At 38.2% G+C, this 144,179-nt stretch overlaps 4 protein-coding genes across 8 annotated transcripts; 3 read left to right on the forward strand and 1 right to left on the reverse strand.

The window, feature by feature from the left end:
* Nucleotides 1-1,989: 1,989 nt before the first annotated feature.
* Nucleotides 1,990-13,671, reverse strand: wnt7ba (wingless-type MMTV integration site family, member 7Ba). Of its 2 annotated transcripts, none has more exons than XM_067427133.1 (4): nucleotides 13,343-13,671; nucleotides 10,628-10,854; nucleotides 7,539-7,810; nucleotides 1,990-3,999 (listed from the first exon to the last, which is right to left on the reverse strand). In XM_067427133.1, exons 1-4 carry the CDS (start codon nucleotides 13,435-13,437, stop codon nucleotides 3,520-3,522), a joined length of 1,074 nt encoding a protein of 357 aa, XP_067283234.1. In that variant the 5' UTR covers nucleotides 13,438-13,671; the 3' UTR covers nucleotides 1,990-3,519. The 2 variants fall into 2 exon arrangements, with proteins under 2 accessions (XP_067283234.1, XP_067283235.1); XM_067427134.1 differs by having other exon boundaries at nucleotides 1,991-3,999; nucleotides 13,347-13,671.
* An 11,977-nt stretch (nucleotides 13,672-25,648) lies between these two features.
* pparaa (peroxisome proliferator-activated receptor alpha a) lies at nucleotides 25,649-77,903 on the forward strand. Of its 4 annotated transcripts, XM_067427130.1 has the most exons (11): nucleotides 25,649-25,990; nucleotides 26,920-26,986; nucleotides 30,031-30,076; nucleotides 46,558-46,637; nucleotides 51,930-52,016; nucleotides 63,398-63,637; nucleotides 65,315-65,472; nucleotides 70,920-71,058; nucleotides 72,315-72,514; nucleotides 73,461-73,929; nucleotides 76,779-77,903. In XM_067427130.1, exons 6-11 carry the CDS (start codon nucleotides 63,406-63,408, stop codon nucleotides 77,021-77,023), a joined length of 1,443 nt encoding a protein of 480 aa, XP_067283231.1. In that variant the 5' UTR covers nucleotides 25,649-25,990; nucleotides 26,920-26,986; nucleotides 30,031-30,076; nucleotides 46,558-46,637; nucleotides 51,930-52,016; nucleotides 63,398-63,405; the 3' UTR covers nucleotides 77,024-77,903. The 4 variants fall into 4 exon arrangements, with proteins under 4 accessions (XP_067283231.1, XP_067283230.1, XP_067283233.1 ...); XM_067427129.1 differs by lacking the exons at nucleotides 25,649-25,990; nucleotides 26,920-26,986; nucleotides 30,031-30,076; nucleotides 46,558-46,637; nucleotides 51,930-52,016 and adding an exon at nucleotides 56,092-56,249; XM_067427132.1 differs by lacking the exons at nucleotides 25,649-25,990; nucleotides 26,920-26,986; nucleotides 30,031-30,076; nucleotides 46,558-46,637; nucleotides 51,930-52,016 and adding an exon at nucleotides 58,240-58,371.
* Nucleotides 77,904-77,998: 95 nt separating this feature from the next.
* Nucleotides 77,999-103,644, forward strand: cdpf1 (cysteine rich DPF motif domain containing 1). The gene is made up of 3 exons (XM_067427135.1): nucleotides 77,999-78,245; nucleotides 90,557-90,668; nucleotides 103,281-103,644. Exons 1-3 carry the CDS (start codon nucleotides 78,136-78,138, stop codon nucleotides 103,407-103,409), a joined length of 351 nt encoding a protein of 116 aa, XP_067283236.1. The 5' UTR covers nucleotides 77,999-78,135; the 3' UTR covers nucleotides 103,410-103,644.
* A 2,737-nt stretch (nucleotides 103,645-106,381) lies between these two features.
* Nucleotides 106,382-109,355, forward strand: cdkn1ba (cyclin dependent kinase inhibitor 1Ba). The gene is made up of 3 exons (XM_067427983.1): nucleotides 106,382-107,136; nucleotides 107,308-107,422; nucleotides 107,969-109,355. The coding sequence occupies exons 1-2, from the start codon at nucleotides 106,653-106,655 to the stop codon at nucleotides 107,415-107,417; spliced, it is 594 nt and encodes a 197-aa protein (XP_067284084.1). The 5' UTR covers nucleotides 106,382-106,652; the 3' UTR covers nucleotides 107,418-107,422; nucleotides 107,969-109,355.
* Nucleotides 109,356-144,179: the final 34,824 nt, after the last annotated feature.

The raw sequence follows: 144,179 nt of genomic DNA on the forward strand, positions 1-144,179 counted from the left end.
ACACTGGACCTCAAGCAAAATTAACTTGCACCAGAGAACATAACTTTGGACCACTCGGCAGTCTTTTTTGTCTTTTGATTTAGCCGAGATGCTTCTGACGCTCTCTGTTGTTCAAGAGTAGCTTGACACAAGTTATGTGACAGCTAAAACCCATGTCTTGTCTGTTTTTTGAAGCACTGACTCCAGTTGCAGTCCACTCTTTTGTGACTCTCCCACACATTTTTGAATGGGTTTTGTTTCACAATCCTCTCCAGGGTGCAGTTATCCCTATTACTTGTACACTTTTTTAATCTTTTTCCTATCTTTTCCTTCCCTTCGCCTCCCTATTAATGTGCTTGGACACAGAGCTCTGTGAACAGCGAGCCTTTTTTGCAATGACATTTTGTGTCTTGCCCTGCTTGTGCAAGGTGTCAATGGTCGACTTTTGGACAACTGTCAAGTCAGGCTTCTTCCCCATGATATTGTAGCCTACAGAACTAGACTGAGACCATTTAAAGTTTTGAGTTAATTAGCTGATAAGAGTGTTGCACCAGGTGTCTTCAATATTGAACCTTTTCACAATACTCTTTTCTGAGGATTTGGGATTTTCCTTAGTTGTCTGTTATAATAATCAAAATGAAAAGAAGTAAACATTTGAAATAATATATCAGTCTGTGTGAAATGAAGTAATACAGTTATTAGTGTTCATATAATATAATTTATATAGTGTTAATTAATAGAATTAATTATTAATATAATTAGTGAAATTAAATGCCACAGCATGCCTGAGTATTGTTGCTGACCATGTCTAACACTTTATGACCACAGTGTACCATCTTCTGATGGCTACTTCCAGCAGGATAATGTCATCTCAAACTGGTTTATTGAACATGACAGTGAGCTTACTATACTCAAATGGTCTCCAGTCACCAGATCTCAATCCAGGAGAGCAACTTTGGGATGTTGTGGAATGGGAGATTAATCTCTAGCAACTGAGTGATGCTATCATGTCAATATGGACCTTAATCTCTGAAGAATGTCTCTAGCAACTTGTTGAATCTATCCCACTTAGAAGAAAGACAGTTCTTAAGGTCCAACGTGGTACTAGCAAGGTGTACCTAATAACGTGGCCGGTGAGTGTATACGTATAGAGTATACTATTGTAATGCATACTCTGCATACTTTTATTTTTTTTAAAAAACGTATAAATGGGTCTTAACACAGGAAAATGCTTTTATATTTTAGGAAGACCGTCTCTAGACTTGTATTGATTTTGTTGTATGTTTTTTGTCCAGCCTAATCTAGACAGGACCTAAGCAACTTCTCTCAAACTTACCAGATAAAAGTCATTGGTTCTTTCTCTTTTTTTTTTTTTTTGGTCTATCCCACACCACTCTTTTTTGCTCTTGTAGGCGTCTAGTTCTGCACTTAGTCTGTCCCAAGTGAATCAGACCAGAAGTATTAGCTTGCAGAATCACATCTCGCCCCCATCCTGTCCTGGAATGAGCTGAGTGGTCCACACACACACACACCCGCAGCTTTAATACCCCTCAATGGAGGCCTCTACTCTCCCCACAACACCCTGTTTTTTCTGCCTCATATTTTTTAATGACAAAATGTTTGTGCGAAACAATCGGGTTGACTTTTCTCTCAATCCGGGGTATAGTGTTGGGAGCTTACGCGGTTCCGGTACCCAGCAGTTCAGACAGCTAACAAAACAGGTCCTATTTACTTCTGCTCCGGTGGCTGCCTGCAATGCTTTTCACACACAGGAAAAAGACCAGAGGGGCAGAGAGCATACGGCGGGTGAATGAATGAGCCAGGTCGGATGCCTATTCAAACCCAGGCGGGAGTAGCTCTGCGTCACTCTGAGATCAGCGTTTCGCAGTATCTACACCCACGAATGTGAGCCGCTCCGTGCATCTGGGAAGAAACTTTACGCAGGGTCGATCAAGCAAGATGTTGACATACGTTTAACAACGTTTTGTCAGTAATGAGCGTGAATTTAAGTGAACACAGTTGAATGTATTTGATCCAAACTGTTTGATTCATTTATTTATCTAGTGATTTTACGGTACATCTCTTCCAAAAAAAAAGTATAAATACAACCAGACTACAAAAAGATGAGATGGTTTCATATGAAACTTGGGTTGGCAATTTTGGGGAGCTCAGGAAAAATAATAATAATAAAAAACATTAAATCAGGACAACATTTTTGTATATCTGTAATTAAACAAAAATATGACAAGGAAAATAGTATTAATAATTACTCTGAATATACCTGACATAAAGTGCCATATTCTCTACATAAAAAAATATATTTTAACAAATTTGCCAGTCATATAACTCGTATAAACAATTTAGATTTTAAAAAAAAATTGTTGCTATTAATGCTCAAAATATTTCCAGTGACCTTTTAACTATTTTCAGATCCATAGCTATACGGTCCATTGGCTCAGGCGGAATATAACTAGACCTTGTGCACGCCGGACCAGTGATGTGGAATCCCAAGTCTCTGGCATTCGTGGGAATGGTCGGTCACTCAAATGGTGGTTCTATGAAATATCTGAAAGCTCTCTTGCGGTTCCCACACATGGTTAGACACACATACACACACACACAAATTTAAAGACAAACACTGCAGCATACATGGCCAAGTCTTGATATGACTAAGGAAGCTTCTCTTTGCATGAAACAAAAAATGTTTTCCATTTTCATAAAGCCAACAGTACACATTACAACCACCAGTGCAGCAATTGGCAACGCATTCACCAAAATGAATGTTTCCCAAATGTAGAAATGAGCAGACCATTTGAATGCAGAGGTAAATAAGCTCTTTTTACACACACAATGTCCTGTATTGTTTCAGGTTGATTATTGGAAGCAACAGATCAGTAGCAATGATATTAGAAGTTCACACCTCTGCATACCATTATGAGACAACTACAGTATGAACATTTGCAGTCTTTGTTCTCCAAAGAGAAGGAAAAAAAATCTTTTTTTCAGTGTTCAAACAGATACAGTGTGACCGAACGCTTTAAGCTTTCCAGCATTTCCAGAGTTGTAGCATGTCTTTCCTTTTGAACTCCCATAGGGGCTCAACTGATGGGACATTTTATATGTCTTATACACATTGTCTTTGTAATTAGCTTTCCTTAATTTGAAAAAGAAAAAAAGTCACTTTTGTGGGCAGTTAAGACTGTTCGATAAGAGTCTATATCAAGACCTCGGGTGACCTTCCTCAAGTCTGTGAGCATCTGAGAACTACGAAAGCCTTGCACTGCATTTGTAGCGTCCACGTGTTTGCATGAAATCACAAAACAGTCGGTCTGGAGTCAGTGCATTTTCCTATAATGTTCCAGCATCTTCATTATTCATCAACATCTTCCTCGGCAATGGCCTTTCTCGCATAAAGACTGCCTGTTGTGCAAAACGAAGCCGTGTATAAGTTCGACGCTTCCATTTCTCTTTCAAACACTTCCTGTTTCTCTCCATTGGCTTCTTGCCTTTCTTTCTTGTCTTTTCAAGTCTTCTGCTCACTCATTTACAGGTGAACACCTCCGTCTTTTCGCTGCAGGTGTTGCACTTAACGAAGCAGCACCACTGGAACTTGCAGTTGCACTGCCACACACGTGTGTACTGATGGGTGTTGTGGCCGCGGCCGCAGCACATCAGGTTGCAGCCGTCCGTGTGAGGGGACGTGTGGTTACACAGGCGCCCTCTCGTTCCCGCACTTCCCGTCGCCGCGTCTTCCTCGCAATAGTTGGGGGAACGCTCCAAATAAACCAAGTCTGTGTCGGTGGGTTTTATGTACCCACGGGACTGCTTGAGGCGCAAGAAGGAGGGTTGGCGAAAGCGCGTTGCCCTCACGGCCTCCACTTCAACCGCAGTGGTATAACGCTCCTTAAGTACATAGCCGATCTCTCTGAATTTCGGCAAAGTCGTCCAGCAGGTTTTTGTGGTGCATGAGCCGGAGACGCCGTGACACTTACATTCCAGCTTCATCCTTTCCTCTAAAACCTGCAGCAGTAGGGGAAAAAAACGGTGTTACCAAATGGCATATAAAGCACAAACCTTGGTCTTTCTTTCCTAAACGAGGGGTAATGTATATTTATAAAATTAAATGTTTTTATATTAGTTTTATTTTAAATGTACCATATATAAAATGTGGTTTTGATAAAACTCACATAGTCTTTTACAATGGGCATGACTTCATCAGAGGCCTCTGAATCTGTGGCGCAAGTGAATTTGTGCAGCTGACGGGTAAGGGAAATTCTTGACATTTTATTTTGACTCTTTTCAGCAATTTGAACCAAAACCCATTATTCAATACGTCCTGAGCAATGTCTCAATGTGCGATGCCAGATATCTGTCAAAACTGAGAGGAAAAAATATGTTTTAGCCAAATCATAGCCTGTAATTTTCTCTACCTTCCGAAGGGCCACATCAAAGAACAAGAGAAATGTCCATAATTCTCAAGTCCCCATTTATGTATATGGTTACATTTGAGTTAAAAGCAGAGCTATTTGGCTGTTTGATGTGTTACTGATATGTTCTACAGGCAGACATACGTGATGGTTGACATTTACCCGTTTAGTTCGATGTTAATATTCCCCTTCAGTGAGAGGGATTTGAAATTCAGTAGTAATGTTCCTATGTTTTTTTCCCCCACTAACTCTTTAATCCCTCTTTCTAAAAGCAGTGTATCAACATTCATGGTTTATATGAACTAAATCACATGAAAACATGACAATTTTTTAATTTAATATACTAGGATTGGACAATACAAACTGAAACACCTGGTTTTAGACCACAAGAATTTGGTAGGGCCTCCGTTTTTGGAGCCAGTACAGCATCAATTCGTCTTGGGAATGACAGATACAAGTCCTGCACAGTGGCCAGAGGGATTTGTAGCCATTCCTCTTCCAGAACAGTGGCCAGGCCACTGTGATTGTGGAGGAAAAAAATTCTGATTTGCTCCAAAATACCCCAAAGTGGTATAAAAATATTTCGATTTGGTGACTGTGCAGGCCATGTTCGATTTCGCTTTTACGTTCTTCAAACCATTCTTTCACAAGTCTTGCTGTTGGTACAAAGTTTCAAATATTAGGTGCACATGGTCCTTTAGAATGATTTGGTAGTCCTTGGCAGTGACAGTTCCATCAAACAGTAGGGAATGTCATGATATTGCACTCCAAACCATCACTGATCCACCTCTGTGCTTGACTCTGGGCAGCAACAATCCAGGTGTTAAGCCTATTTGTGTCTTCTTCACACCTTAACTTTCCCGGATGTGGGAAAGAAGTAAAGGTGGATTCACCAGGGATCAGTACATGTTTCACTTTGTGCACAGCCCAATATTTGCACTGTTGGCACCAATGAAACCGACATTTTGCATTGGCACGAGTGCCCAAAGGTTTGGGTATAGCAGCCCAACCATGAATTTTGGTTAATGAATAACCCTTAATTCTGCAGTGAGTTGGGCAGCTGTGGTTTTATGTTTTTTGGATGCAATCCAGGTTAATACCTGGACATCCCTTTCAGACAGCTTCCTCTTTTGGATGTGGTTTGTCCTATGGGGTGTTATGCTGACATTAACCTGGATACCATAGCTTTTGATACACCACAATGACTTGCTGTCATTGCTGACCACTTTTGTCCCGATTTCTTCGAGGGGAGGGTCTATGGGTGGGTAAATGTATGGGTCGGATCATTTCTTTCAGATCTTTCGTTCTAATGGGGAAATAAGCTCTCGCAATTTAGATATAAACTTGAAAGGGGATGACGGAAAAATATACAAGCAGTAGCTTTCATTTCTGACATCTGCAAGACCAGGCCGAATGTGCCGAGTTTGTGTTAGAAATCAGGAATGGTGAGGCAACAAAGTTTAAATCCAACCTGGCTGGCATGCTTCCCATAATGCTTTTGCAGCTGTTCAAATGCATTTGACTACATGAGCATCTACACTACGAAAGCCATCCAGTTGAATGCATTTCGACTACCTCTGGAAGTGGTTGAAAGTGGACAAACTCAAAAATTAAGACCCCGTTTACACCTTTATTTAGTGTGTCAACTTGTTATACGATCAACTAAAACATCTTAACCCCAGGTGTAAACAGGGCCTGATATGTCTCCCACTATGCTGTCTGGATTGCATTTTATGCATAGCTGTGTTATTGTATTGATCAGGCCGTGCATATATAGGTGTGAAACCTCTAATTCTATATCAGTTTCATTGTCCAACCCCTTTATATTATGTTATATTATATTATATACATAATTTGTATACTTTTATGCAACTTTTATTAATATATATATATATATATATATATAGCATCTTGCAGTTGATGGAGATTTGTGGGATGCACATCCAGGGCATGAAAGCTCCCGTTCCACCACATCCTAAAGATGCTCTTTTGAATTGAGATCTGGTGACTGTGGGGGCCATTTTAGGACAGTGAACTCATTGTCATGTTCAAGAAACCAATTTGAAATGATTCGAGCTTTGTGACATGGGGCATTATCCTGCTGGAAGTAGCCTTCAGAGGATGGGTACATGGTGGTCATAAAGGGATGGACATGGTCAGAAACAATGCTCAGGTAGGCCGTGGCATTTAAACAATGCCCAATTGGCACTAAGGGACCTAAAGTGTGCCCAGAAAACATCCCCCACACCATTACACCACCACCACCAGCCTGCACAGTGGTAACAAGGCATGATGGATCCATGTTCTCATTCTGTTTACGCCAAATTCTGACTCTACCATCTGAATGTCTTAACAGAAATCGAGACTCATCAGACCATTTTCCAGTCTTCAACTGTCCAATTTTGGTGAGCTTGTGCAAATTGTAGCCTCTTTTTCCTATTTGTAGTGGAGATGAGTGGTACCCGGTGGGGTCTTCTGCTGTTGTAGCCCATCCGCCTCAAGGTTGTGCGTGTTGTGGCTTCACAAATGCTTTGCTGCATACCTCGGTTGCAACGAGGGATTATTTCAGTCAAAGTTGCTCTTCTATAATCTTGAATCAGTCGGCCCATTCTCTTCTGACCTCTAGCATCAACAAGGCATTCACTCACAGGACTGCCGCATACTGGATGTTTTTCCCTTTTCACACCATTCTTTGTAAACTCTAGAAATGGTTGTGCGTGAAAATCCCAGTAACTGAGCAGATTGTGAAATACTCAGACCAGCCTGTCTGGTACCAACAACTATACCACACTCAAAATTGCTTAAATCACCTTTCATTCCCATTTTGACATTCAGTTTGAAGTTCAGGAGATTGTCTTGACCAGGACCACACCCCTAAATGCATGTGATTGGTTGATTAGATAATTGCTTCAATGAGAAATTGAACAGTTGTTCCTAATAATCCTTTAGGTGTGTTGTGTGTGTGTGTGTGTGTATATGTGTGTATATGTGTGTATATATATATATATATATATATATATATATATATATATATATATATATATATATATATATATATATATATATATATATATATATATATATATATATATATATATATTAGTTTATACAACTTGTTTTACTTTTTCATACCTTTCTTCCTGCTTCGTTATTGTGCAGGTTCATTAGTCTCCTTGCATTTTTTTTAATCTCTCGGGCATCCACAAAGCGTCTAGAGAACTCCAATCCATATTTGACATCTGCTGAGCAGCCGCCCCATTTCCAGCCCTCCTCCTGGTCATGATAGCCCTGCTTTTCTCTGTCACAGCCACAGTGGCTCAGGTTGCCCTGACTACAGGCTGCTGTCACAGCATGGGCAACACCTGCTGCCGTGATGGCGTAGGTAAATGCAGCCTCCTTGCTACCTAGGAAGAAAAGAGTAGAACTTCTGAGATGATTTGACACCACTAACATCCAAAAGTTTCTTATTGTTGGAGTGCATTTTCAATCGTTCAGTAATGTAGCAACTGCATTTACCAGCGGGCTCTAACTTCCAATGTGAAGCAGCTTTAACACACCTGACTGTAATTTTTAACTCTTAAGAAATAATTAACGGGTTTACGTTTGTTTGGTCAGTGATGAGCCTAAACCCTGCAGGGAGGTTAATCTCAAGGAGCAGGATTGAGTGCTCCTGATCTCAAGAATGGTGTAAGGGGACTAAACTGACCCCTGCTGGCCAGCCTTTATGAAAATACCACTGAGGTAGGGACAGACTGACCACCACAAAGATCTCTATAATGTTGCCTGTTTGTATAGTGACCATCATCGCATTAATAACCAAATTTAAGAGTATTATTATAAACAAAATGTTGCATTCGTTTGTCCAATATGGAAAGGTTGGGGGTGCATTGTTCAAATGTTTAGAGCCTATGGCTTTGTGTTAATCTTTGCATTTGTGTTAAAACTAACACAAGACGGACTTAACTTTTTTAAAGTCCCCCTGTAGTCAATAATTTTATCCCTTAAAACTCCTCTTTGATCAGCAAATGACATATTTAAATGTTTTTTTTTTTTGTGATAAAAGTTGTTCATGCCTTAAAATGGCTTGAATGTTACTACACCCGTGCTTCATTTAGTTTATGCGGACCCATGAATAAGAAAATTAGCCCCGCCTCCACTCACTCAAATCTCAGAGACCCATTCCATTTCAGTGGTAGAACAACTTATGAATCTGCACTCGATTTGTCTGAAAACATATTTGCTTGCATATTTGTCACAGGGGGTCTTTAAAACGCATGAGTTGCTCATGTTTTAGTGTAATGTAACTGCTGCTTTTTTATCATTCGCTTTGCCTTGTAGCTACATAGTTGCTAAATTATTTACATTTGTATTTTTTTACATTAGAGGTTAACAATACCTTTATGTAACGTGCAAATGTAATTTAAAATCTACTAGGGCTATATACAGACTTTGTATTTTATTCTACTGAAACTATTTTATTCTCCTTTTTTTAATTCTACTTTTTTCTCTCGTTCTCTCTTAACTTATTTAACTTTATTTATGTTGGTCATTGCATTGCACAAAGGTGCTATATTGCGAAGAGCTGAAGTACAATTACAGTCAGACCTTATTGCCAGACTTCACGTGAAGACTAATCATCAAGTCTGCCAATAATACTGTAATTTTAGTAATCACCGATTTACATTTATAGTATGAGCGGGAAATAAATAATATGAAATTGCTGTTGTTTTTTTAAGGATAATATCCCTCATCAAGATATGCTGGCATTGAATCTTGTAAAAGAAGCAGTGATTACCCTATCCGTCTCACAAGATGGAAAGAGACCTTTAACGTTGTGGTTCTTCTCATAGCTAAAGCTTACGTCCTATAACTTGACTGAGCACAGGATTTTCCTTTATCCAGCCAAAAGCTGGAATCTGAATGTAACAAAGACATTGGACAATTTGACAAGCAATGCGTGCATGGACCTACTGATGAATTTTAACTACCATTTATTCTAATGGATTTTGTGGGAAAACTCAATGGCCTTTCAGTAAAGTCCACAATGGCTATTATATAACCAACAGTTTATGCTAAAATGCCCAACATTCGTTTTTGAGAAAATCAAAATTCAATGAAAGATTCCATTTTGGAAGATATTCTTTCCTGCTGGGTACAGTGCACCCTGCTTCTTAAATGTTAAACATTTTGGTTAATTCGCTTATGCTTTGAGCTGCCAGTAAAAGCCGGTTTACCATGTTTAAATCAATTTTACACTCTAAATCAGTGCAGAAAATGTGTAAATAGTCTGCAGATTCCACACAGGCCTCCAAATTTCATATGAAAAACTTTTGAACTCAATTTTCCAGTTACAGTTATTAAATACAATGGCGTGTCTCACAAAACGCAATTTGCAAAAAAGAACATAAAAAGCTTCATACACATTAGGACCCACAAATGCACAGTCTGTAGAGCCCACCACAACCGAGAAACATACATTTCCTTGAACAAAAGAAATAAGATTATGATGTGTAGAGCCAACCAACCCCCAAAAGAGTGATTATTACCAGGACCATTGGATTAAACACAGCCCTGCACCGCACCCTGACCGTAACCAAACATTTCTGACTGATAGGCAATTTATATGGGAGTGCAATATAAAAAAAAACATATTACTGCATATTCTCCTACTCCAGGCCACGGGTGCCATTTGTGTGTATAACTGTATGAATGTTTAGTTGAATTTGTGTGTGTAACTGTGTATGTTTTGTTGAAAGAGATTTTTTTTAAGTAATTGTGGACAGATTGCATCTATTTTAACCTCTGTTTGTCTCACTTGATTCGCAGGGCCATACTCTCACGGACAAAAGTCAGGGCCAAAGCTACAAACACACACACGCGCATCTGGTGTGCTATCTTTCTGAGGACTTGCCATAGACGTAATGTTTTTTATACTGTACAAACCATATATTCTGTCCCCCTACGCTACCCCTAGCCCTACCCATCACACACAACTTTATAAAGATCTCATTCTGTATGATTTATAAGCTTTTTGTAGCCATGGGGACCTCAATTTAGGTCCCAACAGGGACATGAGTCACATCCCCATGAGTCTGTGTGCATTCAGGTTGAAGTCCCCACCAGGCTAGAAAAACATGTACACACACACACACACACACACACACACACACAAGCATAACACCAAAGCCCAAAGCGCAGCTCTTCGGGCTGAACCTACTGACCTACTCTCAGCTCTTGCCCAAAGACGGTCCTCTCGCCAAGGGCAGAGCAGTTCCACCGTCCGTAGCGAAACTGGTACTGGCACTCGTTGATGCCCAGCTGAGCGCCCTCTCCAATGACGATGATGGCATCTGGGCGGCTCTGACAGATGGCACGCTGTCGGGGGGCCAGGCCGGGAATCTTGTTGCAGATGATGTTCGCGCCCAAAGCCACGACTGAAGACAAAGCCCTTCGGAGACCAGACACATTGATGTCAGCAACTGATGTAGACCAGGTATTTAAGAAATGGACAGTTCACCCAAAAATTTGAGTTCTATCATCATTTACTCATGTCGTTCCAAATGTGATTTTCTTCTGTGGAACCAAAAGGTTTTTCGCACATACAATTAAATCAATAGGTTCCAAATGCCGTTTTAAACCCTGTCAACTTTAATTTTGTGAACTTTTGGTCAGTTAACGATGACAAATCTTTCATTTGTGAGTGAGCTATCCATTCAGCATTTCATTTTCTCAGACTGCACAACAATATTTAACATTGGTTTGTGTTTTAGAAGATATATTTGTAGGTTTGTATAGACCCTTCAGATACCCAAATGATTTAACTGCGCTTTGCCAATTGTCAATTTGCCACAGGAAATATTTGAAGGATTGTCTTCACTATAATGAAAGAATTTCAGGGCATCTCATCTAAAACAGAACAACAAACAAATCAAAGTTCATGAATCAAAGCTTTTATGGGAAAGTGTCGAACTGAACTTGATTTAAATGAGACGGGGGTCCCAAATAATGTCTAAAAAGGTTAACCATACGCAACTCTACAGACAAAGACCACATACAACAATGTGATCACGGGATATATAGCCCAATTAAAGTGAAACTACACACATAACGTGAATTACAATCAAGCTGTCTGTTCTGCTGTTCTTCAACAAAGTTCACCATAAAGTTAGTCAATTGACTAACATTTAACAGATGAACACGATCCTAAAATATATTGACCTATTTTAATGGATTAAACTGTTCCTGCCACAGTGGAGGACACTTGATCCAATGATGGTTCAAATCTGGAACATTTGAGCTAAGAAAGCCATGCTTGAGAGGAGCTACCAAACCTAGAGTGTCCATTCATCAGTCATGGCTTAGCATTCTTGTTCTCGTCACAAGAATGTTATTTAATAACATCTTAATACATGGAAACTTCATTCCCTTCGGTCATTTTTAATAGCATGCAGCATATCTCTTTTGTCAAAACCATTTTAATAAAAGTAAGTTAAGAAAGCATTTTTGAAGTTGTTACATAGGTCTGGTCTGAGGAACCCACGAAAAATATTTTAGGCTCTACGTCGTCAATATAGGCCACCAAATTAAAAGAAGAATGCTAACTGAGGATCCGAGCACAAAATGTGAACTGTAACTGAAAGCTTTAAATAATAATGACCACTTCTGAAACAGTGACCGGAATCTATTTCAAGCACACTTATGATCCACACATACATTTGAAACGTGTGGCTGAGTAATTTCTCCACAGGCTGAACTTTAGTGCAAATAAAAGGTTCAGTCTTTTCCAGCGAGACGCACATCTCACCCTATGTTTTTTTTCCAAATGCGGTTTTCCAATTACAAGCATCTGAGATCAGAACATGTCGTAATGAGTAAAACATTGTCCTTATGCTCTCACAGAAAATGAATGAAAGGTAATCTCATCAATTTTTAATGAATTAACTGGTTTATACTGGCATATGAATATTATAACTAGGTGATATAATGATTGCCAGGACTTCAACGTAAAAAGTGTTTCAGTGTAAAAAAAAAAAAAAGTACTGTAATGTTTAAGGATTTACGGAGGAATATATATATATATATATATATATATATATATATATATATATATATATATATATATATATATACTAATAGAATATAACATAGAACTACTACAATCTTGTTTTGATATGATAAACAGCATAATAATGCAGAAATTAAAGTTAACCAAGTATGTATAGACAGAGCACAATGTTACACAAACACAAAACACCATCTCACACACTGGACAAATGCTATAAACATAAATACTCATGCATAACTGATAACAAAAAATAATAAGCAGCTGCTTAAAAGATTAATTAATACATTTTGTAGGAATGTACTTAACGTTTTACTGTAATTATGTTTAGCCATGCTTTTTTTAAACTTAAAAACATGCAAATTAGCATAGTAAATTGGTTAAAAAGCAGTAAAAAAATACATTGCCAGTTTTTCACCCTATTACAGTTAACCAAAAGGTTGTACTGCAGCATGTTTAAATCACTTTTTTATTTTAAATGACTGACATTTTTACAGTAAAGGGTTTCTGGTAGGTTGTCTATTTAAATTAAAAATATAGCTCTTACTATCCAATCAGGAATATTGTTCTCCTAGCACACTTTCCTTTGAACTATCAGTAGTGACTCTGACTCAGATCCAATTAAAGCGCATGCACATGCTCAGTCTCTTATTTAACACAACAGGTGCACTAAATAATGCCTCTTCCAACATATGTGGAAATCATGATTTGTTTGGGCTCTTTAAAACCATTCATATCCAGATGACTATATGATTTTGCCATGCACTAACGACAGACCCCTTTAACTTCGTTTTAACTGTCCCCAGCTGTTGACTGTGTTGCCAGATCGCCGCACAAGGTCTTAAAGGTGAGAATAAAATAAATCAGTTCAAACCTACAGGTAGCTGCCGCTGGTGAGGATGAGGAAGATCTGGGGGTAGTAGACTGACAGCAGTGCACCGCAGGATGAGATGCTGCGCATGGTGACATTGAAGAGAGCGCGTGGAGAAAGCGAACTTCTGAAGTTTTGTCGTGACGTTACGCTGCTGCTGCTCGGCGCGCCGCGGTCCGTGCGTGAGCTGCGGGCGCGGAGACACGATCCGTCATCTCCTGCGCGATAGTGGCTAATTCAGAGTGTGCTCCCCGCCGCGGGCTGACGGCTGATTTTAGGTATTTCGGGTCTTGTGTCGGTGCTTTGCCATTGGCAGAGAGGGGGGGGGGACACTCCAGTCCGCCCACCTTTACGGGCACGGTTGAGTGACATCTCCGCCTTTTTGTTATATTGCACTTCATTTCAAAGAGATGGGTTTTCGAACCGTTCCTTTTATTATTATTAATAATAATAATAATAATAACAACAACATTCATATGGTCTGTTGTTCCTTGTCTGAAGCTTGTAAGAAAGTTTAAAAGTGTTCTGCTTTGGCAGACAGCAATTCCATTCAGTAAATGATGCGTGCAGCTTCTGTCATCGCTGAAGATGGTAGGCATGGGTCACCAATGCTGTGGGTGTGAATTATGAGGGAGTTTGAGAAGGTCCCAATTAAGAAACTCGTACATTTCCAACTTGAAGTCATTCAAATGTATTAATTCCTTTTACGTGTTGAATATATTTTAAAGGCTTTAGGAGGGGGGAAAACACGAATAACGTGTGTTTGGCTCTTGGCTGAGGCGGTAACCATAGCAACAGAAGGTAGCTCGAGTGCTAGGATTCGTAACGGTGTATTTAACAGACGGTATATCGACAAAAACATTTATTTGTTTATTTATCGCCTCACACATTTATTCATCACATTAATTGTTTGATTTATATGTGGTTAAGACATTGCTTGTGGCGTCAAAACAGTTCTGTTGCATGAGACGAAATGTACTGACAAGAATTGACATTTATAGCCACTCCCTTGAAAGTCATTGACAATTTTGCAGACTAAGTTACATATACCCAAGAAACTATCATACGACATGTTACGGAATCACCTGTAAAACCCACCTTATGGATTATAGCTGGTCTAAGATGCTTATTAGCTGGCCATTAAGTTGACTAGCAACCATGTGTTGCAAAAAAAACCCCAGCTTGACTAGCTGGTAGCTGGTTTATTGTTGGTCCAAGATTGTAAAGCAGCAAAATATATAAATTGAAAGTCAATGCATTTCAAACGACTATGAACCCCACTGATATTTATTGTATTGTTTGTGTGTGTGTGTGTGTGTGTGTGTGTGTGTGTTCCACGGAACAAAAACGTCATACAGGTTTGGAACGATATGAAGGTTAGTGATGATGACAAAATTTAAATTTTGGGTGGACTATTCATTTAATAACTACATTACGAAACAATTGATATAATATTTGCTTAATACGATTCAATTTATGTTCCCTCAACAACTTATCACCCAAACATTAAGATCTTGCAAACAACAAGAATAAATAGACCCTTCAACAAGATTTTAATTCCCATCCATGCACCATTCTGAATGAAATCCTGCTCCCTCTAGTGGTACTTGGTAAAAGTGCGTTGTGCTCTCATGTAATATGGATGTAACAGACAACCTAATATGTAGAGGAGCTTAGATGTACATGTAATCAATCGTGTGCTAAAGTACAAAAAAGTAAATAAATAAATGGATACATGAAGAAGGCAAACAACACATGCATTCTGTCAAAATGGAAAACATCAGCAAGTCAAAAGCTGCTGGGTGATGGGAACGGATTGATAAAGGAAAGCAAACAAATGTACTATCTCTTGTAAAGATGTTCTCTGCAAACAAGAGCTTGTTTGCTCTAAGGCAGGGAAGGTTGGACAGGATAGAAGGTGGAGAATTAGCTGGGCTGTATCAGAAGCTTCAAAGGGTGGACATGTTTATGAGCCTGTTTCTTACGCTAGTGCAGAGATCAAAGTGCACAGCCTATTCAGATTTTCTGTTTCTGTTTGATGGTTGCAGTGGAGCCCAGGTTTCCCTAATGGGATGGAAACTTTCAGAACTCTGTATAGTTTAGACTGCATCCATATTATTACCATTTATGACTGCATTCATACATATTACCATTATGTATGTCGCTATTGATTTTCATTCTGAAATGAACAGTTAATTGCTGCTGGGTGCAATATGGTTGCAGTTGACCTTTTTGATCATTTGCAAGACGTTGTTAGGCATGTTTCTTTAGGTACAACCTTAGTATGACCATAGAGTTTGATGTAACAAATGTGGCTATATTTGGCAAAAAATTATGTTGGAGACTGCATTTAACTCCCTTACCTGTATGAAATCTTCATGAACACAATTTCCATTTGAAACATCGTATTTCCCCTCGTAAAGGAAATGCTAGTCCATTCTTGATTATGTATTTTTATGTCCATGTACTAGCCCAAAAAAATGGCTAATATCTTGCGCAGGTAATTTAAATATTATATTCAAACCCATGTTCTGGGCCACTTGTAAATAAGGGCTATGCCCCTATACAAATTTGCAGCCAAGAGAAATTTTTGGATGGTATTCTCTTAGGCCGGTGAAAAATATACATAAATTCAAAGTGAATGGAAGGGAGGAACCTAAAGGGAAGAAAAAAAATCTCATCAGATGCTTTTGTTAGCGTTTTGACCACAGAGCTTTCTTGCCAAAACTGCACTTTAGCTGTGCTCTCATAGTTTGGAAGGTTACACAATGGAATCTGTTTCTTTTCATTTACTTCATCAAGATTGTAGGGGAAAAGAGGACAATTTTCCTTGTCTTGGGGGAATATCTTTGTCTCATTGAATTTTGTCAGTGACCGTTTGCTTGAGAGCCCCTTAAAAATGCCAGAAGAGACGGAAAAGGCTTGTTTAGCACTTTTGTTCTGTAGTACAAGGAATGGAAAGTGGACATCAATACACCCACCTCCCTTCAGGGCTGTTGGGTCTCAGTTCTTCATCTGCAATTACTTTGTGCATAGTTTTTTTTTCCCCCTCTGTTGCACCCTGTGACATCTCTGAGTCCAAGTGCGTGCGATCAACAAGTTGGTAAATCGCAGTTGAATTTGCTCACGTGATTGTGATGCTCGGCTAAATCCCCAGAGCCGACAAAAGAAAATTGTAAACATATGTACAGAGATATGTTTTAGAGCCATGTCTTCCCAATTACAGTCCAGCGAAAGAAGAAAAAAAAACGGCATATTTTCATTAATGTGTTGCTTATAAATGTCTGCGTAAATCACGCAATTTCCTATAAGTTATTCCAGAATGTATTTTTTTTATTTATTATTATTCTCTCTCACTCAAAACATAAACCAGATGCTTTTGTTTCTACCCACAAACAGATGCAGAAACAGCTGGAGTAGTGACACTAGTTTAATATTTACTCACTGTGTCAGCATATTGTGTACCTTTCATTAATAATAAAAATAAAAAAAAACATTTTTTTTATTATATATTTTATAATAATCTCAAAATTGTCCCTATATTATATTATATAATTTAAAAAAATTAATTATTAAATTATTTAATTTCTTGGAAAAATTTGCTTTAAAAAATCCTAATTTTACAGAAGTGAGGATTCAATGAAAGTGCAATATTCAAACATACCAGTAGAGGGATGCAGAGCTCCACAAAATAATCCATATCCACTACCAGTTTTCAGACCAGGCTTCCAGTCATCATTGGTGTAAGGGTATCCACTGTTTGTCCCCCATCACAGTAAAAACTCCCCACTTCAGGTTTAGCACAGGCGTAACCTACCCAGCTCCCCCCACATCCTCTGGTCAGAGCAGTTTCTTTGAACCTCCACAAGGGGGCTCTACTCGTCTGCCAATTCGCAAAAGATGAACAACTGTGCTGCCGCCCAAAATGAGAACTGCACCTCACTGCTCCCGCCATCTTGTATCCCGCCCTCCGAAGTATAAACTTATACACTGTCGATTAAAGCTGAATCAAGGCTGCCTGGCTTTGACTCAAAGCCCGCCATTTTTTAGAATAGGTCTGAAAGAATCACATCGCATGAGCCATTCAAACAGCTTTTGTTGTCTACATGTGGCAAGATCTTGCCATTTTTGTGGTTTATACAATAACAAATAATTTGAGATTAAGTTTCGCAAAGGATGTTGTAATATTGTGATATTAAAGTGATGCTTGTGGTATATAGCACAGCATTTTGTGGTATGCACAATATGAATGTAATGTCTAAGAACTATTGCAGGGACTTTTGATTTAAGGGTCAAAGGGCAAGGAAAGTTTGACCTTGGATGTTTCTGGACTGGATGTCATTATTATTCAAATATGTGAGATTAACGAAATACTTCTGAAAGAACAAGAGATCTAGAGAAAGACAGCAGAGCACTGGGATTTTCCAGTCTGCAATCTTTCAAGGCCTTTTTTTCTCCTCACTGTATAAGTGCTGACCTGGTTGATGGAGTCTGTGCGTAATCACACGGGTGGACTGAAGGGTCACCTAAATGGCTAATTGACTTATAATGAAAGTGTTTTCCTCGATTCCACAATGCAAGTGCTTGTAGGAAGAGGTGGAAATAAGCCACAGGTCAGTGCAGAGTAGGAGAGCAAGGGATGGAGAGAGCTTTGAGAGATTGTAATATGGGTAAAAAAAAGAGGGCTTGTCTTTTTGGTACCCATGTGATGAATGCCTGTTGGGACAACAGATGTGTGGTGATGTCATTTAGTGTGTGTGTGAGCGTACGGGGAGGAGCGATAGCAAAGTGCACTCAATTCTTTGGTCTATAGTGAAATTTTCGGTCATTCCTTTTGAATAAGACATCTATTTCCATACTGGTTTATGGTGATCTGGAGCTGGTGGACATTAAATATTATTTGGAGACACCAGCATCCAAAGACGTGACAGTATTTTAACCCCTTGTTTTGGTTGCTGACCTCGTGGTTTGATACTACAGGGGTCTTATTGTTGAAATATATTTAGTTTATCTTTAGGGTCTTTTAACTTTTTGTACCCTGCCACCACCGCCCAGCCACCTTGCACAAAACCCTGTCTCGCTATAACGGGCCACTCAGTTAAAGGGTTCTGATTGAATTGTGCTTGCAATGTTAAACTTTTGCCTCTGTCTTCTGACTCTCTGTGAGAGGCATAAGAAGTCAATTGTTCTTGCGGTATGCCGTGACAATAGCTGTTTGTCATCATGTGGAGCCAGAGAGAGATGGGGCAGCACACACAGTAACTTCACTACACCGCTGCCAATGCTAGGCTTTCCATGCAGGGTCACACCAAGGTCAATGTACTCTCGATCACACCATGTTGTTTTGCCAATTACACCAATAAGATCACCTTTTTCTCTTTAGCCCATCCGCCCATTCAGTTATTTTTGCTTGAAAAAAGTGTGTAGAGCATTTTTTTCATTCCAAGAATTGTATATTATTAAAATAGGAGCTGAAGACCAGCTTGTCAGGCTGACTGTGGGAACCGTCCGAGGTCGCCACTTTAAAACTCAATATTTTAACCAAATCTTTGTTTCCCCCCCACATTTTAATCTATAGGTTTCTCGTGGTTTTAAAACGACGGGCGCTAGGGCAATCGTGCACATGTGAACAAATCCTTTTAAAAGGAATGTCTTGCTTTTGGAGCCTCAAAGCTCATGGTTTAGTGATATATGTCTTAAATGTGTGATTTCTCTAGCACAGATTAAACCTAATCTCAGAATAAAGGGATTTTCTGAGGAGAATCACTGTTGATAATGCAGTTTAGTGTAGGACTAAGGTTAATCTGTTTCTGGGAACCGGACCAAGATGATGCAAATATGAACTAATTCTTAACTGTTCTGTGTGATTCTATTGCTCGGTGTGTAGAATAAGCAGTTGTAAAAGAAACAGCTTTGGAGCGCTTGTCAAGTCAATGACGGGCTGAAGGAGCCCATATATTTTAAGAGCTGAACCAACAGCATATCAAAGCGCCAACACCAGAAGAAATCACTCTTAATGTAAAGTGATACACACAGCTGTCGGACTTAACTGGGCTCACCGTTTTTCACTTAACCTCAGACAAAGAGGCCATATGGAGCCAGTAGTCAAATTTTATACTCCGGGCACTTGATTTACTGTGAAGAAATGGGTGTCAGCATCGATAATATGTCAAGGATGTTATCTGGTTTTGTGATAAAGTCATAGGTGTGCTTTGGGTTTTATCATTCTCTCGTTGCCTCGAGACTGTGACCCCCTGTCTGAGGACATCGCTCGTTTCTTGGTAATCATTCACTTGTAGCCTTGGGTTGCGAGGCTGTGACAGGCATTGTCTTGGCTCTTGAAAACAATGTAAAGATATCTCATATAATAGACCTGCATTATGAAGCCCCAGGCATGTTTTGTTCCAAATCCAATGACTTAGAAAGAGTTCAGTACTCTGTATGTACACTAGCATTTACAAAAGTTTGGGGTCGATATTGTATGCTCACCAAGGACGGATGCATTTTTTTTTCGTATTAAAAATACAGTACAATTGTGAAATATTGTTAGGATTTGAAATAATATTTTTTGTTTAAACCTATTCTAAAATGTACTTTTATCCCTGTGATGGCAAATCTGAATTGTTCAGCAGCAATTACTCCACATGATCTTTCAGAAATCATTACAATACGCTGATTTGGTGCGTAAAAAACATTTATTATCTATTAGTATCAATTTTGTCGTGCTGCTCAATATTTTTGTAGAAACTGATATTTTTGTCCAGGATTTTTTGCTGAATGGAAAGTTCAAAAGAACAGCAATTAGTAACATTATAAATGTATTTACCTGTTACTTTTTATTAATTTCATGCACCCTTGCTGAATAAATGCATTACCCCCAGTTTCACTGAGAAAGCTTAAGCCATGCAGACTAAAATGCATGTTTGAGCTGGTTTAACTAAAAGCAACTTGCACTGACTTATTCTTCAAATATGTAATTGCCAAGATTTTTTTTCCAAGGAAAATTTATAAATGCAATGTCCTAATTGAACTAAGTCATACTCCTGACTTAAACTAAGCCCTGTCTGTTAGACCAGGCCTTAATCATTTTTTAACACACAAAAAATAGACCCCAGACTCTTAAAGATATATGAATTAAAAAATATACAGTGGGTACGGAAAGCATTCAGACCCCCTTAAGTGTTTCACTCTTTGTTATATTGCAACCATTTGCTAAAATCATTGAAGTTATTTTTTTCTTATTAATATACACACATCACCCCATATTGACTAAAAACTGAATTGTTGACATTTTTGCAGATTTATTAAAAAAGAAAAACTGAAATATCACATTGTCCTAAGTATTCAGACACTTTGACACTCAGTCAACTCACTATATTTAACTCAGGTGCTATCCATTTCTTCTGATCACCTTAAGGTTCTACACCTTCATTTCGGTCCAACTGTGTTTGATTATACTGATTGGACTTGATTAGGAAAGCCACACACCTGTCTATATAAGATCTTATATATCAGATCACAGTGCATGTCAGAGCAAATGAGAATCATGGTGTCAAAGGAACTGCTTGAAGAGCTCAGAAACAGAATTGTGGCAAGGCACAGATCTGGCCAAGGTTAAAAAAAAATCTGCTGCACTTAAGGTTCTTAAGAGCACAGTGGCCTCCATAATCCTTAAATGGAAGACGTTTGGGAAGACCAGAACCCTCCTAGAGCTGGCTGTCCAGGCAGACTGAGCTATCGGGGGAGACGGGCCTTGGTGAGAGAGCTAAAGAAGAACCCAAAGATCACTGTGGCTGAGCTCCAGAGATGCAGTCGGGAGATGGGAGAAAGTTTTAAAAAGTCAACAATCACTGCAGCCTTCCACCAGTCGGGGCTTTATGGCAGAGTGGCCCGACAGAAGCCTCTCCTCAGTGCAAGATGCTTGGATGGTAAGAAATAAGATTCTCTGGTATGATGAGACCAAGATAGAACTTTTTGGCCTTAATTCTAAGCGGTATGTGTGGAGAAAACCAGGTACTGCTCATCACCTGTCCAATACAGTGCCAAAAGTGAAGCATGGTGGTGGCAGCATCATGCTGTGGAGGTGTTTTTCAGCTGCAGGGACAGGACAACTGGTTGCAATCGAGGGTAAGATGAATGAGGCCATGTACATGGGTATATTGGACGAAAACCTTCTCCAGAGTGCTCAAGACCTCAGACTGGGCCGAAGTTTCACCTTCCAACAAGACAATGACCCAAAGCACACAGCTAAAATAACAGGGGTGGCTTAACAACAACTCTGTGACTGTTTTTGAATGGCCCAGCTAGAGCATTGACTTAAACACAATTGAGCATCTCTGGAGAGACCTGAAGATGGCTGTCCACCAACATTTACCATCTAACCTGACAGAACTGGAGAGGATCTGCAAGAAGGAATGGCAGAGGATCCCCAAATCCAGGTGTGAAAAACTTGTTGCATCTTTCCCAAAAAGACTCATGGCTGTATCAGATCAAAAGGGTGCTTCTATTAAATACAGAGCAAAGAGTCTGAATACTTAGGGCCATGGGATATTTCATTTTCATTAATAAATATAAAAAAAGTCAACAATTTTGTGTTTTTCTGTCAATATGTGGTGCTGTGTGTACATTAATGAGAAAAAATGAACTTAAATGATTTTAGCAAAGGGCTGCAATATAACAAAGAGTTAAAAATCTAAGGGGGTCTGAATACTTTCCATACTCACTATATATAATAAATAGAGGGGGAAAAATGCTAAGTTTGCACTATAAAAAAAATTGATAGATAGATTGTTGTTTGTTCTTGTAATGGCGAGACACTGGCAGAGTGCAAGTCTTGTGGGTGTGGCACTGCAGCGTGCCCATGGACGCCAGTCGTAGAGGGAGGTAGGGGGCTGTTGCAGCATGCCTTTCTCTCTCCCACTCTCTCTCAGCGTCCCGCCCCCTTTGCCACTGCCATCTCTTGGCTTTCCCAGAATGCCCTCTGTCTGAGAGCACTGGCCTGAAATAAAACTATGAGGGCCTGCACGGAGAGAATGGGAGCTTTGTCTCAGCTGCCATTTACACTGTCTGGGGGCATAGAGACAGAACTCAAAGAGAGTGTCTGATTGCAAATTAGCACAGCCCAGGGCTCAATGCTCCATGCACTCATACACACTCACGCACTGGCGGTGTGAGGCGTGGAGAAAGTTCTGCATTAAACGCCGCTGAAGATCATTACGCTCTTTCGTTCTATTGAATAGTGCCACATTTCAGTCAGGGGCACAAAAAATAATTAGCAGCAGGCTTCTCTTGTGCTGACTTGCGTATGACCGAAGCATTTGGGCTTGTTTAGTATGCAAGTGATGCCGGGTCTGAATTTGTGATTAGCTGAAAGACAAAAGGTGCAGCCGGTGCACTGCAGGAGCGACGTCTCTATATCAACGGGCTCCGCGAGTGGGCCCCTCACTACGTTTTGGTGTGATTGACTTGCGTCTGAGAGAACTGCATGCAATTTGTTACATGATGACTCTATTTGGCATGAGAATTCCCCGTCTTTATCTTATAGATGCAAATGTAATCATTTTGAATCGTTTGACCTAAATGCACCCTGGCCAACTGTTCTCAAGGTAATTGGATGCCTGAGGAAGCAATTTTAGGTTGTGTGTGTATTAAATTTCATATAATCATATCTTGACTTTCTGGTTTACAAACGTGGAGCACTTGCTGGCATTAATGTCTTTATTCCTTGCATGTATTTATTTATTTATTTATTTAATTTGAGAGGCATGTAATGCTAGAGACTAACATGGTTCAGTAAAAGTTTCATGTAAACATGTGATGCCATGTGAACTCAACAACCCTTTTATAATAATCTGCTTGCCACCAACTCCTGTTAATTCCCACGAGGCCACTTTGTGTAGGACATAAACACACGCGCGTTCACACATAGGACACTATTCGGCCCTTTTAATCTGATTAGCTGTGTCTGTATATGGATGAACCTGTGGGTTCATTGAGTGTGTTCCTCTTCTTCTACTTTAACCGGCAGAGTGGTGAAGCAATCCTTCCAGTATATTTATAGGGAAAGCAATCTGTTTTTTGGACCCAGAGGGGACAAATGCAAGGTAAATAGTTCTTAAATACATTTTATCCATCATATGTGTCAACACCATCCTGTATGAGAACTACTATTTTCCTTAAGTGTTAAAAAGAAGCTAGTTATTTATTGCCAGTCCTATCCTCTTTTTTATTTATTTTTTACCTACATTACTTTCAAAAAGGAATAATAACTAAATAAGGGTGTGATTTAAAAAGTGATATCTTATTCGTCTTTGTAGTACATTTTAAAACAGTATCTAAAAATGTCACTCAGCCAAAAAAAAAAAAGTAAACCAATTATGTACTGATTTCAGGCCATTTTATTGGAATAATATTGCCTTGTTTGAATTTCTTTCCTTTTTTTTTTTTATTTGCATCGGACATCTGTTTTAAGTGGCTTTGTAAAATACCTATGAGCAGGTATTGCATTTAAAAATACATTTGCGAATTTGTTATTATGACTATGGGCCGCAAATACAGCAGACTTGACTTAGAGGAGCCCTGAAGCAGGAAAACAAATCTAACTAATGGTCTTTGAGAGCCAATAATAAGGATAAATTAGAATATTAATAGCATCTAAAAAGTTATATCCTTAACAGTTTGCAGTGTTGTACGTTAAAGTTGTTTTATGCAAGTGCATTTTACACATACTGTAAGTACGGAACATTCATATACTTATACTTTCTTAATATTAATATTGCAATTTAGCTTGAATATTTTTTTGTGTGCAAATAACACATTGTTAGCCATAACCAGATGAAAATGCCCTTCAAAATACCCTTGATAGCACAGACACACACACTGGTTTAACACATCAAATGACCTGATACCCCGAAGCCCTTCTGACTTACCCCATTTAATCCCCCCCCCCCACCCCATTGGTGATCAAAAAAAAAAAAACATTTTAGAAACTTATAGTGACCAAAGATTACTTGTACAGAATTGTCCTATAAAAAAGTGCTTTAATATAACCGGTGTAAATCGTCACATGACCAGAGCTGTTTAATGCCAGTTTACCCTTCTGAAAGATTTGTGTCAAAACCATAGACTGTAAAAAAGGTCAAAACTACATAAAACATGTTGTATTACAGATACAGTTACAGCTACCACAATTCATATACTATTTGAAGGGTCTAATTGTTCTCATATGGCTCATATAAATTATAATAATCATGTAAATGTCAGTTTTCACATTTTTTATAAGTAACTGATTGATTCACATTATTAGATGGCAGACTTTGTATTTTTATTTAAGTATTGTCACATTAAATGAAACAAAGTAAAAGTTTTTTTTCTTAAATCCCATTATATCCCCTCAGTTGCCTGATAGTAAAACATATAATAAGTATGTTACTTTATTTATTTATTTTACTTTGTTTCTGAGTAAGTGTTTACAGAAACAATGACCAGGAAAAAAAAAACTTTTACTAACTGTTTAAGAACATTTTTCTCTCTTTTAGAAAATACATGTGGGCTCAAGTTCTTTGTGGGCTAACGTTACTATTACTTAGCTGGGCCTTGGTTAATTTTGGGAATAATTTTAAACGACGGATTAGAAGACCAGGACACCTACAAACATTTATGAAAAACTTTATACAATGTTTGAACGCATTTAAATATATAGGCACTTTTACTACATTGTATGTACAATATTTTATTATTATACTTACACCGGCATAGCAACATGTAACTTAGTTATTTATTTTAGGGATCAGCAAATTAACTAATATAATTACAAACACAATTCTTTATTCAAAAATGTTAATATCAAACATCATGAAAGTTCCTATACCACATTTTTATTTACTGTACTTTTATTCACATACGATGTTACTTTTTCTGAGATCAAGCACGACAAGCTCCTCAAGTCCAAACTTTTAACTGTTACCTCACATTTGTCGTCGCCGGTTTGAAACGGACTGCATATTCGTCGTGCTGTTAAATCTGCCGAACGGGTCGGGGTCGACCTCGACGGGCCGGTTAATAAATTAAAAAAAAGCATAGCCACCATCATTATATATCCAATGTGAATAAGAGTAAACGGTGTGATTTAGTGCTCATATTAGATAGGTCAGCGGCTGCTGTCTGGCTCTTGTGTAACGGTCGCGCTGCGCGAGCTCGTGTGTGTGTGTGTGTGTGTGTGAGAGAGAGAGAGAGAGAGTGAGAGAGTGAATCACAGTTCACCTTAGTTGAACTTGTGTGATCTAGTTCATGGTTGTGTGAGGCTGTTGGTCCCGTCCTATTGCTGTTGGAAGAATGAACAGATCTTCTTGATAATTTACAAAAAAACAAACTATCGTTAACTTACCCCTAAAAGACGCAGTGTGTCGTCATGTTTTTGTGTAACGTTAGATGAGGAGGTTGTGATAGTTTGCTCATGGACGGACTGTGTCAACGGGTCCGCGCGACAGAAAACGTCAGCCTGAACTTGAATAATAGCGGTCGTCGTGGTTTATTCACCCACTCTCGTCAAGTTTCTTTGGTTTGTTTGTTTTGCCGTTTCTAACAACATCTAAAGGAGCTCGAATGATCCAGATGAAGCTAAGAAGCGGATGAAACGCAGACGTAAATAATGTAAGTTTTCCGTTATCATATTGTAATTAGCTAGTTGGTCCCGTCGGTTGGTTTTTTGTTTGTTTGTTTTTTGCTTTTACGCTTTAAATTATATTCGCCAATGATACGAAGCCGACATATGGGGCATTATTGAACTGTAGCCTAACGTTAGTTTTCACAGCTTATGTCCTGGCATCAAATGTAAAATATCTGTCGAGAACGCACTCGAATGAATTAAACGAGGAATAACGTTAGTTCATTTGATCAGTGCACGTTGAATTAAATAACACAGAGTAATGCACACAGACATAGAAAAGGAGGTCAGTTCCTCGTGGCCAGACGTTTTTGTTCACGCTTTTCAAATAATCGATCGTGCTGCTCTCGTTTGGGTTTGGATAACGTTATATTCTTCTCTTTTACTGAAGGCACCATGAGACGGATCTGGTCTTTTCATTTAAAAGAGAAATAAATATTGTGTGTGTATTTCATAAATGGGGTTGCTTACTAAAAGATTTCTGCCAAACCAATCTTTTTTACAGACTCGTCTAACGTTATATCAAACTGTACTGAGGTTGTCTACAGTGTCATGCAATTTAGTGAAATTAATTTAATACCAATCTATATAATTATTTAGAAAATAGAATATGTTATGTCCCCATTTTATTATAAATGCATGCTAATAAAAATATCTTAAGTTTATATCCTTGTTTTGTGTCATGCATAAAGTCCTCAGACTGTATGCCCCATAATGTCGTTATTTAAATACATAACACTTATTTGACATGTTTTTATTTCCCTAAATGCAAATTGCTATGGTTGTAGACATTTTATTTTTCCAGTCAGTGAGAATATAGCTTATACTGAAACGTTAGACTGTGTGTGTGTGTGTATGTGTGTGTGTGTGTGTGTGTGTGTGTGTGTGTGTGTGTGTGTTTGGGTCTGTATTGCAGTGATTCTTAAAATGGCGAAAATCTTTTTCGGACTCAACCCAGAGATGGAATGTCCACCTTTAATCTGGTAAGATTTTATCTTTAAAAACACACTTTTTCATTTTTTTTTTCAGGGTGAGCAACTCAGTAAAAATAATGGCATGTGATAATAACCTGCTGTTAAATGCTACAATTGAAATCTGTTGTACACGTACATCATACAGATGTTAGAATAATGAAGCCTACTGAATAATATAAACTGCAGTTTCAGGCGCATATATAGCTTTACTGTGTGTATGTGTTTTGTAATGTATTATTAATAGATTTGAAAGTGCATGGATTTGTGCATCTCATAATGTGTCTGTGAAGCATTACTTCTGGTTGTTGACTGGTCGAACACCTCTGTGTGTTGCACACACATGCTATAACATGTTAATCAACGTCCTTTGAGATTTGTTATGCTGACTGTGCAATTTCCAGGTCGTGTTATGATGAAAAATTTGCTTTGATAAACTAAAAAAAAAAAAAAAAAAAAATATATATATATATGTATGTATATATATATATATATATATATATATATATATATATATATATATATATATATCCTGTATTTTTGTGAAAAATTTGCTTTGATAAACTAAATATATATATATATATATATATATATATATATATATATATATATATATATATATATATATATATATATATATATATATCCTGTATTTTTACTCAAAAGGAACATAAATGACTGTAATAATATTTTAGAAGCACAATTGTATCACCTCCAGATTTACTTTTATTTGTAAAATGTGTGTTTTGAATTCTTTTCAGTATGTTTGGACCAATTGCAATAGAGGAATTGAGATGTGTAGCTTCAGTTGCCCTTATCGTTTCTTAGTTACATTATGAAAACAGAAATACACCCTAAAACTAAACAGAAAATAAGAGGGAAGAGATTTTTTTTTAAGTATGGAGATGGTTTGGATATATATTGAGGTTTTACATGAAACCTCAGTCAGATGTTTTACATATATTTGTCTCTTAATGTGATTCAACCCTCACTGTAAACAATGCCATGCATTATTTTGAAGGGCCTGCGTATTTTTCTTTTTTCCACAATCATTTTTCTACTCGCATACCTTCTGACAGAAGAGACGTTCGAAATGCTGATGTCAGCACTTCAAAAACAACTGAGAAAAAAATAGAAAAAGGTCATCAGTCATTTGTGCAATCTGTTTCCACTTGTCTTAATGTTGTCACTCAGCACTCGATTTATCTTGCCAAAAATATCTTTTCATTTACATCTCCTGTCGGGGAAATAACCAAACCGCCGCTGAACACAGAGCTTCATAACTCGAGGCGGGAAGGATCGGGCCAGGCCGACTCTGAGAGCGCATGACCGAGGCCAGATCGCATTCAGTAGGTCTGGCTGACTTTGTGAAGTGTGTGTGCACACTGTAAGTGTCTTTCCATGACTGGCCCCTGGTGCTACAGCCACGCCAAACTGTCAATCCCACAGGAATGTCTCCCCGAACTCTCAGCAACAGATGACAGAAATTTGGCGTATGTTATTGTCATATTCTTTTTCTCTTAGACTTTTTTCTTCATCCCTCCTCTGCTTTTATGCTCGGCCCCAAGTTTTTCTGTGCTCTCTCCCCTTTTTCCCTTGCTGCATTTCAGCAGAGACAGAAGGCCAAGCATGTAATGTGTCAACATGACCTGGACTCGGTACTGTAATCTGAGCATTACGTTTGGCCTTTCGAAACGATTTGATAATGACGCTGACGGCTCGTTACCGGCATCTTTTGTTAAAACGCTTTGAAAATCGCCAGATAATTGAGGAAAGCCGACCGAGCCCCATCGAGATTACAAAGAGAAGAACAATCCTACGCGCTCTTTGCACTGGCGAAGTCATAAATTCATCTGTCTTGCCGTTGGCCCGCATCCAAGCCGGTTTACCTCGGATAACCCTACGAGAAAAGCATACATCATTTGAAATTTAAAATGCAATCACCACAGAGAGAGGAGGCGCCTCGGCAAACCTGACACATTCGCACAATCAATCCTTGCTTTTGTGTGGCTCGCTGAGATGATTTGAGTGGCCTGTAGTGTCAGCTGAGGTCAGGGGCGTATCCAGAGCTTTTAGCCTGTAGCCTGTCTGAAGCTGGCACTAAAAGGTTGCACAGATGTGAGGAAGAGCTGTTAGAGCGCTGCATGTCCGACAGGAGTCGGGAACATTACAGAGCATGGGGGGATGTGCCTAAGCTGCTCAGATTCAGGGTGCAGCAGAGGACAGTCAGACTGACACACATTCTGTAGTCACTTGGTTGCTTGCTTTTTACCTGTCATGCGGGGAGACATCAGGTGACGCGTTCTGTGTGTGCTTGTCCTCTGTGAGGGCACGCGCATGAGGTTACTGAGGTCGTGTGTGTGATTTATTTATGTCAGCGTGTGTGCGCATTCGTTTGAGATAACTTGTGGGTATGAGCGAGGAGCTCTTGTGCTTGACCTAATTTCGCAGGCAGAGAAGAATTCGACAGTGAAGGCCTTCCTCTGTTAGTGTGAGGTTGCTGTGCTGGGTGTTTCCTCCCAGGGTCTAACAGGAAGCTCATGTTTGAGTTCATTTGAGGACAGGGAGAAGGCTTTTCTTTCCACTGTGGATCATTCTAGAGGGGGGGGGGGGGGGGGGGGGGGGGAGCCGGGGCCTCAGCTCTGAATCGCCCTTCTGCAATCTGGCATGTGTTTTAGCTCCTTATACTGCTGTATTGTCTATTTTGGCTGAACTTAAGATTTTTTCCCTTTTTTTTGCTCCTGCCAAGAAAACATCTATTTTTTGGGCTTACAGTGAGCAGGAGCCGAAATCCCAAGTCAAAAATGACTTAATGAATCCTGTGAGCAAATGAAACAATCCTCTGCAGGGTTCTCTCCTGCTTCCTTTGGTTCGGTTTTGCATTCCAGGCTTAACAGAGCCGGGTCGTAACCCAAAAAAAGTGCTGTTTGTGGTGATTTCAGATGAATATTCACAGCACAGATGAGCTTATGGACAGTTCTTGAAATGAATTAAGTGCTTGTGCTTTTTCATTGAGTTCAAGTAAATGTTCATGGGCTGTGATTTGTCATTCACAGGCTCCGGGACCCTGGACGACTTTGACAGACATACCTGACTACACAGGTGAGAAAACAATGTGACCGAAATGCCACATTTTGCAATGCAACTCCTTGTCACAACAGGCCACTGCAGATTTTACTTAGCTAGTTTATTTTATTTTATGCAACTGTATTGTTCTATTGAAAATATTGAAACTACTTTGTGAATATTATGCAAAAATTGACGTTTATTTTACGATAATAATTATTTTACATTCTTTAGTGCATATTTGCAGCCACTCTGCAGGCTTGCAGTGTTCGTGTGGTCTCTTTGAAATGTGAATTCTGTGTGGGAGGCCTCTCTATTCATCTTCTGTGAACGTTTCATGTTGCTCGCTTAGTGAAGTAAGAAGATATCAGGTACTGTAGACATGTCTTTTCCAAATTAGAATGTACATGATACATACTGCATAATCCTAAATGTTCTGATACTCGATTACATGTTCAGAACATCATACGCAGATCAAATCTTTCATCACACAGTGGGGTTGTTCAAATCTAGGGCACGTCTTTGAGCGCTTTTTTCTATGGTGGGCAGAGCAGAAAAATTATGAGGATCGACCTGTTAGTCTCCCGTTGCATCAGCTTGACTGAAATTAGAGGCAGATTTGGGATGAAAGGTTTGCAGTATCCTGATTGTCTGAAAATGATCGTTTCAGCGTGCATGTGCTCATAACCACACTGATCAAACATGATTTATCTTAGTGGTGAAGTTGTTGTCTGCTCTGCATGGTAGGTTTTTGGCTTCTTTGTGACTGTCTTTCTCTACATCTGTTCATCACTGTGTAGGTTGACATGTTGGTTGATACATGGATTTTGAAGTGCGTGAAATTAGCATGACAAGAACTAAAACATTCGGTCTTTGTGATCTTTTACTTTTGCATAACATCCCAGTACCTCCCAAATTATTTTATTTACTCGAGAGTCAAGGCTCCCAAACTTTGTAACATAAGCATTTTGAAGCATTAGGATGTTTGCGTCGCACATTTCGATATTATCAGTGCATGTATTGTGCAGCGGAGAAAAAGAAAGAGGAGAATGAAGATGCACCGTCTTTATCACTCAATCATCTAACGGTCTCTTTCACACGTTATACCCATTTCCTTGTCTCCTGCAGTGTGGATGTACTCTCAGGTCATGTGCCGTTTACAGGTGTCATCCAGATGTTTTCTTGCGTGTTCTGATGCTCCCTCTGTTAGTACTTAATGTCATTTTTTTGCAGAAATGTTCCTGATGTCTAGCACAGAGTATCATGCTCACACAAGCTTGAAAAAAAAGCTTCTTTTTGTGTGTGTGTGTGTGTGTGTGTGTGTGTGTGTGCGCAGAGGTTACACGTGTGGCATAAACATGACCAGCATGACACCATCATGGCTGGTTTCCTCCAAGTTTTTGCGTGAGAACCAAAATATCTATACGGTGAAATACTCTTAGGAATACTTGATTCATGAATCTGTGTTTTTTTGCATAATGACAGCTAAACTATATAATTGACCCATCCTACCAATTTCCTACATAAATGTGCTAGTTTCATATCTCATATTTCTTTCCAGTTTCTTTGTTCTCATAAAATGAAATTATTTAAGATCAAATCAATATTTCATGTCCATTTATGTTATTTTTTTAACTAGCAGTATTTATAACAATTCAAAATGAGAGCACACACGGCTCGAATTTCGGCAAGGGATTACGGGTATTGGGCATAATTTTCAATATTCCCGCAGGTGTCGTGCTTATAAAGTGGGAAATTTCTGCAAACATTTACTCAATTTGCTTGCTGGTTGAAAGAGCAAATAAATTCACACAGATTATCAGATCAGATCAGTAATTGGAAAACTTTCTGTGAGACATAATTTCACAAACAGCGAGAGTGATTCAGCGTCACGTCTTCTCGCTCTCATTCAAAATGTGCACGTCTTCACATCACCTTGCGTCTATACAAGCCAGCTGCATGCTGCGATACAAGACTTTTGTTCACGTTTCTGGACAGATTTGTCAGTTATCCAAACGGGCCATTGTTAGCCTAGTAATCTAGACGCACCCTAGCGGCAGCAAATTTAATTTGCCCGCAAGTGTCGTCTAGGAACTCTCAATACCATTCTGAGCTGTATTCCTCAAAATCTGGACGGCCCAATCACATCATGTATAGAGTCGGCGGGCGGGGCCATAATGACGACGGCCGAGTTGCGTTTGCGTGCTTCTAGTAAACACAGAAACTGGTGAACGGCAGCGGTCTTTCGAATCAGCTCTGACCGTGACTCTGGAAGACTTGGAGTTAAGCTTTTCTCTGAGAAAAGAACAAAGAGCGGCACTGAAGTCATTTTTAAAAAGGGAAGATGTGTTCGTAGTTTAGCCGACCGGATACGGCGAATGTTTAATCAGTCAGTGAGCTCTGCTTCACCTTCGTTGCTCTGGTTGGTGTAGCGCTATCCTATCGCGTGCAGAGGGAGTTTGAAAGACAACCGTTTATCCCGCCCCTCGGATTGAGCCCTGTCTATGGTGAGTTTCCAGACCAATCATCTTGATGTGGGTCTGGCTTGTCAGGCTAGGCCATTGTTGCATTGTTACTAGTTTATTATATACATGAATAGTCAATTTAAACATTCAACAATTTTAAAGCCTTCAAAGCTCTTTGAGAGATGGTTTTCCGTCTCTTAATTCACCGTTTGCAAATACCAAACCGCTTACTATGCTTAAACAGTCAGAAACACACAAAATAGCAAGTTTTCGTATAAACGCAGTCAGTGATGTCTTAAATGAGCGTAAAACAGTTCAGAAAGAAAACACATCATGTATCAGTATTTTGGATCCGTACGTTAGCTCTTAAAGTGACAGCAGCCTAATATAACTGCTGCTGACTGTGTCGATACTATTAATCAAACAACTAAAGATAGCAAGAAGAATTAATCTTTTTTTCTTATTCAATTTCTGTAGTATCCCTTTGTCTGAATACTGTTAGATGTACATGAAAACCTTAAAGCACGCTTTATTTAATTTTTATTTTATTTTATTTATTGGTGTGTCTGCTTTTATTTGGTTTATTTGTTTGTTTATTTTGTAAATTGCATTCAAGGTTGAAATCAAGCTTCCTGTTTGTAAACTCATGCGCAACAGAATTACCCTAATGTAAAAACACAAATACATGGAGTGATCAATGAGCCATTTAGATGTAATAAATGTAATTTAAAAAGCCTATATATATATATATATATATATATATATATATATATATATATATATATATATATAGTACACATAATAATAGATCTGTCATGTGATTTGAAGAAATGGAATTAAAAAGCCCCCAAATGAATTTTGCAAAACATTACATTACTTTACATTATAATCATTGAATAGAAGTTTCATATATGAATGTATATTTATAATATAATATAATATAAATATGCTTGTTTTATTTCCATATAATTAAATCAATAGTCTATCACTTAACTACGGTCCTCATTTTCGCAATTAAGTTTGTCAAAGTAGACTTTGGATCTGTTCACAAAAGACGTGCTAAAAATAATTTAAAAACTGTTAACACATGACAACAGACAGACGACTTTGACTGTTTTGTCATATCACGCTGGTTTTTCAGCATATTGCACAATGAGCGCCATGTTTCAAAAATACTGCAACTTTGAAAAATGTAATGTGATCTGTTCTGCTCCGTCCAGCTGTAATGTAAGAACCCATTCTTTGGGACTGTGAGCAACTCCATCTGCTCTTCGTAGGTGCAGTTTAATGGAATTGGAATTTCATATCAATTTCTTATCATAGCAGAAGCTTCCAAATCAACCATTGCAACATCGAGACTTCTTCCCAACTACAGTCGAGTCGAGAATTCGCTCTGACAACCAAATATGGACTGTTTGGTTTGTATAATGATTATGAGAGTCAGACAGTCCTGAATTCCTGACAATATCCTATGTAGTAATAAAATTTTACAGCTTAAGCAGAACAATGTCCTTGAGATATTTCATTGTTGGAATTCATAGCCAAGCATACATTTTTATTACATAAACTTTTAGTTTGGCACAGTCGTAAATAATTCTATCATCAAGTGAGCTGCTTGTGGTTAATGGTGTTTTAAAATAATTTACCTCAGCTCACCGTCAGACTGTCTTATGATTTTAATGAGATTATATGACTTGCAGAACTTGTTCATGTGTCATCTACCTATCTCACTTTATTTGTAAAGATCCTCCCTTGCCACATTCAAGTGACCATTGCATCAGTTTTAAGCTGCGTTTGTTGTTCTATAATAGATTGCCTTATAGGTTTTCTGCACAAAGCATTCGAGACAAAAAGTTTTGAAATTGCTGTGTCAAGTAATATTTAAAAGAACTGAAAAGGACAGACATGTTTGATTCCTCTCAAAAAAGTGTAAACGCTGGCTCTGTGATGCTACTAAAACATTGCTCTTTGTTTGAGCATCCCGGCGAGCCTGACACAGCAACATTGGCTCGACCAATGGCATTAGTTTATGCACAATTGCTTTTAAGGTGCAGAAATTGCAATTTTTTCTGCAAAATTATTCGTTTTCTTTGGATTTTTTTTTTTATTCATTCAGTCAGCGAATTCTTAATTGAAAATCAGAACGTGTTTCCACTGCACTACGTTTCAATTGTTTTTCAATGTTGACACTTTCTAGACCAACTTGTGTCTTGTGTCTTTTTCAGCGTCTCGATCATGACACGGCATTCTAAAAGCACGGCGCTTTAAACAAAAAAATAATAATTGTGTCTCGCGTTTTTAACATCAAAAATGCATTCTGTGTGAACTGGCCCTAACACAATAAACCAAAAACAACAACAAAAAAACATTCAAACAAACATTCAGGGGCTCTCATAGACTTTTTTTTTTCATTAGGCTGTTGTTAGTGTTGAGTTTGAAGGCCCAGCTCCAGACGAGGGCTGCTCCATGGGTAGGCCAATGCTGCATTGTTGGCAGTGGCTCATTTGAATAGCCCTTTAGTATTTTCTGTGAGCAAGTCAGCGCCATTTGCATTTGTTCTAGTCACAAAGGTTTACAGGTCAATAGAGACCAAGCTAACATGCAGAGGAACCCTCTCTCCTCTTATTCTCATTTCTCTCCTGTCTCTCAACCTTCTTTTGCCCTTCCTTGGTTGTCATGATAAACTCTGCCCGTCTCCCTGGGAATGTGTTTGTGCATGCGTGTGCATGCGTGTGTGTGTGTGTGTGTGCGTAGCAACACCTCAGATGTCTGGTGAGTGATTAATTCTAAGCTGGGAATAAGACTGAAGAGAGGCCCCTGGTAACCCTCAAGCAAACACCAACAATAATTTGATTATCACACTTGAACATGCTTATTTAGCCCATGCATGGTCGTGCATGCGTGTGTCTGCACACTGAGGCAGAAGAACACAGAGCATACCTGATTAAATGGAGCCCATTCAGGACTGTTGTTTGTGAGCAGTTTGAATGGCTACAGTGCTGACACATAGCTTCTTAGATGCGCGCACATAGACAGAACCAGAAGCCCCAGGTCTTCATAATTAATCCCAGAGTGAGCTCATGGCTCAATCCTCAGAGCTTTAACTCTGTACTTTCCATATGTCACACTTCTTCATACATGCAAACATACAGAAAGAGACACATGAACTTACACTGAGAAAGTCTCTCGAGTCATCATGTGTCACAAGTTTGTTTTTGTTAGTTTTTTTGCGTTTTAAAGAATTAATCTTAAACTTTTTTTAAGCTTGACAGCTCATGGAAAAGAGCAGCATAGGTATTCTTCATTCCTCATATATATATATATATATATATATATATATATATATATATATATATATATATATATATATATATTTATACACACACACAGAAGTTTTTGGTAAACTGTTCCTTTAATTATTTTAAAATGTTATTATTAATATCACTATTTAAACTAAACTGTTTATAATGTCTTGCTTTAAAATTATTTCATATATATGTTTTTTTTCTGCATTTTTTTTAAAATACATGTATCTTGCGTAATAATCATAGTCGTGAGCATGAGTGATTTAAATTTGCTTTAGATATGAAATCTTCTGGTAGCCCTGACAGCTCAAGTCTACCTTTATCAGAGACATGACAGTGTACAATTACATTTTTAAAATTCTTTTTTTTTTTTTGAGAAGCTACATCTTTAGTAAAATGTCATCAGTTCAATCTTGTACGTCACTCTCGAGTCATGACCATCTGATTTCATGCACTGTAAAACACAAATAAAAAATGAAGCAGTTGTTCCCTTAAGGAGATATTTGATTTGATCTAACTAATTAATTATTGTATTGGTGTTGTCTAATGTAGTCAGGTTGATTTAATCATGTTAAGTTATAACTTAGCGTAACTTTAAAAAAAGTCTATTAGTTTATCCAACATTTTCAGTGTGTTTGTTTGCGTTTTTAGTGTGGCCTTAGGAAGGCAGTAGTCAATCTCTGCATCTCTCTTTGGCCTGTTCTTGTCCCCTCTTAGCTGGACGTGTGAATTGCAGCACAAAACGTGGGCTGCTGGATCAGCATGCATGCTACATAAAGACTGCTTTTGTTATAGCCTGCACGCTCATGACCGCTGGCATCTATAGCCCCTCACCCCCAACTACGCTAAACTGCACCAGGCTGAGTAGAGAAACCCCCATGGAGGGAATGGACAGTGACTTTCAGTCTTTCCATAAAACTTTAAAGCAAAATTAATAAAAAAAACTTTATAAAAAAATATGTATTTTATTTATTTTATTATTTTCCCTCTGGGGGCAATAAAGTCTTATTCCATTCTTCACAAGAATTTGTCTTGTTAGAGATTCATTATAGGATAAAACATTTCTTAGAAATAAATCAGATAATGTTCCAGTGCAACATAACTCACTCTGTTTGCCATTTGCGATATAATTATGATTCAGAGTAAAAACAGAAATTCCACACGGCTATTTAATGCTGTCGGCAGATGACGAGCAGAGTGCGTGTCTGTTGGGCCTCAGTCGACACGGGCCTTAGAACTAAAACGACGAAGGCAGACGTTGCCTTGCAGCTGCCGTGCCGATATTGCACCATGTTCACCTTAGCCTATTAAAGGTTGGGATTCCCATCAGGGAGAACACTCACGCGCAGACAATTAATGGAACAAAAAATAAGAAAAGCCATGACAAGATAATACGTTTGTGATAATGAGCCTCTGCTGACCTATAATCATCCTTTTAAAATGAATTTTAACCAGGATAATGTCCTTGAACACCAGCAATGACAAGTGCCACATTCTGTGTGGTTCTTCTAAAAATTGGATGTTATTATATACTTGAGAGGAGACTTTACTGTTGCAAGGACCTAGGCAGATATTGACGTTCCCAAGAGAGGAAGCTGACCTCTAGGCCATTGTTTTGATGGTATTTTTCAATTATTTTCAGGTTGACATAGTACTAAGGAGTTAGTTTGATGTTTTTAATGGTATATTAATTAAAAAACGTGCATGTAATAAAGACCACTTTCAGATGCTAATCTGACTCAGATTATTTGTTTGTGCTCTAAAATTTAACAACTGCATAGTGACTAAATTTAGTCTAAAGTAAAGCTGAGCTCAATTAAAAAAAGGAAATTACACTGGAAAGTTTATTTCACGGTTTTGCTATCATTAAAACCATGCTTCTCTTATGTCTTTATTTAATAGAGGGAGGAAGTCAGAAGTAAAAATCATCCAGAGGGTGTGATATTATTAAAGTGCACTGTTGGGGCTCCGTCTAGCGCATCCCTCACTCCGGTCATTGTCGGTTGTGGGGGAGGAGGGTTGACTGGGTGTAGAAGGCTCAGCTGGGGCAAATCCTGGAGGTCTCGTCCATTCGGAGGCAAAGTGACGTGGCACATGCAAAAGCAGGCTGTGCTGGCTTTTAAGAGCCAGAACTTTTTAAGTGCCAGAACTGTCCCCGTTCCCCTCGTACACACACACACACACACACACACACACACACACACACACACACACACACACACACACACACACACACACACACACACACACACAGAGCTCTCCAGCACTCAGAAAAATAAAGAAGGACTGGTGTGTTAAAATGTATTATTAGAAGCAAACCAGAATGGACAAGCCGTTTGGAGTGGAGATGAGCGTTAACATGCATCAGAGGTTATTTAGGGGGGAGTAAAAAGCACAGAATGATGCCCGCATGTTGTAGAAATATTTGGATACGGACGTAGCAATTAATTTGTGCATGCAGTTTAGGGATTGGACGTTTGTTGTACGTAGCCTCAAACAGTTTGCGCTCTCTTAAAATGTTTGAATGCATCAGAAGGAATTGATAATGTAACACATTGCGGTACACCCTGGACTGGAGTTCGTTTGTGGTTAAATATTTGCTAGTAATTTGTTAGAATAATGACTTTTTTTTGGTGTATGCCCTTTCCCCTACAGCTTAAAGTGATATATTTGGTTTTGTGAGCTGCACGTCCCCTCAAAAACAGTGCACCTGTTAATTCTCCTTTACTTGTGTATTTATTATGAAACCGTCTGATAGTTTGGAAGTTTCAGAGTTAATCAAAGTGCCGCAGAATCCTGCTCCTCTCTCCAAACACATAGGCTCAGCAGAAAGTTCTGGAGATTCGAGCATGCGGCAGTTAGCGGCCATGCGAGTGAAGTGGCCACGCAGAAAAACTGTCCTGTCTTTTTTTCTGGTTCTTTTTTTTTTTAAATAAATCTGTCCCTTTTCCCCCACACAACTGAATATTTTAAGGTGAGTTACTTTTTGGGTAAAGTCCTTTTTAAAATGTTTCAGTGTATTTGTAGCTGTCGGATACATTAGGTTAGTGAGGTCAAACAAACTCTTGGCAAATTAATTTCTTTTTAACGGTTGAAGTGAGACCTCCGTGATGAACTCGTTCCTAATTTATGTTACTGTTGCTGAATAGTATAAAGATAGCACTTTACAGCACTTGAAGAAGATAAAAAATAGGAATAAAAGGAAGTGAAAATAAAATAGAAACATTAAGAATGTAATGTAAGTTTTAGATATGCATTTATATATATATATATATATATATATATATATATATATATATATATATATATATATATATATATATATATATATATTATAATCAAGTTTTTATATGTATTATTATTCAGTAGAATAAAGTTTATTCAATAAAGAGAATAACCCCTAATAAAATAAAAAACATACATAAGGAAAGACTGCATGTTTTAGATAAAGTAAGCATAAGCAAGTAGTTTTATTTTTGTAATATTCCTGTTGCCTGAATTTATCTGTTATTCTATTTTACATAGAGGAACAGTTTAGGACTTCTACAACCACAATACAAAGTGATTTAAAATAAAATACAATGTCTTAAATGTCTCTTGGTTTTAGCAAATCGGAGACAGAAAAGCAATTCAGGCATATTCCTTGCGGTATTAAACCCATTTTTTTCTACAGAGCTTTATTTCTTCTGATTCTGATGCGTGTTAGGAATATTTTAAGTCTAAAGATTTAGAGCTTCTGCCTTTAAAAAAAAATGTTTTATTATTATAATTGCTAATAGGAACAAACTTCTGGCTTTGTTTAATCTCCACTGCCTGTGAAAGAAAAAAGGAGGACAAAACAGGTTCAGGTTGTTCGTTAAATTATTCAAGTGAGGACATAAATTGTACCATAATTATATCATTCTGTTGAATTGGAAAAGTAGAAGAAGTGGGGGAAAATCTATATTGTCAGTCCTTTTTCTTTTTAACAGAAAGTAAAATTGTATTGCTGCAGAGCCTGAGGTTTTGTGTTGTCCTGTTTCTTTTTTGGACATTTAAAATGTCCTCTTTTTATTTTAAATGATAAATATAAAAAAGCACTTATATCTTTAAAAAACAAACACACAGATGTTTCCATCTTTTCATTGTAATATTTGAATGCTATTTAGCCATTGACATTTTGTGGTTGTTTTGCATCTCTGTTTCTTCTGCTTAATGTGGTTTTTACTAATTTTACTTATTTGATTTGTCTGTTATACATAACAGGGGCAGTGATTACACTACTAAATTACAGTAAATTTATCTGCAACAAGGCAACAACAACAAAAAATCCCACAAATGAAAATTATGGAAACAACTTTTCAGCATTGTTACTAATACAAAGAAATTAATCATATGTAGTGTGATAAAAAATAATTTTATTATATCATAGCAGTTTTAAAAATGTAATTTCTCTAAATGTGTAAAACTACATTTTTATTTCTCCTCAAAATATGACCCCCCCACCATTTAGTTTATTCAAATGTATCTGAAGTCTCACAAAACACCTCATTTTAATGTCTTTAATTCTTTTTCCCAAAGCTCATTATGAATATGAAATCCATATTGTTATGTTTTCACAGTAGTGAACTTTTAAATGATCTGTGTCATTGTCATAGTGGCAAGATAAGCCGACGGCAAAAAAATCGTACTGTGTAGAAAATAACTTTCATGCAAACCCAGACCAGACCATGATTTATTTCTATTTTGACTTTTTTGTAACTTTTACATTGATTATTTGTTTTTGCCATATTTCATTTATTTATTTTTAAATGATTCCTTATCGCAGCCTTTTTTTTCTGGAATCAATGCTGACCGTCTGTGTAATGGCTTGGCACTCTGAACACACACGTTCAAGGTTATGACTACTCTTTTGCAGAGCCATACCAATCACTGCACACTGTTTTTTATTACAAAATCAAGACTTCATACACCTAAATATGATACATTTATTTATAACACAGATATCTACATAATTACACACATACAGACTCATCCTGTTTGCGTGGACATAGGCGCATGCTCTTATCAGAGGTGACCGCCATGTTGTCTAACTGTCCTCCATTTTGTGATTTCAGACCTTTACTGTAGCACAGCTGCCCCACCCTTGCGAAATTATGCAGCCGTATCCCGATGGATTCGATGATATTAATCCTTACTGATTTCATCTGAAATTATTGAGCTTTTGAACTTTTTTTTCCTTCATGGGCACAACATTATTTTATACCTTCTGATATATTGCTTGCGTTTCTTTACATGGATGTATACTGTTACTGCCCTATATAGAGCTATTTTAAAAATGTTATTTTCATAGAGTTGTAGACTTTTTAAACAGTAGTTTGCACTGCTATTGCAGGGATGATTAATAAATGTCATCTACTCTTCTGCTTAACAGAAGAACAGTTGTCCTCATGTTAGCTGACAGGACACCAGGAAACATAAATGTTGTTCACGTGGCAAATCTTCTCAATTAAACCAAGAACGTGTGTGTGTGCGTGTGTGTGTGTGTATGTGTGTGTGTTTATGGGATCTTCAATGTTTGTGGTAAAATTGAATCATCCACAGAATGAGTTAACCTGTTGCAGACTTGCTGTAAATAATTTTCTTCTGATATTTCTTAGTGTAATCCATCATAACGCTTATTTCATCGTAGTTATGATTATTGTGTGATATAATTTGAAAGACACTTTTCAATTCGGACAATAACAGTGAGGAGTTGAGGTAGTTATTTATTAGTTAAAGTTTTATAAATTCTTATTTATTTTTGATGAATAATATGCAAATAGTAAATGTTTTAAAATAAAACAACTATATATATATTTTTTTTTCTTCTACTTTTAACCCTTTATTTAAGTATTTAATGAAAGTAAATGTATTTGTTTATTTAAAGGGCAAATTTAGACTAAGATTTGAATATTGTTTATAAAGAAATGTATTATTATTATGTTAGTCAATTACCAGAGCTCCGCTCCCGTTTCTGTCAGTGCTGCAGCGAGCCGTAAGGGTCATTAGGCATCTTCTAATGTCAAGCAGAGGTCAAGGGAGTTAATCGGAGTTGATGGAGGGGCCCTCTGAGTGACAGTCCTAAGGGGCTCACCTCTTAATCTCTGTTTGTCTGTGTTTTAGTACTCTTTTCCTACACAAAGCAAACAGCACCCTCCCTCTCAATGGGGACCAGCCTGCTCCCAGTCTAGCACTTCTGACCTGTGGGTCGTGCCCTTTGTTCCTTTCTCTACAGAGGCTGACCTCAGGTTTCACCTCTGTAATTGAGGAGCCCTGTAGACACGTGCCCACGGGGCCCAGGAGAGACCACCACCGCTGCGATCTCACTGCTACCTCTGCGCTGGCGGAAAAGGGTGTCTGAAAATATGTGGTTTCTTATGGGTCCCCAAAAAAAAGCCCAGTTGCGTAAATATAGCCATTGTTAAGACTGTTTCTTTATGTATCTGATTTCAAAAAGTTATGAACAGTCTTAAAGAGAAAAATTTGATGACTAGCTTGTAAGATTAGTCTTATTTTATGCAACCTGCCCCTGATCTTGCTATGGTTCCCCAGTTTTGTTCGTCACCATGTTGTGCAAAATACTGCTAAATTGGCTTGAATATCATCTACAGATACACTGGACCTTCACATTCAGTCCATTTGGTCATGTTTATGTGGGGGCAGATTTTTTATTTATTATTAATTTCTCTCTACACATATGTATACTCTAGACCTTTGCAGAAACTTGGATGGACATTTCAGATCTTAAACGTGTTGCTTTTTCTGATAAAAAGTGGAAGTGTAACTCTCAGTTGATGAACTAGGACTTATATCCTTTTTTTTAATCTGTGCCAGGCTTCTTTTGTTGTGTTTTAATTTTTTTTTTTTTGCTTAGTGGGGGTGTGATGTTGTCTATATCGAGGCACTTGTTTTTTGTTTTTTTCTTTTGCTCTCCCAGAGCACTGATAATAAATTGTAGGTTAAAGAAGTCAGATGTTGTCATGTTATTAGTTTTTACTAATTGCCATCTCCACAAAAGCATAATTATGGGTGGAAAACTTTAGCTTAGTGATGTGCATGTGCAACACATTTCTTCAGATGCTTTAAGTTTTTCTAGTTGATTGTGCTGGAGATCCAGATGTTCATTCAGGAGGAAAAAAAATATGCTGGAGGTAGCTACAGATGGTTATTAAGATCTTTGATGGCGAATGGCTTTACATTATTTGTTAGTGTACTTAATTATTTTAGATTGTGTATTTGACATCCGCTTCCATTTCACATTTAGGTCTGAATGGGTTAATGTGCATTTTAGTATCCAGAAAGTCAAATGCATTAATCACTGCAATCATTTTTTTCTCTGTGCTTTATTTGTGATATTCCATAGATAAATTCTGTGGAGCGTTGTTTGTTGTTGTCATGCGTTACTTGTTAAATGTTGTAATTTGGAAAAAGTGACCTGCCCGCTTTGCTTTTTAACCTTGCGAAGACAGCGACCTGAAACCTGCTGTAGCCGTTATCGCTCTTTGGTAACTTTAACCCCAGAACACATACACGCTTTTCAAATCACATGAGAGTCTTTAAAATGATCTCAGCGATGGTGCATTAAAGTGCTCTGAGGTTGAGCCCTGAAAAGTACCATAAAGAGTTTGTTTTGATTGGCGTTTGATCATAGTCTCTGAGCCTTGTGAAGGATGGGGCCTTACAGAACAGCTCACTGTTTGGGAGTTGGCAGCCGACCCAAAACCAAAATTGTATCCTCAAATGAACTTTAATGCAATGTACAACACAGCACGTGCTGCAATTCCCGACTCCCCACTAACAGCTCCTATAGTAAACAAGCAGGGAAATGAACGCCTGGGAATCAGCAACAGAGAATGAAAAAATAAAATTGAGATAATGTGGTTTAAAAAAGAGATGGTTAGATTTCGCTGCACGTTTTCCCTTGTGAGGCGCACCACCTTCGTGATTGGCCGACAGACGTGGCGCAATGTGACGTAGACGCTTCGTACCTTGTGTCAGAGCACGACCTGTTGCCATCGGAGGATCGGACTTGGGATTTAGAGCGTTTGGAATTTGATTTAGCTGTACGGTTTTATACGGGTGCGACTCGGCCCAGATTTGGTTTTTAATCGAGGGTGTGGTTTGTGGTATGTAGAAACCAAATATGTATGTGTGTGAGAGTGTGTCTGTGTAATGAGAGGTCAGTGCCATGAGGGAGCCAGAAAGAGGAGGCCGAGAACGAGGCAGGGAAATCTGGGCGGAACGGGTGCTTTCGGTCCCTCCTCCACGTCAGTGTGTGAGTGTGTATCTGTGTGTGACAGCCTGATGAGCAGCAGCACCCTCCTTGCAGCCATGTTCGCTGGTCGGCGAGCATGCTTTTATCAACTGTTTAGTTCGCTAAATACAGAAAAGCGGTTTGTGATATTGCGCCGGCGGTCCAAGGAACAGAATCAGGCACAGGCCCCACACTAGCACGTTTTCGGTATGTGTTTTTGCATTCTCTTTGGGCTCGTTCGCAATAGAGAGATCATCTGTTTGAAGTTGTATTTAATCGCCGCGTTGATTAGACACTAAAAAGTTGTGCACTCAACAGTACTGGCATGCTTACATGAGTGTGCAGTAGATGCACAAAGGATTGTTGGTAAATAAGCAACAGAATAGCAACATTTTGAGTCTGTTTTCTGCATCCTCACCACCTCACATGCCTGAATTTGGATTAAAAAAAAGGGAGGCATGACGGAGGTGCACCTTGAAAGATCGAAAAACACTATTGGTGGCTCAGCTAATTATTCCTCCACCGGGTGAATTCTCAGGTAGGCTGTGGCTGCAGTGTGTGTGTGTACGTGAGTGTGTCTATGCGAACACTGCAGATGATATCTCCCTGCAAACTGCGACAGATGTTTCACCTCCAGACCGTCTCACCCATAAGCCTGTCGGTTCTCAACTCCTTCTCGGGGCAGTGGGAGGAGGTCCTGTTATTGTTTGGAGATGTAGAAAGACGCACCAACATTTGCACACTTCACTTTTCCCAGAATCCCACATCATTGCATGGTCGTCTTTCAACTGCGGAGCGTTTTTTGTATTAACTCTCTCTTTCTTGTTTCTGACTATTTGTTTAGTTGTTCAATGCAGTCGAGGAGTGAGTTTGGTTTTGGCGGCGAAGCGTGCGCACGCTCTGTAAATTGTGTTTGAATGGTTCGTAACTGGTGTGAGCGTATGTTACTGTGCACTCTCCGGGTGAACCAGAGTCTGTGTCACGCTTCCTTCCACTCCTCAGCCCTCCCTCCCTTCCTCCCTCCTTACTCGAGCTTTCGCTCACTGGCTGGAGCGATGATTCAAAAAAAAGATTGCTCACGTACTCCACTGCCTCTCGGTTTCATCATCAACTTTTTTCCCTCCACTTCAGTTTTCCCTCTCTCTTCTCTTCTAATTCCCTGCCTCCTTTTTCTCTCTCTCTCTCTCTCTCTCTCTCTCTCTCTCTCTCTCTCTCTCTCTCTCTCTCTCTCTCTCTCTCTCTCTCTCTCCGAGAGCAGATAGAAATGTAAAAAAAAGCCTCTACCTCTGTTTCCACAGTACAGTCCCCACCCCTTCACCCAGTCCGTGCCAAGAGAAGGAGGGATTTCTACTACTCGCAGGATTTTAACCCTGTAGCTCAACCGATTGGCTCAAGCTGCTTCTCTGCCACTTCAGTTTTTTTCAGCGAGTCTTTTCCACCACTTCCCTAAACCTCTCCAGCCTGTTCTTCTGCGATTTCACTACCTTGAGACACTTTCAAACGGTGCATTTACGTCAGACGGAGGTGTGTGGCATTTCTCATCCTCGCCAGGGGTTAACGGATCCTTTCTGTTGCTGAGCTTTGAAAATGGCTGTATTCTCCCTGCTTGTTGCGTGTCTCGGAGAAGGGAGGCGCCTGGAGTTCTATCAATTTAGCGCCACCCTCTCTCTCTCTCTCTCGCGCTCTCTCTCTCGCGCTTTCTCTCGCTCGCTCTCTCTCATACACGCACATACAGTTCTTTTTCTCTCTCTAGCTCTTTCCCTCTCTCTGAAAGGAGAGCGGGAGGGCGGTGCGGTGTCGGAGCTTTTTCTGGGACAGGTGCCAATTCCAAACAAAAGACATAAAAAGGCAATGAGTGAGAGATGCCTCGATCGTAAGAAAGAAATATGTTGCACGATGAAACGAAAGAAGTTTGTGGTGATCGTGTGCGTGCACGGTTCCGTGCGTTCAGCTGAATAGAAATGTTTGGAGCTAAGATTTGAAATACTTTTCTTCTCTATCTCTCTCACAACACTCTCTCACTTCTCTGGCGCTCTTCAGCCACTGAAGGCATTTCAGTCATGGGGGGGTGGAAAGGGGAGGGGGCTCGTTTTTCAAGCTTTTGAATTATTCATACGCCTGGGCCAACGCTGCGATCGGACTGGCTGGGACATTAACATGCAGCGGACATTCTGTTTGTCTGTTTGCTAACATTCCTCATTCAAAGACTTGTTAACTGCAAGATGGGCCGACACACGCGTCTCTCGGGCTGCTAGCGTGGCCAGGCCCCGGTTATCCCAGACCAGGGGACCGCAGGAAGACGTGTAGCCTAGCGCTGGGGACACGCAGCTGGGGTGGGAGGATTGGCTTGGCCCCCCGGCCTACCTCCTTCGGTCCTTGTGCCTGCTGTGGAAAGCTCACTGCCTCTTCTTCTCCCCCCTCTCTCTCTCCCTCACTCTCTCTCTCCCTCACTTACTCTCTCCTTCAACACAGGACTGGTGAAGTGAGTAGAAAAGGCCTTCAGCACTTGTCCTGGAATGTTTCTATCTACTGATCCATGTCAATATTATGGGGTAAGTTGCGAATTTTTGAGCTATTTTTGCATATTTCGTTTGTTTTTCGTTTCTCCAATGTATTTGTCGAAGCAAATTATTGATTTTTTTTTTACTTTAGAATGTGTGCGGGGAAAAAAAAATTGTTTTAGTTTTACGCTTTTTACAGGGAAAAACATTTTTTGAACGCTACGATTCCTTAGGAAAATGGCGTTAGGGGCATGTAGAGGCATTTCATATTAGCACCTAACAGACATGATGTACCTCTGTAGTCGACCTTCCACAGTGCATAGTTTTGGGGTTAATGTTTTAGTGACCGAGAAGAGGTACACTTTTTGGGAGTAGGAATTTTGAGTCGTGCTATCGGTAAAAGGTTTTTTACAAATTAACCTTTCATTTTTGGATCCCTTCGTTGTGTTTTTTCTGGAGCACTTTACCAGTGACTGAGCCTCAGCTATTTGTGTAAGGCCTTGTATTTGATTATCACGTTGTACTGTCGTTTATCTTATGAACCGTTCATAACGATTAGTATTTTATTTTGTTTTTATATTATTATTATTGAATTGTAACGTGGGCGCTTATGGATCGAAGCATTGTATATGCCACGTCAGAGGGTAGTTTTGCACAGTTATGCATTAAAATGTGGAGAAATGTGGCAGTAATTTTGTGTTAATCTAGAAATATAAATATTTAAATATTTAATTCATATTTGTGTTTCAATGGAAAAAATGTTTTGTTCTTTTAAATAAAATTGGTTGCTTAATATAGATGGCAACATTTTACATTCAAATTCAACTCAAATATGTTTCTAAAGTATGCTATTGTCTAAATTCACACATTTAAATGTGCCAACTTATTTTAAATTTTTTAATTTATGCCGCCCATATTTAATTTGAATTTAGCGAGAACAGTTTATGCAATTTATAAACATTGTAACCTGTAATATATGTTTTAGTTGTACTCTTAAATAAAGAACAATGTATGTATTATTTTAAGTAAAAAAAAAGAAAGAAAAGAAAACCATTTCATAAAGATGTCTTTTTTTATTTTAGGCTTGCATTTTTAGAAAATAAATGATAATTGGTGTTCTTTTTTTCTGTTACACACACATTGTCTCTTTCTCTCAAACACACACACATACACACGTACAAAATCTCTTAAGGCCCTTTTTAAATGTTATAATTTATAAGTAAAATCATGTTTAGTCTTTAACAGCTTTTCGCCGGGTGTTGATTAAAGATCATTTGGCATAAAATAGCATTGTGTATGATTAATGCATATCATGTAGGATTTACAGGCATAAAAGTAAACAGTTCAAACGAATGATTTTGGCTCTTAGCATTATGTTTAGTAGCACGAGTGAGAATGCCAGGGGCAGTGCTGATGAAGTGTGTTGGCACAGAAAATGCACATTGGGTTGGCAGTGCCCTCCCCCACCCCTTTTTTGGTTGTGAATGGAGTGTTCCAGAGATGATGTATAGTGTAAAGAACAGAGCAGGTGGCATCATCTAAAGAATGAAGAGGGGGGTTGGCGTAGGAACGGAAATTTGTCAGGATACTTACCCTTTTTAGTCATTTGTATTATAAATTTGTATTTTTGTGTGTGTGTGTCGTTTTAACAGTTTAATCTGTAAATAAAGATGAAACATTTATTCTTAAAAATTAACTAAACATTACCGTTTAAGGATTAGGATTTTTGTTTTTAAATGCTTGCATGTGATCTTTAAAAAAAAAAATTGCAGTGAAAATAGAAATGCATGTGTGTCAAGCTGTGGCGAGGCATTCCCAGACATGGCAAAGAGCAGGGAGCATGTGTGCACTAACTGAGACACCCGCCCTCGCTGTCACGTACAGACGTACGTACACACACTCTCTTACACACACCCAGACACACTTGCAGCCATGTGCTCCATAATAGACCTCTGATTCAGCCCTGAATAGAGTTCCCACGCCTCAGTGTGTGTGTGTCTGTAATAGTTAAGGGTGTAGACCCCCCCCACCCCCACCCTTTTCAAAAGATACTTGTGTACTCTCACACACAGTCTAGACTAAAGATGTCTCCTTCATTCTGTTCTGAGGTGTATTTTAGCAGCTACACACTGTGAATTGATAATTAGTTGATTTCAGATGAAGTTCTAAAGGTTGGAATTTAATGCAGGATATGTGACAAAGCGATCGAAATAATTAGAAGCCTCATCGATTCTAATAAATGTCATTTAAATATTTTTAAATGTTTTTTTATTTACAGTCATTTTAATTGTCCGTTTAATCCATAACTTTTGCAGAGCCTAACCACTTGATTTTTCTGTAGACTGTATGACATTTCATCTTAACTAAATTAAATGAAGATAAATTATGTTTGTGTGTTTTTTGTTTTTTGTACATTTTATTGTCATTTTCTAGCAGAAAAGCTGATGGACACTCGCATACAGGTGTGGGTTTGTCTCCAGCATTTTAAAACATTTTAATGAACACACATTTGTTCCTGCGTTTTTTTGTTGTTGTTTGTTTTTTTATTCCACAAAACATTAATGATTCATTTTAATTCCGAAATGCTTATTTCACTTAAATATTGACATTAAACTAAATACAAAGGACATTTAATTTTATAATATTCAGAATTTAAAAAAGTTTTTTACAGAGTTTGAGATATAGATCAGTTTGATGTTTGTAGTTTGAGTTTTTAAAGCAGTAAGTAAAAATAGTTTTAAATTTGACTTTCGTGGAATATTCAAAAAATCTTTCTTTGGAAAAAATGCACAGAGATGTCTTCAAAATTTTAGAAATATTGTTTGCTGTATTGCTAATAATTTTGTGATAAGGAAATACCATAAGATTTCATTATAAACTGAAAAGGGATGATGAAGTCTTTTTCACATTTGTATTTCGTTTTTTTTAAATGTCTCATCTGAATTGTATAACAAACCCACAGAAATAGTGTAGTGTCCATATCTAATTTACACTGTACATACATTAAAAAAATAAGTATGACCTCTAAATACAAAAAAAAAAAAAAAAGCTTTTAAATGATTCTGTATACATAAAGTTTTTTTTTTTTTCCAGTAATCGGTTATGATGGCATTAGACAGGCATGTTCTTCTACATTTCTTCACAATCAAGATCTTTTAGCCATACTCTTATAGACACTATAGTTAAGTGAAAAGGAAAGGAGTGAAGGACTGTGGGGTCATTTAGGGATAGCAGTACTCAACTAACTTGTTTCCCATGGGCACAATAGGGGCAAACATGATTGGCAGGTGACAAAATGTGGGGTGGAGCTGAGTAATTGTTCAACACTAAGATGATGTCATGGGTAAGCCTTGAGACCAAGAGCTGCTAGCCATCTTAGCAAACGCTTGTGCTCTGTTGTGTGAATGTGCTTTATGTCTCACTGAAATTTATGGTTTTGATTTGAGGTTTTTCTATAAAAAATGTATTTTTTACCTCAATATTATAATTTTTCACAATTGCAACAAAACAGTACAAGAAGCCATGGCCTGCCCAGACAAAGCAGAATAATATTATGATAGCGATCACTTGTGTAATCTGCGGTTTAAAGTTCAAGCTCAAAGTCCATTACAGACATTGTATTCACGCTCTGTCGTAATCAGTCGGGGATATCTCTACCCCTCCAAGCAGTCACATGAGGTCTTATTTTTTTTCCTTTCTGTGATTTTGTTTGAACAGACGTATAATACAAACACAGAAGATGGCTTTGCCTCTGGAGCGATAAAACAGCCAAAGCATAATAATTCTGTCGGTCAACAGTTCTTAAATCATGCAACAAATGAAATGGCGCTTCAAAGATTGTGCGACAGGTTTCTCTGGCGTTTAACTTGTTTGTACCTGCAGTATTGATTCAAAGCAAATATGGATATAAACGAAATGTATCAGACGGTGATTGAAGGAAATAAGGATCACTGTGTTTAGCAGCCTCTCTGTATAATGGGTCTATTGTCGCTGAACGGCTCTTTTACTCTGAGGAACTATGGCTCCAGTCTCTGGTGTACAGCGCCACCTTATGGCTGTTGGTTACTTCAAGAGCACCCATAATTCTCGCACTTAACAACCTATGGCTTGTTTCACCACTAATGTAAACTACCACCTGCCTGCTTTTATCAGTAGCAATGTTTTTTTATATATAATCCCATAATGTTCTTAATGATTGTTGATGTTAGCAATGGAATGTGCGTAAATGGCTTTGGTGGGTTTGATGAACCAGCTTTAGGTGAAGTATAGCAGGCAGTAAACCAAGCAGAGATATCTGCTGCCCTCTTTCTCGTAAAAACAAAAAGTAAAGGCCACAACAGGTTTACACTTTAGTCGTCATGGCACACAGTGAGGTGTAACCGTTCAAATGACAGGAGTTCAGTTCATATTGCTGTGTGATGTGTTGTGAATGTTCACCACTAGTAAAAATGGTTTTGTTGCATTTTATTTCATAGAAAATTCCACATTACAAAATATAATTTATTATGATGTTATATAAATAACAATATTAATATATTATAATAACAATGAGTAAAAATGTCAGTTTTAGTATTCTGTTTGTCCATCTTTTGCTGTAATGACAGCAGCACTGGAGTTGCGAGATAATCCAAAGAGCATCTTAAGGTTTAATCGAACAAAATCTGACTGCCTCAAGTATTGACATTGATTCATGTGATCAATGTCAAATTTGATTAATGACCTAGAAATAGTGCTGAACATTAAAAACAAATGTTTTCTTAATTTTATATTTTTTATTTGTTTGGGGTTTAAACATTATTTCCAGATTGAAAAAGTCCCACTCTGCAAAAGTCAATTTAATCTATAATGAATTGTCATGTTTTCCAGTAAAAACATCAATAAAACACTATGGATTGATGCCTTAAATAATCTTAATGGCAACTTTATTAAGTAAATCTAACCAAAATTGAGGTTTATCCAAGGCATAAGTCTTAATATCTTTTATCTTAATATCTTAATTTATGTATGTGTGAGCGTGTGTAACCACTCACCCCTGTGAGGTTCGTGGCTTGTGTGAGTCAGCAGAGTGTGTGTGCCTCCCCCTTGTCTGAGGTAAACCATACAGCTGCCCACAGCCTTACTCACTCACGCTGAACCTTCCCCGCTCTGACCACACACACAGCAGTTCCCAAACACCCCCGTCCTAATCCACTCATGCACCCCTGTATATACTGTCAGGGTCAGCAGCAGACATACAGCACAACAGATGATTCAAGTCAAACAAGACATGGAGCTGATGTAGCTACTTGAGTATTTGAGTTTTGTGCCTGAGTAATCCTCTCTCTCTCTCTCATCCTTTCACAGATGGCGAACCCAGGAGGTGACTGTCTACCTTTCTCATGTCGGTGACCTTGATGGTTTTAAAGGATCCTGGACTGAAGCTTTGGAGAGGTGATAGGGGGTGTATTTAGTGCACAGCAAAGAGTTCAAGTGTCTTTTAGTTTTAAGTGAGCATTTTAGTGTCTTACATCGTCTCTGTGATGTACAGTATCAGCATTCTGTCAGTTACATGGGGTTGGATATTAGATTTTAGAAAACAAGAAGGTAAACAGGAAATGGAAGCTCCTTGGCGGAAAGAGGAAGAGAGAGACTGTCGTTTGGGGTGAGGTAGTAGGTTGTATAGTTTGAGGGTTTAACCCTTGCTGTCAGATAACTATACAACTTACTGTCTTTCCCGAAGTGACCGTAGTGCCATCGCTTTGGAACATGTTGTCACATGGAGGACGTCAACAGAAAGGAAGAAAGGACAGGATCCAGCATTAATGTGTGTTAAAAGACATGATTTTATGCTTAATGCAGGCTTAAATGTTTATAAGATATTCACAATGAAATCATTTTTAAGCATGTTTAATTCCAAACTGTCAGCATTACCAAAACATTTTTTTATTGTTATTATTATTTTGTGAGATTTGTGTTAGGCACACATCAATGCAGTTTTGATGCATTATGCAAACCTTTGAGTTTGAGTTGCAATGAGTCCATAAAGAGGGAAGTATAAGCTAATAGAAATGATGACAATAATGGCTGTTAAAAGTAAGCTACACATAATTTTAAATGACAGACATGTAATCTATTTTCTTTCCTGTAATGGCATGTTTCCTTTTGAATCAGAACATTCAAGGACTGCATATTAAAGGGCATGTCCCTTTTCATTAAATAGCCAATAGCATTAGTTACATCAAATTAAAGACTTTTTTTTAATTGGACACAATAGCAGTATAGTGCAGCTTGTTTAAAAAAAAAAAAAGTGCAGATAAAAGACTAAACTGTCAACTTCTAGAAATACACAAGCATGTAAATGGGATTGGAAGCCAGTAGGAGCTACAAAACAATTTAGTTAATGGAAAAGAAATACCACTAAGTGAAAAAAAGTTTTGCTGTTTTGTCGTGGAATATTCAGCTGTGATGTTCGTACAGGGTGAGGTAGTAGGTTGTGTGGTTTCAGGGTTGTGTTTTTACCCCATCAGGAGATAACTATACAACCTACTGCCTTCCCTGAAGGGCAGCAAAACGTCGCCAGTCACGGTTCATCCACTCTTAAAAGAGTGATATCTTTTGTTATTCTTAATTGTCTTGGTTTCCCATGCTTCTACTTGCAATGATTTAGTAATTTATAGCTTCATAATTCATCACATATGTGTAATACTTTAAACTGAAATAAAACGCTTGATGTTTCAAAGACAATGTTTGATGTTTTTCCTTTGCCTCAAGCATGATTTTGATGTTTCTAAAGGATACGTCAAAATAATCTTGTATTGAATTCCTATGAGTTGAAGGAATAGTTAACTCAAATTTAAATTGACACAAACCAGTGTGAGGTCTTTCTTCTGTGGAACACAAAAGGTGCATTTTTTGGTGCAAGAATTTCCCCTTCCATTCATTTCAGTTTAATGAAGTTAAGGTGGTATGGACTACATTTATGCCACATTTACTTCCTGTTTTAGGCTTGGAAGCACCTGTTGGCATTCACTTTTATGTACGGAAAAGCGTCCAGAATATTTTTCCAAGATTCTCCTTTAGTGTTCTATAATAGAAAGAATGTCATATGAGTTCGGAACGTCAAGAGGGTGACATTTTTTTAAATTTTATTTTTTAAATTTAACTGTCTTTTTTATTTATCTATTTCTATTTTTAAAAAATAGAATGTCTATAAAAAATCTATGTCTATTTTTAAAAAATAAAAATTTATTTTTAAATTTAACTAAAATTTAAATTTAATTTAATTGAACTGTCCCTTTAGATCACATATCCCATCATCCAGTGACCGATCGACATGAATGAGTACCAACCTTGTCTCCTGCACATGGACGTAATAAGACTACGGCATTGTATTATTTCAGTTGTTTAATATTAAAGCTGCTAGTCAGAGTGGTTCTGCCAGGGTAGCTTGTATTGTAAATAAAACATGGCCATGGCTCCAGACGGCCATTAGTCGATGTTAACAGCTACAGGGCTGTAGGCAGGCTGACCTTTCACTGCTGCACAATTTATGGGCACTGGCTGGCAGATCTCCACAGGAGCGCCCCTAGACTGGCACTCGCAGGAGAGGAGTATTAGCAAGAAAGGACATTTGATGGCCATGTCACCTTGAAAAAGTTTTGTTTCTTTGGAAACAGGTGTTATGCATGCTTATTATGGCAGCATTACCTGGGGGAGTGCAAAACCATTGTGGTTACAAAACTACTTTGTTATGCACATTTCAGTAATCCACAGAGGCTACGGGTTTAATATTATTCCCCTATGACCAACCCAGTCTTACCTTTTCACTCCTCGAGAGCTTTTTTTTTTGTGTGTGCGTCTTCACAAGACAATTAAATAACCCAATATAATTATGGTAAGCCACTATGTAATAAAATTGGGAATTGGCTTTAAATTCCCAAGAGTGTACAAATAATTAAGTGAATAATAATTAAAATAAATACAATAGTGCATCTAACAGTGAGTAGAAAACAACTATAAGTTGGTTACCTTTGTGCATCAAAAAAGCTGTGTTTTCATTTTTAGGATGGGGTCCCTCGCACCAGAATGGTCCTGTTTTAGGAAATTAAGAAACCCTTGCTTGTCTAATAAACAAAGAGTAAAAAATATATCTACATTGACACATAAAATCTGATTGTTTTTTGAATATCACCAGTAGGTGTCAGCAAAGTCGCATTATTGTAACATTGTCCCTAAAAGCAAAAAATGCCAAAGGTAAAGCCTCTGTTGTATGTAAACATACTTTTTTATTGAGACAAAATGCATTATTTTCATTGACCCTTTCATGCTTAAATTATGACAACTTCAGTCTTTTTCCCGTGTTATTGCTCTTAGGGCATGAAAAACAAGATTGAACAATACCGTAATAACACAGTAAAACTGTATGTATTTAACAAACCAGTTGATTAAAAGGATTTAAAATCATTTGAAAATTATTAAATATATAAACATTTATAATACATCTTAAATCATTGCAAACGCAAATGAGCTTGTTCCTGTTCGACCAGCAGGCGAAGAATTTGATTCAAGTTTTCCCGCGTGTCTTTGCGTGTGTCAATAGGCCTACACGAGGACGTGATTTCAGACAAACGGTGAAGGTACAACTCTGTGGAGACAGTTCATGTGGTCATGCTCATAAGTCTAGTATCATGTCGATTTACCCATATTGGCGGAAATTTTTGATTATGTTCAAAAGCGACACATTTCTACCGTAGCTCTCTGAGAAAACCCCTGACTAAAACCTACATAGACCTTTTGATGCTTTCAGACATGGCTTTCAGACTGTGGTAAGCAATCAGTGTTTTCAAGCGCATCTGAAATGAGCAGTGTTGGAGGTTACAAGTAAAAAGTATCATGTAATCAGATTACTTTTAATGTAACGAGTAAATTAACGCATTATAGCTACAAGTAGGCTAATATGCGTTACATAATAATTACTTTTTGATGTATTACGTAGCATGCATTGCGTTACAATAACAAATACACCCCCCCCCCAAAAAAAAATACATAGTGTGAAATGTAGCTAAAATGTGGTGCGTTATGTCCAATTTAGTGGACAGATGATTAATCAGAATTTCCTCCGAATCTAAAATCAATACTTGGAAAATATAACCATGATATGACTCCTTATTAGGTGTTACTTGATGTTACAACATTTGTTTTACCTGCAAGAGTCTTCTAGGATAGAAGGAATGTGGATGGTTTGGTCCACTGTAGTGGTTAATGTGCCAGAAAATGGCTTTTTGAATAGTTGTCCACTATAGTGATCTCTATGCGTAAAAGGGTTAATGTAAAAGGGTTAATGAGATATTATTTAGGCATTACAGCGCGTGAAATAATTCCATCACCATAATCATCATCCTCGCAATGAGATATGTTGCCCAGCAACGTGAGCTTAAATCAGTGGGCGTGGCTTTCCCCCCAAAAGCCTGCGCCGATTGGCCGAATCAATAGGTGTGTCGGTAGGTGTGCGCTGTCGCGAGCTCGACTGGTTTCAGAGCGGTTTGACAGCAGTGGTTGCGGTGAATTTTAAATAGGACGTTTGAGGAGTACTACAGCCTCCCTCGCACCACCGAGTTGAGATTTGGCAGTGTCACAGAGCCCGTGTGTTTTATTCCTGCCTGCATGGCGGCCTGGGATTGGGAGGTAGACGCGCAGCTCTTGTAAACAAAGCGCTTGTGTAACATTATGATCATGTTTTATCCGGTTTTATGGCCGTAATTACTGTAATCGTACGCTTTTGACTGGAGCAAAGTAAACATTCACATAAGAACACATGTCTGTGCTATTTTCACAGCGAGACTCTTATCACATAGTCTGTATAAAACAATAAGTACGCGTTTGCTATAGTTTATCAGATTTGAACTCTTTTTGTAACCGAAGAGAAACTTTACAGCGTCTGTTGGTCTAAAGCTCACTGAGTCAACCATCAGGTTAGTTAGTTAGTTAGTTGTTATAATGTTATTATTATCTTGCAATATTTTCCCACAGTGTAAACACACTAACATTACACACATAATGTAACAATAATACTGTTCTAGTACTGTTAACTAACATAACCATGCAGAGGCTTACTCGTCTATCATTATAACTTAATAAAAGTATTAGTGTTGAATTATGTTGTTTAGTATTCCATTCAAAACAGTATAATTAACATAAGTCAATTTTATCTCTGAATAAAGTTCTAATGTGATTAGGAATGAACTGAGAAGGAATCTCACACTTTGTCGTCTATTATTTTAAAGTAATTTCCAAGTTACATTAGTAACTTTTTAAAGCTTTTTTTTTTAACCCTCAAGTAACATAAAAAATACTTGTCAAAATCAAATTTTGTTTGTTGGAAGGAAAAAAAACAATGCTTTCATTTTCAAGTAACATTAGTTCAACGGCATGCTGACATGTTAATTTGAGACAAAAAGTTAGGCATATACTATAATACGTTTTATTAATATTATATTAATGGATTTTGATTTAAAGTTTTAGCCAATTTGTTTTTTTTTATGACTAATTTGTATTAATTTTAGCTTAAGTACAAGTAAAACTACATGAAAATGAATACGGTTTTAGATTTTATTTTATTTCAATTAATGTTTATTTTATTTCAAATGTTTTCTGAGGTTTTAACTATAACCCTGCTTTGCAGTTGCGAAGACCTCCTTTTCGACATTCTTTACATCAATTAAGCGCACTTGCTCAATGCCACCATCTTAAAAAGTTAATTAATTGATAATTCTGTAATGACCTTGATGTAATATTTTCAGTTTGTGTGCACTGGCAACCCCTGAAGTGAGTTCAGCTTTTGTAGCCTGCACTGCGACAGGAACCCAAGGACTTGTCCGTTCAGTTCTGTTATGTAACTTGCTAAAAGAGTCACACATATATCTAAACACCCAGTGTCATCTTCCCAGTGCCTGACGTCATTGTGTGGGTGTTAAGAGTCTCATTTTTTTGAAGAGTTTATATCAGAGGAATATCAGATTATAAAGAATATAATTGAATCATTCATAAACTGACTTGATAAGTCTTATCAAGTCAGTTTATGAATAATTAAATAATATTTTTTATAATCTGATATTCATATTAATTTGATCGTAGAAGTCTGTAATAGTGTATATACAATTACAAAAGCCCTGATATTCTTTTAGTCAACTTGTAAATGTGTTTCCGTTAAAATTAAGTAATTTAATAGCCTTTTATCTCTGTGGCCATGTTTATCTCACCCTACTGGCTTTGTCAACACTTTTGATTATCACATATCATTTATAAGATTAGATAATTATGCAAATTTGTGAAGAGATTATTATATTCAGTTTGTTGGAACACAGACAGAAACTTTTGGCTGTAAGCCATGACTATATTGACAGGTTGAAGGATAGAGAAACATCTGGCCTAAATGGATGCACTTGCTTCTAAGCTCCATGTTTGCGTTTCATAGTCAGTGTGTTTGAAGCCGTCTGCCTTCCTGTAATGCTGATCTGTCTGTCTCTCTGTAGGCTGAATGTACTAAACAGACAGGATGTTTCTTGGGTGTGTGGAACAAAGTCATTCCTCCCGCTATTGTTGAAATCCCAGCTGTCTTGTTTATAAATGCATCCATCCAGACATTAAGGTTTTCTTATCTGATTCAGTTCCGCCAGGCAAACTCCTGAGCGGAGAGAAGCAGGCATGCAAGGGTGTGTGTGTGAGTGTGTGGATTCGGACTTTGGCCTTGGAAGGGTTGTATGTATTTATTGGCAGCTGGTAGAGCAGAACTGTGAATCGTGATCTGGTAAGCACCGATTTCATTCTGCTTTGCTCTGATCTTAGGTGATGATTTGAACACGATTTCTCATTTTGTCGGCTTTAAGCAAAGGCCTGCTCAACGCCTTTGAGAAACCTGACGTTTGGTTAGTTCTCATTTCTGACCAAGGATCTGTTTTGGCATGATTTTTCCTACATTTGTGCTGCTTTGTTGTAGTTATATTTGAGTCAAAGACAAATAAGACTATTCAAGTTTCGAAAAACTTTACAGTTTTGAAGAATACATGTGAGTGTACACATTTTGATCATTATATTTTTGATAATAAGCTTTTTATTATTATTAATAATTCATAAATATTTGTAGAGTTGTACCACATGACATTTTACAACCTGTGTCTCTTAAAATGTCATTTGAAATGACATTTTAAGAGACTTATTGACCTTGACATCATTGATGTCATTCTGTGATTTTTATTTTATTTTTTTACTGCATGTTTCTACATGTCAGCTGCATCACATGACTTTGATTTGGTGATTACTATAAACTATAGTTATAAACTATAATTATAATTCTAATAAAACTATAATTATAACTAAATATAACTATAATTATTTTCTAATAAAAAGTTAATTAATACATAATGTAATTTATAGTGTCGTTTTCAAGAATTTAATTATTTTAATTGTTTTTCTTCATTACATGATCGTTATACTTTATATCGTTATACTTTATGCCATATAAAAAAATCCAGAGGAAGTTAGAAATTAAAAGCATGCTCATCACAGAAGAGGTGCAGTCAGTTCATGTTTATGTTAGTTGCATTTGAATGTATTTTTGAGTATTCGATATGACTATCATGTCTTTGACATCACTTTTGATCTCTTTGGCAAATGACCTTTATCTACCAACACTAAGCAAACTGACCTGTCTTTATTTTTGTCAAATAGACTTGACCAACATCCAAACTGTCCAGCTGCACATTCAATTGAGAAAAGCTAGGAAGATGTGTGTATATCGCGCACAATCAATATTTATTTCAAAAACACTCACTCGTATGGTCTGTGGTCACAGATCAGTGTTTATACTTTAGATCTGCTGTCTCTATGGTGCACATAGATATTCTGCTTTGTCACTGCTGGTTGGCTGATGTAGTGGACATTTCTACACAGACCTGTTTGCTTTACGTGTGCTGTCTTTATGTGTGCCTGTCTGTAAAACACAGTAGTTTTTGTTTTTTTGATACTAGGCTAAAGTACATTGACAGTCATCGTCTTCTTGTGGATCTAAAATTCCCCTAGAGGAACTGCTGGTCTGTTGTCGCTACAGGTCGAATAAGACAGCTGGTAAAGATCAACCAGGAAGGAGAGGGTGAATCAGCCTGTATTGGTTTCCAAGTCCTGTCAGCTGTGACCCTCCACAACAGGCCTCCTTCTCAGCACGTAGGCCATGCGCCTGTGTGTCCTTCTCTTTTATTAACAAGCAGTTCTGGAGCAAACATCTCCAATTACATATACTTGAGCAGCAAAATCACATAAGGATATTTAGATATTTTTACTGGTAGATGCAGATTAATTTCCCATAATTCAGTCTTGTTAAACATTACTTGTTCCATTTGTTTAATGGGACTTATTTAGGATTCCTCTTGTGCATTCATACGTGTCAGTCGTCTCTTGTTTGGATACATCAGTGGATATAACATGTGTTGTGAACGGGGAGGTGTTAAATCCTATGCTTCCGTTGACATATTTGTGTTGGATATATTGTAGTTTGGAAGCGGGATGTGGGGTTTGATTTTGCTGGTGAATGGCTCAGCTGGTCTGCATAAGCACATTTCCATTACAGCAGAAACTGGCATCTCTCCTACACTTTGCTTGGCTCCTGTTTGTTGTCATGAGGTTTGAGTCATGTGTGTGTGTGCCCATGTGAGTGTCTGGGTTTACACTGAATAAATATAGTAGCTTCAGCTTATTACTCTTAGTTTCACAATTCACACCCTAAAATACACAATTACGTACACAAATAAGGTCTCACTCAAACGCATGTAAGTGCTTAATCTTGTTTACCATGGAATTACTGAAAAGTAAAAAAAAAAAAATAATCGAAAAGTAAATTGCATATAGGATATAAAGACTCTGAACACTTAAATGTTTTAATTTTAAGGTTTCTGCAGGTCTTAAAAAGCTCTTAAATCAGAGCAGAAAGTCTTTAATTCATAAAGTCATGGCATTAAATGTTGCTAATGTAACGTGCAACATTTAATGCCATGACTTTATGAATTTAAGACTTTCAGCTGGGATTTCAACTATTCGTCAGGAGTTCTGTCTTGTTTTCCAGTACAAATGTATAAACATACTTCAATCAAGATACATTTACTGGAGAAGCAACATGTAAAATGAAGTCCTGAAAAATTGTGAGTTTACGCTTAAAACAAATATCTGTCAGTGAGTTATAAAAACTTCCAATTTCGCAGGAACTAAATATCATAAGTCATTTTGCTTATCCATTAAATGTATCTTCATTTTTAAAAATGTTTAGATGTTTTTTGTACTGGAAAACAAGATAAAAACACCCTTTTGTCGTTTTTTGTTGTTGTTGTTTTTGTTTTTTTGCAGAAGGTACAGTAAAACGTATGTATGTTTCTGCCATGAATAAAAATGTTAAAGATAACTGCGACTTTTTAGTCGCACAATTGTGCATTTACATCTTAAAATTCTGAGTTTTTTCAAGTTATAAAGTCAAAATTGCTTGATATAAAATCACTATTGTGAGTTATAAAGTCCAATTTATTTTCTCAGACTTGCACATTTATATCTCACAAATTCTGATTTTATAGCATGCAATTCTGACATTATAACACACAATTCTGACTTTATATTTTGCCATTGTGTTATAAAGTCAGAACTGTGTGTTATAAAGTACAATATGCAGTTTTGCTTGTTCCTTTTGTATTTTTACTGGAACAAGTGTATTGACCAATATGCTATAAATCTTCTCTTGCTAGTATGTTTCACTACAGAAATATTTTTTTAGCAAGTTTGCATGAAAAATATTTAAACATACTTTTACATTTACATACATACATTTTTACATGACCAGCAAACTTACCTAAGATATATTTTTATTGAGAGTATATCTTGAATAGATTTTTTTAAGCACAAAATAATGAAGATATAAAAAAACATTTGATTAAAACATCTTATTACCTCATGCAATTTTAATTATCAAATAAATGTATATTGATCTAAGGATATTTAAACATGTTTATATATTTTTACTGTAAAACAGGACAAAAACTGTTGTAGATTAAGTAATATGCAGACATTATAGCAGTCTGTATGCTTCTTTAATAGAAACACTTGGTGCTGCACTTGTCTGTGCATGTTGTGTCACAGGCAGAATCAGGTGCAAGTCAGGAATGATTGTCGTACAATCTGTGCTAACTGAGAGAACGCTGCGTGCGTTCGATTGCTGAAGAATTATGCTCAGTTCAGGTTTCACATAGCCTCGACATCTGGAGACAAACAGCCGAGTAAGATTTTTGCTGTTCTGCTTCAGGCAAATCAGAGCGGAGAGATCAGGTATAACTTTAGAAAGCTGGATGGCTTCCCCTAACAGACAGAGCTGGATACTGAGCTTGTCTGCCAAGCACTGATTTATGACAGCGGTAGAAACAGCTTGTCTACTGTCAATAGTCGATGTTAGTGCGACATTTTATCAGCTCTTTTTAGCACCAGTTTATTTTAGATTAGCTGTGTTTGTCATTGAAGGTAAAGTGTATTGTTACTTCCTCAACAACAAAAAAAGTGATCCATTGCAAAAGTGCTCGAATACCAAGTCTGGCATTGGTTAGCCTTCTCTTTGACACTGCTGTAAGAAATTAAAGGGTTGAGTGGAATGCCATCTGAACCGTTGTCCACAAGACCCCTCGAGCTGCCATAAGAATTCCCTTGAGAGTGTCTGAATCCGTTTGAGTAGTTAATTCTTTCTAATAGGATTGTTATCTCCCGCCCGGCAATGCATTCGGAACGTCTGGCCAGCCACAGTATTTGTGATATTATCAAGCAAATGAAGTGCATCAAAATAACTGCCCTGCAACCTCTCGAAATGCCTTAGCAACCACACATTTTCTCGTGAAAATGTCAACCATTTTGATCTCACACTGACATATCTTTAACTCATTTTTTTTTTTTTTTTATCTAGAAGGTCTAATTTTGACCTTGACCCAACCTTGAGAACACCTCATTCGCCGTAGTATGCACTTGGACTTTGGTCGGTCTCTTTGATAAGTTCACATGGCAAGACGAATGAGATCACATTCCTGTGATGAAGCAGGCCAAAGCCTTTGAAACGCTCCCCTCATGTCTGAATAAAACGCTGCGATAACTGAGCCTGGGGTTTCCGTGACAACCCCTCTTAAACGCGTTACTTCTTTAGCGTTGCTCTGAATGGAACTTCTAGTCAGTGTTTCACAGAGCCCAGGTTGCAGTTTGCATACCAATTAGATTGATAGTTGAGTCTCCATTATTATCACAACCAAACAGTGATGTTTAAAAAAAAATTAAATAACTGCTATTGCTTCTTATTTTTAATAAGTGAGCTTTCAATTCTGCTTTGATATCAGTTACTGAATATTTGTGTGTGCGTGTGTTTTAAATATTCAATGAATTTTGGTGACAATAGACCTTAGTCAGGGTAGAAGCTCAAATATAATTTTTTTGTCAAAACTAAAGACGGGATGTGCGGGATAGAATTATAGGGTTCTCAATGGATTGCAATGTTATTTAACAACACACATCTTTCAAACATTCAAACAGTTTCATTCAAACTTCATAAAACAAATGAAAATGACATCATCTAGGACATTTATTCAGTGTGTGGCATGTCTATCTATTCCTCTACCCCTTCACCGCATAGCATCTGAAATCACTGGTTTTTGTTTTTATCGGGGTTTTTGGCCATTAATCCCAGTGTAATCTAGGTATTGTGTCTTTAAAAGATATGAAACAATATTTTCTTCACTCAATCTTCCCTTGTGGTCGATTTGTCTTTGCAGACTGATGAATGATTCAAAGCTTGCCGTGGTCCAGCGCCATGGTAGACATGCCGAGCCTGTACAGTCCCTTGTTCCCGCTGGGCGATCCAATCCTGGACAGCCCTCTGTATGGAGAACTCATTGGTGACATGGATGTGCTCGAGGACATCTCTCAGTCTCTTAGCGACGATGCTTTCAACTCCGTTCACGTGCTGGACTACCAGAGCTGCCACACAGTAGTAGATGGCTCCACTGTCTTAGGTTGAGCATATGGACACACACAATCTAAATAATAATAATACTAACCAATCAGGCTCTATAAAAAAGTCTTAAAGGCACAATATGTAAGATTTTTGGATATCCATTTTTTGTTGACTTATGTGTACTTACATTATCCCAAATGTTTCCAGGAATGTTTAAATCCAGAGAAATAACCAATTTTAACCAGGACACATTAACAGCGTGTCCGTGCGTTGCCTGTCAATGACATCATGCCCGCGTTACCCCCGATTTTCAAAGACTCTTTAATATAATGTGTTTTATTAGACAGGTGAGCAACTGTTTGGATATATTCATCAACAGAAATCTAACTATTGTTGTATAGCTCAACACAGTTAGTCCTATTCTTTAAATCTCGTTTTCTTGATTTACCCATAGACTGTAAAAAAAAATATGGACGTAGTGTGCGTGACATCACCCATAGGATTCCGATAAGCCGTTCGATAAAGCGAGATGTTGCCATCTTGGCAACATGTCATCACGTGTCACGCCCGAATAACAGAAAATGGGCAAAGAGGCGAGACGTGGGCAGAGCTGAGGTGAAGCGATGACTAACAGACAGCAGATAAATGGCTATCCACCTGTCAATCAAAGTGACCGTGCCCTTAATTATGCAAAATTTTAAGGTTTTATATAATGTAAACGAATGACTTATAAAATTTTTTTACCCCCCTCACAGTTGTCATGAAGGGCAAAATTAGCCGTATAGACTAAAACCACAATTTGTACCAGGCTGTAAACATGTTATTTTCGCCTGTAAAGTTGGGCATTTTAACATGGGGCTCAATGAGATTCTGCTCCCTTCTGGAGCCTGTCCCTAGTGGCCAGTCGAGGAATTGCAGTTTAATTCACTTCCGTATTGGCTTCAACAGAAACTGGGGGAGGTTGCCTCTTGGATTTACCGCAAGTACCATGTTTTACCATGCCTAATATTGATATCTTAATGCAGTGTGCAACAAGTATCTCAAAGTAGCCGGCGAGTGAACACACAGAATAGCATTATAAAATAACTTTCAACACACTCAAATCATCTAATATGATAAATTAGCGCTGCGTTACCCCACAATACGCATTACTAGAAGAAGTGGAAGCGGTCATCTGCTGCATAATAAAAGCTCCAATACTCTCGAGCCGCATGTTGCGCTTGTCTCTCATTAGCAATCGGTCCACCGGCTGTAGAGGTGAAGACAACAAATCCAATGACTCTGTGAAATCAAGGTGTCATCAAGTTACACCTTTGTTTTGAATAAGTGACCTCTATCGGTGAAAATTACACATTATACCTTTAAATCAACCCTAACCTGTCGAGGTAAAGAATTAACCCTTTGCATTCCTTTAATGGTGTATAAACAACCAGATATAAGTTTGTCAAGTCACACTTGACAATTTTAAAATAATTTGCATCAAAAAGTTTATCCTTAAATGCTAAATTATATTTATTATGTTATATTATATTAATTATATAATTTTTTACATTTGTACATTATTTTATAAATACAATTTGCCCCATGAATTTCTTAATTAAACCAAAAATATGTAAGACTATATTTACATGAAATTATAGTTTTTGACGACATTCTTAATACATTAAAATGTGTAAATATCATAAATGCATCTGGGTCAGGAAAATATTGACTTTAGTGTGTGTTTGTCTTTTAGATGTCTTAACCCCAGCATCTAGTCCGTCCTCAGAAGTGTTCACGGCCAGCACAGGTCAGGACGAGAACTCCTCCGGTTCTCTCGCCCTCGAGTGCCGCATCTGTGCTGACCGGGCCTCAGGTTTTCACTACGGAGTGCATGCCTGCGAAGGGTGTAAGGTAAGCTCGCATGCGAAGTGCACAGTGGAAAATTGTCACACGAGTGCCAAGAGTCAGTACCAAAACACCCTCAACTTTTTTCCTGCTCTCCAGCATTAGTTCAGACACTGTGTTACACTTTCATAGCTACAAATCTGTCCGGGACAGCAAAAACTTGAGTGTGCACACCAGTGGCCTACATCATAAAATTGTCTATTTATTTAAAAGTAAATTCTGCCCTACGTTCCTTTTCAAGAAAATGGTATGTCAATGGACAGCAGAGCTATAAAAAAATATTAAACTCTGTAAAACTGAAACAAGGAATGTGGTGTATAATTGTATGAAATGTATGATGAAAATCAAGCAATTTCGCCAAGCAAATATCAAAGAAATAGGTTGCAGCAGTTTTTATTTTGACTGAACTTGAGAAAACCAGGACTGAGCGCGAATAGGCTAGCTTCAGTGATTCCTTATAGTACAGAATCGCTGTCAGTCAAAAGGAGATGCAGTCTTTCGGACAGACCCTCCAATCATCACGCAGAAGCTCGGAGTCCGGGCCAGCCCACTCCCCATTCACCCCCAGAGACGCTGAGTGTCCGTGGGCGGGACATAATCGCAGCGTTTATCCAATGACCGTCTAGTTTCTAAGCGCTGAAAAAAAAAACGTTTAAAGCAGCCCCATTGAAGTCAATGGACGCTGGGCTTCAATAGGGAAATGCACTGTGACGCTGCGGGAATGTATGAGAAATATATCGAGTCAGCCGACCTGCTATATGTAACTGATTCTGAACGAACTCTTCTTTGAGATGAACGTTTTCTAACGCATTTTTAGTCAATAAAATGTTAATACAATAGTACATATTTGACCATTAATTTTGTGACATTATAAGGGAAGCCGAGCTTCCCTTGCAGTCTTCAATAAATCGCCACTGGTGCACACCAGGGTCAATAGAAAGCATGCAAGTTTTGGGAGTATTTTCATAGCTGCTTTTGCAAAAAGACTGAGAGTTCCCCCGAGGCTTGTTGTGAGGTGAAGCGTGTACAAGAGCTGTTGCTTCATGTGGTGCATGTCAAAATCATCAGAAGGACTTAGTGCGTACCTGCACACAACACACCTCAGCTGACTCCAGCCTGGGTCACAGCCGTTTTTTTTCCCTTTAAAGTTAACTACTACCAGCCCAGTTATTGCCATGTGCCATTTGTTTTTCTCCAGCAAGGGCAGACTTTGACCGTTGGCACCCCTCAGGGTGCAATTAAACTGGGACGATTACAACCGAAGGTTTATTGCTGATGCGGTTTACCACTCTTTCACATTGCACTTTAAAATATACGTTATGTGTTTTGTTTTAAGGAATTATGGTAGTTGTAGTTTAGTTACTTTTAAAGGTAAGTACTAATTAAAAACATATTTTGTATGAATTCATACAAAATCAGGATCGCTGTGGACCGACTGAGTTCATTATTCAGTTCAGTTCGCTGGTTTCAAGCTTCATGCACCTCTGATTTAACTCATTTTCCTGTTAGTTAATTATATAGTTTGAGATTTACACAGTGTCATGACTAGGAACAATGTGACAATGTGACAAAGTAACAAGAGCTTAAAGTTATTTTTCAATGTAAATCCACAACAAGGACGGGACATTTTGACCCATATTTTGTTTTGTGTTCAGCACTATAGCCTTGCCCACATTGAAATTTAATTGGTCTAATAAATATTAAATTATCAAATTTATTTTGAGAACTTTGTGGTGTGTAACACCTGGAGAAAACACGTGAAGCTGTCGCTTGGCTGACAGGGGATGCTTCCATAAGTATGCAATTTAAAATCCGCCATGCTCGCTCAAGGGTGCATGTACAACCTTGACCCCTAGAACATTCCATGGTATGGAATTCTGCAGCACTAAGTCCTAAAACAAAAAAAATTGTTTTTACACTTCCGGTTCCCATGTCCTGAAGTCAGTCTTTTTTTAATGTTGTTAATTAAATTCCTAAAATATGGTGGTTAACACAAATTCAAGGTATTTCACGTTGTATTCTACCAACTACGCAATGAAATACATCAGTAATACCCCACTAATGTTGTTATTAAGCTTTTACAAGTGGTTGCTAGTGTTGTAGTCAAGACCACTTAATCCGAGACCAAGCCCAGACCAAGACCGATGTGTGTTGAGAACAAGACAAGACCAAGACTTTGAGGTGTTGAGTCCAAGACAAGAACAATACTAAAATTGTTGCTATTGCTAAAACATCGTGCAAAATTGACCTGTCAAAATCAAAATTGACCTGTCTTGGTTAAGGTGTTGAGTCCAAGACAAGACCAAGACTTTAAGGTGTTGAGTCCAAGACAAGACCAACACTTTGAGGTGTTGAGTACAAGACAAGAACAGTACTTTAAGGTGTTGAGTCCAAGACAAGACCAAGACTTTGAGGGGTTGAGACCAAGACAAGACCAAGACTTTGAGGTGTTGAGACCAAGACGAGACCAAGACTTTGAGGTGTTGGGACCAAGACGAGACCAAGACTTTGAGGTGTTGAGACCAAGACAAGACCAAAACTTTGAGGTGTTGAGAACAATGAAAAGACCAAGATTTTGAGGCGTTGAGACCAAGACAAGACCAAGACTTTGAGGTGTTGAGTCCAAGACAAGAACAATACTTTAAGGTGTTGAGTCCAAGATAAGACCAAGACTTTGAGGGGTTGAGACCAAGACAAGACCAAGACTTGGAGGTGTTGAGACCAAGACAAGACCAAGACTTTAAGGTGTCGAGTCCAAGACAGGACCAAGACTTTGAGGTGTTGAGTCCAAGACAAGACCAAGACTTTGAGGGGTTGAGACCAAGACAAGACCAAGACTTTAAGGTGTTGAGACCAAGACAAGACCAAGACTTTGAGGTGTTGAGACCAAGACAAGACCAAGACCAAGACTTTGAGGTGTTGAGACCAAGACAAGACCAAGACTTTGAGGTGTTGAGACCAAGACAAGACCAAGACCAAGACTTTGAGGCGTTGAGACCAAGACCAGACCAAAACTGTGAGGTGTTGAGACCAAGACTTTTAGGTGTTGAGTCCAAGACAAGACCAAGACTTTGAGGTGTTGAGACCAAGACAAGACCAAGACTTTGAGGTGTTGAGACCAAGACAAGATCAAGACTTTGAGGTGTTGATACCAAGACAAGACCAAGATTTTGAGGCGTTAAGACCAAGACCTTGAGGTGTTGAGACCAAGACGAGACCAAAACTTTGAGGTGTTGAGACCAAGACGAGACCAAAACTTTGAGGTGTTGAGACCAAGACAAGACCAAGACTTTGAGGTGTTGAGTCCAAGACAAGACCAAGACTTTGAGGTGTTGAGACCAAGACAAGACCAAAACTCTGAGGTGTTGAGACCAAGACCAGACCTAGACTTTGAGGTGTTGAGTCCAAGACAAGACCAAAACTTTGAGGTGTTGAGACCAAGACAAGACCAAGACTTTGAGGTGTTGAGTTCAAGACAAGAACAATACTTTAAGGTGTTGAGTCCAAGACAAGACCAAGACTTTGAGGTGTTGAGACCAAGACATTTTACATTTATGCATTTAGCAGACGCTTTTATCCAAAGCGACTTACAACTCAGGAGTACAGGAAGCGATCCGTCAAGTGCTGAAACGCAAAAAGTGCCCCAAATACCAAGATTTGTATACTACTCAGTGTAGCAAAAAACAGAAAAAGGGAAGAAGATAAGAGAAATAGAGGAGGAAGAGGGTTTTTTTATGATAAGATTAAGTGCTCATGGAAGAGATGAGTTTTTACCTGTCTTTTAAATGAAGCAAGTGACAGGTAAAAACTCATCTCTTCCATGAGCACTTAATCTTATCAAGACAAGACCAAGACTTTGAGGGGTTAAGACCAAGACTTTGAGGGGTTAAGACCAAGACAAGACCAAGACTTTGAGGGGTTGAGATCAAGACAAGACCAAGACTTTGAGGGGTTAAGACCAAGACAAGACCAAGACTTTGAGGGGTTAAGACCAAGACAAGACCAAGACTTTGAGGGGTTGAGATCAAGACAAGACCAAGACTTTGAGGGGTTGAGATCAAGACAAGACCAAGACCAAGGCAGGGTGAGACCGGTCTCGAGTATTACAATACTAGATGTTGCTAACACAAATTTTCCAACTTAAACTTTCCAACTTATTGATTTTAAATAAAGATTAAACATTTGTCAGACGCTTAGTGTTGGTGACACTGAAAACTTGCGACTATTATGTAGTTTGTTTATTGTCTGACTTTAGCTTTTTACTTTTGGCAGTTGTATTAAGGCATCATAATTCATTCAAGTTTTTCATTTGTTTTTGTTTTTTTGGAAATGAAGTTTTTTTTATTGGTTTCCTTTTATATATATAACATACCAGTACAAGGTTAAACAAATAAATACATTGTGTACAAAACAACACGGATAAAAGTAATTATAATAAAGTTTTTCATTTGTGAAGATTATCTTGATATACAAAACATAATAATAATCATATATTTTTGTTGGTCATAGAGCTGCAAAAAAATCAAAAATTTGAGGGAACCAGGGTGATGCTAACCTCTGGGCTGGTCTACAAAAATACACCAGCACTGCAGTACTCAACTAGTATAGTGAAGTATAGAATCTGATTTTAAAGTGTTTTCTTCTGAGGTAAATCTGGAGGAATAAGTCAGTCATTTACAGTGTGAACTTCACCTCCCACAACTTTTGAGAACAGTAGGAAATAACGCTCTGTCCTCGGTTGGTATTCATAGGCTAAGCAGTGATGAGCTGTTCCCTCTGTCCTGTTTTATCGTTTGGTATGTTCAGTGTGTAGAGATGCGTCATTGGTTCTGTTTTTAGCTCTGGAAGCAATCTGACCGTCTAGCATGAGCTCTCGTTTGATACCGTTTCCATTGTCAGACACGTGTTCTGCTTTTCCCTGTTGAATAACTTGCCTGCAGGGACACATAACGTCTGCTGTAACTGTGACCCTTACTACACATGCCAGTCCACAGTGTCCATTTCGACAAAGATCATTCACTGTATATTCATTTAAATTCTTTTTGCTTCAATCAATTTTCACAGTGCACCTTCAACCATGCATCCTACGCAAGACCTCCTGGAGTTACTGAAATATTGTGTAGCATTAACTGAAAAATAAACAATTATATATTTTTGACACTGCAAATGCACCCTCTGTTCATATATATGCAGTGATCTTAAGAAATAAATATTGTTAATCGTGAACATCTTATCACATTAGCATTATGTTTAACACGGTCACTTTATTATGGTCTTCTGAGATTCTGCGTTGTATTGGGCCTAAAGTTGTATTGGGAGTAAAGTCCTTATATTTATGCTTACATTTTGAATCGCTTTCATATTAGAAAACGGGGCATGTGTTGACATTTGGTATCATACATTTTATCATTCTGAGTTTGCGTTTTTAAGTGTCTTTTATGAATTTTCCACAGGGCTTCTTCAGGAGAACCATTCGACTCAAGCTGGAGTACGACAAGTGCGAACGCAACTGCAAGATCCAGAAGAAGAACCGAAACAAATGCCAATACTGCCGTTTCCGCAAGTGCCTTGCAGTGGGCATGTCCCACAACGGTAAGAGCTTCACAAAGAGCTTATTACTGAGTCGGTTTATGGCTTGATGATTAAAGATCTTTAATTGTTTTATTGGTAATCAAGACGGTGTTCTGGTTTATTACAATTATATTTTGTAACACTTAGTTTATTTGCTGCTATAAAGGTTAGGAAATTTAGATTAGATTCAAAATATAGAACAACAACCTTTAGACACCCTTTGCTTTGACATCATGAGGTAGCACAAATCTGTGCTTTCCAAGGGCTATTGCAGGATAACCGCAGATGAACTAGAGGACACCGAAGACACGCCGTCCCGTTCTCTCACGGGACTTTGACCTGGATCTAGGGTAGTCTCTTCTGTTAGCGAGGGGCTAGTGTCACGTGCTGCTGTTAGCGCAATCTCTTCAGAGGTAGATCTGGATCATATCACGCCATACACCCCCTCCCACGTCTGCCCTTTGTCCCGGTACTGATGAAGTGGCAACAGTGTAACGACCTGAAGTTCTACTACACGTGGTTTGTGTATAAACTGGGGCTGGCTATTTAATATGTTAATGTGGTGCAGTTATTTATTTAAAAAAAGGCAAACAGATTAACGCAATCAGTGCCCTCTGACCTGCATTTGAGTTTTGGGGATTTTCCTACCCTCTGAGCTATTTGACTGTGGATCTGCACATGCATTTCAAAAAGAACCCGTTCTGGCATTTCATCTGTGATATACATTTTTCTCAGACAGATTAATAAATGCAATTGCAACACAGTTGACTGTAGGTCAGTGATGTGGAAATAAAACATATATACATAAATAATTAATTAAGAAACTTGATTTTACAATGTACTTGTTACACGTTACATGTAGTTACTGTAGTAATAACTTTACATGATGCATACTTGACACTATCCCTAAACCAAACCCCTATAAACCCTCAGTACCATTACTCAGTAACATGGACAGTTTAACTCTTTATTTTAAGGTGATGTAGTTACATTGTACTTACTCAAATAAGTACTGAGTAATATGAATTACCTACATGTACTTACTATAGAGTTACGATTATGGGTTGGCTTAAGGTTAGTACTTGTAATTATACATAATTTGCTTGTATTACTATACATGCAGTAATGTGTAACTGCGTCAAAGGGAACATTTTGTTTAGCATGTATGTATCTGTCTTGTACGTGTGTGTGTGTTCCCGTTTTGCTTGTATACAGTACATTGTCTGCGGTTGAGGTTGTGCCTAGTTTTTATTGGTAATGTGTGCGCTGTCTTACAGCTATTCGTTTTGGGCGGATACCCCAATCTGAGAAGCAGAGGCTGAAAGCAGAGAAGGACGTCAGCGGAAAAGAGGAGCACGAGTCTCAGCAGCCGGACACAAAGAATCTGGCTAGGCAGATGCACGAAGCCTACCTCAAACACTTCCACATGAACAAAGCCAAAGCACGCGTGTTTCTCACGGGCAAGACCAGCACTCCGGTGAGTGACTGCAGTGTCAGGGAGCTAACTAAATCATTCATCCACTATTCACATTGAATAGCTCACACAAGCTAAGGAAAATGATGCGATAATCAAACACACTCTGTAAAAGATAATATAATAATAATATAAGAACTTGCACACCATTGTAGGTGTGTTTTTTTATAGCAAAATATTTATTTAAATGCTGCTGTTTACTAGTATGTAATCATGGTTGTATATATTATAGTTTAAAAAGAATTATTTATCATGTTTTTTTGTTGCAATTAAAGCAAGAATAAACTCGCTTAGCGTATAATGGGCACAGAACTTTTTTTTTTAGCTTCCGAGTTTGATTCCGTCCCATTGTTTTCGTTTGTCACACGCCTCCTAGCAAAAATAAGTAAATAATTATTTATAACACACTTTTCATTCAGAAGAATCTCAAAGTGCTATGTGGGAAAATGACTAAAAACAAGTAAAACTACAGAAAATAATAAAAACAACCAACACAAAAAAGCCTTTCTGAATAAAAATGTTCTGCTTCAGTTCTGCTTTAAACTGGTCCTGACTCTGTACTGCTCTCAGACATATTTACACTTGATTTGCTGTATTTGAAGTGACTTTTGTAAAGAACATTATTTTGTAAAGCCGACATTCCAGCCTTTAGTCATTTTTAAACTGGAATAGGGATTCATTCACTCAAAAGTAAACAAACATTATATAAATCCGATAGCTTTATACATTAAAAAAAATATTGACCTGTTTTAGTGTAGTTTCACCTCAAATTGTAGTTTTTAGTGTGGGTAGGTAATTTTCAAAAGGCTTGACTGAAACGAATGACTATAAATGATCGAATAGCTCGGCACGCTGCGGATTCAAAGAAGCTTCCCCAATACTGATGGAGAGGTAGCTAATTACAAAATGAACGGTTCTCTGACTGTCCTCTCTCCGTCCTTCATTGAAGCCCTTCGTCATCCACGACATGGACTCTCTCCAGCACGCCGAGCAGAAGCTACTCACCCAGCTGCTGGGCAACGTGGCGTCTGGCGACGCTTCCACTGTGCGGGAGAGAGATGTGGAGGCCCGGCTCTTCCTGTTCTGTCAGTACGCCTCGGTGGCGACAGTCACGGAGCTGACGGAGTTCGCCAAGGCCGTGCCCGGCTTCGCCACACTGGACCTCAACGACCAGGTGACTCTGCTGAAGTACGGCGTGTACGAGGCGCTGTTCGCCCTGCTGGCCTCCTGCATGAATAAAGACGGGTTGCTGGTGGCTCGCGGCGGAGGCTTCATCACCCGCGAGTTTCTGAAGAGTCTGCGAAAGCCCTTCAGTGACATGATGGAGCCCAAATTTCAGTTCGCAATGAAGTTCAACGCTCTAGAGCTGGACGACAGCGACCTGGCGCTTTTCGTGGCTGCCATTATCTGCTGCGGAGGTGAGATGCAGGGAGAGCCAACGGGAAGTAAAAGAGGCGGTGTAAAATGTTCTTCAAAACTATGTCTAAATGAAACGCTGCTTATCAGTGACTAGCAGCTTTTAAAAATTACCATTACTCAGAAATGAAATACCTGATGTGTCATGTGGTTCATGTGATGCTACACACCAACTGTTTTTACTCTCCAATGGTTTTTAAACTGAGTTCAAGGGGTCACAAGGTTGTGCTTGAAAATGTAGGGCCTGTCAAAATATGTAGTTATCAGAAATCTTCAGGTTGTCAAATATGGCCAACGTAATTATTTTTGCTTTGCCTGATTTATGTATTCATGTATTTATTACAAAAACACATACTGTCTCATTACTTGACAGAAAAGTTGACAGAAAAGTATGTGTTATATATATATATATATATATATATATATATATATATATATATATATATATATATATATATATATATATATATATATATATATATATATATATATATATATATATATATATATATATATATATATATATACATACATACATATACATATATATATATATATATATATACACACACACACACATGCTTTTCCTTATTGATTTCAAGGCACAATATGCAATTTTCAATGCTAGAGATTGCTTATTCAAAACTAAGGCGTAGGCGTAGACTAATTTCGGAGAATAATGGGAGTTGTTGTCTTCACTCCTACAGCCGGTGGAAAAGAATCCGCCAGAAATTGGCAGCAATTATATTCATGGATTCATTATTATCATTAAGTTAAGTTATAATCCTACTCTGCGTTCACTCGCCAGCTACTATGAGACTATTCTTGTTGCACACTGCATAAGCTAGATCAATATTAGGCATGGTAAAACATGGTACTCGCAGTAAATCATGAAAACTAGATTTAAACAATAAGAATGTGTTGTATAACAATTATTTGATTTCTGATTATATCTAAACAGTTGCTCACCTGTCTAATAAAACATAGTATATTAAATCGTCTTTGGGATAATGTAATTGCAGAAGTCTACAAAATAAATAACACTGTTCTAGTGGTTTTTGGATATTTAAATCCAAAAATGTTACATATTGTGCCTTTAAATTTGAAACTAAATTAGAGGTTCACCTGTACCCCTGTTCTTGAACATCCTAAATCATATTAATATCTCACCTCCTTTGCTTAACTGTAAGTAACAGTAAGGTTAGTTGTGGTTTAGGTTGCTCTGGGGTCTCACAGTCAATAGCTTTTGCGAGACATGACATAATAATGGTCAGAGTGAGATGAGGATTTTGTTCTTCTGAGGACTAGTGAAACCACAGTTTCCTCTTCCGCCAGTTTCAGCAGCAACCCTCAGAACCGCGGTCGTGCAGAAGGGACTCCAAACACTGACGGTTCCTCACACCACAGCTTCATGGAGAACTGCTCTGACTCTGTGTTCTTATAGAGATTCTTATAACTATAGAGCAAAATAACCCTTGAAAAATAAACATTTCATCAATATATGTGGACACACCGTACGGCTAAATCTAGGGATGTCACATTACTGAAGTTATAGAAGTCAATTTTATTTATTTCAAAAGGTCATTAATAGAGATATGAATAATTTAAGAAAAAATAATGCCATGTAGCCTTAAAATAGTTTTCAATTAAGTAATTTTAAAGGTGTCATAAACTGGCTTTTTTTGTACTGTTGTCTGAGGTGAACTAATGACTTTCGTGTGGTTTTTACATTCAAAAACATAAATAATAAGTAAACGGCTATTTTCTACATTGGTTTTGAGGCTCTCTCCTGAACGCTGGGTTTTGATGGACGTAACGCACTGGAGACTTGGAAGTAAACGCCCACGGCTAGGATTGGATACGATTTGCATATTTAATGAGCTTCAGCTCCCCTGTCATATATATGCCCCTGTCAGTTCACATGAGGGAGAGATTATTTTGAAATCGGCAACCGGAATGATTCTCTCGAACACAGATCAAGAAAGGAATATTATTTCACTATTTGAGATTCACTGGCCTGCCGACAGGCTTGCGTTTTGATAGCCCATCTGGAAAAAACATAGCTCCGTATGTTGGGCTTTGCGAGCCCTGGCCCATACATGTCTGAGTCCAGCGTGCTAAAGGTATGTTCTGTTAGACACGTACACATAAACAAAACAATCCATAATAATGCAATACTATTACATATAAAAAACACGTTTTACTCACATAAGTGTGCTGAACCATTCTTGTCGGATCCAATATAGAAGAAACAGCATTGTGTTTAAATCTCAATATGTCTGCAAATCCAGCATCAATTTGAGACTTGTTTAGAAACGATTCTGTGGTGAAATGAAGCAAACACATGTGTAATGTCTTCCCCACGTCAGCTGGAACTTTATTAAAAATAAAGTTCAACCACTCATTACTAATATTAGGATCCAAAGGAAGCTTTTGCAGCGACTATGTGCTTCTACAACCAGGAATAGCGCAATATCTTGCTATCTTCTTCGGCATGTTTATTGCTGCTGCTTAGCGCAATCCAAACAGCTCCATGAGTCGGTGGACGGGGCTACTGAATTTGACGTGCTGTAGAGGCGGCGTTTCGCAATAGATGATGTCAAGATGCGCACACAATCTAGGCCTGGTGTCTATAAAAGCTTTCCTTTGACTAACAAGGACGTTTTCAGCTCTTAAACTTAAAGGACATTCTTAAATTACCATGACCTTATATATATTAAAAGCTCAAGGGAAAGTTGATTTCTCAATTCATCACCCCTTTAAGTAAACAAGTCTTGGTACCAAAGCAACAGTGATTTTGACATCTTGATATGTCTCTTTTGTCTCTCTCTCTCTGGATCTCCATTGACAGACCGTCCAGGACTGAGCGACGTGTCACAGATCGAGCGCATCCAGGAGAGCATAGTTCACGCCCTACAGCTCCACCTGTTGTCCAACCACCCCGACAACAGCTTGATCTTTCCCAAGCTGCTGCAGAAACTGGCCGACCTGCGGCAGCTGGTGACGGAGCATGCAGAGCTGGTCCAGGATATCAAGAAGATGGAAGACGCTTCACTCCATCCTCTACTGCAGGAGATCTACAGAGACATGTACTGAGCTCGAAGCGTTCCTGTTCACAGAAGACCAGGTGGAACATCTTTGGGCTGTGTACTTTTGGATCAAGCACTGCTGGCTGGGACATTATAGGGCAAAGCCAGTGTAATTTTAGGCTCATGAATATTGCACTAATCTTTAATAAGGAACGGACCCTTTCAAGGACAATGCCTACAGTTTCCTAAAAAGATGCTTTACGCCTATAATGTGTACGCTTAAAAGAAGCCAGTGAAGCCAATGGCATTCAGTGTAGTAAGCATATGACACTCAATTAACAAAATAAAACAACAAAAACAGTACAAACACATTACTCATTAAAGTGCCATTTTCAGCTTTATAAGCTTGTCTTTTCTGTTGCTTTAACAAATTTGGCCACACTGAGATGATGTGCTGTTGCGCTCCTGTTATATTTGCAGGGCGTGGCTAATCAATTGTAAGGTCTGGGGTGATTTATCATGTTTTAATGCTAGAATGAAATGTATAGAGAGAAATGTGTAAATTAGATTGATACCTCGTTTGAAATGCTTGTATATAGAACATCATTTGTAAAATATTTTGTATAAAAACTTATTGTACACTATAGCACTCCAACTGTAATTTTATTGTACAAATGTGTTATGTGTGTATTGACTTGTATTTGATCTGTAAATTATTGTTTTGTTGTGATTAATTTTAGGGATTTATTTTTTATCTCCTTAGCATTTAGAGGCAAATATACTAACGTTAACTAGTTGACAATCTACAAGACCCTTGATTATCAGGAAAATGCTTTGTAGACATGGAGTTTAATGAAACTTTAATTTTTATTTGTGTATGTTATTCAGTTTGGTGACAAGTGGTGTTTGTAGTGTGAAATAAAATATAATGTTCATTTAAAATTGTATTTAAAAAACGTGGAGGTGTTTCATTTCAGGCGTCATCCTCTGGCTAGTTTGATGTACTGCAAGTGCAAACTATAAACCGGAAGTTCTGCGACTGTCCTACTTGACGTTCCGTAGTGACGTTAAAGCACTATGGCGCGTCCTCAGGACGCGTGCTCATTCAAAACAAACAGTTAGGATTTGTTTGAACAGATTGTAGGCATTGTCCAGCATGAGGACCGCACTTTAGAGCGAATGGATTTGAACGGAGGATCCGCGCTCGGCGTGTTCAGCTGTGAGCTGTGTGAGCTGTCCAGTCCGTACAGTTTCTACGGACAGAAGCCGCCAAACACGAGAGCAATAGTGTAAGTACACAAGTATTTGGGAAAATTCAGTGCGCTTAACTTAGCGCACTGAATCGTTGCTCAGTGATCTCCATATGCAAGAAAGTAAGCTTGTAATGTAGCGTTAGTGATGAACAATGACGCAAACTTAACCCATTTAATCCCACCGGTCAATAGTGACCGTAAAAAATAGTTTAATTTCTAAGGCTATAAAAATGTTACTGAATGATCTATTAATGCATTTCCAGCAGATATTGAAATAATAAAGGGTCTCAATGAAATATGTGCAGTGTTGCATGTTTATGTTAAATTGTCACATGATCAGAGCTGTTTACTTCCTGTTTGCGTCAAGAGAAGAGGATGGCAGCAAGAAAGCTCCCAAAGAAAAGGATAGCAAAGTATGTTAACATAAGGATGGAACATAGATTTTTGGTACATGTCATGTTTAAGGTGTCTAGTGTTGATATATGCATTTGCAATTACTCAACTTTGTTTAATGTGGTCATAGTACTCACAAACATGTCAACGGCAACAATAGTGACCGGTGGGATAATTGTATCTCCCCCATTCACCACGTCCTCGCAAAACTGTATGACACTTTTTGTGTGTGCAATCTTAAACATAAAATGTGCGATATTTTGTCATACAATCAGTGGAAGTTCTGTCTTCCACAGAAGAAAGTCATACAGGTTTGCTGTGGTGCGCTTACAGTAGGGCAAGGCGGTTGAACATTTAATCCTTAACATGTAGCAATTTTCATGCTATTGGTACTAGTTAATTAGGAACTAGTACTTATTTCACTAATATTTAATTAAACTTTAATTGAGAAGATACAGATACTTATTTTTTAGTTACTAGTAACTTTTTAGACCAAAGATATTCTGGACAAAATGGGTACTAATAGTTTTTAAATTTAAGCAATATATTTGTCTGTTTTAAAGGTAAACTCTGTAGTATTTTTACAGTAAAAAAACACTAGGCCAGTGTTATATATTTTGTTCAGTTGAGTACTTACAATATCCCAAATGTTTCCAACTATTTGTAAATTGTAAGAAAATTGCTATTTTAACCAAGGACCCAGGAAGTCTCAGCCGCCCTTCAATTGCGTCATATCTGCGTTACCCTCGGTTTCCGGTTTTATTTGGTAGAAGTGCTTTTCTCAGCAGTGTGAACAAGTGTCACAGCAAACGCAGAGCGAATGCACAGAGTAACGTCATAACATAATTTTAAACACGCTTAAATGTATCTAATATGAATACTACCGGAAAAGCGGAAATAGGACAAACCCAGACGTCCACACTGTCCCGTCATAATAAAAGTCCCGGTGCTCATGAGGCGTGTTTGTGTAATGATCGCTCCAGCAGCCTTGCTCAGCTCCACAACACTCGGTCCTGCTCTGCTTCATACTACAGTAACGTTAATAACTGCATCCATCAACATGATTTCGTCCCGAGTCCAATTTTCCAGCGGCTGTGAGGTGAAAGACCACATGTCCCAAGATGCTGCGCTTAAACTTGGCATCATCAAACAATGCCTTTGTTTTCAATAGTAAACACCCAAGTGCCTTTGATGATGTGGATGATTACGTTACTGTATGTCATCTGTCCATCATCTAAAGCCCGCCTTGACAATTTAATTAGTCTGAACAGTTTCTTACTTGGCATAATTACTCCTCTATGGATCAAGTACAGAGCGAACTGCCCGAGTTCGGCTGGCATCCAGGCTATGAAAATAGTAAATGTAGGCTAAATTATTCTCTGTATGGTCCACTGAGTCATTGTTCACCCGTTCAAAAAGTGTTTTTAGAACTGAAACACCACTTTTGCAAACATTTCTCCTTTCTCTTGTTTATATTTTCGTTGGTGAGTTGGTAATTCGAGACTGCCTGAAGGAGGTGGTCTGAGTTCGGTTGTGCAACTTATGCTCAAACAGTGCCGCAATTCACGTGAATGTGAAAGCCACACACACAGCCTCTGTCTGGTCAGTAAGAAAAGTAACCTGCGCATGTGTTTTAGCAGATGCCTCATATCTTAAATTTGATGAACATTCTAACTGCATTCTATAGGCTTCATCATTCAGTGAGTTGCAGCCCTGCTTCATATTCTTCATCAATCAACTGTATGAAATGTAAAGGCACCCAAGTAGGTCTGGGGCAGGGCAAGTGCGTTAAATGCATTATTTTCCCCCTTAACTAATTAATATAATTAAAGGAACACTCCACTTTTTTTGAAAATAGGCTTATTTAAGTCTTATAATTCCCTTAGAGTTAAACAGTTGAGTTTTACCGTTTTTTAATCCATTCAGCCGATCTTTGTATCTGGCGGTAGCACTTAGCATAGCTTAGCATACATCATTGACCATCAGCATCAGTGCTCAAAAATGACCAAAGACTTTCAATATTTTTCCTATTTAAAACTTGACTCTTCTATAGTTACATCATGTACTAAGACCAGATGTGGTCACAAGTTACTAATGTTTTAGACCGTTTTCGCTAGGAAAGATTTTCCCATTCCTGCGCAGGAACTTTGCGGCTGTCATGGGTGCAGCGCCCCAATGTTATTATTACACAGCTCCTGAAAATGTCGATATACAAGCGATCGTCCACTGACGTTCCAGCTCTAAAACACAGGCAGCTGATACAAATACACACTCACATATCAGGCCCAGCGTGACATCAAGACAAAATACGTAACCGCGTACGTAACACACACAACATGTATACATATATAAGCTGTGTCTCATTTCGTTAAATTTCCTCAATCAGAATTAAACAAGCAGGAAGTATCTCGTTGCTATGCCAACAAGTTAAGCCTCTTACGCCAGTTATATGAATTAAAATTATTTATAACTTGAAAATGACTATGAAATGTTTCTTGTCTTGACAGCAATGTACTGTTCTAAATGTTTAAAATGCACTAAACGGTTGTAATCCTGTTTACCACAACTATCTGTTTGAGGTAATAGAGCTTTAAAAACAACAACAGAAAAAGCTTGAACTACTTCATTTAAAAACCACACGGTTGCATGTATATATGGCGGTGGTGCCGTTTTTTTTTTCATATAATAGGCCTATAAAAAAAAAAAATGTTAACGGCGACGCCAAGAATTGTGGGTTATCTCTAGCCGTGAAGGATCTTGAAGGATACACCTCATGCACACTCCGAATTCCTGTGAAAGAAGGACGCATTCAAAGGTCGCATTTGGAGTGTCCTACTCACTTTTTTTTAAATGAGACGGCCTTATTACGTATGCAGCCTTTGAATGAGACCTTCTGAAATGAGACGCAGCTATAACAAACAAAAAAACTATGTAGCACTGCATACGTAACAGTAGGCATAACAATGTTGTAGGTAACTTTAGAGACAGTCTTTAAATTTGTGAATATCGAATGTTCAGGGTCAAAGCAAGTTTATGCCAGTGAAGAACGAACGGTAGGCTAATGCTCCGTGACGGCTCGTTGGCCTTGGTAATGTTGGTCGCAATTTGTCGTTTGAATAAAAGCTAACTGCAAAATCATGTGTCCTGTAGGCATGTGCCGGTATCAATTTGTCATGTTGCAATTAATTGCTGAAGCTTTTATCACGGTATACGATATCACAATATTGAAATAAGTTGCAAAAAAAGTGTTGTCATAGTTTAACAGCTTTAAGAACTGTTTTTGTAATAATAAAAATAACTCAATGTTTATAAACAATACAATGCACCAAAAATATATAAAAGTAACATTTTCAGACATCAAGTGCAAAAGAAATAGGCTAAAAAGAACAACAGGTAAATCATTACAATAAGGTCTTATTATTTAATGCATTAACTAAGATTAAGCAATTTGTTAAAGAAAGTATTGTTTTTGTTAAAGCTACACTGTGTAACTTTTTTAGCTTATTCTTAGCTAAAAACACTTAGTTCTTTCAAAAATATATGTGCTCATTAATGTATATTTACTTCTAATAGTAGAAAAGTAATAAAGTATTCTCATAAGTTTATAATATGCCATTGAAAATACATACGGATGAGGGGTTCGAATGCCGGTCGCCATGTTACCCCTCCATCTTGAAAGTACATTAGCCAAAGAGGGACATAGCCATAAATTCAAGCTTCGCCTTTCGCGTTTTAACACTCGATGGCACCGTGTCGAATGTGAAGAGGGGGATTGCCATGTTAATCTTGGACTAAATCGGCCACCGTAGGAGTTAAAACGAAATCACAATTGAGAGGAACAGAAACTAATATTCACTGGATCTTCATATACCTTTACACCGCTAGATGGGGGAAAATATCACACAGTGTAGCTTTAATGTTAGTTAAGAAATGCAACTGATTATTGATTTTTTTGGACAGTTTCTGTTGCATTGACAATACGGCATGTAAAACAAATGCCAATAAAGTAGTTTGATGTTAAACTGACTACATACAGTACATTTTCAGTGTCTATATTCCATATTATGCATACCAACTTAAAAAAAAAAAATTCAAACTCATAAGAGTGACAACTTTCTTTTATTTCAAAAAGCAGAAATCTTTTATCATTATAATTACAGAATTATGTACACATACAGATTATCATACACACATATACAAACATTATAATTTTTTATATCGCATACACAAAACAATCCATTAAAATCTACTCAGCCTGAAATTTCCCTCCATCATTAATAAAACATTCAACCCGCGCAATAGCCCTCATCCTCCTTATCTGGATGAAATCACCTCAGGACTCCCCATCCGCCATCAGGAGCAGACCCGGGTGGGCAGTCCTTGAATAGTGCAGTGCAAGCACAGTGTCAATGAGTAGGGCACCCGAAACTCGTTTGTGTTCTGTGGAAAATGCACACCAGTTCTAGACACCTAATTTAGATAAAATATAGAACAAACAATGTTGAATAATTTTGAAGAAAGGCATTAACATGGTACAGGGTCATACAGGACAATATTTTAAAATGCATTACTGGAAGAAGTTAGACAAAGATATGCTTGAGTGTTATTGGCTTTGTCTGTAAAGTACCTAAGAGACTTACTTTATTAAGAATAAAAACAAGATAAAAAAATTCTCAAGACAAAAAAAGTTTGAAATAGTTTCAAAAGCTATGAAGTTTGAAGACTCAGTTTAAAGTTCAAAGTAGTTTTCAAACTGAAAGTTTACAGTATCAGAAACAAAAACATGATAAATAGATAGACACAGACAGACATAACAGACAAACAAATTTTTTTTTTGGCAAGACCGACATTACAGACAGACATTACAGACTGGCATGACATGCAGACAGACAGACATTACAGACAGACATTACAGACTAGTATGACATGTAGACAGACAGACATTACAGACTGGTATGACATGCAGACAGACAGACATTACAGACTGGCATGACATGCAGACAGACAGACATTACAGACAGACAGACATTACAGACAGACATTACAGACTGGCATGACATGCAGACAGACATTACAGACTGGTATGACATGCAGACAGACAGACATTACAGACTGGCATGACATGCAGACAGACAGACATTACAGACTGGCATGACATGCAGACAGACACATTACAGACTGGCATGACATGTAGACAGACAGACATTACAGACAGACATTACAGACTGGCATGACATGTAGACAGACAGACATTACAGACAGACATTACAGACTGGCATGACATGCAGACAGACAGACATTACAGACAGACATTACAAACTGGCATGACATGTAGACAGACAGACATTACAGACTGGCATGACATGTAGACAGACAGACATTACAGACTGGTATGACATGTAGACAGACAGACATTACAGACTGGCATGACATGTAGACAGACAGACATTACAGACTGGTATGACATGTAGACAGACAGACATTACAGACTGGTATGACATGTAGACAGACAGACAGACATTACAGACTGGCATGACATGTAGACAGACAGACATTACAGACTGGCATGACATGCAGACAGACAGACACATTACAGACTGGTATGACATGTAGACAGACAGACACATTACAGACTGGAATGACATGCAGACAGACAGACACATTACAGACTGGAATGACATGCAGACAGACAGACATTACAGACAGACACATTACAGACTGGAATGACATGCAGACAGACAGACATTACAGACAGACATTACAGACTGGCATGACATGCAGACAGACAGACATTACAGACAGACATTACAAACTGGCATGACATGTAGACAGACAGACATTACAGACTGGCATGACATGTAGACAGACAGACATTACAGACTGGTATGACATGTAGACAGACAGACATTACAGACTGGCATGACATGTAGACAGACAGACATTACAGACTGGTATGACATGTAGACAGACAGACATTACAGACTGGTATGACATGTAGACAGACAGACAGACATTACAGACTGGCATGACATGTAGACAGACAGACATTACAGACTGGCATGACATGCAGACAGACAGACACATTACAGACTGGTATGACATGTAGACAGACAGACACATTACAGACTGGAATGACATGCAGACAGACAGACACATTACAGACTGGAATGACATGCAGACAGACAGACATTACAGACAGACACATTACAGACTGGAATGACATGCAGACAGACAGACACATTACAGACTGGAATGACATGCAGACAGACAGACATTACAGACAGACACATTACAGACTGGAATGACATGCAGACAGACAGACAGACACATTACAGACTGGCATGACATGCAGACAGACAGACATTACATATATATATATATATATATATATATATATATATATATATATATATATATATATATATATATATATATATATATATATATATATATATATATATATATATATATAATATCATATAATTTATTTTACTTTACCAAAAAAAAAAAAAAAAATAGTAACAGTACATACAGGAACATAACTTTTACTGTACGATCTGATCATGCTGCAAAAAAAGTGTTGTTCCTCAGTAGTTTTCACAAGTGTCTAAAGTTTTTTTTAACCAAGATCCATTTACTGTAGATACAAAATGACATGAATACGAATTCTTGAAATTGAAATCGCTACACCAACCAGAGCAACGAAGGTGAAGCAGAGCTCGCTGACTGATTAAATATTCACCGTATCCGGTCGGCTAAACTCTGAACACATCTTCTCTTTTTAAGAATGACTTCAGTGCCGTTCTTTGTTCTTTTCTCAGAGAAAAGCTTAACTCCAAGTCTTCCAGAGTCGCCAGTTTCTGTGTTTACTAGAAGCACGCAAACGCAACTCGGCCGTCGTCATTATGGCCCCGCCCGCCGACTCTATACACTATGTGATTGGCCTGTCCATATTGTGAGGAATACAGCTCAGAATGGTATTGAGAGTTCCTAGACGACACTTGCGGGCAGATTAAATTACCTGCCGCTAGGGTGCGTCTAGATTTCTAGGCTAAGTTTATAATTAAAATAATAACAAATATCATCTATCAAAGCTGAGAAAATCAACTTATTTCAAAGGAAATGTTTTATTACTCATTGACAGATATTTGATTTGTTTTCAACATAAATTCTCATAATTTTATTCATTCTTTTGAGACTCCAATTTGCATTCCATGTAAATGCATCTCTGTTTAAAGATGTTTAAATATCTATTTGGAAAAACAAGACAAAAATTAGGATTTTTTAATTATTTTTTATTTTATTTTTGCAATGCATGCAACAATCAATGACATGACTTCATTAATTTAAGTCTTTATGCTCTATTTTAAGACATTCAAAGCATTAATTTGTTTGGAGGCACACATGTTAAACATTAATAAATTAAACATTTATGACGCTCTATATGGCATCCCTAACAATTAAAAGCTGTTAACACAAACCCAATTGTTAAAAACAACATAAATACACTGCTTATTGACTTACTGCCATGGAATCCATACCTTTCGAGCGACCGCTAACATCATCCTCAGGTGATTGAAGTTGAAAATGAATGTACGCGCATGTGCGAATACACAAAGTGACATCATCGGCGCGTATGCGTATTAAATACAGACGATATGTCACTTTGCGCATGGGCGCTAACACATACGTGATGCAATATTTGTGACTTAACCGCGCTACAGTCTGCAGCAAGGAGTATTTGGAATAAAGTCTGTTTTCACGTTATTTTCACTCACCGCAGCAGTGCACACCCCAACGGCTCTGGTCTAAATTTAGACTACAGACACGAGAGCGCAGCGCAGATCATATGCGCGAGTCCGCGCAGACAACAAACATATCGACCCATTTGAATTCTGCCCAAAATGCTGCATTTTAAAGCGATATGGAGGAGATTATGATGGTAAACAGTGTTAGAGGAAACTGGCTTTACCAAACAGAAAGGTCCGCTCTTGCACTCTAGTCAAACTGTACTTTAACGAAACGCTATTGGCTGTTTCAAAAAAGGGGAGGAGCTGCTAACAGCTGAAGCCGTTTCAGTGGAAATTACGTCAACACATTGAATAATGCGCCGCGTTTCAAGGCACTTCAGTGGGCCTTTAAGAAGCTATCATTGTAAATTCATTGCCATGACGGATGCTACAGATGTGTTAGCTGTCATTGAGCAGCAGTGCAGTGAAACAGCCAATCAGAGCAGAACTCGGCATTAATATTCATGACCCTTCCAAATAAGTCAAAATTTCTAGGGTTGTAAATGGACCTGTAAAACCGCATCTGGACAATTTTTGACCTTAAATAAGCCCCATACCCTCTATTTAGATATCAGAGAACAATTTAACATATTGTTTTAAATCATTCTAGGGCTCCTTTAATGTAGTAGATGTGAAATTATTTTTGAATTTGGTGCTTTCTTTACTGAGAAAAGAGAGAGAAATTCCCAGAATGCTTTTCTGCCCTACGAGGCCACTCCCAAAGCCACCGCTGAATCACTGGGACTAATGAGAGCTGAGGTAATCGCGTCCGCGTTAGTCTTTCACAGCGTGTGTTCAGTCTGGCGTGTTTTTAGTTCATGCCTTTGGAAGCTTAACTTTTAATAGGAATTAATTTGAAAAGTTGAAAGACTTACTTTACCGCTCCGTTTACATGAATGCCTGAAGCTGAGCGGTGAGTGCTGTGCTGGCTGTAGTCTTTACCCTCTGGTCAGAATTTTTACAGACGATGCAAATTGACGATATTTGCATCATCGGAGTAATTTTTCCTTAATAAAATGCATAAATCTGTCGCCTAAGGGGGATATGAGGGGATGGCGCACGATCATTTGAATATACTCCAGGGTTTCTACTGATAAAAAGCCATATGCTAATCGCTGAAGTAACCCTTTAAGACCGCTTTTAGGATTTTTTTTGTCGAGTTAGGATGCTTCTGTAATACTCGTATCCACAGTTAAGATAAGATTATGCATTTAAGAAATGTCATTCTGTAATTTCGCTTTTGTCCTAAATGCGGTCCTAAATGAAATTGACATGGTTACCAAACAGATAATATAGGATTCTTAGGTTAAGATCTTTCTTTAATGTGCCCCCAGGTTTCTTCACCAGACACCCCCATTTCAAATATTTTCCCCCCAAAGTTAATATTATTGTAGGCAGTAGGGCTGGGTATTGTTAGGAATTTCACAATTCGATTCGATTTTGATTCTTGGATTCGATATTGATTTATTAGCTTCGATATCGATTCATTAATAAGTAAATACACAAGTAATTAAGTACCTATATTTTTCAATAATGTGTGCAGTATTATCAATGGTTAAGAACAAATTGACTCCAGCATGTTTCCTGTAATGGTTTATTTAGCAGTATAAATTGTACAATATTGTACATGTGTTGAATACAAACCACAACTGTAACAAACAGGCGCTTTATTAACACCTCTAAAGTGCATGATACTGTTAGTAGAAAGTATATTTCTTTCTACCTATACATTCAAGTTATAAAAGATATGTAAACAGAAGCACAAAATGTGTATACTCATAAAACAAAGTGCAACCATTGATATTATAACATTACAAAATTGTTTCCCACAAATTTGAAAGCAATTAACTGTATAGTGTAGAGAAGCTGTTGTCTGTCCACTTAAAGGGATACTCCACCGCTTTTTCATATTAAACTGTTATTCCCTTAACTAAGACGAGGTGATGCATACCTCTCTCATCTGAGTGCGTGTACTTAATTGCTCTGACGCGCGGTGACGATCTGATAGCATTTAGCTTAGCCCACTAAGCCCAGTTCATTCACTATGGTACTAAACAGAGATCAAGATAGAAGCGACAAAACACCTCCACTTTTTCCCTATTTAAATACAGTTACATGAATAGTTGAGGCAGTAGGGGCGGCAGTGGCTCAGTGGTTCATGTAGGTTATCTACAAACCAGAAGGTTGGTGGTTCAATCCCCGGTTCCACCTGACCAAGTGTCCATGAGCAAGACACCTAACCCCAGCTGCTCCCGACGAGCTGGATGGCGCCTTACATGGCTGACATCGCCGTCGGTGTATGAATGGGTGAATGTGAGGCAAAATGTAAAGCGCTTTGGATAAAAGCGCTATATAAATGCAGTCCATTTACCATTTCCATTTACCATGCAGTCCATTTAGTTGAACGATCAAGTATGATGACAAAATAAAATGTGGCACTTTTCTAAGGGGATTAAAAAGGAGAACTATAATGTATGGCGGAATAGCACTTCTGAGAGTACTTCGACTCGGCGCAGTAAAAAGTCCCGGCTGAAACATCCTCCCTCACATCTCCCCCACTCTCTCTCATTTCTGTCAATAGGGGACTTTTTACTTTTTCTGGATGACATCTGTTTTTCTAGATGTCAGGGCATCTGGAAGCTCTTGTCAGCGAAACGGATGAAGTCGCGTTGTTCATATTTTTTTACGTCCTATGGTTGGTAGTCAGTTGGTAATTATTTATTTATTTTTCAATAGGCAGACATGCTATAGTTTATCCTAATTTATGTCCTCATTTGGCCAAACCCATTTAAAAGCTATTTCAATAGCTGTGAATGACGAATACAGACTCAACATGACTTAAGTTCATTGATTTTGAAAAAACGCACAAAAACGAAGCATAAAACACCAAGATTATTAAACAAAAACATAGGACATCCAGCAGAACATACAAAAGCATTCAAGATGCTCCCATTTGCTAGTTGACATTTCAAATGATTCAGGAATGATACCATATAAATATTGATATAAATGGGGTATACATATTAACAAAAATACTTAATGTAGACTGTAGGTAATGTTACTTAACCAATCTGACTCCGTTGTTGAACTTTTTGTTGTTGTAAGAACTGGTGACGAGAGATAAATGTCGACACAATAGATATGTATACGATGTATGTGGTCGACACTGTCCTCTGGTCCTCTCCAGCTGTTTGTATTTACAGTTGCCATGGCGGCCACCAAGAGTGCGTTCTCATTCAGTATCTGTTAGATGAGTAACTTACTTGACTAAAAACTATGAATGACGTATTAATTATAATAATTATGCCCACAAGGCTATGGCTCCTACATAACAGCTTATCAGTTTTGTCCTTGGGTCTATATATTTCTGCTCATTTTAAATCCGATATAAATAAGTAGCAGTAAAGATATAACTTATGTTAATGTATTAGCGATTACGTGTGAATTAATTCTACTTGGCAGCATCTTTCTACTTAATGGGAAAGATGGGAAAGACCACCCCCACCACCCTCATCCTACCCAAGAGTGTGTCATATACACGCGAAAAACTGAGTAGTACGCCAAAACTAATTTTGCACGCGCATTTCACTCGTACTATAGATACGCATTACATGTGATCGTGAATTTGATAAGTGAAGACTTACATTGCTCGGCATAGCTCCGTTTAAATGAGTGCCTGTAGCTGCTTTCTGTGTTTACTAGTAGCACGAAAGCACAACTCTGCTGTCATTATGTTAAGCCCCGCCCACCGACTCCATACACGATGTGATTGGCCCAAACAGAGTTTAGTTTTTACAGCTCAGAACTGTATTGAGAGTTGCTAGACGACACTCGCGGTAGATTAGATTTGCTGCCGCTAGGGTGTGTCTAGATTTCTAGGCTAGTGTTGCTCTGCTCTTGATTGATGATAATGTCTAATTAGCAGGATTCCATAACCTGTACTGTAAAATGTGAATGCTGGGTGTGTTTTCTGAAAAGAGTACTTGTTTGAACAGTCAAAGGAGTTGTAGAAATGTCCTAGGCAAAATCTAATTTGAATGTTTGTAGTCGGCTATTAAGCATGCCATACATTCATTTTAATGTAATGATGCATTGGAAATCATTTTTGGCTTAATAAGTGTAAAAATGACCATGTCAGTGATGTAAATGTGCTTTCTCCTGTAGGCTCTTGGAGGAATGTTATGGCATGAAAGATCCCTTCAGCCCAGAGAGAGAAAAGTTCCTTATTTTAGGATCCAAGTGCTGTCTGTGCAGTAAGAAAGTGTGTGTGGGAACGGTATGTGTCTGGCTCTATGTGGAGCATTCCTCCTTTTTCTACAAATACATGAATTGAATTTGAGTGAGTGAGTTAGTTAGTATTTTTTTGTAATGCTATTTAAAACAAAGCAGTCAATCACAATGTATATGGGCCATTCTACAGAATTGGTGCAAAGTCAGAGGTGGAAACATCTTGAAATGTATTATTTTTTCCCCACAAATTTTGCATGAATGCAAATTGTATAATATCCAAGATACACATTTATAGTAATTGTGCAGTTAATTCTCATACTGTATTTTCAGAAAATGCTGGAATATTTTCATTCTCCCCAAATTTGTCACTACCGAAACACAATAATGTATAATTTATTAATTGACCTATTAAGATTTTTACAGGTTAAATCAATAACAATTACAATTTTAATAATATTTTAAGTGTAATTTATGAGATTTGTTGTATTTTGAATCCAATCTTTTTAAATAGAAGTTTATCATACTGATTTTAAACATAAGGATTAATTAGTTTGAATATACATTAAACCAAACACTATCATAACATATTAGTTGATAATTCAATATAGGTTATTTTTTGACAAAACATCCCATGTTTCGGTAGTGACAGTAATGTTTTGGTAGTGACCACAATACTTAGTTTGTCATAGCTAGATCAGACTGTCAACATTTTATGTTAATACGAATAACTAACTATGTTGCACATATAGCAGACACATCTGACAGTAAATATCTGATAAGAACACCTAGAGCTGTTCTATACTTTGGGTCTTGAGGTGCAAGTGAGATGAGGTATGTACAGATTGTTCTACATAAAAACATCTTACAATGTAGATTGTTTCAGAATCACTTTTGTATTATTTTCACAAAATATCCATTGCAATAGACATCAGAATTATTTTAGTGTACAAAATGGTCACACTTAACAATGACATATAAAATGGATTCCATCTATAGCCTAAAATTACAGTAAATCAAGGAACAAATAACCTCCATTCCAATATTTCATGTTAATTTTGGGGGGGAGGTCATAAACTGTGAGTATGTGTATGAGTGAGTGTGTAAGTGTGAATGAGTGTGTGAGTGTATGAGAGAGAGTGAGTGTGAATGTATGAGTGTGTGAATGTATGAGTGTGTGTGTGTGTGAGTGAGTGAGTGAGTGAGTATGAATGTGAAAGTGTATGAGTACGAGTGAGAGTGATTGAGTGTGTATGAGTGCGTATGAGTGCGTGTGTGAGAGTGAGTGAGTGTGTGTGTAAGTGTGTGAGACAGAGAGTGAGTGAGTGAGTGAGTGCGTGCGTAAGTGCGTGAGAGTGAGTGTATGAGAGTAAGTGTTTGTGTAAGTGTATGAGTGTGAGTGAGTGCGTGTGAGAGTGAGTATGAGTGAGTGCGTAAGAGTATGAGTGAGAGAGTGCGAGTGTATGAATGAGTGTGAGTGAGTGTGTGAGTGCATGCGTGTGTGTAAGTGTATGAGAGTGAGAGAGCGAGTGAGTGCGTGCGTGCGTAAGTGAGTGAGAGTGAGAACGAGTGTGTAAGTGCGTGTGAGTGAGTGTATGTGTGTGTGAGTGAGTCAGTGCATTTGTGTGTGCATGAGAGTGAGTGTGTGACTGAGTGTGCGTGAGTGAGTGTAAGTGTGAATAAGTGTGTGAGTGTATGAGTGTGAAAGTGTATGAGTGAGTGCGTGAGTGTGTAAGTGTATGAGTATGTGAGAGTGAGAACGTGAGTGTGAGTGAGTGAGAGCGTGAGTGAGTGTATGAGTGTGTGTGAGTGAGAGTGATTGAGAGTGAGTGTGAGTGCGTGCGTGTGTGAGTGAGTATGTAAGTGTATGAGTGTGAGTGTGTGTGTGAGTGTATGAGTGTGAGTGCGTGAGTGAGTGTGTGTGAGTGTGTGAGTGTATGAGAGTGAGTGTGTGTAAGTGTGTGAGTGTATGAGTGTGAGTGAGTGAGTGCGTGAGTGAGTGTGTAAGTGTGTGAGTGTATGTGAGTGAGTGAGTGAGTGTGTGAGTGGATGAGTGCGAGTGAGTGTGTAAGTGTAAGTGTGTAAGTGCATGAGTGAGTGTGTGAGTGAGTATGTAAGTGAGTGTATGTGAGTGTATGAGTGTATGAGTGTGAGTGCGTGAGTAAGTGTGTGAGTGTGTGAGTGTGAGTGTATGAGAGTGTGAGTGAGTGAGTCTATGAGAGTGTATGAGTGTGAGTGCGTAAGTGTAAGTGTGTGAGTGAGTGCATGAGTGTGTGTAAGTGTGAGTGAGTGCGTGAGTGTGTGTATGAGTGAGTGAGTCTATGAGAGTGCGTGTGTGAGTGTGTAAGTGTATGTGAGTGTGTGTGAGTGAGTGAGTGAGTGTGTAAGTGTGTGAGTGTATGAGAGTGAGTGTGTGTGTAAGTGTATGAGTGTGTGAGTGTATGAGTGTGAGTGCGTGCGTGCGTGCGTGTATGAGAGTGTGAGTGAGTGAGTAAGTGAGTGAGTGTATGAGAGTGAGTGCATGTGAGTGTATGAGTGTGAGTGTATGAGAGAGAGTGAGTGTATGAGTGAGTGCGTGAGTGAGTGAGTGTGAGTGTGTAAGTGTGTGAGTGTATGAGTGAGTGAGTAAATGAGTGAGTGAGTAAGTGAGTGTATGAGTGTGAGTGAGTGAGTGTGTAAGTGTGTGAGTGTATGAGAGAGTGTATGAGTGTGAGTGTATGAGATTGAGTGAGTGTGTAAGTGTATGAGAGTGAGTGAGTGAGTGAGTGTGTGTGTGTGTGTGAGTGTATGAGAGTGAGTGTGAGTGCGTGCGTGTGTGAGTGAGTATGTAAGTGTATGAGTGTGAGTGAGTGAGTGAGTGTATGAGAGTGAGTGTGTGTGAGTGAGTGTGTGAGTGTATGAGTGAGTGAGTGAGTGTGTGTAAGTGTGTGAGTGAGTGTGTAAGTGTGTGAGTGTATGAGAGTGAGTGCGTGAGTGAGTGAGTGTATGAGTGTGTAAGTGTGTGAGTGTATGAGAGTGTGTGAGTGAGTGTGTAAGTGTGTGAGTGTATGAGAGTGAGTGTGAGTGCGTGAATGTGTGTGTGAGTGAGTGTGTGAGTGTGTGTAAGTGTGTGAGTGAGTGTGTAAGTGTGTGAGTGTATGAGAGTGTGTAAGTGTGTGAGTGTATGAGAGTGTGTGAGTGAGTGTGTAAGTGTGTGAGTGTATGTGAGTGTATGAGAGTGAGTGTATGAGTGTGTAAGTGTGTGAGTGTATGAGAGTGTGTGAGTGAGTGTAAGTGTGTGAGTGTATGAGAGTGAGTGTGTGTGTGAGTGAGTGTGTGAGTGTGTGTGAGTGAGTGTGTAAGTGTGTGAGTGTATGTGAGTGTATGAGAGTGAGTGAGTAAATGAGTGAGTGAGTGAGTGAGTGAGTAAGTGAGTGAGTGTATGAGTGTGAGTGCGTGAGTGAGTGTGTAAGTGTGTGAGTGCGTGAGTATGAGTGCGTAAGTGTGTGTGTGTGTGTGTGAGCGAGCGCGAGTGAGTGTGTGTGAGTGAGTGTGTGTGTGTGAGTGCGTGTGTGCGAGTGTGTAAGTGTGTGTGAGTGAGTGAGTGAGTGAGTGAGTGAGTGTGTGTGTGTGTGTGTGTGTGTGAGCGAGTGTGAGTGAGTGTGTAAGTGTGTGTGAGTGAGTGTGAGTGCGTGTGTAAGTGTGTGTGTGTGAGTGAGTGAGTGAGTGTGTGTGTGTGTGTGTGTGAGCGAGCGTGAGTGTGAGTGAGTGTGTAAGTGTGTGTGAGTGAGTGCGTGTGTAAGTGTGTGAGTGAGTGAGTGAGTGAGTGTATGAGATTGAGTGAATGAGTGTGTAAGTGTATGAGTGTGAGTGTGTGAGTGTATGAGAGTGAGTGTATGAGTGCGAGTGAGTGTGTAAGTGTGTGTGTGTGTGTAAGTGTGTGAGTGTGAGTGAGTGTGTGTGAGTGCGTGAGTGCGTGTGAGTAAGTGCGTGAGTGTATGAGAGTGAGTGTGTGAGTGAGTGAGTGTATGAGTGTGAGTGAGTGAGTGAGTGAGTGTGTGAGTGAGTGTGTGAGTGTGTGTAAGTGCGTGAGTGAGTGTATGAGAGTGAGTGTATGAAAGTGTGTGAGTGTATGAGTGTGTGTGAGTTAGTGTGTAAGTGTGTGAGTGTATGAGAGTGAGTGTGTGTGAGTGTGTAAGTGTGTGAGTGTATGAGTGCGAGTGAGTGTGTAAGTGTATGAGTGTGAGTGAGTGCATGAGTGTGTGTGAGTGAGTGTATAAGAATGTGTGTGAGTGAGTGTTTAAGTGTATGAGTGTGAGTGAGTGCGTGTGTATGAGTGAGTGTGTGAGAGTGTGTGAGTGAGCGTATGAGTGTGAGTGAGTGAATGAGTGTGTGTGCGAGTTAGTGAGTGTGTGTGTAAGTGTATGAGAGTGTGTTTGTGTGTGAGTGAGTGTATGAGAATGAGTATGTAAGTGTGAATAAGTGTGTGAGTGTATGAGAGAGAGTGAGTATGTATGAGTGTGAGTGTGAAAGTGTATGAGTGTGTGTGTGTGTGTGTGATTGAGTGTGAGTGTGAGTGTGAGTGTGTGTGTGTGAGTGCGTGAGTATGAGTGTGTGAATGTATTAGAGTGAGTGTGAGTGCATGAGTGTGTGTGTGTGAGTGTATGAGAGTGTGACTGAGTATGTAAGTGTATGAGAGTGTGTGAGTGAGTGAGTAAGTGAATGAGTGCGTGTATGTGAGTGTATGAGTGTGTGTGTGTGAGTGAGTGTATGTGAGTGAGTGAGTGTGTAAGTGTATGAGTGTGAGTGAGTGCGTGAGTGAGTGCGTGAGTGAGTGCATGAGTGAGTGCATGAGTGAGTGTGTGTGTGAGAGTGAGTATGTAAGTGAGTGTATGTGAGTGTATGAGTGTGAGTGAGTGAGTGCGTGAGTGAGTGTGAGTGAGTGAGTGTGTATGAGTGTGAGTGCGTGAGTGTGTGAGTGTATGAGATTGTGAGTGAGTATGTAAGTGTATGAGAGTGTGAGTGAGTGAGTGTATGAGAGTGAGTGTGTGAGTGCGTGATAGTGTGTGCGTGAGTGTGAGTGTGAGTGAGTGTGTAAGTGTGAGTGAGTGCGTGAGTGTGTGTGAGTGCGTGAGTAAGTGTGTGAGTGAGTGAGTGTGTGCGTGTATGAGAGTGTGAGTGAGTCTATGAGAGTGTGTGTGTGAGTGTATGAGTGTGAGTGAGTGAGTGCGTGTGTGTGTGAGTGTGTAAGTGTGTGAGTGTATGAGTGTGTGTGAGTTAGTGTGTAAGTGTGTGAGTGTATGAGAGTGAGTGTGTGTGAGTGTGTAAGTGTGTGAGTGTATGAGAGAGAGTGAGTGTATGAGTGTGAGTGAGTGCATGAGTGAGTGTGTGTGTGAGTGTGTAAGTGTGTGAGTGTATGAGAGTGAGTGTGAGTGCGTGTGTAAGTGTGAGTGAGTGTGTGTAAGTGTGTGAGTGCGTGAGTGCGTAAGTGTGTGAGTGTGTAAGTGTGTGTGAGCGTGAGTGTGTAAGTGTGTAAGTGTATGAGAGTAAGTGTGTGTGTGAGTGAGTGAGTGAGTGAGTGTGTGTGTGTGTGTTTGTGTGTGTGCGCGAGCGTGAGTGTGAGTGAGTGAGTGTATGAGTGTGAGTGCGTGAGTGTGTGAGTGTATAAGTGTATGAGAGTGAGTGTGTGTGAGTGCATGAGTGAGTGAGTGAGTGAGTGTGTGTGTGTGTGTGTGTGCGAGCGTGAGTGTGAGTGAGTGTGTGAGTGTATGAGAGTGAGTGTGTGTGAGTGAGTGCGAGTGTATGAGAGAGAGTGAGTGTATGAGTGTGAGTGAGTGAGTGTGTAAGTGTGTGAGTGTATGAGAGTGAGTGTGTGTGAGTGAGTGCGTGTGTAAGTGTGAGTGAGTGTGTGTAAGTGTGTGAGTGTGAGAGTATGAGATTGAGTGAGTGAGTGAGTGAGTGTATGAGATTGAGTGAGTGAGTGAGTGTGTGAGTGAGTGTGTAAGTGTGTGAGTGTATGAGAGTGTGTGTAAGTGTATGAGAGTGAGTGAGTGAGTGAGTGTATGAGATTGAGTGAGTGAGTGAGTGTGTGAGTGTGTGTGTGAGTGAGTGCGTGAGTGAGTGTGTAAGTGTGTGAGTGTATGAGAGTGAGTGTATGAGTGTGAGTGAGTGCATGAGTGAGTGTGTAAGTGTGTGAGTGTATGAGAGTGAGTGTGTAAGTGTGTGTGAGCGTGAGTGTGTGTGAGTGTGAGTGTGTGTGTGTGAGTGAGTGTGAGTGTGTGTGTGTGAGTGAGTGTGAGTGTAAGTGTGTGAGTGTGAGCATGTGTAAGTGTGTGAGTGTGAGTGTATGAGATTGAGTGAGTGTGTAAGTGTATGAGTGTGAGTGAGTGTGTGTGTGAGCGTGAGTGTGTAAGTGTGTGAGTGTATGAGAGTGAGTGTATGTGTGTGTGAGTGTATGAGAGTAAGTGTATGAGTGTGAGTGCGTGAGTGTGTGTGTGAGCGTGAGTGTGTAAGTGTGTGAGTGTGTGTGTGTGTGTGTGTGTGTGTGTGTGCGAGCGTGAGTGAGTGTATGAGTGTGAGTGCGTGAGTGTGTAAGTGTATGAGTGAGTGTGTGTGAGTGAGTGCGTGTGTGTGCGAGTGTGTGAGTGAGTGTATGAGTGAGTGCATGCGAGTGTATGAGTGTGAGTGAGTGAGTGAGTGAGTGAGTGAGTGTATGAGAGTGTGTGTAAGTGTATGAGAGTGAGTGTGAGTGCGTGAGTGTGTGTGTGAGTGAGTGAGTGTGTGTAAGTGTGTGAGTGTGTGTGTGAGCGTGTGTAAGTGTGTGAGTGTATGAGAGTGAGTGTATGAGTGTGAGTGAGTGCGTGAGTGAGTGTGTAAGTGTGAGCGTGAGTGTGAGTGCGTAAGTGTGTGTGTGTGTGTGTGTGTGTGAGCGAGCGCGAGTGAGTGTGTGTGAGTGAGTGTGTGTGTGTGAGTGCGTGTGTGCGAGTGTGTAAGTGTGTGTGAGTGAGTGTGAGTGCGTGTGTAAGTGTGTGTGAGTGAGTGAGTGAGTGAGTGAGTGTGTGTGTGTGTGAGCGAGTGTGAGTGAGTGTGTAAGTGTGTGTGAGTGAGTGTGAGTGCGTGTGTAAGTGTGTGTGTGTGAGTGAGTGAGTGAGTGAGTGTGTGTGTGTGTGTGTGTGTGAGCGAGCGTGAGTGTGAGTGAGTGTGTAAGTGTGTGTGAGTGAGTGCGTGTGTAAGTGTGTGAGTGAGTGAGTGAGTGAGTGTATGAGATTGAGTGAATGAGTGTGTAAGTGTATGAGTGTGAGTGTGTGAGTGTATGAGAGTGAGTGTATGAGTGCGAGTGAGTGTGTAAGTGTGTGTGTGTGTAAGTGTGTGAGTGTGAGTGAGTGTGTGTGAGTGCGTGAGTGCGTGTGAGTAAGTGCGTGAGTGTATGAGAGTGAGTGTGTGAGTGAGTGAGTGTATGAGTGTGAGTGAGTGAGTGAGTGAGTGAGTGAGTGTGTGAGTGAGTGAGTGTGTGTAAGTGCGTGAGTGAGTGTATGAGAGTGAGTGTATGAAAGTGTGTGAGTGTATGAGTGTGTGTGAGTTAGTGTGTAAGTGTGTGAGTGTATGAGAGTGAGTGTGTGTGAGTGTGTAAGTGTGTGAGTGTATGAGTGCGAGTGAGTGTGTAAGTGTATGAGTGTGAGTGAGTGCATGAGTGTGTGTGAGTGAGTGTATAAGAATGTGTGTGAGTGAGTGTTTAAGTGTATGAGTGTGAGTGAGTGCGTGTGTATGAGTGAGTGTGTGAGAGTGTGTGAGTGAGCGTATGAGTGTGAGTGAGTGAATGAGTGTGTGTGCGAGTTAGTGAGTGTGTGTGTAAGTGTATGAGAGTGTGTTTGTGTGTGAGTGAGTGTATGAGAATGAGTATGTAAGTGTGAATAAGTGTGTGAGTGTATGAGAGAGAGTGAGTATGTATGAGTGTGAGTGTGAGTGAGTGTATGAGTGTGAAAGTGTATGAGTGTGTGTGTGTGTGTGATTGAGTGTGAGTGTGAGTGTGAGTGTGTGTGTGTGAGTGCGTGAGTATGAGTGTGTGAATGTATGAGAGTGAGTGTGAGTGCATGAGTGTGTGTGTGTGAGTGTATGAGAGTGTGACTGAGTATGTAAGTGTATGAGAGTGTGTGAGTGAGTGAGTAAGTGAATGAGTGCGTGTATGTGAGTGTATGAGTGTGTGTGTGTGAGTGAGTGTATGTGAGTGAGTGAGTGAGTGAGTGAGTGTGTAAGTGTATGAGTGTGAGTGAGTGCGTGAGTGAGTGCATGAGTGAGTGCATGAGTGAGTGTGTGTGTGAGAGTGAGTATGTAAGTGAGTGTATGTGAGTGTATGAGTGTGAGTGAGTGAGTGCGTGAGTGAGTGTGAGTGAGTGAGTGTGTATGAGTGTGAGTGCGTGAGTGTGTGAGTGTATGAGATTGTGAGTGAGTATGTAAGTGTATGAGAGTGTGAGTGAGTGAGTGTATGAGAGTGAGTGTGTGAGTGCGTGATAGTGTGTGCGTGAGTGTGAGTGTGTGTGAGTGTGAGTGAGTGTGTAAGTGTGAGTGAGTGCGTGAGTGTGTGTGAGTGCGTGAGTAAGTGTGTGAGTGAGTGAGTGTGTGCGTGTATGAGAGTGTGAGTGAGTCTATGAGAGTGTGTGTGTGAGTGTATGAGTGTGAGTGAGTGAGTGCGTGTGTGTGTGAGTGTGTAAGTGTGTGAGTGTATGAGAGTGAGTGAGTGTGAGTGCGTGCGTGTGTGTGTGAGTGTATGAGTGTGAGTGTATGAGAGTGTGAGTGAGTGAGTAAGTGAGTGAGTGCATGTGAGTGTATGAGTGTGAGTGTATGAGAGAGAGTGAGTGTATGAGTGTGAGTGAGTGCATGAGTGAGTGTGTGTGAGTGTGTAAGTGTGTGAGTGTATGAGAGTGAGTGTGAGTGCGTGTGTAAGTGTGAGTGAGTGTGTGTAAGTGTGTGAGTGCGTGAGTGTGAGTGCGTAAGTGTGTGAGTGTGTAAGTGTGTGTGAGCGTGAGTGTGTAAGTGTGAGTGTGTAAGTGTATGAGAGTAAGTGTGTGTGTGAGTGAGTGAGTGAGTGTGTGTGTGTGTGTGTGTTTGTGTGTGTGCGCGAGCGTGAGTGTGAGTGAGTGAGTGTATGAGTGTGAGTGCGTGAGTGTGTGAGTGTATAAGTGTATGAGAGTGAGTGTGTGTGAGTGCATGAGTGAGTGAGTGAGTGAGTGAGTGTGTGTGTGTGTGCGAGCGTGAGTGTGAGTGAGTGTGTGTGAGTGTGTGAGTGTATGAGAGTGAGTGTGTGTGAGTGAGTGCGAGTGTGTAAATGAGTGAGTAAGTGAGTGAGTGTATGAGTGTGAGTGTATGAGAGAGAGTGAGTGTATGAGTGTGAGTGAGTGAGTGTGTAAGTGTGTGAGTGTATGAGAGTGAGTGTGTGTGAGTGAGTGCGTGTGTAAGTGTGAGTGAGTGTGTGTAAGTGTGTGAGTGTGAGAGTATGAGATTGAGTGAGTGAGTGAGTGAGTGTATGAGATTGAGTGAGTGAGTGAGTGTGTGAGTGAGTGTGTAAGTGTGTGAGTGTATGAGAGTGTGTGTAAGTGTATGAGAGTGAGTGAGTGAGTGAGTGAGTGTATGAGATTGAGTGAGTGAGTGAGTGTGTGAGTGTGTGTGTGAGTGAGTGCGTGAGTGAGTGTGTAAGTGTGTGAGTGTATGAGAGTGAGTGTATGAGTGTGAGTGAGTGCATGAGTGAGTGTGTAAGTGTGTGAGTGTATGAGAGTGAGTGTGTAAGTGTGTGTGAGCGTGAGTGTGTGTGAGTGTGAGTGTGTGTGTGTGAGTGAGTGTGAGTGTGTGTGTGTGAGTGAGTGTGAGTGTAAGTGTGTGAGTGTGAGCGTGTGTAAGTGTGTGAGTGTATGAGAGTGAGTGTATGTGTGTGTGAGTGTATGAGAGTAAGTGTATGAGTGTGAGTGCGTGAGTGTGTGTGTGAGCGTGAGTGTGTAAGTGTGTGAGTGTGTGTGTGTGTGTGTGTGTGTGTGTGTGTGCGAGCGTGAGTGAGTGTATGAGTGTGAGTGCGTGAGTGTGTAAGTGTATGAGTGAGTGTGTGTGAGTGAGTGCGTGTGTGTGCGAGTGTGTGAGTGAGTGTATGAGTGAGTGCATGCGAGTGTATGAGTGTGAGTGAGTGAGTGAGTGAGTGTATGAGAGTGTGTGTAAGTGTATGAGAGTGAGTGTGAGTGCGTGAGTGTGTGTGTGAGTGAGTGAGTGTGTGTAAGTGTGTGAGTGTGTGTGTGAGCGTGTGTAAGTGTGTGAGTGTATGAGAGTGAGTGTATGAGTGTGAGTGAGTGCGTGAGTGAGTGTGTAAGTGTGAGCGTGAGTGTGAGTGAGTGTGTAAGTTTGTGAGTGAGTGTATGAGAGTGAGTGCATGCGAGTGTATGAGTGTGAGTGAGTGTGTAAGTGTGTGAGTGCGTGAGTGTGAGTGCGTAAGTGTGTGAGTGTGTAAGTGTGTGTGAGTGTGTAAGTGTGTGAGTGTATGAGAGTGAGTGTGTGTGAGTGTGAGTGTGTAAGTGTATGAGAGTGAGTGTGTGTGTGAGTGCGAGTGTGAGTGAGTGAGTGTATGAGTGTGAGTGTATGAGATTGAGTGAGTGTGTAAGTGTATGAGTGCGAGTGAGTGTGTGTGTGAGCGTGAGTGTGTAAGTGTGTGAGTGTATGAGAGTGAGTGTATGAGTGCGAGTGAGTGTGTGTGTGAGCGTGAGTGTGTAAGTGTGTGAGTGTATGAGAGTGAGTGTGTGTGTGTGAGTGAGTGCATGAGTGAGTGAGTGTGTGTGTGTGTGCGAGCGTGAGTGTGAGTGCGTGAGTGTGCGAGTGTGTAAGTGCGTGAGTAAGTGTGTGAGTGAGTGAGTGTATGAGTGTGAGTGTATGAGATTGAGTGAGTGAGTGTGTAAGTGTATGAGTGTGAGTGAGTGAGTGAGTGTATGAGTGTGTGTAAGTGAGTGTATGAAAGTGTGTGAGTGTATGAGTGTGTGTGAGTGAGTGTGTAAGTGTGTGAGTGTATGAGAGTGAGTGTGTGTGAGTGAGTGTGTGAGTGTATGAGTGCGAGTGAGTGTGTAAGTGTATGAGTGTGAGTGAGTGCATGAGTGTGTGTGAGTGAGTCCGTAAGTGTGTGAGTGTGAGTGAGTAGTGTATGAGTGAGTGCGTGTGAGTGTATGAGTGTGAGTGTATGAGAGAGAGTGTGAGTGTGAGTGAGTGTATGAGAATGTGTGAGTGCGTGTGTGTGATTGCCTGAGTGTGAGTGAGTGAGTGAGTGAGTGAGTGTTTAAGTGTATGAGTGTGAGTGAGTGCGTGTGTATGAGTGAGTGTATGAGAGTGTGTTTGTGTGTGAGTGAGTGTATGAGAATGAGTATGTAAGTGTGAATAAGTGTGTAAGTGTATGAGAGAGAGTGAGTATGTATGAGTGTGAGTGTGAGTGAGTGTGAAAGTGTATGAGTGTGTGTGTGTGTGTGTGTGTGTGTGTGTGTGTGTGTGTGTGTGTGTGTGTGAGTATGAGTGTGAGTGCGTGAATGTATGAGAGTGAGTGTGTCTGAGTGTATGAGTGAGTGTATGAGTGCATGAGTGTGTGAGTGCGTGAGTGTATGAGTGAGTGTGAGTGTGTAAGTGTATGAGTGTGACTGAGTGAGTGTGTGAGTGAGCGTATGAGTGAGTGAGTGAGTAATGTAATTCTCCCTGTCAAGTTAATTATATAAATTAACATTACTGACAACCCTTCACTAGTATCATGCACTGCACCTTTAAGTAATTGTAATGTGATGAGGTTACAGAATTAAAACTTGCATACTAAACCACTACTAAAACATAGTACAATACTAATGATTTGCATAACTGTACTAAAATTTAGTTTATTCCTCAAAATAAAGGATTATTTGTTCCCTTTTGTCACTACCAAAACAATGATGTCACAACCGAAACGTCAAGACATGTTTTGGTAGTGACAATTTTAGATAATTTTGAGCCTAGTTCGAAGATGCTAATCAGCACATAGTTAGCAATTACTGGTCAGAACAGATATACACATATAAAAACGAAATTTTACAGAATTACATCCAAAAAAGTTTTCTGAATCGCAGAAAAAAGGTGTTTGGTAGTGACATTCCTTAAAGTTACACACAGATGTTCAGACTCTAAAACACATTTACATCAAAATGATGGGACCAATCTATTCACCAAGTAGCATATGAGAGAGAGGGACACAGGAATATTTCCTGATCCAAAAATTAGGGGTGTGGTTAAAATCAGTCTCAGCCAGTGGACTAAAACATTCACTGTTTCGGTAGTGACATGAAAACTTCATTTTTTTTTAACAATCAAAAAGATATGTTTAAAAACAAGAATGAAAAAAATTACAAAAAATGTTTCAATATCATTTTCACAAGTTGAAATTTAGATGTTAGGGTTTGGGACAGCCACCTCCCAATTGAAAGTACCTAATAAATGATGATTATATATATATAAAGCTTACTGATATTTTAAATGTTATAGTGGGTTTCAATAGATAATTGAAGGATCTTAGTAAACATCTAAGATTTGAATAATTAAATGCTTTTAAAATGTGTTTTTTGGATGTAGGACAGCAGTTTGCACCAATTCTGTAGAATGGCCCATATTTGAACACATCAATACACTTTATTTTTATCAATGACAGGACTGCAGTCTGTTCTACACCAAACGCTTTTGTTTGCCATGTGTGCGGGATCACCTTCATCAGTTTCCAGAGCAGGTTCAAAGTGAGGTGCAGAGAAAGAAGAGTGTCCAGAAGACGTCCTCCTCATGATGATGATATTGATTTATTTATTAGTCAACATTTATGATCAGAGGACACTAGCGAGCCATCTGTCCAGACACATGTAAATGTTTTTTTTTCTTGTACTTTTTCTAAATATGAATGAAAATGGGAATGCCAAACCATATTTTGATTGAAATCATGTGCTGATGAGTGTTTTTAGTTTTACAGTAGCACTAAATGCCTTATGTTAAATGCAACTATGAAATAAATGTTTAAAGTTGTATCAACTGGCTCACTGGTTGTGATTAATTACAGATGATTAAAATTAAATTATATAGATGAGATTCGAACCTACTGTTGGAGGTGTGCAGAATTGTCATGCGTTTGGGCAGTACCCCAACCCCACAGGTGTGGAACTACTTACTTCCAGATTTACCACCTTGACTTAAAGGGTTGGTTCACCCAAAAATGAAATTAATGTCATTAATGACTAATAACCCTAATGTCGTTCCACACCCATAAGACCTCCTTTCATCTTCAGAACACAGTTTAAGATATTTTATATTTTAGTCAGTCTTCTCTTCCGCGTTTGTTTTCAAACCTCAAATAAAGATTCAAACGGCCATGAATCAGTGAATCGATCAATGATTCGGATCGCCAATGTCACATGATTTCAGCAGTTTGGATCACGTATCATGACCGTTTGAATCTTTATTTGAGGTTTGAAAAACAAATGCGGAAGAGAAGATTGATGCTGAATAAAGTCGTATTTTTTGTTGTTTTTCGACCAAAATGTATTTTCGATGCTTCAAGAGATTCTAATCAACCAACTGATGTCACATATGGACTACTTTGATGATGTTTTTATTAGCTTTCTGGACATGGACAGTACAGTGTGCATAGACTGCATATAATCTGGGACTAAAATATCTTAAACTGTGTTCCGAAGATGACCAGAGGTGTGGAATGACATTAGGGTGAGTCATTAATGACATCAATTTCATTTTGGGGTAAACTAACCCTTTAAGCCCTACTAAAGCCCAACTTGCTTAGTAAGGAAAAAAAACTGGTTAGTATTGAACTACAAGTTCCAGCACATACATAGTAAGAGATCTATGGTTCAGCAGTATGAGCACTGGCACACAATGCCAGAGGTCGCTGGTTCAAATCCAGCCAGATCTCAGAACAGATGGAGGAGCTGACCTGACCGGAGGGAGGAGCAAGCAGCACGCTGGGCACCATGTGGAACTGGAGTGGTAAAGAGGAGAGTGAAGTCAGCACCTGAAGAAAGAAGAAGGGGGACCATTTTTGTAATATATAATTATATACAAAATAGGCCAAAAAAGAGAACCTACCCCCATGCAGACATCCTTGAGCATTTAAAGCTACACTTTAGGGGAGCTTTCAACTCCACAGGAAACTATTTATCCAGAACACCATCTGTAAGTTGCCAGATATACCTTCAAAGGATTCAACATGATCAGGCACTGCCAACAGGAACACAGCATGACCACTGATGCAATGTCCAGCTCATTTATGCAGGTGTGAACTGAACACAAATATTTTCACTCTTTTTTTTTTTTTTTTTACTGGACATCATTATAACCACTAGATGGCAGTAAAGCCATGTGTTTCTAACACTACAGATTTCCTCAAAATAAATATTGCTAAGATGACATTACCCCAAACATCATTGCACTTAAAAAAAAACTAAATTTGATTTCAACCCTTGTGACAGTCACGTGTTTCTGACAGTATAACTCTTATGTGTTTGTACAAATAACATTTTGTCATGCTGACAATTCTTACAGTATGAATAAATACATCACTTTGGTCCACAAAGCCTGCTACACTTACAATCACACATTTCTGTAATCTCGGTGGAATAATACATTTGAATTTTTTTTTTCTACAGCATGATTCAGCTGTGACACTAGAGCGAGACTATTGAAAGGAAATTCTGTAGGGGGTGCTGGAACATTTCAGCTACTTATTATTGGTAATGCCAAAGTCTGCCAGAGATAAGCCACCAGCCAATTATGACCTCAGACTTGGCAATGAGATAACGGATCACACCAAGGTTTAACAAGTAAATGTTCATTATCATCATAATGTTCTCATCATGTGCATCACACAGTATTGTGTATTACGGCTTTATGACAGATAAACTTGCTTGGTGCATTATAAAGTTTTTCTATTATCTTGTTAATGCATTCACGTGATTTACACGAATGGCAAAACACATTTTAGTCTGCAGCTGTGTTGCCAGATCACAAAAGAAAAGCAAGATTCAATTTAATATATTTCACTATATATATATATATATATATATATATATATATATATATATATATATATATATATATATATATATATACACACACACACACACTTTTCAAAGCCACCCCATTTTTAAAAATAATATTTAAAAGCCTAATTTCATTTTCAAACATTATTTTAATTAAAAGTTATACTCATACTTTCTTTAAATAAATAAATAAATAAAATTTATTTTCAAATATCTGCAATTCACAAGTTAAGATGTAATATTTTTTGGCCTTACTTTTTTTTTTTTTTATTATTGATTTACTGGAGAACTATTTAATTTTCATATGGATTTCTTTTGTAATCAATTTCAAGCCAATCAAATACATTCTTATTTGAAAAATCCCTATGCCATATAACTTTATGTCCCACCCATTTACGTGATTTTTGAATTAGAAGTTGGGTCAATGAATGCACAATGCACTAAAACAGTCTCACTGTGACTTTCACAGTGTTTTATCCAATTTGAAGTCATTTGCCGGACCCCAGTTGTCAGAACAACTGCTATACTACCATTTTTAAAACCATTCAGAAATAAACTAGGCCACAGTGGCTTATAATACGAGGACATGGACACCGTGAAGGGAGCGCGAGTTTCTACAGTTTGTATCTTTTTTTTAAATGGTGGGTGGGGCCCGTGCCTCGCCAGCCAATCGCAGGCGTCTCCTGTTTAAATAGCCTTTGCTGTCAATCTTTTTTTCCCCTGCCAGTTTACTTGCGATCGCCATATTGGGTGCTCGCCTACTCGAATGACCTGTCTGTTTTTCTTCGGAATTACTACGAGACGGGATCGGAGCCGCGCGCTGTTTTCATGACTTGTTTTCCACGCGCTCCAGTCTTTCTACACGCATCCGCGCGTTTGTTATGCGTGCGCTCTGCGACTCGTTCGGCTTTCTTGGGACGGATCGCTTTTAGTTAGACCGTGTCTGGCTCGATTTTGCGTCTGCGAAACTCGGACAAACGTTCATGTGCAAGATGTCAAAAGTGCGCGTCTCTAATGGAAGTCCCACGCTGGAGAGGGTGGACGCGAGGCAGGCGGACCACGTCAAACCGTCTGTCTGCCGAACTCTCTTCGGTCCCGTCACTCCCGTGGATCGCGAAGACTTTGCCAGGGACGCCAAGGACCAAATGCGGGAGATGGAGAAAGCGTCCAAGAAAAAATGGAATTACGACTTCGCCAAGAACGAGCCGCTCGCGCCGGGCAACTACGAGTGGCAGGAGGTGGACGCCAAAGAGGTCCCGGAGTTTTACATCAGACCGCCTCACGTAAAACGGGCTAGCTCTAACGTTACCGGGACTGTGGACCATAACGGGAACCACGATTATTTGTTGACAACTCCCTCCCTGGAGAGCGTAGGGGGGGACTCTGACAGCACGCAGACCGGGAGTCGAACGGACTGCCGAACGGCGCTCTCCACGCCGAGGAAAAGACCGTCGACAGAAGACCGGGGTAAATGTTTTGCGAGCTCGTGACAGCGCTATTTTCGCGCTGATCTCGGGGGACAAACGCTTTGCCCTCCCGTCGTAGTCATAGTGGTGAAACTGTTGCATTTGCAGTCTAGCTTGCGACCGATACGGAAATCACTCGCATTTCTAACACAAGTCTTCATTCTTCCAATAGATCTTCCTTGCCAAAGTAAAAGACCCAACGTCCTCGCGACCGAGGCGAACCCCTGTCCGGATACGAGTTCGCTCGAGCAAGCGCCCAGCAAGTCGGATCCCAAAACGTAAACAAGGTGAGTGAGTGTCGTGCTTAATGCCTGTCTGTCGCGGAACTTCGACGTAAACGTGCATGCTTTTGTATAAAAATGTTAAACGACGCTGTTTGTTTGTGTTTACTGTCGTGTATGTTACGGGCTAAATGTTCCTTGTTGACGCTGCTCCACGCTTTCAGAGTCTAAAGTGTTTGCTCTGGCGTTTTAAAACAAAGCAGCGTTTAGACAATCTGTCACCGCACGAGTGACAGTCGAGTCAAACGGGACTCAAATGCACAACATTGTAGTAACACGTCAGCAGGTCTCTTGTAGGGTGTGCGCGTGGGAGGAGGAGGGGGGTCCGGGTTCACAATGCAGGCATATACTTGCGCGCAAATGTCCTCGCTTTCCATCTACAGTGCTTGCATTAACGCTAGTGCTGAAAACGCTTCGCACACGTATGCTTTAATATTTGTTAAGCATACTGTTTTATTTATTTCATGTATTGTGTGCATCTGAGTGACATTTTTGCACTCGCGTTCGACATGTTATTTCCTTTGCTAATCAACTTTTTTTTTTTTCCTGCAGAGAGCGAGAGAGAGAGGGGAGAGAGTGAGAGAGATGAAGACGCCTATTTTCTCCATCAAAATACTTCAAGAGCTTTATGAAGTAAACAGGGACAGCAGTTGAAAAATACAAATCGAGCCTTGGAGAGGCTGTATAAGCACTGAATTTTTACACTAAAGTTTTGGCACTCGACAGAATATATTTGCCTCAAAAGCAGACAATGTAGCAGTGTGCAATTGGAGTTGCTTCATTTGTTCTTTTACTACCTATGTATATACTTTCATTTTATATGTAGCACATTTTAATGTAATATTAAGAGAGATAAAAAAACAAAACAACAATCATTGCTGTGCAATCAGAATTGCTGTGCAGTTTTTAAACGTCTCCCCAAAATTAACCCTTTTAAAGTAAATATATGTATACACATACACACACACCTTTGCCCTTTAATATGGTTAAACAATCCCATTGTCTCAGTTTTGGCTGGCTCAGGATGCTCAAAAATACAATTAATGCATATAGTAATGCTCGAAAGCAGCAGCACAATCTTGGCCGTTTTTAAGTTGCACAAATGTCACTGTCTGCAATAATGCCGTTCATGTTTATTGGTACTTATGATATTAACCAGCCAAGGTTTCAACACCTGGTCAAGGGGTGTTCTTCTCTGAAGGGACTGTGACTCCTAGTGTGGTATTACGGTTTTCACGCTTCTTTACAGTATTATATCCCTGGGTTATTCCACTAATTTGTCTTCTTTTATTTAAATTATTATTTTTTCCCCCTCCTTTTGTTATTTTGACATAATTATATTAATTCTCATGAACTACAGATCCTACTGAGTACACATAAAAAATAAAAAAAATTAAAGTGCAACTGTAGTGACCAATTAATTTGCTTTTTTTTGTTGTCAGTTGTATGTTTTGTATTCATTGCTGTGTAGCATAATGTTTATATAAATATATTTCTTTTTCCCTTTAACACTGGGCCATACTATTAAGAACAACATGAAGCCACAACATATTCGGCTTTCATGTTGAACATGACATGGCACTATGACAAAAATATGTAATAAACCAACAAAAAACAAAATTAAGACGTTACACTGCACGTGTGTAAAACATTGAAGTGTACCTGTGCGTACTGCTTTGTAAAGAAAAAAAAATTAAAACAAAAAAAAAAAACACAGGAAATTATACTAACTTATTTATGTCAAGCTTTTTGTCGTTTATGACTATCCAAAGTGGCATTTGTGCATTTTCTGTATGTACTTCTTTTTTATAAGTTTTTTTTTTCTTTTTTTGTCACAAATTTGTGCAAGGTTGCAAACTGAGCCTATAAAGAATTTGATGTGGATTGTGTACTGCTTTATAAATGAGATGATTAAACAATAATGACATGGACACCTTCACCTGACTCCTTTCCATCATGCATACTAGAATGTAGAGGAAACTTAAATACACCTCTCACACCCTGCATTAGCAAAAGCCCTAAACTGATTCTAAGCTATTTTATTTAAGTGTTACATGCATATATCTCCTGCGCTAAATTGGTATGTAGCACAGTGCAACCTACACACACACACACATATATATATATATAATTTTTTTTTTTTTTTTGCCACCAACACAAGCATCTGCACACAAATACACAATTTTCTTATTTCAACTGTGCCCAGTAAAAAAAATAATAATAATAATTGATATGATATGAACAGAAAGTAGGGGAAAAAAAGCCTTTTAAAAGTTTAATTACATATAAATGTTCAACCTGCAAATTAATGGATGGAGATCCCTATTAGATTGTCTTCAAACTGGCTGTAATATTTTATATTATATGTGTGTAAATAGAAAGAAACGCAGAGTTTAATCTCATTCTGAGATAGCATTTTTTTTTAAACTGACCCCGGTATGTTTTGAGTAAGCTGTAACATATTTCATAAACCGAATGCTTCCCGCTATATTGCTGAAAACACACGGTGTCAAATGGAACCGCTGTTTGACTTCACATTGTTTTTGGTCGCGCGTGTTGACTTGCAAAAGACTCAAATATGTATCACGATTGGTGATAACGTACAAGGTGTTCTTCTCGTACATCAATGAACTATACGGAATATTTTTCAAAGCTTGTGCCCCTTTAGGTTATTTAACTGAACGTTCGACAAGTTAGAGCGTAAAGCTGCTGTGTTTCTAACACACGACCTGCGGAGCTCCCTACTTCGATTCAGGAAAAGAAAAAAAGAGAAAAAAACAAGGACACGTCCCATGCTGAGGGAAAAAAAGGCAAGATACTGACATACGGTTTGTCCAATCAGACAACTATTAAGAAAAACACACCACTTACTGCAGCCACTGAGATTGGCTTTGCGCGCGCTGAGGTTGGAGTAAGTGTGTTTGTACAGACTGTTCTACTCGTAAAGCACAACCCAGAATAAGAGCCATTGGTCAGGCTGATATTTCTGCTGATGTTTGCGAAAGGGAAAGGGAGAGGTGAGTTTGGCCCGAGGGTTAAATCGCATGGATCTTTCTAAAGCCCCGTCCTACTTCTGCTCAAAAATCACGGCTGTATATAAAATGACGAAACGCACGCACGAATAACACGAGCGCACGCGAAATTATTTTCCGAACAACAACTTGACTTTATCGCTTCGTTATGAGCCATTATGTTTAACGTGATATAGGCGATATAGGGAGCTGGTTGTGTCGGGCATGTTATCACAATAGTCTATATTTAAACAGTGAAAAAGTTATATATAGCCTAGCCTTTATTTAAAAAAATGACAGCAGAAATGTTAAAGGTAACAGGAAAAAAACTCGAACATTATTTTGGCCTGCAAATCAGGCCTATAATTCAAACAGGTGATGCAAATTACAAAAATAATAAACATACATCTATAACATTTAAAACGTAAAGACAAAAAATAAAACATTATGATAGTCCACACATCTTTACAAATACTGGTAACACTTTACAATAAGATTTCATTAGGCCTGCTTAACATTAGTTAATATATTAACTAACATGAAGTAACCAAGAGCAGTTCATTTGTTGCTGTATTTGTTCATTATTTGTTAACATTAGTCAATAAAGGTTTGTTCATGTTAGTTCACACTGCATTAACTTGGGTCAACAAGATTTTAATAAAGTAGTAGTAAATCTTGAAATTAAAATTAACAAAGAAAATAAATGCTTTATAAGGGCAGGTCACGATTAGTTCATATTAACTAGTTAACTAATGTACCTTATTGTAAAGTGTTACTAAAATATTATTTTCCTATAAAACCTTGTGTGGTGTGTGTGTGTGTAAATTAACACTCTAATTTAAGAATAATCAATTTAGAGTAGGTGTTTGAAACCAAAAGTTACAAAAGAAAAAAAAAAGCTAAGAAACATTTGTTTACGCAGACAACAAAAAAAAACATACAGTTATGTATAAAATATACATGAAGATTTTTTCACTTTTTTACACACTTCACCGAATTAGTTTTTTCACATGATCTGAAAAACCTTTAAATGTTTAAAAAAGTATTACAGAGAAATGTAAATTCCTGCATACAATTTTTTTTATTACCTTTATTATTTATTCCTATTTTTTATGTGTTGGAGCAGCAGCAGACAGTGAAGGAAACACACTCAAGTGTCCAGCATATGCACATGAGAACACCAGGATGCACCTCATGAAGTTGCTGAGATAATAAACATGTGCCGGACATTTTACCCTGTCTACGTGTCTACCCAATCGTCTAATTGTGTCATTTCACCTTTTTGATTACTTTAATATTATAATAATAAAAAGTGATTATTGTTTTTATTCAAATTTTTATATATTAATAAACCTGGAACTATTATTATGATAATATATTTATGGTGGGCAAAAAACAACAACAAATTTATTTTTTATTTTCAGTGGTTATTTTAACCCAACATCTTTCAATGAAAACCAGACAGGCCTGTGGTCAAATCAGTGAGAAAACCCACCGTTACTTGCTTTGTTACACAGCACTTCCCCTTGATCAGATGAATCAATACACTAAAAAAAATAAAATTCTAAGTGCTCCTCTGGTCAATAAGTGATGAAGCAACGAACAGCTTCTTAAACTGGCAGCCTGCCATGGCATGAGCCTTGGTAAACACTAATAGCAGGCTTATGAAATCAGTAATTATAAAACAAAAACAGCTGAGGGTTTCACAGTTGCAGCTGTAAACCACCAATGACAACACCCTTGCTTGGCCTATGCAGTAACTTAAGATACTAGTTTGTTTTTAATATCAATTTTTGTTTCCTATACTTATACATGTCTTATGTTAAGAAAGCGGGATTTGTCCATACCTGGCATGACAGTTGTGTAATACATCTTAACTGAAATATATTTTTTAATTTTTTTACATATCTTACATAAAAATTAAGTGTGTGTGTGTGTGTGTGTGTGTGTGTGTGTGTGTGTGTGTGTGTGTGTGTGTGTGTGTGTGTGTGTGTGTGTGTGTGTGTGTGTGTGTGTGTGTGTGTGTGTGTGTGTGTGTGTGTGTGTGTGGACACATACATACATATACACATGCACATACATACATATACACATACATGCATACAGTCAAAGCTAAATTCATTCAGCACCTTCATATATTCGCACATTATCACAGTTTATTCGCTATCGTTATATTCACTATAAAAAATGGTAATACAATATGACAAGAACTCAGAGTTAAACTGCGCCAGAACAAATTAATCTTGATAATGTGAGATAACTTGTCAGAAATGTATGTAATGTATTACAATCAGCCAATCAGCTGTCAGCTGTTAAATTTAAGTACACAATTCTATAATACCAATTTAGGTCCACCAATTACCAAGCAATGCTCCATTTTGTTTAGTCTGTAGTGTAAAAGGTCGCATTAGCAATTCAAGAAAAGAAAAAAAAACACTTAAGCAAAACATGGTCAGGTCAAAGTGCCTGAATCCAAATGTTGTTGTTTTTTATTTTACTGGTAGTCCAGTGTACAAATACTTTTTAGATATGTCAGTTTAATTTATTTTGCTATCTTAACTTACATAAATTAACCATAGTGTCCTGCACCCACTATAGTAAAAAATTATTTGTTTCTGAATCATTTTAATTTTGACTGTATGTGGAAAAAATAATAATTATATATATATATATATATATATATATATATATATATATATATATATATATATATATATATATATATATATATATATATATATATACATACACACATACACATACACACACACACACACACACTACAGTAAGTGATGAAGCATTATCCACTTTTCCAATACTTTCTCAATTATTTTGAAGGTCTTAAAGTCATTATTCATGGATGTATGAAGTCAGTTTCCCACAGGTGCTTTAGTGGTGTAGTTTATCATATTAACATATGCACATGTTTCACAGCTTTTGACAACCAGAAAGTGTCCAAGACTTTTTGTCTTCATTTTGAACAATATATCAACTGCTACATACTTTAAAATCTAACAAACTTAATTTAGTTTAAAAAGTGTGCTTGTGATAAACATTTTAAATAATTTCTAAAGTGTCCAAATATGTCTTGGGTGTAATAAATATTTATTACTATAATGATTCAAACAGATTTAAGGTACAGAACAACTCTAGGCAGGCATACAGCTGGCAGAGATGGTCAACAAAACTTCTGACCTTGAGTCGTGCATCTCCCTACACCTCGTAAAGGGGAGGATGATATCACAGCACAAAACAAATGAATGCCAGAGATGACCTCACGTGCTGTAGGATACGGGAGATTGTGTGGTGATCCGCCACCATTTATTTACACTCGCTGAGTTTGCGAGCAATTACAGAGTCCCAATCTCAGAGATCAGCTCTTAGATATGCTCAAAGTTGTAATCACAAATCTCCACACATGCAACAATAAGGCGCAGCACAGCCAAACTTCCCTCCACCTCTGTCAAACTAACAGCACATTTTCAGGACAAAATTAGCTGAAGGCTAATTTAACAACCTTGCAGATAATGAGAGGAGAAGGATCGTAAAATCAGAAAATGTTTACAGCTGGCCCTATTAATAGATATTGCACAGCTCTGCACATGACCTCACATTTGGCCTTCCCGTTGGGAATGAAACCTTTGTGAATCTCAATCTTATTTTGGAAATGCAACGTACCATCTGTTTTGCATTGTTATTAATTTTAGGGAGTTTTATGAGCCTCAGTGTGTTTTTGTTTTGTTTCTCGGCCTCTCTTTGCCCAGCAGTCATGTGTTTTGGCTGTCCCCCACTCAACTAGAAACCTGTGTCGGCCCGGCAGAGAAACAACCTCTGGCAGATAGTCGGTCTTAGTTGGCCCAAAATGTGTCCAAAAGAAGGATGTAAACAGTTACCTTTGCCAGCGGGTTTTTTTGTGTTCTGGCTCCCAAAGCTCAACATCATGCTGTGAACTTCACATGCATGTGTGTTTTTGGTCTGCTCTTAGTGTTGTACTCGTGGGGTCAACCAATTTTTTCCCCTCCCTTGTGCATTCACTCATTTTATCTGTACTGATCAACTGGCTTTAATTTCTTTTATCTCATCCCATATTTTTACAGGCAAAAGTTTCTTTTGTGGATTCTTTAAGGGGATCATGAGAGTGCTTTGTTTTCTTATAATACACACACACACACACACACACACACACACACACACACACACACACACACACACACATGTTGGTCTATGTGGTTTACAGGGACTCTCCATAGGCGTAATGTTTTTTATACGGTACAAACCATATTTTCTATCCCCTTACACTGCCCCTGCCCCTAAACCTACCCATCACAGGAAACATTCTGCATTTTTACTTTCTCAAAAAAACATAATTTAGTATGTTTTTAAGGCCATTTGAATTATGAGGACATTTGATATGTCCTCATAAACCACATTTATAGTGTAATACCAGTGTAATACCCATGTAGTTATACAAATTTTTTAATTTAAAATATATTTTAAATATTTATTTAAAGGCCAGTATCACCAATACTGCCCTCTGTCAGTTCAAGTCATTCATTATAGAAATTCAAAATTACAGTATAATTGAAAACTACCAATTAAAAAAAAATAATTAATTAATTTATACACTATAAAGTAATATTTAGAAAAAAAGTTACCTGGTTGCCTTAAAAAAAATTGTTCATTGAAATTAAAAATTTGAGTTAATTCAATGAACATTTTATGAGATTCGACAACCTTTATTAAAACATTATTAAAATATTTTGTAAGCATATTGGGTAACTGTGTGTTTTATTACTGATGATGCAGTGAAACATGCCAAATAGTGCTATTTTCATGATTTATAAATTTTTTTATGTGGTTCAGATACAATAATATTTTGAGTTTCTATTTATTTAACAAATTTCCTTTATTGTATCAACTCAAATTTTTAATTTCAATAAACTCAAAATTAAGGCAACCAGGTTACTTACTTTTTAAAGTTAAACCAAAAAAAAACCCAACATTTTTTTTACAGTGTATAGGAACTTAAAATAATCTTCACATAAATCCATTATAAATGTTCAGATTTTAGCTCGACCTGTCAAAAAGTAATTTTTGTCTGCTGACCCACATAACGTATAAACAGTATAATTAAATTAAGATTCATTCTTATAAAAGCTACAATAGTTATACACTCAAGAGCAGTGAGCGATTTTCTCTTTTTATTTGTTTTTTTGATTATCCTTAAAGAGATACCCAAAAATGAAAATTATCCCATGATTTAGCCTTGCTTATTCAAATTATTATGAAAGTGTAACGACTCTTGCAGTTCTAAACGCTTACACTATGTCTGACATTATACATTGCGGCAGTAACTTTTTTTTTTTCCCACAAGGTGAATACTATAATATGTTAAATATGGATTTTTTCTCTCACACAAACACATCCCTTCGAAAGGCCCTTATTAATCCCCCGGAGCCGTGTGGATTACTTTTATAATTGATGTATATATATATAAAATGAATGTGTAAACGCAAATTCAATTTAGCAGCACAAATTTTTTTAACACGCGATTAACGCAGCAGCATTTTCTGTTTGATCCGTGGCCTAGTTTGTAGTTGGAGAAATCGAGAGCAGCCATAGACGTTAAGGAAACAAGTACCATTTTATAGCCTACATAAGCTTCCATTTTTTTCTGTTTAACTTTTATTAGACTTTTATTAGAATTAAAACAATTTTTTTTTTACACTGAACACGTTTGCTGCATTCCAAGTCAGAATGCTATAGTTCTCGGTTTCCGCCGCAGCGCTGGTCAACTTGATTCTCTTGAACCCTTGTGCATTTGCGTGCATCTTATATAATCACAAACATCAACAGTGTTTGATAGAAAACAGAACGTGGGTCAATATATTGGATGAAGGGGGCTTTTATTGCATGCTTGTAAAAGGACTCTGAGGAGATTGCATGCGTGATGCGCTAATACACTGCAAGCTCACTCTTGCTGTTGCTAATATCTGAGGTAAATGTGTGTTTTATTAAACTATACAATTGACTAAAACAGATGCGCAGGTTACTTTTTTTTTAATAAGAGCGCTCACAAGTCTGTTTCTCACACTGTTCATGTTAATCGCAGCACAGTTTGAGTGCAGATGAACTCAGAGCACCTGCTACAGGATTTGGTCTCGGGTTCGGTACCCTGGTGCGCTCCCAGGTCCGCATGACAGCTTTCACATGAACAATTTTTCACGCGAACCATGCCCCATTCTGAACTAAAATGCCAGTGTAAAAACTCCCTTTATTTATATTCTTAAAATGAGAGTAATCACTGCTTATTCTGAAATGTTAAGCTTAGGTTTAAGAGACATGAACAAGTTCTTTGAAAATATCTATGACCTTTGATACGTCTAGTCTTCATGCTATATGTTATTGATTATTATTGAATAACAATGGTTTCACTAATAATAAACATACATTTGCATAAAGCATGCATATTTGTCCATATACCCATGTTGATTAGAGTACTACAAAATTGAAAAATATTGATTTAGAATACACTTAGAACTGATAGAAATGCGTGATTAAGTTGCGATTAATCGTGAGTTAACTCCTGAAAATCATGCGATTAATCACGATTTAAATTTTTTAATCGATTGGCAGCCCTAATATGTGTGTGTTGGTTACACTTTCTTTTAAAGCTTTAAAATTTAAGTTTTTTAGCTTTTAGTATGACTGTGTTAGCCTTAAAGTTATGAATAAGCTGGTGTGTTCCAAAACTATGACAAAATTTGCATTAAGGAGATATAAGCATTCAAATTTACAGTCTCCCACTTCCGTTAAAACAAATCTCAGATTTTGCAGACTTCACTTTCTCCTCCAAATCTTCTGTCCAATCAAAATATGCTCTAGAATCTAAAGCCCGCCCCCTACGCTGCAGCTGAAATCGGTCAGTTAACACACATTTACTAATTTCTACATGGTGAAAGGCACGTAGCACACTATATATGTGATAGGAAACGATTCAGTGTAAATATGCTTACATTTGAGGCGAATAAAGTCTGTTTTCACATTAGTTTCACACACCGCGGCAGCGCACACACCCCAACGGCTCTGGTCTAAATTTAGACTACAGACACGAGAGCGCAGCGCGGATCATATGCGCGAGTCCGCGCAGACAACAAACATATCGGACCCATTTGAATTCTGCACAGAATGCTGCATTTCAAAGCGATATGGAGGCGATTATGATCATAAACAGTGTTAGAGGAAACTGGCTTTACCAAACAGAGAAGGTCCGCTCTTGCGCTCTAGTCAAACTGTATATTAACGAAACGCAATTGGCCGTTTCAAAAAAGAGGAGGAGCTGCTAACAGCTGGACCGTTTCAGGGGAAATCACGTCAACACTTTGAATAATGCGCCGCGTTTCAAAGCACTTCAGTGGGCCTTTAAGGTGTAATTTTGGTAGTAATTTCTCAGATTTGATGTTTGATTTGATGTGTGATTAATTTGCGATTAATTTGATGAATGAATTGCCACATTGTGTAATTAATGAAATGAAAACTTAGTCACACTTGTAGTTCGGTTAGTTTGGTTCGTTTGGTCCGGACCAAAAAACAAAAACAAAACATAATAGTCCTGGTCCGCTTAGCGTTCACACAGGCATTTTTAACAGAGAACCTAAAGTTACCGAACCAAAGGCATAGGGAGACGCTCACAACATGATTGGTCGGCTTATATGACGTAGGAGCTGCTTACCGAACATTCAAAACAACGCTGTGTGCTGGATTAAACGCGATCATTTTAGGTGTGTAACACATATGGCATTATTTTTTACCAGAGAACTCATGAAGAGCTCATGAAATGTTCAAAACAACGCTGTGTGCTGGATTAAACGCGATCATTTTATGCGTGTACATGTGGCATTATTTTTACCCGCTGAGAACTCATGAAGAGCTCATAAAATGTTCAAAACAGCAGCAGGATTTCCTCCGTTGTGCAGAAAAGAGACGGCCGTTCTGTTGTCTGTACCTGCTAATAATGGGCAACACAGGAACTTTGATGAGAAGAGCCAGGTATGCTTTATGTTTTTTCTAGCATTTTCGAAACATGCTCGTCTGACCAAATATTGATTAGGCACTTCCTCGTTGCTCCACTTTGCCCTCTAACGTTATAGTTATTCATTTTGAATACACCGATCTTTCCGCGTCGTCAAATCAGCTGCATTATGCGTCGCATCTTGTGACATTATACGTCCGGTTTTTGGTCCGTTTACATGTCTTTGGTCTGTGTTGCGTTCATATATCAATCGAACCGCACCAGAGTTCGTTTGGAAGCGGACTGAGACCCATCTTTTTAGCGGTCTCGGTCCGCTTGTTTGGTGCGCACCAGGGTTCGGATGGCAGCGTTCACATATGTTCAAATGAACCGCACTAACCGAGCAATCGCACCAGGGTTCGTTTTAATCGAACCAAACATGACAAGTGTGAACGCACTTAATCGCTTGACAGCCCCAATTATTATTATAATTTTTTTTTTTTAAATCTGCTTGCTTTTGTAAAAAGTTTCTTTATAACTGTATTAACCACAATCTACCAAAAATCCTGCTGACTGTTGAGAAGAGGTGCTGTCTTGGGTCAGGGTCATTTTCACAACAGTGCAGCCAATTAAAGCTGCACACAGTTTTGTTCTCCCAGTGCAAAATAATGCAAGTACATTCTAAATGAGTCACCATTATGCTGAAACTAAAGGTGTGACTTCCAATAATAGTATAAAGTAGCATAGTACTATAAAGTGACTTACGTAGTACCTTACAGCACACAACTTATGGTCATAAAGCAGAGGACAGCTGACAACAATGCAAATAACTGACCCATCAAGCCAATTATCCCAATTTAAACCTGTATGTCTAAGGTTTAACACAGTTTCACTTCACTTTCCAGTTAGCGATTCAACAGCTTGTTAGATACGGTTCCAGCGGTGTGGCTGGAGGAAATCTCAGAGGTCAAAGACCTTTCAAGGATCAAGCTGCCTCTCTTGTAGGAATTAACAGACACTCTCTGAGGTGACAAACTGCTACTGCTTACAGAGACAAGTGGCTGAAGGTCAGAGTGTATCTGACCTGTGTTAATCACCAGAGGGTAAATGTTTTCTTTTTACTCAAAACCATCTGGAGAAAGCCTTCAAGAGAGGTTTGTGGTGCAATCCTGACAGAATTTTTTGTTTGTTTACTAAGTTTTTCTTTCTCAAAAAAGTTAATATGTTAAAAAATATTCAGGTTTACCAAGAACAATTATGAAAGGAAAAAAAAACAAAGAAACAAATAAATACCCTACAGCAATGTTCCCTCTAATCTGCCCAAGTGCACAGCTGCGCAGAAAGAAAATTCCGCACAGACGGACGAAATAAGGGTAGAAATCCCTTTGATTGTACTTTAAATGAAAAATAATTACACTGCTCTGTTCAACCGTTATAGATTTAGTATCGCTATAGTGTTAGAATGAGTGATTGTGGTTTACAGGTTTCGTACAGAGAAGGATGTCATGTGTAAGCAGCAGCGAGTCATGTTTGTAATAGCTCAATATAAGCGGCAACATGAAACGCAGACATGTGAAATAAAACGTAATCATGTTTTAAAGAAGAGTGGCTTGATTAAGTGGTTACCCATTAACGGATGATGGGCGCAGACAGCATGGTAACAAAACAGACATTTACAGTTTCACCCACCACAAGTGTAGCATGCAAACTCGAAACACCAGTAACACGTCAGTTTAAAGAGATGTGTGTGTGGTTTGGGTTTCAAAGGTGTTTAGACAACTATAAAAGCGTTCACATGTTCCCTTGAACATACTTAGCGCTTAGATGTATTTAATTACAAATTTTTTTATTTTATTTTTTACAAATTTCAGCATTTAAACTAATATAATAGTTTAAATACTTACATTAGTTGTTATATTATAATATAGGCTGTTATAATTATATTATATTGTAAGCCTAATAAATAATTGATCTCACAAAAACCCTGATATAGAAAATATTGGAAATTCCTAAGCAATAAACAGGCATTTAAGTTTGATGGTTTAATTTCGCCTGTCACCAATAAAAACAATCTTAGTGTAACTGCTTTTTTCGTCTATTATAAAGAATTTAAAAAAAATTGGGGAGATTTTTTTTAGTTTTTCTTGGTAAAAAAAAAAGATTTGTACAGTTAACAGAAAAACCTGACTTAATTTGACTTCTGAATTAACTGTTAATATATTTAATATGTTTATAATATGTTAATAATATGTTTATATATATATATATATATATATATATATATATATATATATATATATAATATATATATATATATATATATATATATATATATATATATATATATATATATATATATATATATATATATATATATATATATATATATATCATTAAGTTACATCAAGTAAATAAAATGGAAATGGCACATTAAAGTTATAACTGCATGATGAAACCACTTTTTGTGTTTACATATGCTGTACAGGTATAAAGAATATTTTTGCTCAGGTGACCAAAATGTCCGCCCAATTGAGAAATGTTTTGCTCAGCGAGAAAAGGCATTAGAGGGAACATTGCCCGACAGCACCACATTTTTACAGAAGGCCCCTCAAGCTGATCTCGTCTGTCAAAAAGGCTAACTGACTTTCACAATGGATCTAAATTAGTGGTGGTGGTGGTGAAATCAGAAAGAGAGCTCCTGGGTCAGTCATCAGCTGATCTGTAACTATTCTAACATTTAACAAATATGGTGTTTCAGAATGAAATACTAAATACTAAAAAGTGTACTGTGCTAAATTAAGAATAAAAAAAATTCTACACCCACTATTGCGATTCTCAGATCTCTACACCCACACCAGAGGTCACAAACAGATGTAAGCACTTGATGACACACTCTTATCAGCATAGATGCTTCATACTCTTGTGAAATCTAGTGTAGCCATTCTATGTCTTACACTGACTCTCAAATTAAGTGTTGAGCTCAATTTAGAAGTGATTAGCAAAACCTTTGCTCCTCTATGCTATTTAAAATAATGCAAGTTCAGAAGCTCAAGAGTCACATTCTAGTTTGAACCAGATGTGTTAATTAAGTTGACACTTTACTGCAGCCTCCTACGCAGGGTAAACTGAAACACTGAATGCTAGCTCTGTAAAATGCCACAAGTAGGAGTAAGAAGAGATGTAGAATAAAGATATTTAAAGGAATAGTTCACCCAAAAAATTGTTTACTTACCCTCATGTCGTTCGAAACATGCAAGCCTTATTCAAGCCTTTTTTGTATTGTGGTGTGAAGATATTTAGAGAAAATGTCCATGCTGCACTTTCACATACAATGTAAGTCGTTATTCTCTAATAATCTTCAGCACTGCTACAGCTATCACATTTGTACATGTTTAAATGAGGCTAAATTTATTTGGTTTACATGTCTTGCAACTGATCACAATGCATCTAATCTGACTACGCGCATGTTTAAAATGGCCCAAATGACAATTTAGAGCTACAACATTTGAGATTTTTATTTCTGTTCCTCAGACAAAACTATTGGATGACTACTGTATGGAAAACAAACAAGTCACATAAACCACTTTTTGATGGTGCATGACAGTCCCTAACAGTGGCTGCTTGTGGATTTTAAAATGGAGAAGGCACAATAATTGTGGCGGTCTGGGGATCCTCTCCCGAGGATGTAACATTAACTGCTTCCTTCGTTTTTAATTTGTAGCTGCTGATTAAATGGTTTCTTGGTAAATTTGTTGCCGATCAAATATTTAATATCTCTAGTCGCCATAATTAAGTAAAGTATCTGCGCGAGCCGTTCAAACTGATATCACGTAATTTACATCTCAGCGATGATCGTTTGTAGGGCTGGGTTTCGATTCAAATTTCAAAAATCGATTCGATTCCGATTCTCAAGATCTTGAATCGATTATCATTATTCGATCTGATCCAATCCGATCTTCGAGATTTAGATTTTTTTTTCAGCTGTTACCTGAATTACAGGACTGTAGTTATGCAACATATTGGTACTAATATTATAGACATTCAACTGCAAATTAATGGAGTATTGATGGTTGTAAAGAACAAACCCCCTTCCAGAGTGCTCTAGTCAGCGAACGCGCGTTGTGGAGAGGGCGTGTGCTGTCATGACAAGGCAGCCATTACAACTTTCTTGGCAGTAAGAGCGCGCTGCAGTGAGAACGGCTGTGACGTAAGCCGCGTTCTCTACATATCCAGCAGCCAGAGTTCGCTCGTCTAACTTACTCTAGTATTCTCTGTCTGTGGCGGTTCTTACTGCGGTGGAACGAGAGAAGAGGAAGATTGAGAAAAACTCGGGTCTGTCCGCGGCACTTCTTCAGCACGGCGCCGGCAGTATAGTGACGAGAGCTTCGGCTTGAGTTTGTTTATCTACTCTAGTATTCTCTGTCCGCGGCGTTTCTGGAGTTTTCAAAGCTGCCATGTTCGTTGTTTTTATGTCCTTCCACCTCGCGCGAATGCGTGAATTCAATGACGCTGCAAATTAAAATTCACGGGGAAAATATAGGCCTATTATTAAATCGATCCTCTGAGTTACGGAACGATCTTTAAAAATTAATATGAAAATCGATTCAGAATTGGAGAATCGATTTTTTCAACACAGCCCTAATCGGTTGATATACCAAGGGTGGCTAGCCACCTCTGCAATGTATTTTTTCTCAACACTAAATGCTAAAAAGTGAAATACTCAATAACAATTGGCTATTTTTTACCCAACGGAGTTAAAGGTCTCTAGCTATGGATTTACCTTACCCTCCCTTGTCCCTCAGACTGTGTCAAAATATTAATTTCTAAACATAAATATATATTCATGTCAAACTATTCAAATTACTGCTTTAAAGGTGCATTATGCAACTTTTCTGTCCACTAGAGGGCGCCTATTCGAAACAAAAGCGTAGTTTGATGACGCCAAGTTTGAGCGAATCATCTTGGGACATGTGGCCTTCACCTCACAGCTGGTGAAAAATAGGAGTCGGACAGAAATCATGTTCATGGATGCGGTTATTAACGTTAATGTAGTATGAAGCAGAGCAGGACAGTGTTGTGGAGCTGAGTAAGGCCGCTGAAGCGATTGTTAATGAGACGAATGACACGTGAGCAGTGGGACTTTTTATTATAGTTTAAAAAAGCTAATTTCGCACAATTTACAAATAGTTGGAAACATTTGGGATATTGTAACTGCTCAAATGAACAAAATGTATAACACTGGCCTAGTGGTTTTGTGATATTTTACTGCAAAAATACTACAGTGCTCCTTTAAATTGTGTGCGGTGTCAACTTTTGTTTTGACCAAAATCCCAGAAGCCTCTCAATCTCAGGCTGCCTTTACCTTCAAATCTTGTTTGAAGATAACTGGCCCATTTTAAGCATAGCGTCAAATCAGTGAAAGATTAGGATATTTGGCTTCAAAGCAGCATAAAAAGAACAACTTTGCCTTGGGTTATCTGATTACTCTGCTTGCTGCACAAACACACAGGAGTCTTTTAAAATGCAGACACATCACCCACCACAGAAGCCCTTCGCCTACGGCAGCCACAGACAAAGTCTGCAAAGCCTGGCGAACACCGTCACCTACATCTAAAAGAAACCACTGATGTCTGTCTCACTTTTAAACCACAGCTCAAATGTCACGCCCAACACTGTGTGGCCAACACAGCCCATGGCAGCCAGAGAGAATGATAATCACTGTCTATGGATGTTCAAAACTACATATTTTCAAAGTCAACTAGTTCAGAGGATTGAGTGAACAACTAGTGTATTATTTGGACTCAAGGAAATCCTGCATACTTAGGCAGGTTACAGGTTCACTTGACCCCAACAGGACATTTTATAAGTGTCAATATTAACACACACTTTTACAGTAATGTTTTGGATGCAAATGAATCTGTGTGTTTTTTATTTTATCTCAATTAAATGATTGTACTATATTTTAGTTTGATTTTGTATGTTTAGGGGATTTTATGGTACATTATATTTATGCAGTAGTTATAATTTTACTTTTTAAAGACAACACTTTTACAAACACGATTATTTTCGAAGTGAGATAAGTTTAAAAAAGTGAAATTGAAAAAAAAGTTATAAAGTGTTACATTTATTGTTAAGAGAACAATAGTACTATGCACAAAACAACATTTTTATATTTTTATATGAAATTTATATATTTTACGAAACACATTTTACTCTAAAACTGTGAGAAAATAAAAGCCATAAATATAAACAAGCTGTGTTCCAAATTTGAGGTTGATAGCTAAATAAATTTGCATTCAGTTAGATTTTGTCTGGGCGCAGTACCAAACATTTCCACAAAATTAAATTCATTTCCCATTACTTTACTATGTGGTCATTTTTGAAATTGAACAATACAAGGGTTACTTTTTTTGGTTCACACAGCAAGTGCCAAAACCTTTACCAAGTTTCAGTCCATTGTGATGAAATATATTTTTTTAAACAAAACATATATATAAAATGTTTCCGTCAAAAATGACCAAGCAGCACCAGAGGGTTAAAAGGGATGAAAGATGCAACTTCAAACATTAAGGCATCCATATCAAAGCTACAGTAAAGTTTAGTTATTTAAAAAATATTTATGTCATAAAAAACTACTATAAAATAAAGAATATCGTAGCATATTCATTCAAAATGAACAAACATAGGTTCCTCATAGTAAGATGGTCTTATAGTGAGAGCCATCCTGAGAAAAAAACAACAACACTATGAAGCATCCGCATTCTTAACATCTATCTTTCTCTCTCAATCTTAAATTTGCTAAAATAGCCATGTAATTTTGACTGTCATTTCATCTTTGATGTGGAGAATGTTTAGAAGGCACTAATAACAGTGGCAGAAAAAGACACACTTTAGAACAACACAGCATATTCGTGGGAAGACAGACATCATATCAACTGTCTAGACCTGCTCTACCATATTTCTTACAAAACTCATTTAAAGAAGAGACAGAGAATGTGTGTATTCAGGCATTGTTGAACCCACTCAAATACAGCCGAAACAAAAAGACCTTTGACATTTTACAGCCTATATCATGATGATGATGTATAACAACAGACCTGCAGTCTTGGGTGTGGCGTGTTTAACATCAAATGTCTTCAAGTTCAAGGTATCCACATTCTTAACATCTCTCTGTAAATATTTGGATTTCCAGAAACCAATACTGAATACTGTAATGTACTGTAGATGATTGCACTTAACCACTACACTAAAAATCCAATAAAGAATGTATTACCATGATTACACTTTTTAAAACGTAGATATGGTTCATATGCTAAGAATATGAAAGGTAAATGTAAATTGTACTTCATAAAGCAATCAAACACCATAAAAGTGATTAAAGTCCCAGGACATCCTAGCAACCACACTGCAACACCCCTACAACCAACTGTATTAGCCTAACATTGAGCGAATTTTTCATGGTCAAGCATCACAAATCAAGTTCATACTCATTGTCTTCTTGAAAGCACTTCTGGTGTTTGTGCACGTAAATAAATTCACTTTTGTTTTACACTTAATTTATCCTGTAAAACATCCTGATTTCAAACATTAAATCCCTCAAGCCAGAAGTGTTTTCTCACATATCTTGACCTGAGCGGACGCTGTGACAAGTCTCCAATGCAGAGTGCTGCCCTCTTTTGGAAGTGAAGAGGACTTCTTCTGACAAAATCTCTGGAATATCAGACCATACGAGATCCGCAACCGTGTTTCAGAATGACGAAGGCATTCCTCTCTGAAATCTACCTTATCTGCGGGCTGGGGTGATAACAGGTCATAATTACGGTTCAGCCCAGGGTGGTGGAGCTAATGTCATTCATGGCTTGAGCGGAGGATTCTCATAGCAAATAGAGGTGTTTTTTTTTCTTCCTCTGCGGCCTGGCTGAGTAAATAGATGAATGTCCCTGAATAGAGACCAGATATATGAAACCACAGTCTCCCTTTTCATTGCATGGAAGAACATGGGGTTAGCTGCCAAATGAACAAAAATACTACCAGCTTGTGGAATGTCTTGGCATTGGCGAATAGAGAAGCAAACTCATTATGAAAGAGAGAGAGCGCGAAAGAGAGAGGGAGGAAGTGGAAAAAAAATCCCCTCAGGATAAACGCCAACAGCCTCAAATCAAACTCTGGTTCAAGAGAAACACTGAGAGTATATCTCATGGAAAGCGTGAAGTTCACCTAGCTACAAGTCAGCTGATTCGACATTTTAAATTTCTCCAATTCAACCCACTCCATTTCTTTCAATATGAATCGTTCCTTAAACCAATTAGTTCTGGTTTCTTTCTGACTGAAATTAGTTTTGACCTCAGAAAGCATTAAAGAAAACCCATTGAGACTTACTCAGATCTAATCTTTACCATCATGGTTATTAATTAATGGATTATCATTATCATTTGGAACCACAAAACCGTGACACTATATGATACTAATAACTACAAACGCCACATAAAAATGTCTCGGTCTTACACAAACAACACAACAACAGGAAAGCGATCAATCAACTCTCCAGGATCTCTATGCTGGACAAGCCTGGGCTTTGTTGCCTTTGTTTACGGACATGTTTGCACTTGTTCAGAGAGACTGTGGCGGAAAGGCTGGGTGACGGACGGCCAATTACCTTCAGCCTCTCATCCTGTCACAGTCTGAGGTGAACCACATGACCTTTGAAGAGGCTTGTCGCCCAGGGAGGCCATTGTTTCTTTTGGATGTTTCACACCAGAGAAAATTGCTATTTTTTTTTAAACTTCTAACAGTCCTTGAAGGGCTTCAATAGGAGAAGTGCAGTAATATTTACATGCACTGGTCTGCTTTCACCAAATTTTCATACTTTATACATCTTCATGACCATGCAAAATTCCCTGCTTCTTTCCTGTTCTCATGTGGGAATACCACCAGAGAGTGAAAGTGCAACTAAAGTTTGTCAGGGCAATAGTCCACGAATACACTTCTAATAAATATGGCTGTCGATCTTCCTCTAAGTGCTTAATTCCATCCTGTAAACACAAATTTTGGTTATTTACATAATCGACTACCGCATTCTGAAACTGAATTCACTTTTCTTTTTTTACATCAAATCAAGGAAGTGTGTACAAAGCCCAAATAACTAGTTGTTAATGAAGAGACTCCATTTCTCATTCCCGAGTAGAGCCATGAATCGTGAAGGGTTGCTATGATTACAACAGGACAGAATCTACATGCTTTTTCCACATTTATGTGCTGATTTTGAGTGAAAATTTGGAGAAGCCCATTGCAACTTTAGAAAGTGTTATGTAGTAAGGGCACTTCAACCTTTTTTGGTCACTGAAAGCATGACTAAATGAGACCAAATTAATATTTAGATGAATAGCGCGTGGGTGCATGTAGAACTTAATGATTAAGTGCATTTACACAGACTTTAAAAGTTTGAATTCAGTCTGTCATTACACTTCAACTCTAATCTATTTGTTTGCAAAGTTGGATTAACAGACCTATATTTTATGTGCGTACAACATCAAACACTTTGATACATTTGCAATACATAATACATTTGTATTATACGCAATACATTTGACAAACGACATAACCGTTAAAAAGCAAGTTCTATATAGTTGCATGAATGAAATCCAGATGAAATGAGTCACGTGACTTACCAAGTCAGGTGCAACATTTCCTTGGCATCCACATTTGACCTGGCCGGTGAATGTGATTTCACCAAGTACAACATGTTCTTGGATCAACATCTTTGTTGATCCTGGAACAACATTCCAAACAACCAATCAGATTTGAGGGACAAGTTTACAGTTTCTGTCAAGTTTAGACTTACAACCGGGGTTAGGTGCTTGTACATCAGTGTTATTCAACTAATATTTCCCTCTCATTTAAGAGAAGTTATGGGTAAGAAGGTTTCGGGGTAAGGATAGGGTTAGGACTACATATTTGTACTGAGATGTTGATCCAGGAACACGTCTGGTGTTCTTGGCAAAATCACAGTGACCATATTGGGACGTTGGGAAGGCGATTATAGCATGGCTTTATCATGAGACCAATGGCAAAATTATATCTGTTACAGCTGGTATTATTTGATGAGATTTACATTTTTATCTTAAGTATTAATCATTACCTTCATAACTGCAAAAGTGCAGGAAAAAATGGATTTGATTGAATTTATATCTCCTTCAGATTTACTAGGTGCAGTTTTACGTCAACAAATACAATATGACAACACATTTCCCTTTTACTCTTACAGGGTTCACTTGAGGATCTAGAGTGGAAAAATAAAGAAAGCGTCCAAGAACGAAGAACCTCCTTTTTCAAAAATAAAAGACGATGGTAAAAATATTGCTGCAAGCTTGAGGTTGCTTACTATACTAAAGGGTGTTGCCCCGACACGGAATAGCAGGGTGAGAAAAAGGTTGTCGATCCCTACAGGCTATATCAAATTAAACGGTCTTTTACTACGTAGCGTGACATTGCATTAAGATCATACCTGCGCAGTCAGATCTGCAATCCCTGAATGTATGCTATTTCAGTCTCGACTTCTCATTCAGCCCAAATTTAAAGGCGCTCTACAAGCGGGAGGAGCTTAAAAGGTCCCATTTACCCTCTAAAAAAATGTAAATAATCCAACAGAACTTTAAACCCAAAAATACATCAGCTGAAAAGACTTCGCAGGGAGGGCGCTACGCAAACAAGCAGAACTGGAGCAATGTAGCCGGGGTGAAAGACAAGAGGGGAGTAAAGAGGCCTTGCTTACAAAGAAAAATAAATCACACAACATTTCAAAACACAACAGAAGAGGGCCTGTTTGGCTGCTTTGATTTTATGGCCACAGTTTTCTCTGTGTCAGCAGGGATGGTGACAAACACGCCTCAGAGCTGCCCGAACAAAACCATCAAAACCAAAGCCCTGTCTCCTCTCGAGATCTGGATCGTGTTGTGTTGAACAGATGAATTTGCATTCCCAGTACAGCTGACTTTGCCTGCTCTTGGCTTTTGGAGACCTAAATTAGAGACAGGCAGCAGACTCTGTGCTGAGGGTCCGGCCAAAGCCCGGGGCGATATGGGGGACAGGAATATTCCAAAAAAGAGTCAGATGAAAGGGCAGTGTTCCTGTTTATGGAGGGTCTCTTTCAGAGGGCTCAAGAGCAGCTTATAAACTCCCACTAATTCAATTAAGCAGCATTACAGCAGTCTGACTGGAGCCTCACGTGAAGAGAGACAAGAACAGAGGGGAAAAACAATGAGTATAATGGCAGGGAGGCTGTGTTTTGTGTTGCTCTCTTTCACCCTTTCTATATCTAAAGAAAATTTCCTAGTAACTAAACTCTAGTTGCTGAGACACAAATGAGGCTTTAGGATCTTTTTCTTAAAAGATTAATTCTCCCAAAAAATACATTCTGTAACACTTTACTTAAAGCCTTTTTATAATGCATTATACAAGTATTTGTAACCAGAGTTGTAATTCTATGCATTAAAACACATAACTAATTTCAGATATCCCAATGCATTGTAACTTTGGCTACATTTATTTATGATAACTTATAATGCATTCTAATAAACACAAAAAAGGATATGTTAAGCAGGATGTTCATGCTGCTCTTTTTCATATTATGATCAAATCTAATGGTGTCAAGCTTCAAAAATGCCATCAAAGCTCCAATGAAAGCATCATAAAATGATCCACCCCAATAAACTATTTTCCAAATCTTCTAAAACCAACTGATTACAAGTAGCGATTTCAAGGAAAACGTCCCTTCTGCTTATGTATGTGTGCAATTTTGAATAAGTCCATATTCATTGTTTCTGCTTATGAGACAACCAGGAACATGGACATTGACCATCTTTGATATGTAATCTAGCTTGCCACATCCTTATGTGTCATATGTGAATATGCAAACGTCAATTAAACTTGATTGCTACATCAGAGGAGATTATCAGTAAAATAAGCTGCATTTACTTTTTTGAACAAATTGTATGAATTCAAAAGACTTGAAATATAGTGCATATGTTGTATGACTAGTTTTATGGTGTTTTTTATGTTCACTGTATTGAAAAGAGCAGCATGAACATTCTGCTAAACTTCTTTCGTCTTCCATGCAAGAAAGTAAGTCATACGGTTTAGAACAACATGAGCAACCATAAAAGTTATGAGGCTAAACCTTACAGTTTATGGATAGATGCAATATAAAGGTTTTGTACACTGCATGATTTACTGTGTATAAAAAGTATTCTTAGCTCAGCGGCTTTCAGTGATAAGCATTTATATTATTAGATTTAAAGTATAAAAGTGTTACTGTTAGATACAAATCTTGCTCTACTTTCATTTTTTGGTCTGTCTATTGAAAAACATATTTTTAGAGTGACATTTAAAGCATCTATAAAAGCATCATTATGCTTAGATCTATAAAAACTTGCATCACAACTTTTTTTTCTAGTTCACATTTTTACTGCCATGTGGCTTTTTACAACCCTTATGTTCGGCTGCGTTAGGCCCATCTTGTGATTATGCACATTTCACCTGAAAGGAACATTTCATACTAAAAACGGGAGAAGAGTTGTTACATGAGAAAAGTGTGTTCACAGAGAAGTTTGGCATAGTTTGTCATTGTCACTGAGCCAAGTGATTTAGATAGGCCTAGGTACACAGCCTCAGGTAGTACTTTTTGATTCCAGTGTTTCTTCCTCTTTAACGCTTCAGAACAAACCTTTCACGCTTCAGAACAAACTTGTTCTTTTCATTTGTTCACTTTTTTTATTATTTTTTTTTTGCTGTAGGATATGCCTCCTAAAACCACAATTTGCTGTTTTACACCTCAGTCACAGCAAACAAAATAAAAAACGGAAGGGCCCTGATTATGCTTATTTACCGGTTATAATTTTGTTTACGGCATCTATTAGAATACGTTTACATCATTTATTGTCAAAAAACTGCTTAAAAAAAAAAAGTGCGGTTTGGATTCGGGGTAGAAAAAACAGCATCTTCTGGACAAGCCGGAAAACACGACCAATGCAACGCAACCAGACCTCCCCCTTTTCTTGTGTATTCCTTGGATGGGAATTATTCAAATAAGGAACATTGTGATGTGTATATGTTCCCATAAGGCTGTATCTTAGACATTGGGGAGACCAAAGTTTTATTTTTTTGCGTGGTAAGGGGGTGTGGGGGGGTGTACTGGTCTTATTGGTTTATTTAAAAGCATTAAATTATCAAAGGATTAAAAGGGATTTAGGGAAATAAAAAAATAAGAACGGTAAAATTTCCAGTTCTGAAGTAAACTATTTGCAAATATTCTATTTTTTTTTAAATATGCGCACATTCATTTTTATTTTCATCTGCCTATTATGTAAAAATGCTAAACGTTTCTTGTCATGTCAAAATCAGTTATGATGATTTACATAAATATTCTCTTATTTTCAGCTCAAATTGGTGAAATTGCATTAAAAAAGTAAAGTAGTTTGGATCACTTGTTGAGAAACTATAACCGCTATAACTAAAGCCTCATTATACATGTTGGAATTCATACAAAAAGTAAGCCTCATTCTGACAGTGACGAGTGCTGTTAGACTCCTGAGGCAGACCAACCTAAAAATGTAACATTTTACTTTTGTCACCCTAGCAAAAAACAGATAGATGTAATGGAGAACAGCAGAACAATAAAAACCATATCAGATACTGGGAGAAACTATTTGGCCATTTCTAATAATTCAGAGGGACTTGTCCCCCTCAACGTCTATTGTGGTTACGGCCCTGCGTTCCCAGAAGAAAACTCAATTGATGGCATTTCAGGAATTCCAAAAACAGTAAATACTGGAGAATAACTCCCTTTGTAGTGGACTTTGTGCTTTGTAACCTTTTCATGCTCAAACAGCAAGACTAAAGAAAGTTGACAAATGTAAAAAAGCTTAATATGTCATCTTTAAATAAAAGTTGTGACGCACACAGACCTGACTTGACTCAAGAAGCCGATTGCAATAGACATCCTAAAACAATCACAAATGTTGCCTTATGTGTTGGGTCTCACTATTTTTTTATTATTATTTTTGACCAATGGGCTCTTTGTTACACTATTAAATTGAAAGCAACATGAACACTGTCCCAATCTCATCTGATGTGCTTGTACTGATATGGGATGTTTTTGACTTGCGTTCAACTGATAATACAGTAAATTGGTATTAGTATAAAAACACTTTAACACACTTATTATGAAGAATACAAGCTTTCTGGAGAGATCCTTTGCAAACATGAGTGCTTTCTCAGATCCATTATGTGACAGAGATTAGATCTCATAATATCTAGAAGCAAATAACACTTATTATGCTGACATGTGGTAACTGGAACAGAAACTGGTCAAAGGACCACAATGTTTCCTGTAGTGGGTACATTCCTTATAGAGGACCCATAAAATCCTTATCATTCGCCTAGCACATTAATGGCATATAGATGTGTAAAACACTGGCTTCATGCCCGTTCACTGACAGTTTGCAAGTGATAAAACCTGAATTAGCCATGCACACGACACACAGGGATTAGGCAGAGAGATTGAGTGTCAGCATAGTATTGAACTACAAATAAATACATATTATTATAAAAAAAAAACCTGCAGGCCAATAGGAGAGGGAATCTTTTATTCAGTTTTTTTCAGGGAGGCACACTGATTTCAAAAATGAATTTGTTTAGCAACAGCTAAGGGCTCTGGAGATTTCATTGTGTAAATGAATGACCACATCGGACCTTAAACTATTGCTATCAATCAGCACGTCTTGTTTTTGGTGGATGTGCACAAGAAGATCAACTTTAGAGTGTGTGTAATACATCGTGATTCCTTTTTAAATACCTTCTGATTCCCTTTAAATGCACTTTGATGCAGAACGTGGGTTGAATGTTGTCTTTAAGATGTTGTAAAATAAAGCCTATGAGCCTTTCTGTCCTTGGCTGGTAGACGCTTTTGAAGGCTCCTGGGTTTGTTTGCACAGCGTATGAGCACCATTTCGTAGCACATATGTCAAAGCAGATGTGCATATTGCACTTATCTTCAAGACTCATATGTCCTTCAAATGCTTTCATTCAACAGAAATAATTTAATAATCAAAATTGATTATGAAAATGTGTGTAGAATTATAATAATGTCCTCACTCCTACAGCCCAAAGAAGAAGAAGAAAATGGGGTTAGCACCCATTAACAGAAAAGCTGCTGATTCCAGTTTACAACGGACATTAAATATTTGCATGCTGTTATCACGACACTCTTCCGTCTGGGCCAAGGTTGCAGACAGAGAGGAGACTCTAAATGATTTTATGATTATACTTGGAGCACACACCTGCATTAAACCTGGCAAATAACAGACAGTAAACCTAAGGAGTCATGCAATGCTGACTGGAGGACTCTGACTATTCCCTAAACTAGGGGAAGTGCATTAGCAGATACAGGCTCGCTCTGCGTGCAAGCAGACCACAGGAGACCAGAGGCCCAGATAAGATTACTGCTCTTGTGAGCGGTGCAGGGCAAATGGGGGCAAATCTCTGTGCAGAGCCAAATTTTGTGAGGTAAACCATACATTAAGTACTAGGGCTTTATCTGCTGTTTCACCACTGAAACATAAGCTCTGTTCCAAAATCAAGTGAGTTGCCTCGCTGCCTACATAGCTGCCTGCATGCTCTTTACAGGCAAAAACTTCATGAACCACAAAACAGCGTTCCAATTCGCAATTGATTTCAACAGTGTGTAACAGTCCTTGCCAACCTTTACAATGGCCTTGGTTCCGGAAATATTTTTTCCATAGTGATTTTAAAATAGTTTTGTTTAAGAGTTATAAGCCATGAACCAAACCAACCAGCTATTAGGCGAATCACAACATTGCAAACTTTGATTTGAAGCAAAAACGTATTTTATTGTAATATTAATATGTTTATTGCAAAACGTAGTTTGAGAGCATAGGAAAACATTTGCAGTGCTTCATGGGGGTTGGTTTTGTGTTGCTATGTGTGGTTTTGGCATGATTTACTCATCCCGATTCTCTGATTGGTGGAGATTTCTCTGCAGAATGTTGAACATTATTTTAAACAAGTTGAAAATGTTGAATGATGGCATTGAGTGATTGACGGATTAACAACACAGTAGTGTTTAAGTTATCGCTAAAAATCAATTCCCCAGTGGAGAAAATAAATAGGATTTTTCCAGGACCGCTGCACTCAATATAATTTGCCGGTAACATGTTGCTAATGGCATTACACTGAAATGCAAAAATGTATATTGCACATAATCAAACACTGGGTAAAAAACAATATTGTGGATTGCACTGCATTTTGGAACTTTTTTATTCTTTTCAATGTTGAATGAAGTAAAAGTATATTTACTCCTAGTCTTGCGTAACTCTCAGCTTTCAGTGGTCAAGGAGCGCCCAAGAGGACGTTTGACTGGGGTTTGTTTTGTTCTGCGTCATGTTTAGGGGTGTGAAAATATAAAGTCAATGTCCATACATTCATAAACATACTTTTGAAAATCCAGCGTTTATATGATCCTGGTAAGCGCTCATTGTCACAGTTTTGAACACACGACGGAGTTCTTATTCCACGAGGGAGCAACATCCTGTAGAATTCAACTAATCAGATGACGACTTCAAAACTCCTGAAATGTTTCAAGACAAGTGTGCCATATGTATCAGACGTTCAGCCAACAGTCAGTGGGCGTGACGTCTGAGGCTGAGACTATTTGCTCCTATCCTTGGATTTATTTTGTCACTATTACAATGCATTATTAGACTGACTCAACTTTTTAAGCCAACAGCCTTAACTTTACGCCATGGCAAAAACTATGATTTACCGCTCCCCATTTATAATCAGAACCAGGTAGTATGAGAGGCAGGAGAGCCTTTTTTGAAAGTTATTAGACTAAAAGCCACAATTCTCAAATTCCAATAAGAGTCTGGGGACTTCTGGTAGAACATCAGATGATAGTTGATATTTCCCTCTGACATTGAACCTAAACACATGTGATTTTCTAATGGTGAGTCATTAATGTTCCAGCCCTCAAACCAAAGAGTACTGTATGAGAGCACAAACCAAATAGTCTTATGAAGTGGGTGGTAAACTTCAGAAGTTCAAATTTGACTCAAATGGGACATTGAAGACATCCCATAATGATCTGAGATTCAGCGACAGTTCACACTTCTCTCTCATTTTACAGTGCCTTGTTTCTGAGGATAATTGACCTCAAAGAAGACCTTTATGGGTGTCCATCTTCTCAAGGGTGCCATTAGAGGAGGGTGGAGAAAAGAGTGGTTGGAACTTTCCACAGCAAAAGAGAAAAAAAAGATGAGAAAAGAGGAATGGTTAAATTGTCTACTATATTTGTTGACTGGTCACCAAGATGTCATGGCAACCACTCCAGATTTGAAACTCAGAGAAGAGGACTCGTTCCTCCTGTTACTCCAAGCACAAAAGACGAAAAAACGCCCAAAAACGTCAGATATGCTGCTTCTAGTCATCATTTACTCATGTTCTACCAAACCCATACGACTGATTTTCTTTTGTAGAACACAAAAGGAGAAACTATATATTTTAAATAAAAATATAAAAAAGGACAAATTCAATTAATTCTTTGTTTGTTGCGGTTTTCATTGAAATTTTCACACACTCAAGGTCTATAGTGAGACCACAGCTTATAACGCTACACAGGTCATGTTAAAGCATGATAGTTTAGACTTAAAATTTAGGTAATTTACCATTAATCTTGATATCTGCCCAGCCTTTCCTTGGTGTATTCTTGAGTTCATGTGAGATGTCATTAATGAACAATTTCACTACTAAATAATTTGTTCACAAGTCAGAACAAATCCCGAGTTACTCACTACGTTTACATTGCACTTAGAATTTGTTTTTTGTTTTTTAGGGTTTATTTTTGAAAAAAGCAGCGTTCTCAAACATCATGTAAAAGTGAACACTGCTGTGCTTATGCAGTTTATGAAATTAATAGAAAGCAGTTTGGCACTTCTGGATTTCTCCCTGAGAACGAGTCTTATGTGGTCAAGTGGCTTTCCTACATGTGTATGAAAAGTTTTTATGTGCCTAAAATATCTAAAGTAACGGAAATGCATTGAAAAAATCCGCTTAGCGGTGTGATGCACGTTTACGCAGGTTAAGAATATGTCACTAACAGTGCATGGAAATATGAAAACCTCTTTTGTGTCTTGAATAGCTTGAACAGTTTTCACAAAGTGGTTTGTTGGTGAGCTTTGTAAAAGAATCAGTTCACAAAATGTTTTTTTCGCAAGTCTGACTGATCTGGTTCTCAAGTTCAACTAACGGACTCTGATGATCTGGTTAACAGTCCATTGAAAGGTCAAATTATCATTAAACAACTAGCAATTTACTGATATATGCGGTTTTTTTTAATGTGTTTGTCATATAAAGCTTCAGAAGCTTGGTCAAAAGCCTCTCTTATCCTGATATATGCAAAGAAAAGATATAAAAGATCCAAGATATTGCAATAATGAAGCCGTACAAGGAAATTACAAAAAAAGTAGTAGCTAAAAGTAGAACCAAAGTGCTCTTAAAAGTAACACATGGCATAAGTGCCGAAAATAGCTGACTGCCCATTCAGAAGCAGAGCTCCACACTGCAATTACACCACTGCAAGTCACTGGAACCTTTAAAACGCTGCCTGTTTTCAGATGTTATCGGATGACAGATTTATTCTTTATTAATGATAATGATACCCTAGCCACTCTATTTTCAGCCAGTCTTGGTTATTTCCAGACATATTTAGCACTGGCAAATCCGGGTGTTTTATTTCCACAGAATAGTTGATGCTTAAAATCTGAACTGAAACCACAGACCACACTATGGCACTACGTAATGCCTGATTAAAGAAGGGGGAAAGTGTAGGCAGAGCGTGCAGAAGGCAATCCCTTCATTTGGTACCGAAGATGAAGTAAGTGGTCCGTCAGCATTAGTTTACCCCAAATGATCCTAGCACACAGTGCGACAGGGCCGGATGTCAAGTTTTTCAAAGTACAAGTATGCGCAAAAAAAAAAAAATGTGGAAAGAGAAATCAAGAGTCACCCAATTCTGTGAGGAAGCTTCAAGAGCTTTTCAAATGATCTTAGAAATGATAAATTTAAGGCCTTGTAAGTATTTGGATGAATGTGCCCTTTAGACAAATGCTTGTGTGTCATGTGATATCAGAAGTGAAACTAGTTGCACTATCATAACTAAAGCAAATAGATGATAACAACTGATGCTTAAAACTTAATTACGTGCATAAAAAACGAAACTATGATTAGATAAAGGACTATAAAGTAACTATATTTGCTTGCCACAAAAGTGTTCCACCTCTTTAAGATTATAAGTTTCAGTTCTGCTGTAAAGCGTCCTATCAGCACAAGAAAACGAAACGAAATGAGTTCCAAAAACACAAAGAGACGCTTGAAGCACCTGACCGATTTGGAAATCTTTGTGTGCTTTGTGTGTTTGTGTTCGTTGATTTCATCATAAACAAATCTCCCTAGTCTCATAATGTTACTAAATGAATGAGAGTTTGGGCTCTGCCCTTGGCACAGTCAACTCTCTGGGTGTTGCCTCTGCTGTTTTGGCTTAGTTAATTGAATGACTTGCTCTACTGGACTTTCTAGCTTAGTGACATGCTAAAATGAGGTTTTACCTTCTGCTTCAGCTGCCTTCATCAGTCATTAGACGGTCTGCAGGGATGCATAAAGAAGGTGTTCTGGTATTTCCCACTCCACCTTCTTTATCTTTTTAATTCTACATTCCTCTCTATCAAATGAAAAGGTTTGAGGTGAGGCTCATGATCTCCAGATGCTGAATGGCTATTCTCTAAATGCTCAACAATTCTTGCAGTACAAAGGTTAACTAATTTTAATCTTCCTAATACCTATAATACCTATACTTGTGGAAATCATACTAATATATTATTAGGATCTTTTATTCAAAATTTGGGAAAAATTCACATAATAATAATAATTTAAAAAGGTAATAAAACATTTACTTTAAATAGTTTATTAATTGCTTTTGTGTTTTCCAGTAGAAACACCTTACGATATCATATTAGATAAAGTAATTAATTTCATTATAATTATTTTATATGAATAAAATAAAATAAAGAATAGTCCATTTTTAAGCCTCAATTGCACAAAATGTGTTGAATCTATGCTTAAATTAAGAACAAAATGAAGTAAAGAAAACCATGACATTTATTGAAAGTTATATTTATGTTACAATAGAATAAAATCAATAAATGCTGTTCTGTTCTTATAAACTTTCAATTAATACATTTTCCATGTTATTTTTGCACAAATATTAAGCAGCAAAACTTTGATAAAACATAAAATAGTTATTTTAAATTGTAAAAATATTTATGTAATAACAATAGTACTGAATTTCTGATCAAATAAATGACTTGTTTAGCATAAGTTTCTTTAAAAACATTTTAAAAAACTGTAGTTTATATACTCAAGTCTTAATAGCATGTATAATTTTACTTTTATAAGGATGCTTAGATATTTTTTAAATTTAGCAAAGCAAATTTAAGCAAAGGGTTGCTTGACAGGAATCACATATGAAGCAATTATCATGACATCAATTTTCTGCCACAGTAAGTTAATGATTTGCAGCTATGCAAAATAAAATAAACATAAGCATGCCTCAGACGCAGTTAGGCCATAAATCCATGGGTAATTTTCTACTGGCAGCTGACAGCTTGCGTCTATTAGAAGTTGGAATGGTGCCTATATGCCAACTAGGTTTCACAGAGGTGCAGAGAGAACAATCTAGGTCAGACAAGAGCGTGACTTTGCCCAGCGTTAGTGAGCATCAGTTTCTTGATAATGTTGGTGTATTCAGTGTCTGGACAGTGACATATAGCAGGGTGTGAGTGGGAAAGTGCAGTGGATTTTCAATGAGAGAGTTTAGTCACCTGCTAATGGTCAATGTGGCACGGCCTGCACATGTGAGTCGACTGGTGGAGCCACTCTGAGCTGATGACAGCGTTTGCTCTCGCCCATTCGTCACGTAAAGCACATTTACACAATGTAATTCTAAATCTTACACACCCTTTCGCATGCTGACTTTACACACACACACCTAAACACAAACAAAACTGTGCAAATTCGTAACAAAGGCCCTCCCTGAAAAAGTAACCACAGCCACAAAGTGGACAGCAAGGCTACTCCGGTTTCCAGACAATTACTGGGAAAGCGATGAACTCATCCGCCTGTAAATATACTGTGGTAGTGCAAACTCCTCCATCCTTTGAGTGACCGGGATGTCAGAATCTGTGTTTGGTAGGTGATGTCATGCCTATGTGGAGGCCCAATCAAAACAGAAAAGGTAAACAGTGAACGCTTGCAAAAAACCTCTGAGAGTTGGCTGTCCATGAGGAGGAAGCAGGAAGTGAATCAGCTGATGCCATTCCACACCCAACAAGGGAATATACACAAAGTGAGAACAGATTCCTTCGAAACCCCATAAAATTCAAATGAGAGGTTCTGGCTTTTAGATTAGATACCCGTCCAACTCACTGATGTAGCTAAAACCAATTGGTTATTTGAATAAATAAACAAAATACACTATCATTCAAAAGTTTAGGGTTGGTGAGATTTTTGGAAAGAAATTAATTTTATTCAGGGCTCATTAAACTGAGACAAAGTGTGACAGTAAAAAAACGTGTATCGTTACAAAAAAAAAATATATATTACATATTTGCTGCTTTTTCTATTAATAAAAAAAACCCTGATTGTTTACAACAAAAAAACGTGGTCTGCCGGCGCAGGAACCAATCACAGACTGGCTTATCCACCTGGTGCGCTATAGGCCAGTTTACCATGATGACGGAAGTGTTGCCTATTGATCACGCCTCTTGTGGTCTGATTGGTTGAAGTCATTTGCATACAGAGTCACTTGAATTATGCTCATTTATCACGCTTCTTGTGCAATAGAAAATACAGAGCAGACTCCCCAGACCAATGTTCGATCTTAAATTGAGCTTGGTCTGGTGATAGCCAGACAAGTTTTCAACTTAATAATAAAACATTTTTCAAATCAGCAAATCAAAAATGATTTCTGAAGATCATGTGAAGCTGAAGACTGATGCTGGAAATTCAGCTCTGCCATCACAGGAACAAATGACATAATATATTAAAATTTTAAATTGTAATCTTTAATTATATCCCAGTATTTGTGATCAAATAAATGAAACATGAAAAAATCTCATCAACCCCAAACTTTTGAATGGTATTGTATAAACATACCAAACATTTACAAAATGCAGTTTCAAAAGGAAATGTATCAATGCATTAACTCTTAACCCCTGATGCGCCTGAACGTGTTAACATTTTCTTTGGATTCACCATGGCTGTATTTGTTGCTACTTTCTACCTCATACACATTCATGGAATTAAGAAATTATAAGCCTGTGAAAGATATTCACAGAATTTGAGACACGCACAATTAAAGTTCACATAACGTATGGTTGATTTGAGGTTTCCTCTACAGAAGAAGCCATTGTGACTTTTCCATCAACCTTTGCGATTGTTTTGTAAGCCAATCTATGAAAATAAAGCCCATTTTGCTCTCGTTTTCCTTTTTCATGCACTGCTCAGTGGAGTTAATTGTTGCTAGAGTATGAGGCAGCGTCATCCTGCACGGGCGGTGGTTAGGCTTTGTGGTCAAGTCAGAGACAGCAGGCTCCAGTTCGCAGTCCTGTAGAGACACAGCTACTTGTTTCAGACGGGCTCAGTTTATTTAAAGATGGACAACCCCGTGAAAGGCCTCACTACTGTCTCATGGCAACAAGTCTCAGTTCCTAGATGTCAAAGCCATGCATTTTTAAATCTTTTATCCGCAACCTACAGGCTTCTTTGTTGTAATCTAGTGACCTTTCAAGCCTTTTTAAACAATTGTTTCACATGTCTTCCATGCATCCGGGAGAAACACAATGGCTACAGAAGTCGATTTGATTCTATCCACACTGAAATAAACAAGTTATATCTATTCTATGAAGCTTGTGAGAAGAGTGAAAGTCCACTGATGCAAAGAAAAAAGGCAAACCCACATGTACACTTCACACAGGAAGTTCAATGAGAAACCCAACAGGAAACGAAAAAAGATGATAACTCACTACCTGATGACTAGAGAATGTGAACAGCAGGTCAATCTGAACACACCGGCCACACATGCTCAGAGCCTATTTTCATTCTTAAATAACTGTCAGCTGTAAGTATGCGACTCTTTTGGGGAAAGAAGTCAACAAAGTTGGAAAGCCAAATTGGTGAGGAGAAATAAAGCATGCACATTTGACATTTTAACTCCTCTAGCAGTATGAGTCTAAGCATGTCTTCCTGGATGACAGATGTATGAGTTTTCCCTCTTAGCGCAAGGGCGTCTATACTGAGCGGAGGAAAAGAACGTAACCAGCACATGCATTACATGCAACTTCTGCTTGTCCATTAGTGCCTTCCGATTAGTAACAAATTGTTCATATTATTCCAGCTGAAACAATCTTTCCTGAAATATCAGGCACGATTAATGCGCCGTGCAGAGCCGAAATTAGGACAAAAGTGCAAATTCTATGCAAACTTATGTTTTTAATTCTTAAGCGGACAACGGAACAATAAATGAATGTTTTGCTCATTATGAGACCAATAAAAAAAGTTTTTTTTTCTCTGATGTTTGCAATTATGGAATATTAAAATGTGTAACGGAGAACATTGGCTTTAGGACAGGGTGCAAGAGATACCATCTGTGCTCATGAATTGGTTCAAAAAACAAATTATTTTCTTTTTTCGGTCTGAAGTTTGGTGTTATTCATATAGGCTACATGTCCTAAAATCTCAACCAATAACACGCTTGCCTAATTCTTTGTGCATATTTTTTCTTTGTGAAAAAATCTGCATTGTTTGAAAGAACAACCAATCAAGATCACATCTCGAGTTTCAGAGACAATGATTCACTGACCGTATCTGTCACCTATGCCATCTTCTACTCATTTTTGACATTTTAAGTTCTCCAACTCATCTTGGAGTTCCCCTTTTCCCAGCACATTTACATCATTTATGAATTTCACAGGACTGAGGGTTTGCAATGGCGGTTATTAAAAAAATATAAGGCAAGGTGCAGCACGCACATTTTTGCTGACTACATTATCATAAACCACAATGGCTCATGTGTTTATGATGGAAATGCAATTTCTCTTATATTCAGATCTATATTTTCTGCTGATATAAAAGCTAAAATGAAAACAAAAGTGTCAAGACTGCATAGATCATCTAACAGTCATGTGTTAAAGAAGAGTGTGGTGGCTTTGACCCAGAGAAAGCATGTTTTTTTTGGGCCAGTTGGCAAGACTTGTTCACATGAGCCAATGCTGTGTTGTCATCATGTTTTGTAATTACTGATCATGCACATGGTCTTTTTATGCTAAATTTGATGTACTGAATACTGTTGTTGAGAAATGTAGTGATGTAAAATATGTTAATATCAAGTTAATATCTAGCTAGTGGTTGTAAAAATGTACTTGTGCTTATCAAAGTGAAAGGATGAAAAGACAAAATATATATATATATATATTTTTACATTTTACTGAAGTAAATTTATTTTAACTTAAATCCTTAAAAAACATTTATCTAAAGGCAACACTTCACAAGATATAAAGACTACTTGTCTGACTTCACTGGCAGAGTCACTTTATAATTTATAAAACATAGAATAAATAAAAATATCTGCCAGTGTGCAGCGAGACAGAATACAATTGTATTAAAAGAAACATTCTCTAAAAACAAATCGTAATATGTAAAATTATTCTTTCTTTTTTATTATTAGATTATATTATTAGATTATATCATGTATGCTGTAGTTTTTCAATAAGTGTTTAATACTTATTGCTGTAAAATTGTGTTGTTGGTTTTTTTTTGGTCATTCCAAAGTAGAACTAAATTATTAATTGTATTTATTAATTTTTTTAAATAGAAAAATCCAAATTAAAAATACATGTTCTGGTGTGCACACACATATATACACGTATGTACGTGTATATATATATATATATATATATATATATATATATATATATATACACACATATATATATATATATATATATATATATATATATATATATATATAACCTTGTAGCCTATGACAGCCTATTCTTTAAGATGAAAACATTCTGAGACATTCATATTAAAATAATGTATTGGCTCTTCTAAGCTTTATAATGACAGTGAATGGCTGTTTCTGTTTTGAGTTTTGAAGTCCATAAAAGTGCATCTATCCATCATAAAAGTGATCCACACGGCTCTGGGTCATTAATAAAGGCCTTCTGAAGCAAAGTATGTATGAAAAATAGCCCATATTTTTGGGTGAACTATCCCTTTAATACCGGAAGGAAAATGTAGGTGGGGGAGTTAATAAACAGGTCTGTCTTCCACCCTCAATACCCACGACTGAGCTGCAAAGCAACTAAACCCCAATTGCTCCCTGGGCGACACAGCAAATGGCTGCCCATTGCTCTTGATGTGTGTGTGTGTTCACTACTCACTGCTACTAATGTGTGTGCACAAACTTCGATGGGTTAAATGCAGAGAACAAATTCTGAGTATGGGTTACGTCACTTTCACTATATATAGAAGCAGATAATGCTCCTGCTACTAGAAGCAGGAAAAATTGGCAAGCGTAAGGATTTGAATGAGTTTGACAAGGGCCAAACTTTGA

Source organism: Pseudorasbora parva, chromosome 20, assembly GCF_024679245.1.
Source record: "Pseudorasbora parva isolate DD20220531a chromosome 20, ASM2467924v1, whole genome shotgun sequence".
NCBI classification, from domain to species: domain Eukaryota; kingdom Metazoa; phylum Chordata; class Actinopteri; order Cypriniformes; family Gobionidae; genus Pseudorasbora; species Pseudorasbora parva.

What these genes read in the sequence shown, in the direction of transcription:
- wnt7ba (XM_067427133.1), bottom strand. Translation starts at nt 13,437, where the DNA reads ATGTCACCATGCGCAGCATCTCATCCTGCGGTGCACTGCTGTCAGTCT. An exon ending in CCAGCGGCAGCTACCTGTAG is followed by an intron (nt 10,855 to 13,342) that starts GTTTGAACTGAT and finishes TGGTCTCCGAAG; the next exon opens with GGCTTTGTCTTCAGTCGTGG. An exon ending in TGGGCAAGAGCTGAGAGTAG is followed by an intron (nt 7,811 to 10,627) that starts GTCAGTAGGTTC and finishes TTTTCTTCCTAG; the next exon opens with GTAGCAAGGAGGCTGCATTT.
- pparaa (XM_067427130.1), top strand. Translation starts at nt 63,406, where the DNA reads ATGATTCAAAGCTTGCCGTGGTCCAGCGCCATGGTAGACATGCCGAGC. An exon ending in ATGCCTGCGAAGGGTGTAAG is followed by an intron (nt 65,473 to 70,919) that starts GTAAGCTCGCAT and finishes AATTTTCCACAG; the next exon opens with GGCTTCTTCAGGAGAACCAT. An exon ending in CGGGCAAGACCAGCACTCCG is followed by an intron (nt 72,515 to 73,460) that starts GTGAGTGACTGC and finishes CCTTCATTGAAG; the next exon opens with CCCTTCGTCATCCACGACAT.
- cdpf1 (XM_067427135.1), top strand. Translation starts at nt 78,136, where the DNA reads ATGGATTTGAACGGAGGATCCGCGCTCGGCGTGTTCAGCTGTGAGCTG. An exon ending in CCAAACACGAGAGCAATAGT is followed by an intron (nt 78,246 to 90,556) that starts GTAAGTACACAA and finishes TTTCTCCTGTAG; the next exon opens with GCTCTTGGAGGAATGTTATG. An exon ending in AGAAAGTGTGTGTGGGAACG is followed by an intron (nt 90,669 to 103,280) that starts GTATGTGTCTGG and finishes TATCAATGACAG; the next exon opens with GACTGCAGTCTGTTCTACAC.
- cdkn1ba (XM_067427983.1), top strand. Translation starts at nt 106,653, where the DNA reads ATGTGCAAGATGTCAAAAGTGCGCGTCTCTAATGGAAGTCCCACGCTG. An exon ending in ACCGTCGACAGAAGACCGGG is followed by an intron (nt 107,137 to 107,307) that starts GTAAATGTTTTG and finishes TTCTTCCAATAG; the next exon opens with ATCTTCCTTGCCAAAGTAAA.